The sequence below is a fragment of the Zeus faber genome (assembly GCF_960531495.2).
Source record: "Zeus faber genome assembly, chromosome: 1".
Classification (NCBI taxonomy): Eukaryota; Metazoa; Chordata; class Actinopteri; order Zeiformes; family Zeidae; genus Zeus; species Zeus faber.
The window spans coordinates 34,956,319-35,093,071 of NC_137193.1; the positions used below are offsets into that span (position 1 = coordinate 34,956,319).

Genomic DNA, 136,753 nt, shown 5'->3' on the forward strand with positions numbered 1-136,753 from the left:
TTGTTGCAGTGTCAATTGTGATGTTCCCTGAATTCTGTTGTGGGATGGGGTGGGATACTGCAGCTTTTCAGGGCCATCTCCTTCATGGCTCCTTATTGTGTGGAAACGCAAAATGGGTTGCGACCGAAGATTTAGCTGGATTTCATTTTCACCAAGAGCGTGGAAAACATTCACATGGATTGGAAAAACTTATAGCGGCCAAAACCTGCCGTACAATGACGAGGGATAAGCTTTGGGCAATGGGCAGAAAATAGGCTTTTCCAACAACAATGCTAGGGTTGTGTTCTGTATGCACCCTCTCTGCATAACTGACTTTGTAGATATGCATCTATTAACTGCAAACAGCAGATGCCCGATGGATCATGTCAAGATCATTAACACGCATGCACTTTACGATTTGAGGTCTAGGCAATAGGGAGTCAAGTGGAATAGAGTGGTGTCTTATTTCAACTTTGCTGTGTCAGAGACAACATTTTGGTGGGTGATTAGACTGGATCACGTTGACGTAAAGCTGACTCCCGACCCCCCTCCCACACACACACACACACACACACACACACACACACACACACACACACACACACACTCCTTTGCTGAGAGACGCTGTCGTTAATTCCATGTTTTGGATTTTTCTCATATTTCTTCGAAGGGCTTCCCAACTTTGTTCCCTCTTCCTCTTCTTTCTTTTGCCAAATCCTGCCATTGTGAATCCATCCAGCTATCCCATTCAACACCGCTCAACTCAAATGAATCTAACTGGATGCAAGGTGTGTATGAATGACATGGAATGGATAATGGACAATAGATAGATACTTCATGGGTGCAGCAACAATAAAAACAGTGTTTTGGGATGCAGCCTCCAACAGCCTTTGACTAGACCACTGCCAATGGAAAATGCATTAAAGTATCTATCCCTGCATGCTGCGATTTCCCTCACTCGTTTCATTCAACCCCTTCACTGAAAAAATGCAAAACTCAACTGAAGGACAATCGTCCTGTGCACATTTGAAGCTTTAGTAGGTCAGGTGCTTGATAGAAGATTATATTAAAAATTATTAACATTATGCACACACTGTTTGGCATTTCGGCCAAACAAGCGGCCTTGGCATGAATTGTTTTCAAGTGTGGACGTGCATGCCCCCCATTGACGGCCAAAGGATACACACTACCACTCTACCCTTTCCGAATTCAGAGTAATGCAATCTCTGCTCCCTGGGCTCCCCAGTGTCATTACACACTCTTCCTCAGTCTCACTCCAATCCCACCCCCTGCCTCCCTACCAGCCTCAATCTCTTCCTCATTTTCTATCCTCCAAAAGCAAAGCCAACCTCTCATCATTCCTCTCTGAGCTTCTGCAGTCATGGGGGTTCTTTTTCCATGTATTTCTACCAACTGTAACCAGAAGCAGAATTCCCTTCTGCCACCCACCCCCTCGCAATTTCCGTTTTTACTTCTCTTCCTTAATCTCTTTTTTGTTTCCAACTCCAATCATCCTGACAACCCCACTCCCCCTGCCAGAGTGCACCTTGCCCTGGCTCTTTCCTCATGCCTTTGTCTCTTCCTCAGACCCACCCTCCCCCAACCACATCCTCCCATCGCTCTGACTGCTCCCTCCTCCATTCCAATTACCAGGTAACCCCCTGTGGTGACCGGGGCCTTAGATCCTTGCCTTCCACCTCTCCTGGCCCGAAAATGCCCCCGCCCGGCCTATCCCTCTCTGTTTGTGTGTGTGTCTGTACATAAATATATATATATATATATATATTTATATATATATATATATATTTATATATATATATATATTTACACACCGATCAGCCACAACAATAAATCCACTGACAGGTGAAGTGAGTAACTTTGCTTATCCTGTTACAATGGCACCTGTGAAGGGGTGGGATATATTAGGCAGCAAGTGAACAGTCAGTTATTGAAGTTTATGTGTTCGAAGCAGGAAATATGGGCAAGTGTAAGAATCTGAGCAACTTGGACAAGGTCCAAATTATGATGGCTTGAAAACTTGGTCAGCGCATCTCCAAAACTGCAGGTCTCGTGGGGTGTTTCCAGTATGCAGTTGTTAGTAGCTATCGAAAGTGGTCCAAGGAAGGACAAACGGTGAACTAGGGTTTTGGGCTATGTCTAAGTTCAGCCCATCTGGTGCGATACCACAGAAAACCTACTGTTGCACAAATTGATGAAAAAGTTAATGCTGGCTATGATAGAAAGGTGGCAGAACATACAGTGCATCGCAGCTTGCTGCATATGGGGCTGCATAGGGGCAGACGGGTCAGAGTGCGCATGCTGACTCCTGTCCACCGCCAAAAGATCCTACAATGGACACGTGAACGTCAGAACTGGACCATGAGGTAGGGTCCTATCCAATCAAGCATCTGTTGGATGTGCTGGATCAACAATAAAAACTCTTTCTCTCTCTCTCTCTCCCTCAATCTCTGAGGTGGAGCACTGTACAAGCTCTTGAAGCTACTACCTTGACCTGGGTGGTTGGAACCGATGGCTGGACCTTTGTCCTTGGTGCAAATGAGGATGTAAGACAAGGGTTGTGACCTCCCAAGACGGGGTACCATTTGAATCACATGAGATTGATAGGTGTCGTTTGACATAGGCGGTGATAAAACTACAGGTTGGTCTGTGACCTTTTGCAGAATATATATATTTTTTTTAATTATAAAGTATTCCATTCCATTCCAGTATATTAACATTCCATGTTGAAATACTGCCTGTATCTGCCTGGGCAGATACAGGCAGATGGTGCTTATGCCCAACCGCCAGCAATTTTTACCCCATTCCCAAAATTAGCACACATTTGCACTGGGGTTTCCGAGATGAGTGAGGTGTGGCCATTTTGGCAGGTGGTGGGTGAGTGGGGGGTTGGGGGATTGCCAGGCAGGCCCACTGCTGTCTGTGCTCCTGGCGGCTTGACCCCGGTGCCAGGTGGCATCTGAACTGCTCCGGCCTGGAATTGTGGGGGGCACTGACAGGTGCTTTCCGGGGCCTCTGGGTGGCAGCTCAACATCATGGGTGTGGGTCCTACACCATCGGTCTTGGTCCTGCTCATCTTGTGCATTTGGTGACCGTCTCGGTGGAGTGCATGGGTGTTGCTGTGTGGGTTCTGGGCCTCTCAGCGGGTTCCTAGTTCTTCTGTGGATGTGAAATTTTGAATTATTTTTGAGTTTTCTTGCGGCTGCGGGGGTGACATCATGGGTGGCTGTGGAGCCTTTCTACTGCTAAGAAGCACATAATCATTTTTTGACCACATATGTGACCTACCACGTACATTAGGGTCATTTGATGGTTTTCAAGATTTTTTTTTCCGCATCATTTGAAAGTGGAGTACTTCAGAGCTTCTAAACAAGGTGTCACTTGTGCAATTAAAGCAAATATTTTTAAAGCTATGACGTGATAATGACAAGGGTGTGGAAAACCGTGTTTCTGAGATAATCACCTCCAAAGTTTTCCCCACACCAGGTTCATTCAGCCAGCTCCCAGAATGCAAATGAGGTTGGTGGACAAACAAAGCCTCGTGGCTAATTAACATACTGCTGAATAGGCCAATCACAAACAGCTCAACAACACAACTTATTTTGCTTTTAAAAAAAAAGCTTTTATTTAACAGTAAGAATATACATGTTTTATAAAAGTGAAATTGTTTTGGAGTTTAAAAGTACCGACAACACAACAAAATGGAGAGTCTATCAATATTATGAGTCTCAGAAAATCTGAAATCTGAAAATATGTCACCAACCTCAACGGACTTCATCACGTCATCAACTTCTTCCGTTGTAACAACAACGGACGTATGGTCGGTGTCCTCCGGGGGTTCTTGAAAATATTCTGTTTCATTGTCACATTAAGTTTTAAATCGGCTGTTTGAAATGTTCTACAAGTCCAGAGTAATATCAGATTCAGCATTGCTGTCGTTCTCTGCGTCGCGGTCGGAGAACTGACAATCATCGCGGAAAATGAAGTCCAGTACGCGCTGCTAACACTGACTTGGATCGATCGCACTGGTCAGATTAAGATCTGAAATATGATTTAGAGCTTCTGCCACCCGCTTCACATAATCCATAACGATACGGAAAAGAAAGTTTTCACAGACAAGTGAGACCGAAACACCCCGTGCTGCGCTTTAACCGTCTGTTTACGGAAGTGACGTAGGTGCGTGACACGAAGGGTTTTTCTTCATCGCGGTTTCACAATAGTGGTTCCATGTGTGTAAGAATAGTACGATTTAAAGGTTGAATTCTATAAAAAGGGTTTCACGTTGTGACTTCATATCACATGAAATATGGAGGAATGATCTTCACCTGAATTGTCGCTTTAAAGGAAACGATCGATAGGCGTTATTCAGTGCTGTTCCGTGTCCCGGTAAGTGAACTGTGTTTCCCCATGTAATTTGATGAGAATATTTAACTCCACGGTTAAACATTTTTCTACTATTTATAATTCAAACTAGGTTTTGAAATAAGTTGAGAGATAAAAAAAAACAACACAAATTTTTCTCCAAGACAGGTTTTTTTAACTTATTTGGCTGCTCCTGGCGATTTTAGAAATGCCTGAGGTGGTGGCTTTTGCTGTGGTGGGTCACATATTTAGTACTCCATACTCCTCAGTTTGGGCACCAATCCCATGCACACACGGGTGGATCATCACATCACACATCACACATCACATCACACACACATGCACACACCCACACACGAGTGTAACATTGGTTTGAAAAGTGGGGGTGACACAGTAAAACGGAGGGTCTGGGGATCCTCCCCCCAGAAAAAAAAATTACGATTTGAATCCCATTTCCTGCATTTTTAGACATACATGCATTAGGAGACACGGTTGCCTCGTAACAATATGGCGGCCGCGTTGACGCCCAAGATTCAACTGCGAGGTAATGAAGCGAACCAAATGCAGTCTGGTTGCAATTGTAAATGTTTTTTATTCTACTGAGTGGTAGAAGTAAATAAAAATGTCTGATACATCCTTTGTTTAAGATTCAAGATCCAAGAGATTCAAGATTTTTATTCGTCACTTACATATACATACTTTCATACATATATGCAATGAAATGTAATGCAACGTACCCGGTGATAACACACAATATGTCCTAGGAAAAATACTTGTACTATACTTACTACTACTTATACTTATACTATACTTATAGAATAAAATAAAAATATATAGAATAAAATAAAATACAATAAAAATAAAATGAAATAAAATGGAATAGATAGAAGTAATATGCTTATGTATATGGAATAGGCAATTATGTATATACAGATTTGTTTAAGTTAACCTTTGCAAAGTAGCTATTTACTGGAGGTCATACATCACATCCAGAGATTGATCCACAGACACTCATACCAAGGGCTAATGTGTGTGGGGTATTGGGGATGGCAAAGTTAAAAATGTATTGTTTTACATCAATAATTAGCACAAGTGCTTTTAATGCATAGTATTATATTATTTAAAATTATATAGTTATGTTTACAATAATATATTGTGGGGGACGATTCTCTCTTTTTCCAGGAAGGGGGGGTCAGGACCCCCTGTCTCCTCATAATCTCTGCCCCTGCACGCGCGCACACACACACACACACACACACACACACACACACACACACACACACACACACACACACACACTCTCTCAGCCTCTGCCTTGCATACTCCCTTCAAGACCCTCCTGATTACATCTTCCCCTTATTTCTCCTTTATTGCTATAGCTGTTACAGAAAGAGGTAATGTGCAATAATTGTTCTTCCAATTTCTGTCGCTTGAACAGTGTCTTGCCAAATACTTGTTTGTTTCTATGTTTCACTTGTGGTGATTATCCCCTTCCTGGAGAAAATTCATTTTTTAGTTGATCAAAACATGTAAAGTTGCCCTCTGAAGAGGGGGACTGTTTGCAGCCCAAAATGAATAAAAACAAATGCTGTGCCCTTGACATTTCACAGGTCATCCAAAGGACAGAGTTATTGTAAGTAGCACTTGATGACTGTTAAAGACTGGTATTGCAGGTGAAGAATTTGAACTCCACTTTCAGATTGACTCCCTCTTGGATGCAAGGGCATACAAATACCATATATTATTGCCTGCCTGCTGACAGCACATGTTAAAAAGAAAAATGGAAAATAGCATCAAAACATGCTGTTCAGCCTAATGAACTGTAGCCCCCCTACAGTCAGGTGTTGTTGCAAGCAACTGGGTTGAGGGGAAGTGTTGGACTTGAAGGTCATGTTGCTGTAAAAGCCCTTAAGTAGAGACAGTGTAGTTAAAATTTTCCCTCATTAAATTTTTGACGAGTCATTTTGTACATTAATTAATCAGGCGCCCTAGTTTTTCCTAGTGTTTGCCCTAGTGTCCTTGTCTCGGACATCTTCCAAGGTTTTGTAATCCTGTTTCATCTTTTGTCATCTTTCTCAGTCTACGGGGAGGGAAATACAAGCGGAGAAGCTAATTAGTTCCAAACCGCGCACTGTGAAGAAAACAAAGGCGCTTTTTATCAATCACTGATGAAAAGACAAAGCTGGGATCTGCATCTTTTCCTACAATGCAGGGCAAAAACACCCCCGCAATGATTGCCCTTCTGAAAATGGATGCAAGGCGTTGGAGGGGATCGGGATTGTTGATCTGAACATCCCATGGACTGCGGAAAGCTCTGTGTTAACTCTGCTTAAACTCTGCCCTGCCAGACCCCCAAACCAAAGATATTCCCCAAACATATTCATATTATCTGTCATCTGAGATGGATCCTTCCATCATCATGAGAGGCAGCTCTGAAACTTCTTTTATGAGTGCTATACACATCAGGATTCAATTCTTTATATATTTTTTGTATTCATGTATTAATTTATTTATCTTGTCATAATCTATATTCATTTATTTTCTCAAGTTCTCCCTCTGATTGTGATAAAGAGGTGTGAGCTACACAGCTGAAACTTGTGACATCCTGTCTGAATGCAGTGTGTTGTGGAATTTGAGACCTTGGTGTGGTGGTGGTGTAGTTTAAGCGGCCACACCTATCTTTGGTCAAGGTCAGGGGCCGGCAACCTGCAGCATTAAAAGAGCCATTTGGGCGTGATTCCCACCAAATAAAACCCACCTGGAGCCGCAAAACCTATTTGACCACTATAATGAAGATAACACCGGATATACAGTATAGTTTTATTGCACTTATGCTATGTACTGTATATAAGAACTTTAGTTTGTTGCATTTATGAAATAAAAGAACTACAAACTGATAAAGACTGTCATTTTTTTCTGAGCTTGACACAGCAAAACACTAAATTCTTTTGAACTCTTTTGAAAAAGGAATACTGGCACATATAATTCTTCTTTGAAATGAAATAAAAAATTCAGGTCCTTCACTTTTTTGTGGATTTGAAAAAAATTAATATCACTTTAATTATAAGGGGCAAAAAAATGTTAGTTTAATGTTTTATCACGACTTAAGTCTATTGCAGTGTGCCGTCATCCGCGACTATTTCCTCAGTCGCGTGCCACAGTCACCCGTCGACCTGAATGTGAAACACAATTACATCAGTTCAGGGTCTGATATAAATATTTATACTTGCAAAATGAATAGCTCGTTTCTCTCACCTGCTTAATGCGATTTCTGCCCCTGAACTTCACTGCAGAGCTTCTCCATATCCGGGCTGTATGATGTAACTTTGAGCTTCACAAATGACTGTAAGCTGTTATCAGTGAGTCGCGACTGATTTTTGCTTTTTATGAAGTTCATGGTGGAAAATACTTGCTCGCACAAGTATGTTGATCCAAAGATGGACAGGACCCCAAATGCGTACTTGTTCATGTTCAAATAGGTGTTGGGAATGGCATTCCATGTCTCGATTCCACTCCGCATTCCATGAAACAAACTTTAATGTTCTATTTTCCTCAGAAACTTTTCTTTTTTTGGATGTATCCATGTTTATCTTACCGGGGTTCAAGAGCTCAAAACAAGTCACCAGCCTGTCGGCAACAGGTGACGCATACAAGATGCGACGCATATTTTGATTGACAAAATATTAAAACACGTTTTATTTCAATGTTACAAGATTACCTAAATCTCCAGAATCGTAACTATTACATTAGAAAAATTAACTAAATAGAATAAAACATTTTTTATTTAAATAGCCATTATTTATTCACACTTTTTTCTTAAAGCCACAGGGAGCCCCGGCAGAGGGATGAAAGAGTCACATGCGGCTCTGGAGGCACGGGTTTCCGACCCCTGGTCTAGGTAATTGGGCCAAGGATTAGGGTGTCTGTATGCCTGTTGCTCCTTAGAGCAATCAACAAGCAACAGGTAAAAACCCCATCCTCACACACACACACAGGGAGAGCCTCGGTTGTGACAATCTTGCCCACTCTCTACAATAAACTGGACACTTGAAATAAAAAAAATAAAAAAAATCTAAATAAAAGACACTTGAGTGTGGCAGGCAGATCTCCAACAGGGCCGCCATGTGTAAGCTGGCTAGCTGCTCCACCCAGCAGCCACCACCAGGACCATCCAGCAGCCAGGCTACCCCTCCAAGCAGCCCCTGCAGCCCAAGGCCCAACGGTCCAAAGGGGAGGAGGGGGTAGTCTGCTTCATTGCCCTGGGGGAGGGTCACCGGTGAACCGTGCTGTTCCAGCGTTCCAGGTCTGCTGGGAAGGGGACTGTTTTGTTGGACACTTACATTGTCCAACATAACAGGACACTGTTATTAAGAATATGAGATAAGTTTCAGATTCCGGGCTTTTATTTTGCTAGGTAAGGGAACCCTGTTTCAGAGTCCGGTGTTTTATTATGTCAAGTATGGTGGTGGCAGGTGGATCTGCCACAAAAATATACTTTGAGTGAGGTTCTAAACTCACGTCTGAACTCTTACAAATAAATTGGGTCTCTTGAATACAATAATAAAACAAAAGATTCAGCCTGCGAAAAGTCTAAACATTCCAGTAGCAATATCAAGTAGAGCTCTATTGGAAAGGTTGTGTTCAAAATCAAAATCCTGAGGAAATATCCAGACTCACCCCAACCCGACTCTATATTTCAAGAGTCTCGGAAGAAGGGCTTAGCAGCACTTACCTTTATTTCACAACAGTTGTAATGTTACCGTCATCTCAACCAAACACTTTACCCTCATTAATTGCATTAATATGTTATTCAGTACTGCTTATTTTCTACCCCCCTCAAGTTTTCTTCCTCTACTCTTAACTACCACACATTAAAATCCTTATCCCTCTTCTAGCCCATTAATTGCTTTCCTTCCTGCCTGTATCCCATCATCACCCCCCACCCCCACCCCCCGCCCCCCCATCCTGGATATTACCAGACACATTGTCACTGGTAGACACGATGCGCAGTTATACGGAGGGGGGGGGATAAATAATGCACCACGGTTGATGATTGCAAGGATAATGACTTCAATGATGAAGGACGCTCCTCTGGTCTAATAGCGTCTGATTTCCCTTGTTGGCCAGACGAGGAGAGAGAGATTGGGGATATCGGGGGTTGCTCATTCAAGAGAGAGAATGACCTTTAATTTCACCACAACAAGGCCTGCGGATAGCGCATTTCACTCATGTGAAGATCACAGGGCTGAGAGCAGGAGGGAAAAAAAGTTTACAAGGTCAGCAGGGCAGGGAGAGACAGGCCCCAAGTATGAAATTCAAAGCAATTTTTTTACTCATTTTCCAAAAAATAATGTCCTTCACAGTATTTAAGTGGTTGCCTCATCCCCGCCTCAGAATTTGGTTTTAAATCAATAGACGCAGTTTTGGTTAATTAGTAACTCCCACATGAAAATAGACTGATTGTATGTTATACTAAACCACCAATACTCAAGGTATATGTATCCAAAAAAAAATTTTTAAATGTATGCTATAAAACCAAAAAAGGGAAGTAATTAAATATTTTAAATATTTTCATATTTTTGTGTACAACTCTAAAAAGGCTTTGACACGATGCGCTATTGACTGGCAGGAAAATATTTTTGATTTCCACAGTTTATTCAATTACACGGGAGCACAGGCTGCTCAAACCCCTACCCCCCTCACCACATAGCCGTAGTGGAATCCCAACCAACCTCATTGAAGAGGGTGGAGTTATATCTGCTTGGTGGCTCAGGGAGCGGAGAGGAATGAAGACACAAAATATGTACCCCCGTCCTCACACCCCCCCTCTCACACTCTCCTCCTTTTTGACACTGCCAATAACCACACAGTGTTCCAACAATAGGCTTCAGATGGGGTGGTTGGGGTAAAAAAAAGCTGTCTGTCATGGAAGGGGGGGATCTATTTTCATAAGCACGTACGGTGCTCTAGAGGACAGCCTCAAAAGCCTTCTCCGTGAGGATGTGTGTCTTTGTTTGCGTGGCTGTGCAAGTACCCGGACCATGCGTCCGTCTTGTTGCCAATGAAAAATAGAAATTTTTATCTGCATCCCGCAGCAGCCCCTAGTGACCCTTGCCGCAGCTGAGAAGCGCTGAAAATTCTTGCCGATAAGGGGGGCCTAACAAGGCTGGAGAATGAATTTTAATCACTTAGGAACATGTGTTGTGGCGATACTGTCATGTTTCCCAAGGCAGAGGTAGTTAGTGCAACACCACAATAGTGAGAGGGCTCCGTGGGGATGCTTATATAAATATGACAGCGATGTTTATACACAAGCCCCCCTCTTGGAGGAGGAGGTGGGCTGCGAATATCCTGAACGCTCCCATTTCCAGCAACCCGGGGAGCTCCGCCAGATACATTTGGACACCGGCTTTGTGCCTCGGCTGCGCTGTCAATTATCTCTCATTGTATCGTTTCCCCACTCGTCTCCGCCATTTCTTTGACAGCGCTACAACAAATTAGCCCTCTTCGCTTTCCGGGAGGATTAGAGTGTTTTGCGTGTTTCCACCAGCCCGCCGTTCTCCGGTATGGGCAGCATTTGTGAGCCTGGGAACGCTGTTGGTGTGAAATGTGTTTTTCTATCCCCTGCATCTATTTATGCTATTTTGTTGTGTATTATTCTATAACTCATGCAGAAACTTCAGCATCACTGGTATTCGACATAGGGATTTTCCTTGCCGAACCCCCCACCAAAACAAAACCCAACGAGAAGCTAAAAGCGTCCTACCAATGTTAGTTTTAATGCTGACAATTCGACTAAAGAGCAGCCCCTAATTAAAATATATGTCGTCAAGCAGCAAGCCGTCCAAAACAGAGAGAGATCAAAGCCTGGCAACGCTGACACGGTATGCGCCTCATCTACAGGCCGCTATCAGTCACTACGGAGACGGGAAGCAGATAGAAAAAGGAAGCAAGACGAGGCCCCTGGACACATGATGGACAAGCTTGTTGGGTAACCTGACACTGCCTGATTGGACAGCACTCTCCCTCTCTCTCTCTCTCTCTCTCTCTCTCTCTCTCTCTCTCTCTCTCTCTCTCTCCCTCTCTCTCTCGCTCTCTCCATAGCTGAGATGTGCTGTGTCCCCCCTTCGCTGTCTGATGGTTGCACTTGTTTGCTTGAAAAGGCTGCAATTACAATCTTATATGAATCTATTTGTCTCTCCATTTGCAGGGGGGGGGGGGACACAGACAGCATAATGAGAGCCTAAGACCATTCAGAGCTCCTAAAGTAATAAATTATCCAGCCCACACAAAGAAATACTAAATAACCTCCACATGCCCTGCTCACACCCGCCAATACGTTAAGCTTGTGATTCATGTTCAATCGGAGGCCTGGGAATATCTGTAGGATTTTTGTTATTTTAACGCAGCCACTACAAACCATATACAAATGTGAAAATATGCTACGCTAAGAGGTCATCGTCTACAAGATCCTTTTCAATAAGCGTGTGTATCTATAAGTATGGTCTACGCACACAGGAGACAGGGAATCATTTGAAGCGCATAAATCAGATAGCGTTGCCTTAGTCATGCAGGAATCGGCAGACGGTAATACCAACGCATAGCTTACCTTATTCCGTGCAACTTGGAAGAAAATGAAGAAAAATGAGGCAATAACAACAACCATTATCAGATTCTCTAAAGCGCAAGCGCGGGGGGGGGGGGGGGTGAGGACACGCAGACATTGGATGGTATAGTATATTGGCCTCACCTTAGCGCATCTCGGCCCAATTCAATATTTCATTACTTTGGGTGCGCTGAGAGCTTGAACGAGAGACGATGGTCCGTGTGTCTTGACGCTATGCCAGAGTACATACGGCAAAAGGCCAGCACTTCTTTTTCTGATATTAAGTATTGATTGGGAGAGACGTTAATCTGAACAGCCAGCCGTATATTGGAAGAGAAAGAGAGAGAGAGAGAGAGAGAGAGAGAGAGAGAGAGAGAGAGAGAGAGAGAGAGAGAGAGAGAGAACTGAGAAAGAGGCAGTCAGGCGTGAAAGTGGGAAAAATATCGACTGTAAGATAAAAGGTTAAAAAAAGGGGGATAAGTATTTAAAAGAGAGGCAGGGGCAGATACCTGAGTCAAGAGATTGGGGGGTGAGGAAGAATGGGTTGAGAGAGAAAGAGAGAGAGGTAGAGAGAGAGAGAGAGAGAGAGAGAGAGAGACTGTTGATCTACTGTACATACAGCAGAAGCAGCCCAACCAGAGGATGGTTGCTCTATTTGGGAGACTGAGATAAAACGGTTCTCTGGTCAAGCCCAGAGATCAGGGTTGGGTGAGTGGATCGGCTGGTGGAAGCTGGTAGGACCTTGTTGAATTCTTTCCTCACCATGGTTGCAATTGGCAGGAATTTTTGCATTAGTGTCAGATCCTACAGCTCTGCCCTGGCTGAGAAAAGAAGAGAGAGAGAGAGAGAGAGAGAGAGAGAGAGAGAGAGAGAGAGAGAGTTCCTGGGAAAGGAAAAAGTAATTGATATAGCAGAACACCCGACGTTTGTTGATATGCGTGTTTAGGTCTGTGTGTTCACAGACGCTAAACCCTAACCCTAACCCACATGTTCATACAATACATAGTTGCCTCTCTGACAGTCTTTATTGTGTGTATTCCTATAGATGCCCCTTTTGTTTGTGTGTTTGCATGTGTTTATGTGTGCTTTAAAGTGTGTGTGTGCATGCATACATGCGTGCGTGCATGCGTCCATGCGTGCGTGCGTCCGTGCGTGCGTGTGTGTGCACGTCGTCCTTGGGGGCAGACCTAGCTATGCGGGTCAGGGTGGCTGTGATCTGAATGGAGAACATTAATATTTAAACACAGGCTCCTGAGGGATAGAGACCGTAAATGATTCATGATTCGTACCGTGGGCTCTCGGCAGGCTGGAGCACTGTAAAGATTTTCCGGTTCCACGCTGCGTTACGTGCCCCCGCGCCTGTACTGTCCTCCTCCTCCTGTTCCACGCTGAGTCGCTTTCATCTTACATTTGGTCTCCAAGGGTAATGTGTTCTTGTTGTCTGCCGTGTGCTTGAAAAGAAAAATCCCTAACACTCAGTCTCACTTTCTCAACTCAAAAATAAAATAATAAATACTGGTGTACAGTTTATTTGTACTTTTAGGTCAAGTGATTTAATTTCACATGTGAAAACCACATGTGTTCACATGCCGTTAAATGGGACATTTCATATTTAGTTTTGTCGTTTGTGCTTTCGAAACTAATTGTAAGCCACCACATATACATAGAAGACATGTGAAACCTATGTATGGTGCTAAATGCATATCAAATTTAGTGGCATGTGGTTAGATGTGAAATGTCTAGGGCTGCCCCCAAATAGTTGATCAAATGTTAGTTCATGAGAAGAGCCTTAATCGGCCAAGTTTCTCATTGGTCCATTGGTCCCAGGGAAAAAAAAATCCATTTAGGAGCTGCCTTGTCAAAATTAACCTTAAAACCTATTTGGCCGGACCCGTGTATGAAAATCTCAAAAGTTTTAAACTAAAGGGCTCTTAGTTTGAAATTTTTTTAAACTTAAATTGTTATTCTCTCCCAGTGCCAAAACATCTCTCCCAGTGCCAAAACTTCTCTCCCAGTGCCAAAACTCATACTCAGGCCATACACCACACAATAGGGCTAGGGCTTGCAGGACGGGTGGGGGCGAGCTATGTACGTGGGGATGTAGCGGGCGCCTGCAATCTTGTCAGTCACGCTCCTGCCCTGATGTGCTTCTTGTCCGTCCCAAAAATGTAATCCCACTCATATTAGCCGAGTACACATACACTCGCACACCAATCCTACTCCAAACAACACTCCACCAGGCCAGGGTCTGCGGGGCAGGAGGGGTGCGAGTGAATCGGGTTTGACTGGAGGACTCGTACCCCTACACCCTGCAATTTTAACTGCAATTGACAACAGCACACATTGAACACTGGGGCTTTTCGGGGTGGTGGGTCGCTGGTGGGTCGGTGTGGGGGCGTGGTTGGCCGGGGGGCAGCTGGGTGGGCTGGGTTGGAGTCAAGGCGGGGTACGGAGAGTGCCGCGGGTGCCTTCCGGGGCCCCTGGGGGGCGCTTGCTGTTGTGTGTGTGGGTTGGGGTGAGGGGGGCGGCTGTCGGCCTTTGCTCCTGCTGTGCAGCTTCCCTGTGGCTGGTGTCCTGGGTGCCAGGGGTGGTGGAGGACCCAATATCTGGCAGCCTATTGGCATCGACAGGGGGGTGCTAAAATCTGGCATCTGGGTGCCCTGCGCTGAGCACACTCTAAGTGGATGGGCGCTCAGGGCTCGTGGCCAGGTGGGGTGTGCCTCGCCCTTGCGCGTGGGTGTGGTTGCACATGGGAGTCCCACTGGCTCTCTTGTGGTGCGGGCGGTTTGGGCAGGGTGCTGGTCTGTCGGCACGGGGCCTGGCTCCGGGTCTGAGATCTGTGCCTGAAGCTCGTGGCCCGGGTTGTGCGCCTATGGCTGAGCCTTAGGGATCGGTTCTATGTGTGCGCCTCAGGGGTGCGGGGTCTCCACAAGCTCCCTGGGACTGGGTTATGCTCCTCTGGGCCGGGCGTAGGGGTTGCTCCGCAGGCTTATGGCTTCTCTGGGAGCCTGGGGGTCTTCTGTGGCTGCAAGGCAAGGTGCTTGCGGCTTTCCTGCAGCTGTGGGGTGTCTATGCGGCTGCGGAGCTCGGGGGGGGGGCTTCGGGCCCATTCCGCTGCTTGGAGGCGCCACAACATTGTACCGACCTTATACACCAGAACCAATTGTGATAAGTCCATTACATTAACCGGTGGACGCCTCACACACACACACACACACACACACACACACACACACATACAGGCGGTTCTCATCACACACACACGCACGTACCAGCAACACCTTGAACACACCCCAGCACCCTCCTGGTTGCATTCCTCTCCTTTTACTCCCTCGTTTACTGCCATAACTATGACAGGAAGAGGCCAGGTGCCCAATTGCTGTTACAGTTTTCCTGGACTTAATTAACTCTGTTTTTTCGTTTCATGCTGTCGTCCAATGTTTAAGTATTTCCATGTACATGTTGTTTGGTTCTATGTTTAATTGTCTCACCCTAGGTGAATCACCCCCTCTTGGAGTAGTGATTGGTTCTTTTTAGACCCAAACATGGTAAAATAGTTCTCCAAAGAGGGGGATTGGTGGTGGCTCTGTATAACAGAAATTTGTGTTCTTGTCATTCTACAGGTCGTCCACAGGACAGAGTTATTGCGGCAGTTCTTGATGATTTAAGAATGAATAAACAGTTGCATTGCATATTGAGAAGTTGAATTCCACTTGCAGACTAACTCTGTCCTAGATGCAATAGCATACAAATACTCTGTGTTGTATGCCCAGCATGTTGATAGAACAGATAAAAAAATAATAATAATAAAATAAATAAATGTTCAATCTCCTTGCTGGTTGTTCCGACAAATGCAGAAGAACAATAACAGCTTTTGAATGTTTGCCGGTAATTAACAGGCGGCTCCTCCATGCTTCATGCGTGCGCGCGTGCGTGCAGAGCTTGTAAATTAAATGTATATTTTAAAGGCTTGTCATAATTTATTGTGTTGGTGTTACGAATAAATTAACAAAATGTTCAGTCCCCTTGCTGGTTGTTCCGACACATTCAGAATAGGGATAAACCCAACAACGAATTTTCCCTGTTTAAACGGAAGTTAAAACTTAGACTAGTCTAAAGGTCAGAAAAAATATTGCATATATTAAGAGCCATTTGAAACTGTTAATCACATTCTTCTATATGCAAATCGTATAAAGTTGGGAGCCGTCCAGGGAAGGGAAGGTGCAGTGCGTAACAGAGTCCGTGGCCCAGTGAAATGCGCCCGAGAAGGGGTCCCAAACAAGGGGTCGCCAACACCAGGAAAACGATGCTTTGTATGCCACATTTCAGTACAAATTATGTCAATATGTAATTTTAATGTGTCTATAAAATGTAAGCCAGGTACACTATATAAAATAATAATAGGGCCTAATAACTTTAATCGATGTAAGGTTTAACCAGTGTAACTAACTGGCGATTTGTGCGTAAAGCGCTTGTAAATTATATTTAGATTCAAAAAGGCTGGCTGGTTGTTGGGTTTTGTATTTATCCGTAATGTAGCACAGTGTTGGTTATAACATTCTTTCTCAGCCCTGGAACTCAAACCATTTTCTGATGCCCCAAAAACATCTATTTAAAACATTTAATTAATTTATATAATAAATGTGCAATGATGGCATGAACTGACTGATGATGAATTGTTGACTAGGAAAATCTTTGGCCAGGGGTGGCCCCCAAAATGTCATGTGGTTTTCACATGTGAAGTCTGCATGTCTTTTTTTCGTAAGGGGAGGAAGAGGAAGCCCTCTTCCATTTCGATGTCATGAGTAATGGGCCGTGGGGTGCAGCCTCTCCGTTTATAATATTGGTCACTAAGTAGGTTTTCCTCTGCTAAGCAAAGTATTTTAATGGTTTGCCCACCCCCCCTCGACCCCCAAGACATGAGTGCAATGGCTGACTGGCTGTTTACCTGTAGAGAGATGGATTAAGAATGACGACTGGAAGTGACACGTGGAGGAGAGTGAGAGGGAGAGAGCGAGACGGAGAGAGACCGAGAAAATAAGAAAGAGATTCATTGGCTGACAGGTCTAAAGTGGCAGCAGTCAGCCCTGATGGAGACTGATTGGAGGATGAGGACATATGAGTGGAGGAGAAGGAGGAAAAGAGTCTGCATCCATAACATGACACCACCCCCGCCCAAAAAAAAAAAGGTTGGGTGGGGTCGGGTGGGCTGTGGATAGATAGATAGAGAGAGCAGGGGCCAAGAAACGTGAATCAGGGCCAGACAAAACAAGGGAGGGACTGGCAGATACCATGGAGAGAGGAGTAGAGGAGGGGTGAAGAGGGAAGCAGAGGGAGGAAAGGGGAAGAGAGGAGAGATGGAGAGGAGAGGAGAGGAGAGGAGCAAAAGAGAGGAAGAGAGATGAGGGGGGGAGAAGAGGAGAGAGAGTAGGAGAGGGGAGGAGAATAGCGGAGAGGAGGCAAAGCGAGTAAGAGAGGCAAGAGGAGGTGAGGAGAAAAGAGGAGAGGAGAAGAGAAAAGAGAAGGGACGGCGAGGAGGAGAAAACAGGAAGAGAGGAAGAGAGAGGAGATGAGAAGGAGAGGAGGAGACGGGAGTAGAAAAGAGGGGGTGTGGCGAGTAGAAGAGAGTGGAAAGGCAGGAGAGGAGGCCAAGCTCAGTGAGGAATGGACAGATTGAGAACGTTGGTAAAAAAAAGAAAAATGAACAGAGAGAATAGGCGAGTGAATGTGTAATGAGGGTTGTACTGCTTTCGATGTGACGTTAAGGTGAAGATAAGGAAGAGAGGTAAGGGAGAGAAAGAGAGAAAGAGGAATGAGAGAGAGGGAGAAACAGGAGAGGGGTCAGGTTTCCTCGTACATCCAACAAGCACTTTAGCAATCCACCGCAGCCACTTAGGACCGGGGGGGTCGAGCTACTCACTGCAATGCCATCCATTTCATCGTGTCCACACCAATTACAGTCCAGACATGACTCGCTGCAGCGACATGATCCTTCATGAATAACTATAGAAAGGCACCAACAGAGTCTATAAGTACAGTACATACACCGTACAGACGGAAAGTCCACTCCTTTCTGCCTGAAGTTTACAGACTGTAAACAATCAACCTTGGATGTTGACCCCACACTTCTCTACTTTTGGTCTGTGTTCTGCCTCCTTCTCCAAACAAGCAGCGTGTTGCTGTCACAACCAGGGCTAGGAGAGACCTAGGGATGGAGCAGCGCTGGGCAGGGATGACGATGACCGGGAGGAGGGGTCCAGGATCCGGGTGGAGAGACGGGGAACCGGGCTGGATGGAGAGTGACGGACAGCCTTGGTCGACGAGCGAAAACAAGCAGGTAAACCGGGCTGGCTGGAGAGGGACGGACAGACTGCGTTGACGAGAGGAGACAAGCAGGGAAGGGGAAGACGAAACAAAGAGACATAAACTAGGGACTTGAAACAAGCACTAGGAGCTAGGAACTTGGAACTAGGAATGGAGCCAGTAGCTGTACAACTCGGGTAAGCTAGTTGACGGTCTGGCAATGAATGACTGGGAAGCTGGAGACTAAATACTGTGTGGAGTGATGCAGGTAATAGATCCCAGGTGTGTGCAATTGGCTCAAGGGGGGAGCTGCAGATGGGGCAAGAGCAGCCTCTAGTGCCGCTGGGAGGCTGTGGGCCTAACAGTTTCCGCCTCTATGTGAAATGCGTTTCGATGTGAAACAGGTTCATTTCAAAATTGAGCTTCGAGACATGCGCCTAGGCATTGAGACATGCCTAGGCGGCATATGCTGAGTTTCGCTTTGGTCCCTGTATGCTGTGTAAGGACTATGAATTGGCCTTAAAGCACAACAACAAGTTTGCATTTAAAAATTTGGCAAAGGTAGCACACCTTTGTCTGAATTTGTAAATGCAAACAACCAATATGGGTCTTAACATAAACGACACACTCACAGTAACGTACATACCTGCAAAGTGTGTCCTTTTGCCAAATTACATAAAGCCCATTTTGCCCAGGCACAACATGCTAACGTAACTTTAACTGCAGACCAGCTACATGCTGGATGGGGGCGGAGGTGAAATAGCCTCCCTGATTAACGGCAAGTCAGTAAACTTCTTGTACCTCTGTATCTCTTTAAAATAAGTTGATAAGATGGATTCATCTTACAGACATTCAACTAACAAACTAATACCGTAAGTTATTGGGGATCCTGCAGCAAGTAACTTTCTAGAAAATTACATCTAATATGTTCCCTCAGCTATTAGCATTAGCTAGCGCTAAATGGCAAAAGAAAACTACACACCACAATTATTTATTAAATACTTACACTTCCCTCATCTGTAGTTTTGTCACTGACAGTTGGTATCGATTCCTCTTTTAGGAAAGGTTTTGTGGCCAGTCCCACGTTGTACTGACCCAGGTTGGTAAAGCAGTCAAACACAAAGTGGTTAGCACACACGTGCAGGTTTTTCCCAACTGTAGCTTGGACATTGCCATCAAAAATAAACTTTATCCACGCAGCTCTTCTGTCCTCTGAGGCTAGGGGGCAATGTAGAGATTTGTGCTGGTCTGTGCAGCCAACAACAGAAAACTTCCCCTGCATAGCTCTCAGGGTCCGTCGCTTGTGAGAAAAATAATGGCGCACATTAACTAATATATTTCTCAAGCTGTGGGTGGAGTTACTCAGACTGGGGGCGGTATTATTCAAATGAGGCCCCACTTGATGTAGGAGGGGAAGGCAAATCTGAACGGCTTGTTGAATCACAAGTTTTCTGAAATGGGCAGCTCAAAGAAAACAGACTGGGTTGTCTTATTTCACAGTTTGTGTGCTAGTAGGACCATCAGGGACCCAAATGTATGTGCACTGAGAAAGTGAGTTTGTCATCAGTGCTGACCTTTAAGTATTTCAATCGCGTTGGGTATGTGCTGTGAGTTTGCTGTCAGGTCTGAACTGCAACATGTTTTAAGACGCAAACCAGTGAGCTTGAAAGACCTAAGGCAGCAATGAATTAACTGAATGATTAAGATTTTGATGTTAAAAATAGCACGAAAGAAAAATGGGCAGGAAAGGTAGGTTACCAACAATCCCCCCTTTCTTATTCCAAAAATGACGCGGACAGCAGTTCTGTCCATACTACATTGGGTGTCTGTGGACACAGACACATGCGCACTAGAAATCAAAATCAAAAAAACAGATTTGTGTGCCAATAGAATACATTTAGCTCAGGAATATCTGCTCGGAATTACCCGTTTGCAAGTACGTAAAATACTGACCACCGGACATAGTTAATTGCTTTGCAACCTTAAGTGTGTGCAGTCAGCACATTTAGTTGCGTACAGTACACATCCGTGGACATGAGCAGATGACAAAATTATGTCACGCGGACTCTTGTGGCTACGCGTAATGAAGTATAAATTGACCTAAAGATATTGCCGTCCCTTCTCCACTGCTGTGCCATTTGAGCAATTTTACACCTAGCTTGAAACCTAAAGGATCGCCTCAAACTCTCCCATACCCAACACAGAACTGGAGGTCCTTCCTGTTTTGTAGGGGCAGCCTACAATTTTGTTTAAATTCAGGGTGTCACGCAAAATGATTCTCAATGCAGCTGGATTTGTGTTTTCTATACGTCATGAACGTAAACAGATGTTCTCCAATGCCAGGATTTTGTGGCAGTAGAAGTCCACGCATCCCAAGTTGTGGCCGCCCTATTTGCTTTCCTAAATGATTCCTAAATGCTAGTTTTGGTGTGGTTGTAGAGTATGAGTGTTGCTGTGTCTGATTACATTGATTCAAGGATACAATGATTTTTGTCCATATTGTGTCAGAGTGGTAGCTTTTCCCTTCCACTTCAAAAAAGTCTTAGTGTTCTAATGTTTTGCTCTGTATATTACCAATGACACATTTGTTCATAAGCTAAAGCAAAATTATTCAAATTTGATCAGATTGAATCTTGAAGGTGTGATTATCAACCAGGGGCAGACTGAAACAATAATTGAGGCCTGACTTCATCCCAGGCCATGACTTCATCCCAGGCCATCCCGATCACGCAAACCACCAGACCACTCATTTTGTAGCCAAACCCCATATGTTAATGTAACGGATTGGGTCCCAGATGAGTTATACATTTGGCCACTATGTTCATCTGGGAGGAAAGTTATCCAGATTACAAAATACCCAAAATTTGGACTGACCAACAAGTATTCTATCTGAGTACTGAGTTTTCAAGATATGCTATGGCTATGGGTGCACCCTCAAAAACTCACGAGGGATACATCAATCATAGCTCATACAAATGTACAAGGCTAGACACACAAAACAATTAGACCTACACTTTTTAAACAGAGAATGAGATGCAGAGTTAGCTCAAATGTTGAAATTATTATAGCAGCCCATTATACAAAAACAGGAGCGAGACAGATCAGAGAGATCCATGTCGCCCACCTACTTTGATTATGCACCAGCCCTCATATTCAAAGTAGCCGATGACGCGTACCCCCCCCCCCCCCCCCCTATTATTTATTGTTTATAGACCAGCAATACCCAGGGCAGGAGTAACGGTCAGGATCTTAGCAGCAGGCCAAAAAATGTACAGTACTTCATTTTTGTCCAATCTTAGATATTATTTAAAGTTTGTTTGTTTATTTAAATATTATTTATTGTTTGACTAAACTTTCGAAGTAAAAATGTGTACAGTCAGTTCCTGATGTTTGTAATTTTTTATTGTTTATAGACCGGCCCAGAAGAGAAAGTCCTTCAAGTTTCAGGGTTAAAGTGATCAATTGGCAATGGTATTATCTGACTTATTTCCTGTGTTGAAATATATTATACAGCCTGTTCAAATATAGATATTCATGACACATTGACCCTTGAAATTATCATGGTATCCCCACAGAGGTGGCCTGCTGGCAACAAACTTTTCACTTTCTCTTAAAACATCTCTGTTTTAGTGTAACAGTAGCCTATAGTATCCATCTATTATGCTTATAAGTGGTGGTATCAAGGGTTGGTGTGTTTGTATGTGCGTCCGTGTGTTTGTGTGTGTGTGTGTGTGTGTGTGTGTGTGTGTGTGTGTGTGTGTGTGTGTGTGTGTCTCTGTGTGTGTGTGTGTGTGTGTGTGTGTGTGTGTGTGTGTGTGTGTGTGTGTGTGTGTGTGTGTGTGTGTGTGTGTGTGTGTGTGTGTTTTAGTTAGTGTCTTTGACTGACCTGGTCCCTTACTGGCGAACATGTTGATTCATTTGTTTCATTTAGCTGCCTGTGGCAAGGGCCTTTCTCTTTTTTTCCTGTCCCTCTCTGCTCTACCTTTGCCTTTCTTCTGACCGTTGATTTCGCCTTGAAACTTGTCTAAAATGTTAGACAGTAGACGCTGTCTATCTGTTTACCGGTACTGCTAGACAGTTGTTATGTGCGTCACCATTTTGGTGCTCCCATCCTCAGGGACACTGAGGCACGAGTGAGAGTCACACCTCAGTCCTCGTCCGCAGTTGGCCCCGGTTTGAATCCGAGCTGGGGCCATATGCTGCATGTAAAAAATAAAAAAATAAAAAAATTAAATGTTTAATAAAACATTAAAAAAAATAAAAAGTTGACAGCAGGCCAAAACGACCCTCAGGCCACCGGGAAAAGTCCCAGTGCTCCCAACAAACTGTCTGCGCGTGTTATCAACTTTTGTCCATTTTATTCAGAATTGTTCCTGAAAGAATCGCAATGCATCTAACAATCATTTTTTTCTCCACCATTAATGTTGTGTGGTTTACTTTGATATGGAAGAACATGCTGACGCGATCACCTTTCCACTCTGGGGAAAAGCAGAAGTTTAAGAAACCCATTTTGGCGGACGTCATGAGGGCCCCCAGCAACAGAGTGATGGAGAAATCATAACGGCGCTGCTTTCTGTCTGCCTAATGGTCTGAGTAACACTGGGAGGAATGCCATCGCAATGTAACGAGCTGCTGATCGATATCACAAGCAGATGTGGAAAGATACACACTCATCAGTGTGTGCGAGTTTGTGTGTGGGTGAGAGTGAGCTTGTGTGTCTAACTGGAGCCATATCCAGGAAAAATAGTATTGATGTGCAAAGCAGGAAGGTTTTGAGAGGAAAAGTGCACATTGGATATTTATGAGAATCAACACAGCCTGTGTCATGCACACACACACATATACGCACGCACACACACACACACACACACACACACACGCGCACACACACACACAAAAACACACTTATACACAGCCAACAAACATGCAGATGTGTGCACAGAAATACACACACAGACATGGATACACAGCTGGTGGATGGTGTCAGCTGGGTGTTGGTGAAATTTCCAGCTACATTTTGTTCACATTCATTCTCCACAGATAAGGAGATCAGTCCTCAGGTTTTTCCGCGGGAGACATTTTTTTCGGGGAAACCAGATACGTTTTTACCTCGCCCTTTTGCACGACACATCTGAAGTTGAGGCGACGCAGCAAGGCATCCCACTCAGTGATTAATGACTCGCTATGAATAGAACCAACGCGCCATGTTAAAAAATACACCCAACTGATGCTTTGACGACTTCCAAGCGCCTCACCTATGTCTCGTCTGAGCCCCCCTCCCGCCCCACCCCTCCCGCACCACCCCTCCTGTCCCACTTTGTAACTTTTTCTCCCTCTCCCTTCCGACACAGAGCAGGGAGCGCTGTGACGGGGGAGAGGCTGTGCCGTTCTACCACCGAGAAAATGGCCGCTGCATTGACAGCCGCGCGCTGTCTCCTTGACCTCTTTTATTGTCTGAGAGGCCTCCGACACGTTTAATTCCTCACCACCTCCACATCGCTGACAGGTGTAGAAAAAAAAAAACTTGAGTTAAGCCCCGCAGATGTTTGTTTGTGCCGGTTTCCCCCTCCATCCTGACCTCCTCCACCCATTTTCTTATGTGGTACAGTGCTGTTTTGCTATATCATTTATTTACTAAAAAGGTATCGCTGGCCGGCACCTGGTTTCATCTATAATTGATGGACGTAGGACGGGGGACAGGTCTCGGCTGCTCGGTGCCGTTGAAGACTGACAAGGTGGCGGGGGCCAACAAACACCCTGACGCTTCATGCTTAGTTGCACTCCGGGACTCACCGTTGGCGTAAGGAAACAGTAGCAGTAAAGTGCAGTGGCAGAGAGAGAGAGGGAGAAGGGGTGGGGGGCGGAGGGGCAAGTTGGGTGGCTATACATTGTCACCTTTGCAGGTTTGTAATAAAATCATGGAATATTATTTTGTCCATGAGTAGCGAGTGAATGCAATTTAAAGAAAAAATACATGGGAGAGGGAAAATTGCTTCTTTGTCAGATGGGGAGGTGGGGGTTGAAATGCACGAGCACACACATACGCTTCAATCTACAGTCTACAGTGCAGGAGGGTGGGGCTCCTCTCTTGCGTCTCCAAGCTGTTATGGGTGTGATAATGAGCAAATGGAACCTGTTAGACATTTGGAGTAACATCAATCTGTCTGGCCTGTCTGCTGTGCACTTTTCTTCAAAGCTTTTTGGATGATGCGCCATGATGGAAGCGGAGCCTTTTTTTTTTTTTATATGGGCTGGTTGCCTCATTATGATTGCAGCAGCCAAGGGTTTTTAAAACGCCTCAGAATGCTACACCCTCGTGACCGCAAGCTGCGGCTGCAGTTTGGGTAAACAAGCAAGGAGCTTTTACTCAGCGGGACACTCAGGTGTGATGGCCTCCGCTAGGTAGAATATTTTGAAAGCGCCAGCTAACAAGAAAGACCACCCCACCACACCATGCAATTCGGAATGCATGCAGAGGAAACTGACGAAGGTGAGGCTTTCCACGCGGAGGAGGATGAATAGGAGAGGAGAGTGGGAGGTTACCGCTGACGACTCGTGAAGATGTTGTGAACTCACATCATTGGACCAAGGTGGCGCTCGCAAGAGAATTACCCAACATAGTGTCACAAGGAAGCGGCTTAGGAGATTAGTCATGTTGAATGAGCCCGAACATCTCTTTATTCATTTAACGCCTGCCGACCCACCAAGGAGAGAACCCTACGCCTCACACTGTGCATACACGTGCACGCGCTTCTGCGAGCTCTCCGGAACGGAAGATCAAAGATGAAACATGTCTTTCGCACAAAGCGTCCACGGACTCCACACACACAACATGCATTCCCAAGCCCATACCGAGTACGACTGACGCAACAAGCGCTGCACGTGGCGCCGGGTTCTTTCTCCAGCGGAATCCAGCGTTAACCATGATTAGCCGAAGAGAGGGAAGCAGGGAGGAGAGGAGAGGAGAGGATGGGAGGATGAAGGTGCAGTGTATGGGGATGGAAACCACACCCCGCCGTGCAACATGTCTGAGTACACAATCAGTCAGCGGGGGGGGCTTAATTACAGGCACAACAATAAATCAGCTTCCACCTTCCTGCTTAGACGGTCGCTTTCATTCACCCCCCCCCCTCTCTCTCTTTCATTCTGTACTACTCAAGCTACTCCTGCCAAGTACATTATAGCCCTCCCTTGGGAGTGGCAAAATTTTTTAAGTAAGGCAAAGTGTTTGTGTGTCTGTGTGTGTGCGTGCGTGCGTGCGTGCGTGCGTGTGTGTGTATTTCTTGCCCCTATAGCCTTGCCTCCATTTGATAAATTCAATAATCTGAGAAGTGGAAAATTGCAGGCTTTATGCAGCTCAGGCTTGGTACCATCCACTGGGTGACGGTGTTACCCGTTAACCAGGCTTGGGGCCTTGTTTCTGTCCAGCCCAATCTATTCTGCTTGCTTTCAGCTTGAAGGCAGATCCAGGCAGATCAATCTCCTCTCTCTCTCTCTCTCTCTCTCTCTCTCTCTCTCTCGCTCTCGCTCTGTCTCTCGCGCTTACTATTTTTACTTCCCAACCTTCTCTCTTTCTGCTCCCCAATTTCCTGGTTTTCTTCGAGCCCCTCTTCTACCACGCTTGGTTTTAATGGCTCCCCTGAAACCATTCCGGTTCTCTTTTGTTATAGCAGCACAGTACATGAATTTTACATGCGTTGTGAGCTGTCTTATGTCAATACTCATACTAGCCATGACAGGTTCGCTCTACCCTTTTGTAGCACTTACAAAGGGGCTCACACACACACACACACACACACACACACACACACACACACACACACACACACACACACACACACACACTCACACACACACACACACTGAAACATCTGCACACTCAAACAAGCAAGACAAGCACACACGCAAACACAGACAAACAAGATGACGCACACACAACAATTCAGATTACGAAAACAAATTACAAAATAACCAAACACAGAGAAACGTCCAAAGCTGTTTACCTGATCATGCAGTGCACTGCAGGAGAAAAAAAGAAAAAATATATACTGTTTATATATTTTTCTAATCCAGAAAATCAGTGGCTTGGAGAAAATATGTCTTCAGCTATCTTATTTAGTTACTTGTTATTTCTATGGATTTATTTAAGTAATATTACAAAGTATAACTTCTGATGCTCTCAGCTCTGAGGGAAGAGATTGAAAGCCATCCTTTCTTAGTTTAAGAATACAGTGGGTTTCTCATGAGCTCTTTTTTCCACTAAAAGATCATTCTATCTCAATATATTCTTGTTTTAATGTAGTATAGTGAGAAGAGTAAAAGATGATCAAAGGTAAAAATGGTGAATCATTTTGCTTGATTCCAGTAGTTTTTTCACTAAATATGATTTAAAAAAAAATGTGCATTGTTTTTTTGCAGTCTAGCAGCCTCTGTTTATAATATTCTTCTGCAGAGGGGAATACAAGTGTTAAATATGATTTATTTCTGGTATGTTTTGTACTCAGCAGGAGCGCGGCTGTCAGTGGAGATGATGCCTGCCTGACTTGACACATTAAAAAGAAAATCCATTGCCTGAGGCAGAAATCTGTATGTAACTCGTCGTTTTTTTGGACATTCAAGCCTGGCATTTGGACCATACACAAGACTTTCCGCCACATGCCAAAACAAAGAAGTGACTCAAAGGTAAGTTGTTGAAAGACTTACAGGCATTTCTATCCATGTCAGTGATTAGGTGATCATGCCGGTCTACTAATGGACAGGGAAGTGGCTGCATTTACGGCTTTGTAACCGCAACTGTGATTTTAAAAAGATAAGGCCGAGCTCTATGTAACAGCCTGATTGATTTACTGTACGCAGAGCAGCTACAGTGTTGGTGTTTATGGCAACAGCAAAATCCTTCGTCAACTGAATTTGTCATTGTCCCAAAAACCCAGAAAAAAGCAGCTTAATGCGGCGATGATAGCAACGCTGATCTGACAAGGTCCGCGATGAAGTCGAAGAGGTTGACGGGACATAAATGCAACACGGACAAGAAGCTGAGAGGACAGGGGGGCGATCGATACACATTGATTGTTCTGTACGGAGGCGCAGTGAAGAATGTTTCAGCTTGTGTGAAGGATTTGCACTTCCCAACCACTTCACCTGTTTCCCGCACATTTTTTTTTTATTTTTTATACCGAGCAACACAATTGCACCTTAGGATTCACACATACAGAACGGTGTTGTTTCCTGTGTAGCAAGGTTAAAGGAAAATTCCAATATCTATTAGCAGAAATGTTTGCCTACTTAACTATACAACTTTTTTTTTTTTTTTCTTTTTTCAAAATAGCTTTCAACCAACCTCTCTACATGTACTGTTCCGGGTGATATCAACCGAGGCTATTGCGCATAGGACTCCATGGACTATAACTTCAACAAATAGACCCAAGCTATCCCTATGTTCACACAAAAGCGACAGGATCTCAGTCATTCTCTCTGGCAGCCAGCGACATCAAGCGACCGCGCGAGGGCGAGCGCAGCTACAAAATAAAGGTTGAACTCGGTCCAACTTTACGGAAATTGAGACATGACGCCTGGCGTGAACTCTAGATATGCACCATAATATGCAATCTCTTATTTCTCCTAAACAGTCCAACAAAATATGTTTGTGATCGTATTTGAGGCGAGAAACTGCCCGATCAGGGTTCGAAATGCGAGTCAGGGGGTGCATTCACAAGCAGCAGGTTGAGGGGGACAGCTACCGCCTAGTGTCAGTAACAGCGTATCCGTCGCCACATGTGTGTACGTAACACATCCGTTAAATGTCATTTCTCACCAAGCCTTTTTACTCCTGTCGGTGCAACCAGTTGTTTCAGAGAGTGTGTTTTTCCATTTGGGGATCAGGGGGGTCACCAACGAGTCCATATCACTTGTGAAGAACTGCACGCCAACAGAACTGAACTACCATCGATGCTCCATGTATGCAGGCACAGATTGGCTCCGGAGCGGCGCGATATCATCAGTTCAAATAGCTGTCTTTGTTCGTTGTTCATTACCTTACCCTCCTCTCACTCTGTCTCATTCACTCACCGTCTCTCTCTCTCTTTTGCTCTCTCACCCAATCATGCTGTCTGCATGCTTCTTCTCCTTTATTGCCCACGTCCCTCAGACTCTCCTTTCTTACAGAATCCAGATGCCACGCAAAGGAAGATTGCAGGGATATTCATGACAATAAATAGCTGTCCAATACCCTATCTCAGCCTTTCTTTCTTTGTCATTTCCTCTCATCTCCCTCATTCATTTCACCAACCCACCTCTGCGTTCTCTTCTTCGTCTCTCCGTATATTGCACCTGTCTCTCAAATGCTTAAGTTATCTCCAAATTGCCCCGATCCCCTCCCCGTGTCTCCTCGGGCGTCTGTCGTTATCTCCCCTCGCTCCCCCTCTCATTCTCTTTTCCCATTTTTTATCTGTCTCTTCCTGATAGCAGTATATCACAGCTGAGGTGGCTCTCAATCTGGGTGCACTTTTTCGCAGGTGCGAGTCACTTTATCATGTAGGGATGTCCCAGTGAGGAACCACGAGTACATTTCCCTTGGTGAGACATGCTAACACCCATACACACACTGAGCGTAAACACACCAAGGCAGCCTGACAAAACTTTTTTCTCTTCCTACCTTTCATTTCTCTCTCTCCCTTCCCCCCAACCCAACAGCCCACATTTAGGGATAATGTCATTACACTGAACTACTACGAATACTGCAATTATCGCAATTCTATGTAAAATGACGATTTGCGTTAAAGGGGAGGGAGAACAAATGAAAACAAGAACAAATGAAAATTTTGCTCACGTAGGAATGGTGGGTACATATATATATATACTGTGTGTGTGTATATATATATATATATATATATATATATATATATATATATATATATATATATATATATGTAAAGATATAATTTATATTAGATATATGAAATTTCAAGAATTGCTACAGTGTTTGAAAACAATATTTTCTCATCCTACCCCAGCCCTGTCCCATCCTACCACTACCTCAGGTTGCAGTCTGATTGCTGTACACACACACACACACACACACACACACACACACACACACACACAAACACAAGCACAGAGCCCAGCCCAGCATCCCAAAGCCATTAGTTCCTGACAGCCTCCTCGAATCCAGTCCTGTCTGCTCCCCCCTCATGGGTCAGTTTCAGAGAGGAGTGCTGGGATGGGGTTGGAGTGGGGAGGCTGCCTCTGCACGCCACGCCGCACCCCTTTAATAGCTTTCTGCGCTGCAATCTCGCCTCGCGCCCGAGTCAATTGGGTGTATTATGTCTGTAATTGGAGTGTATTGATTGACAGACTCGGAGCACATCGCAGGACAAAAACCCAGGAGCATCCGACTACGTGCACAGCGGAGTAACGTAACGTAGTTGTCGAGCATGGTCCCACGTTGGAAGGAAACACACACACACACACACACACACACACACACACACACACACACACACACACACACACACACACGCAGACTTAGTGCTTGGTGGGTCGGTGTAAAACTTGTATCACGGTTGTGGCACATTCTTCTGCTCTCTTCAAACTCACATGCATGTTTTGAGTGATGAGGGGAGGTTGTTTGCATTAGCTTACAGTGCCATGCCAGGCCGGCATCTATCAAACATCTCAGAAATTGCATTGAAAGTTTGACTAGGCAAAAAAAATCTTGTCTAATACAAAAATGTTCTTACCTCAGAGTAGGATAACAGTATTTATTAAGCTTCTGAAGTAGGATTTTTCTTTTGAGAATGAATGATATCATGGTTTTTACCACAGTCCGTGCAGCCAAGTGGCAATCATCAGTGAAAGTATTTTTGTCATCTTGGGTGTGGTGGGGAAATGAGTCTGTGTATTATGTGAGGGCAATCAATCAAGTTGATGATCCATGATTCCACAAATTGTTGTCATGACGGAGCGAAATAATCACTGCTGATGCATCAAAAGAAGCGGAACATTACAAGAACTTCTGTTTCTGCGAAAAGTCCTCGGGATCCTCTTGTGGATGGTGTAAGCGTTTCGATTTGAATACTAATGCCTGTTTCCCTGGACCTTGGTTCCCTGCCGATAAGTTTGCCTTTTGACTGTTCCCCTGGTTTTGACCCCTTCCTGTTCTTCTATAAACCCTTTATCCTTGTGTCCTGCATTTGGGCTCACCAGACTGTTTCGTAACACTTTTGTTCTCTAAACAAACTAAAAAGACCAAAGCAGAATTTAAATAGATATTTTCTTTCACACAATAAAAATAAATGAGATGACCAAGTAGTCAAGGGCAGGCCTATGTCAACAAATTAGTTGTTCAAGAATAAAAAAATAAAAAAATAAAAAAACAAAACAGCTCCAGTTGTGTGTTATTATTGTGCAAAGATTTTTGAAAAAAATTTCTTGTGTAGGCCATCCCTGAAAAAAACTTGTAATATATATGTTTTTTATACAATAAATAATAAATAATGATAATAAAATGCAAAATAACATCCCTTTAACTTTCTAGGAAGTTGTTTTTCGTGAGGAAGACAAGCCTGTCTACGGCCTCTGGCTTAAGGCTCTTTGGCACGTTACAATGTTACCCCCGTACTGAAAACCCCCTCTGGGTCTTGGGAAGTTAGCTTCATGTAGCTTCCACCACTGCAGTGGATCTGTCTCAGACGCCAACCAGTAGGACGACAGCTCAGCTTCAATTTTGCCCTGCTCTGACAGGGATGTAGACGCCACTGTTTTTTCCTTTTTTGTTTTTTGTGACACGTCCAGCTTCTTCTTGGTGCAGGTCCTGCTCAGATGTGCCAGGCTGGGATTTGTAACAGCACTTCCACTTTGTCATCTGCTGTGTAGGTTGTCCAGAACCGGGGGTCCATGAGTGAGGCCATGTCCACGAGTTCCGGTGTTACAGGGTCATTGTATTTATAGTTGAGTATTTGATTGGTGAGCTCGGTCTCACCCTCCTCTGGCTGCAGAAAGTTGTTTAACAGGTGGAGTATCGTTTTGACGTAGGAGACACTCACATATGCCTCAGCAGATAGGGCATCAGCAAATTCTTTCAGTGGACTTACAGCTTTATTCATTGACTTCAACACGGCAATGTCCTGCCAGGTGGGCACCAGGTGCATGCTTTCCTTGTCTGCTCCCAGGACCTACGCTATGGCCTTGTCCTGTTCCAACACTCGTTCTACCATCAGTTGTCTGAAACCCTGCGTGGTTAGGGATACGGTGATGAGGTTGTGAGAAGGAAGACCGAGCTCAGCCTGTACCACTGCCATATCCCTTCTCTTCTTCCAACTGGAGGAGTAGGCACTTACAACTTTTTTGCAAATTCGATGGCACGCTCAATCCTTGGATCTTTCATATCATTCACTGTAAAAAGGGAATAAACCAAAAAATAACATTTTAGAATGGCATCATTTAATCATTAACGTCACAAGGACAGCATTCACATATTGTGATAGTCTCACACTTCTTAATTAAGCTAAATTCTGTTTGACAAAGATAATAAAATGTTTCAGGTATAATTGTAGGTATAATTTCATTAATGCATAGCATGCACACACAATAGTATTACATTATTAATGCACTTATTGCAACTATTGCATAGCTGTATGCAACTTGTTCATGTGCATATATTTGATTAAAAAAAAAAAGGTTTTAGTGATGTTTTAAAAACATCCGTCTCCAAACAACCGTCTCCAAGTCAGTGTAAACCATTCCAAATTCTAAATATTATCATTTTAATTTGTCATTGTCATCTACAGTGGTTATTTGCATTAAAACACACAATTCAAGGGTGCCTGAGCACCTGCTCCTTAGCCCCTTGATGACCCATGTGTCCCATGGTGCCCTTTCTATCAGGCGCGCTTATTTTTTAAGTGTGAATGGGCATCGAGGTAGCGGATTGTCTGGGAAAGATATGCATATTCATGAGGAACGTGTCTTCGGCGCGGAGCGCAAGTCACGGGCGCCCCGAAGACAAACTATCGCGGGCTTCCGTCATCTGCGCTCCGCTATGTGGCACCTTGCCGCTCCGTTTTCTTATGGAACAAAAAAAAAAAAACAGTGCATAACGGGAACACTTCCTCACTCATTCTCTGTACCAAATACGATGTCTGCAGGCGTGGTTCGGCTGGCTAGTGATGGAATAATAAGCTATGTTTTGCAGCTGCTCTGAGACTCTAGCTCTGGTTTTGTTATATAAATTGGTCAATGCAACTGCTGCAAAACCTGTTTTTTTCAACGGTATAGATGGGGACCGTATCTTTCAGCGCTTTGTGGCTTGAGCTGGCATCTGCATCTCTTAGTGCTAGACACTCCTGCCATTCCACTGCATGCGTCTGTCGCAGGTTCTGGAATAAGTTGGTTGTGTTGCCATGTGTTGCAGCGATTGACTTTCTACAAACCTTACACAGAACAGTAGTTTGTTATACGTATGCTCGCTTGAACCTGAACCACTTCCATACAACTGAAGTAACACCGCCTTTCTTAGGAATGAATTCTTAACTTATTATTACTTCATTGTTTGTGGACATCTTTATGGTATGTCTGTCAGAGGTGAGGGAGTTTTGTGCACGCACGTTCTGGAAAGTGAGAGAGTACGGAGCCCCTTAAGGCAGGTTTTCTCAAACTTTTTGGTTGCCGACCCCTAAAAAAATGTCAAAATTCTTGCAACCCCCTCATTCCGACTGCGTGCATTCAATAGTACACCTACAAACCTCCGTGGAGTTGGCACCCCACGTGACAAAATCATTGCCGATCGTGCTGCGTTTGTGCTGATTTGTGCCGTAAAAATTATAATTTGTGCTGCTATGTTTTTTAATATGTTTAATATTATATTTAAATAATTTCATGAGCTATTTTATGTAACTTTCCACCCCCACCCCATTCTCGTCCATATCGCCCCAAAATAGTCCGATTTGTGCATTACAGTCCCGCATTTTGACAAATTGTCCCGCATCCAAATTGTCCCGCATTCCTTATGCTAGGGCTATATTATGTGATTTTCAAGGCCGATTTAGCAACGATTTGAGATCAGACTACCCTGGACTACCAGGAGTCCTGGTAGTCCAGGGTAGTCTGGGGTAGTCGTCCTGTAGAATCGTACGTAGCAAGGGCCTAGCTTTTTGGGTGCTCTATGCATTCATGTTTTTTGGGCCCCTATTTTGTGAAACTATGGTGGGGGGGATTCCAAACCCTCTAAGGTTGCCCAGGGACATGCATTTAACATTTTAATGCATCAAGCTGGTGCACTTCAAGAGGAAAAGAAACAAAGTGGAAAACTCTCTTAACATCATTTTTCTCTCAAATTCAAATCAAACATCTCAAGTTTACCCCAGCAATTTAAACCTCCAGAAATTGAAAATAAATACAAATTAGGGCACTGCACAGAATAAGAGGGCACTTTGCGACCGCAGTCATTTTAATAAAAACAAAAAAAAAGAAAAGCTAAAATGGCAGCTTGGGGGCCCCCTGATGGCTTCGGGGGCCCTATGCAACCGCATAGTCAGCATATGGCAAGAAACAGACCTGATCATAGCTGTCATCAGTCGAGGTGGTGTGTGTGTTTCAAAGCCTCAAATCACAGCGTCAATTTTCAGCAGCCCATGAGATTGGGCGCCTGCACGATGGCAAAGCCAAAGAAAGCAGCACGTGGGTGCATGTGGACTTCTGAAATAGAGGAGCAGACTGCACTGCACTTAAGTATTATTTGGGAGTATCTGTACTTTACTTGAGTTTTATATTTCTGTCAACTTTAACTTTAGCTTAGCTACATTTAGCCCCCAAAAAGTAGGCTTTTACTCAAATACATTTCCCCTTAACACCTTTGTTACTCTCTACAAAAGAAAATTGCCAAAACTTGTAGCTGTGATGTTAGTGAGGCCAGTTATCACCAGGTTCATGTTAGCGAATTAATGGTCATATCAAGCAGCAAGCTGACACTTTGGCGCCTGTGTTCAGGGTTGCCAGGTCCACGGTTTTTTAAGTCTTGAAGCAGGTTTCGGGGGGGTTTTGTCCGTGGGTTGGGGGATGGCTGGGTTTTTCATGGAGACCTGGCAACCCTGACCATGTTAAGTTTAGTTTTTACGGCATTGCTACTGAACAAGCACAGGCGTGTCCCAGAGAGCCACAACCAGGGAAGTGTGTTGGAGAGCAGCAACCACAGTGACGGCCTCTTCCAGCTGTGATGCTGCCCCAACTGCACCTGCACCTGCACCCGCACCTGCTCTAACTGATGGAGACCAACACCCGTGGCCATATTTAAAACAAATGTTTTCTTATGTCATTTTATTATTCTTGTTGGTGTATAGTGTTCTGCATTACCACCACCTACAGGACTAGGGTGGAGCATTTAAAAACAGACATCGGTTTTCCATATGTCAGACTAATTTGCATAATATTTTGACCACGGTGGAAACAGAGACAACAACGGGCTGAAGGAACCTTTTAGTTCCTTGAAAAAAGTTCCTGAGCCTAAAAGTTCAGGGTACTTTGGGTGGAAACGCGTCTTTAGTGTGTAAAGACAGCGCTGCAAGTTTGCTGAACACACAACCACAGTGGCGAGCTGTAGGGCACCCATGTTTGTTTTGGTGTCAGAATATCACAAGATATTTGGCTCTTGTGAGTGCTGGAGTACCTCTAAAACTCAGTCTGTCTGTTCTCCGTCTTCAGATTTGTGCTCCTCAAAGACAGCAGTTATTATGTGTGTGGGCGCAGAATAGACTGAAAGTCTGCAAATGTCACTCGATAAATGTGCGCTGCTCAATCTTTTTATGGTCGTTCACAGTTGAAAAAAAAAATCACGTAATGTGGCCTTAGCTTTAGTGTGACCGAAGATCTGTTGTGGGTAAGCGTGAACAATGTGGGTACTGCGTTTTTGTGCATGTGTATGCGTGCATGATGTGCTGTGGTGTCTGTACACGTGGACGTCAGTTTCATAAAGCAGACTTTATAAAAGTGTCATAAATTCATGTTAAACGACTCTGGCGTGTCACCCCCCCCCCCACACACACACCCATCCCCCAACACTTAATCAAGCTTCACGTCTCTCCAAGCTCTCACTGTGTGTGTGTGTGTGTGTGTGTGTGTGTGTGTGTGTGTGTGTGTGTGTGTGTGTGTGTGTGTGTGTGTGTGCGTGTGTGTGTGTGTGTGTGTGTGTGTGTGTGTGTGTGTGTGTGTGTGTGTGTGTGTGTGTGTGTGGATTTGTGAGACTTTCAACTTGAATTAGTGCCTGTCATATCATTAATATGACGTCCTCAAATATATGCCCTCTTTTCGTCAACACTCAGGGGTCTGTTCCGGTAATTTCCTTCACAAGGTCGCGCCTGGAGGCTGGAGGTCATTCAAAAAGAAGTCCGGTGAGCCGGCGCATATTTAAGCCCTGCAGCTGTGGAGACCTTGTCCATCCCCACCAGGCTTGACAGCAGCGGTAATGTGAAGAAAAATGAATTTATTAAGTTTAACTAAAATTCCATTCATAGAATATGCATGCCGTATAAAACAAAATCTACGTGTCAATATTAAATGTTTAATCTTTGTGTGAGTATGCGTGTAATGTAGTGTGTAAAAAGCTACATTTTAACAAACAAGGAAAATATAAAGTGTGAGCGTGGGAACATCCATCGCAGACTTCGACAGAACAATAATATTAATAAAAGTAATAAATTCCATCCTTTGGTCTGTTTCCTTTTTCTTTCTTCTCTGCTATGGATTATTTTAATTTTTTGTCAAAGAGGCTTCTGGGATGCTTTTTTTTTTTTTGTCCTCTATGGAAGAAAAGAGTGAATGGAAAACCCGCACCAAGCCACGTCAAGGTAAGTCAAGGAAAAAAGGAATCTCCCATTGACTGTCACATAAGTAAGAAGGATCAGGGAGAAGTCAAGGGTAAGTTGCAGAGGGCACCGTCACTGTTAATGATGTGGCTAAATTGGCCGGGGACTGTACCGGAGGGCTGTGTAGGGGTGGCCCTGGATGCCCTGACCCCAATTGATCCCTCAACGTCAGAGATGACAACAGTGAAAAACCGGGTAAAGAAATGCCTCTTTTAGCGAGGTGGAATTGGTTGCTTGTTGTTGGCTGTGCCGAACTGCGGTTAAACACCATCACAGGCTATGACAGAGGAGAACCAGGGGTGGTCATGTACTACCCACCAACAAGCACGCACACTCACACACACACACACACACACACACACACCTATACACATGAGACAAACAAAAAGAAACGTGTTCTTCTCTTTGTTAAAGTTTTTGGCTGTTCCTCCTCAGCTGAAAAGCAAGATCATTAGCTGGGAAAATTGTTTAACAGCCCCTTACTCAAGCCCGATTGCACACACCTGGGATCAATTACCTGCACAGTATTTAGTCCCAGCTTCCTAGTCATTCCTTGCCAGACCCTCGACTAGCTTTTCCCGAGTTGTATCGCTATTGGCTCCCTTTCAAGTTCCTAGTTCCTAGTGCCTATTCCTAGTTCCTAGTTTATGTCTCGTTGTCTCGTCTTCCCCTTACCTGCTTGTCTGCTCTCGTCGACACAGTCTGTCTCTCCAAATCCAGCCAGCCCGGTTTACCTGCCTGTCTCCGCTCGTCGACCAAGGCTGCCCGTCCATCTCCATCCAGCCTGGTTCCCCGTCTCTCCACCCGGATCCTGGACCCCATCTCCTGGTCATCATCATCCCTGCCCTGCCCTGCTCCACCCCTACCCGACCGGGTCCTCCCGGCCAGCTCCACCGTCCCGGCTAATAAACATCCTTTGCCTGCCTTCCGTCTCCCTGTGTCGTGCGTTTGGGTCTCTCCCAGTTCTGGTCGTGACAGTACGGTCTGGCCAGGATAACATGGACCCAGCCGACACAGAAGGGCTCCGCCGCGCACTCCGTGACCAAGGAGTGTTGCTTGGGCAACATGACCAGGCCCTCCAGGACATCGCGGAACACCTCCGGACCATCTCGGCAGCCGACAGCAGCCTGCAGGGTCCTCCGGCCCCCGTGGCCCCCCCTGCTGCTCTGACCCGCCCTTCTTCCCCCACCAGGGCTCCAGGCGCCTCTCTCGTCCCCCCTGAGCCCCACGTTCCGGCTCCAGCGCCTTACGACAGTGATTTCGGCACCTGCTGCACCTTCCTCGTGCAGTGCGCGGTGGTTTTTCAACAGTGGCCATCGTCGTACGCCTCCGATAGTGCCGCATCGCGTTCCTCATCTCCTGCCTGAGAGGGGCGGCTCTCGGCTGGGGTTCCGCGGTTTGGAGTCAGGGGGGCCCCGTGAGTCTCTCCTACGATCTCTTCACCCGCGGAATGTCTTCGACCACCCAGTTTGCAGCAAGGAGGCCGCCAGAAGACTCCTCTCCCTCCGCCAGGGTTCCCGTAGCGTCGCCTCCCTCGTCCTCGAGTTCCGGACTCTAGCCGCAGAAAGCGGCTGGAATGACGGAGCCCTGCAGGACATGTTTCAGCGCGCCCTGAACGACAAGTTGCGGGACGAGTTAGGCTCGCTGGACGAGCCCATGGACCTGGACCAACTAGTAGAGACCGCCATCTGCCTGGACAACCGGCTACGGGAGCGCCAGCGCGAGAGGGAGGGGGCGAGACTCCAGTCCGTGCCTCCAGCCTGGGCGGCCACTCCCAGGCTGGAGGCAGGGATCACGCCTCAGAAGTCCCCCCACTCTCTCCGATGCTGAGCCAATGCAACTTGGTGGCTCCCGCATCTCCCCCGAGGAGCGAGCACGCCGCATACAGACTGCCGCCTGTCCGTATTGTCCGAAACCCTGCCCGGTCCGGCCACGAAAGGGCGACTCCTCAGTAGGGTTACGTTCCGGTCGCTCCAGCGCCAACCCTCTCTCCCGTCCGCTGCTCCCAGTTACCCTCTCGTGGGGAGATATAACACGCTCTTCCTCCGCTCTCATAGATTCCGGGACGGATGCGAGTTTTCTCGACCAGGGACTAGCACGCCAGCTACGGCTGGCACCCGTCCCTCTCCCCACACCGCTCGAGGTCAAGGGGCTGAACGGGTCACATCTGACCCAGATTACCCACCAGACAGCTCCCCTCAAGCTGCTATTCTCCGGCAACCACCGTGAGTCCTTAAGGTTCTTCCTCATTGATTCCCCACTGAACCCCGTGGTTCTGGGGTACCCCTGGCTCCAGACCCACAACCCTCAGATGGACTGGCGCTCGGGCAGCGTGAGCTCCTGGAGCACACACTGTCATGCCCACTGCCTCCGCTCGGCCTCAACCCCGCCGCCGGGCGCGCCACCGGGGGCCCCCAAGAGCCCTGACCTGCCCTCAGTTCCGTCGCAATATCTGGACCTGGCCCCGGTCTTCAGCAGGCAGGGGGCGCTATCCTTACCACCCCATCGCCCCTACAACTGCGCAATCAAACTCCTGCCAGGCGCCCCCCTCCCCTGCAGTCGCCTGTATAACATCTCCCGGCCCGAACAGGAGGCCATGGAAACTTACATCCGCGACTCTCTCGCTGCCGGGATTATTCGCCCCTCGTCTTCTCCGCTAGGCGCAGGGTTCTTCTTTGTGGCTAAGAAGGACAAGACCCTCCGTCCTTGCATTGATTTCAGGGGACTTAACGACATCACTATCAAAGACAAGTACCCCTTGCCCCTGATGGATTCAGTCTTCGTCCCCATCCAGGTGCCACCCACTTTTCCAAGCTCGACCTCCGCAACGCTTACCACCTGGTCCGCATCCGCGAAGGGGTCGAGTGGAAGACCGCGTTCAACACCCCGCTCAGGCACTTCGAGTATCTTGTCATGCCCCAGCGGTCTTTCAGGCCCTAATTAACGATGTCTTCCGGGACATGCTCAACTCATTTGTCTTTGTCTACCTCAACGACATCTTGATTTTCTCCAAATCCCTCTCCGACCACGAAAAGCATGTACGCCTGGTGCTGCAGCGCCTCCTGGAAAACCGTCTGTTTGTTAAGGCTGAGAAGTGTGTCTTCCATGTTCCGTCCATTTTCTTCCTAGGGTTCATCATTGGCCGAGGGAGGCTGGAGATGGACCCCAAGAAGGTGGCCGCCATGGTGGAGTGGCCAACCCCAGCCAATAGGAAGCAGCTCCAACGGTTCCTCGGGTTTGCAAACTTGCAAACGCATTGCTGCTCCCCTCTCAGCCCTTACCTCCACTGCAGTGGCCTTCAAGTGGACCCCCGCGGCCGAGGCCGCGTTCCTCGACCTCAGGAGCCGCTGTTCTTCGGCCCCAGTCCTGGCCCAGCCGGATGCCAACCTCCAGTTCGTGGTAGAGGTGGACGCTTCAGACACGGGGGTAGGTGCAGTACTTTCTCAGCGCTCCCCAACCGATGGTAAGCTCCACCCCTGTGCCTTTCTGTCCTTTCAGGCTCACCCCACCGGAGCGCAACTATGATGTGGGTAACCGGGAACTACTGGCCGTCAAACTAGCCCTGGAGGAATGGCGCCACTGGCTTGAGGGAGCAATCCACCCCTTCGTCGTCTGGACCGATCGTAAGAACTTGGCCTATATCTCTCTATCCTACCGCCCAGGAACCAAGAACACCAAACCTGACGCCCTGTCCCGTGTGTTCCCGCCAGAGGAGAAGACAGGGGATCCTGAACCCATCCTTCCACCCCTGTGCCTTGCCGCCACACACACCTGGGAGATCGAGTCCCTCGTCACCCAAGCGCAGGAGCACCAGCCCGACCCAGGTACCCGACCCTAACCGCCTGTTCGTCCCTGACTCCGCACGCTCCCAGGTTCTGCAGTGGGCCCATGCCTCCCGCCTCAGCTGCCATCCCGGGATCACCCGCACCCTGGCCGTCGTCCGCCAACACTTCCGGTGGCCGACCCTGCTCCCTGGCACCCGGTCCTTCGTCTCGGCCTGTCCCACCTGCGCCCGGTCCAAGACCTCCACCCGACCCTGCTCCGGCCTCCTCCGCCCATTACCCATCCCGACTCGTCCTTGTTCCCACATCGCCCTGGACTTCGTCACCAGTTCTGGTCGTGACACCTTGTGAAGAGAAGGGCACCTTGACAACAGTAAGTCGATAAATACTTTGTGTTGTGCAGGAAAATTCTGAATGCACATTTCCTTTTCATCTTGAAATTTGTGTTGAATTTGCTTATTTATTTGTATGTTTACATTAAGTTATTTCATAGGCTGTGTTAATTGTGACGACCTAAAGCCGACATTGGTGTTAATTTAAAGATTCATTTGTTTGTTACATATATACATTTATTTTTTTATTTTTAAAAGGATATATCGAAGCTGATAGTTTTGTTTAACCAGAAATACTTGCGTGATGCCGTTTCATTATTCAGATGCATGATTCCCACAAATCCGCACTTACCTACTGATGCCGCAGTCAATCCTTCAGTCAATTCAAGTCAGCCATCTGGCATCATATGCTGCTGTATTTATTGAGTTTAAATCCTAAAAAATAGGACTCCCTTGCAGCTGACTATGATTACGTGGAATAAATTAACACTGAAACCCAATGTAATTTCCGATTGCCAGAAAGTCTATGAATCTAAAAACAAATAGTCTGATATTCTTATTAAACTGCTGAATCCTATTAGACCTGTCAATCAGTGTTGGGGTCGTTACTCAAAAAAATGTAACGTATTACTCGTTAATTTAAAAAAATGTAATGCATTACTTTACATATTACTCCCTGTAGAAAGTAATATGTTACACTACTCGTTACATTACTTTTGCGTTACTCTGCAACATCGGCTGAGGTGCATTGTCACAAAATTGCCTGTCAACAATTTAACGTTAAACCTTACATATGTCCACATATCAGCACCGATCCCTATCCTAATAAGGAGGTCATACACAAGATATTTATTTTACGCGCTTTAATAAGCAAAGCCGACGGCAAAGTTGGTGAAAACCAGCCCAAAGAGCACCAGAGGGCATCGCTGTGTTGTATTTATTATCTTCAATGTCTTGAATTAGATATTCGCGGTTAATCAGAACATTAAGAACTCGAGGCGTTAAGTTTGGAAGGTATTGACTCTTAGATATGTTCTCTCCTTGCTTTGTTTTGGTTTTCTTCTGTTTTGGTAACAGAGGAATCAAAACTCAGCCTATACTCACAATCTCATTATTATTCTAGGTCCAGCCCTGACATTTCTCTTTTGGTTGTTTCTGAATGCAACCGTATCTGAATCGGACGATCTTGTCAGAGCTGCGTCTGACCAGAAGTCTTTATGACGTCATTCACCTCCCCCCCCCCACACACACACATGCACATTTCTATATCATATCACACCTGCCCACTAAAGAAATGTCATTAATTACGAAGCCTTTTGAATGTGATCGCTTATGATGATGATGCCTGTTCAGCCACCTGAGGTCCAAATCGATGAACCTATGGGGTGGGTGGGTGCGGGAAGGAAAAAAAGATGAGTTCTCACAGCGCCTTTCATCTCAGAACGGCGGAAATACCAACTCGGGATTTAGTTTGACGAGTCTTGCATCCTGACCTTCACACCGAGGTCAATGGATCTGACAGTCCTGATTTGTTACGTCACCGCTGGCATTTCGACAATCAAATAGAAGATCACGCAGCCTTCTTTTCTGAGCAATGCTTAAGTGTCAGATGGCCTTGTTGTTCCCTGGCTGGGTGGGTTAAAATGATCCGTTTTTATCCATTTCCCAATCCAGGCTGAAAATGATCAATTGAAACAAAATACGTATCGACTTTCCTGCTTTGATTAGTAGCTAGTGAAGCACACATAATTCCTTCCTGGAAATGGTGCCGGTTAAAGACATTGCTCTTCTGGAATTCTGTACCATTCTAACAACGACAAAAAACGCAAGGGCCAGAATTCAGTTTCCGAGTCTAATCTGTTGTCCGTTTCGTTCTTGCACATCACCTGCGCATCTACAAAACACACCTGGATGAAACAAGAACTTTGCATTTTTGAAGCTTTGACGCGACGCTTTGCAATAATGACAGACCTCATGTTAAAGCTGATTCTTTCGTCTTGATGTTTTACGTCGGCCACATTTGTTTTCCTCTCCATGATCGTGTTTAAGATAAGATAAACTGTCCTCATCCGAAGGGAAATTCAGATGTTGCAGCAGCAAAAAACAGTGCAGTTATGAAAGAGATACAAATTTATCTACAGTAAATAGTTATTATGGCTCTGCAGACATTTTTCATAAAAAAAATAATTCATGGCAAATTCATGATTTTTTTTTTTAAATGGTTGCATAATATTGCAGCATCCTCTCTTTGGAATATTAAAGTTGTGCCACATATTTTCAGAGAGCCTAAAAAAAAACATTAAATCTCGTTTGGAAAATGGAGAAATCACAATATCGTCAGAAAGTCTATAGGTTATCCCCAATCCTTTTTACAAACCATGCATTTTATCAGGTATTGTAATCAGCTAACTTCGATACATCTGTGCTGACATAAGAGCTGTGTGGAGTTTGCATGTTCTCCCCGTGCTCACATGGGGTTTCTTCCTTGTAACATATATATATATATATATATATATATATATATATATATATATATATATATATATATATATATATATATATATATATATATATATATATATATATATATATATATATATATATATATATATATATATATATATATATATATATATATACACACACACACAGTATATAGGATTTTTGTTTGTTTGTTTTTTTCAATGTTCTCCATAAGCCCAAAATTGTGAATTCATAAATCCTGTAACATGCTCGTAGCTCTTTCAGGCTGCAACAGAGAAGAGGTTGTGCTTTCAACAGTTCTGAAGCCAATATTGTAATAATGTCTTGTTTGGAAAAATAGCGAAGCTTTTCAAAACAACAAATTTAATTGTTTTTATTTTATTTCATGTGCCTAAAGGCTCTCTGTCATAGATTTGATCCATGTGTTTTTTTTAGTTATTATTTCCCAGTCTGCGCAAGCAAGAAAACACAACCTTAACTCTAACCTCGTCGGCCGACATAAGATTGCAGCCCTCCTCATCCACCCCCCACCCCGCTCCTCTGCATCTTTTTTATTTTCTTGACGCCTTGTCATTGTCACCCTCGCTGGTCCACGTCCCGCGGTGCCACCGCTGCGACAAAATAACAACAGCTTCAAAACAAACCCTGTCCACGTCTGCGGCATCCATTTAGTCTGACCTTGATGTGCTGTAATCATCCTGGCCCACTAATAAAAAAAAAAAAACACATCACAGGCGGCAAGTTGGAATGAATTAAACTCTGCTCCGCTGTGCGTTTCTAAATGCAAGACCCATCCAGCAAACACTTGCCATCACAATAGACACAGCGTTGTATGCTTACATGCTAGTTTCATGCTATTGATGATGCATTCAATACTCCTTTAAAAGCTGTTTCTAGCCGGGTGAAGCCTCCCACGCATTGTAACATGAATACGCTCAGCCACTCGGTGCCACTCCCGAGTGGCCGTCTGTTGCAGCAGCTCCTAGCTTTTTCCTCTATCCTACCTCTCTCTCTTGGTTGGGTTCATTTCAAGTTAGGGTTAAGTTTACTTACATTTGGGTGCTGTTTTAAGTTACTTTACGGGTACTTCAAGTTATGTTCGGATCCAGCGGAGCGGGATAATTGCTTGGCTGCGATCGCTGGTCAGGCTCTGCGCCAAAGCTTGTGCTCTTCATGATTTTCTATGTAATGAAATGTTAAGGAGGCATACAGCTCCACCGCCCTGCTCCCCCCCAGCAGATCCAACCAGAACCTGATACATCCTGTACCTGTGTACAAGCCTGTTGTCAGCCGGCGGTCCATCACTACCACCACCACCACCAGGGCGATTTAGGTGAGGACCTCCGGGAGTACTTCCAGACCACGGACTGGGCCTGTTCCTGGAGGACAGGGAGGGTTTCTCCTACTGTCGTACAGATTACATCAGTTTCTGTGAGGATAGCGTTGCACCCACTAAGAAGGTACGCTGCTGCTTCCCCAACAACAAACCATGGATCACCAGGGACATCCAAGCTCCTCAAGGGAAACGAAAAAACCACTACAGGGAGCTGTAGCAGAACAAAGCCAGGTAGGTGTGGAATGGGATGAAGGAAATGGCCACTACAGTCAGGCTTGTCCAGTGGCGGAGGGGGCCCTGGAACGTGTGGACGAGCTGAACTTGTTTTTCAACTGGTTTGACCCTCCATCCACCGTGAGCTCAACTGGACGGTCCACCACCACGGCCCAACCACCACTAGCCCTTCTCTCCCTCTCTGCACAGAACAACCGCTCCATTTTCTTAAAGGGGATCTCTTAAGAAAAACTCACTTTTTCAGTGCTTGTGCACATATATTTGGGTCTCTGATGGGCCTATTAACAAACAAACTGTGAAATAAGACAAGTCAGTCCGTTTTTGGTAAGCTGTCTAGTTCTGAAAACATGTGATGAAACAAGCCGTTCAGATTGTCGATCCCTTCCCGTGTCACATGGGGCCTCAGAAGAATTCAAACCTCCCTGCACCTATACTCCACCCACGTTTGGAGAATAACAAGCGCCACCGGCAACTGCTCTGTTGGCTGCACAGACCAGCTCAAATGTTTTAAAAGAAAGAGGAGTTAATACCAACTGTCCCTGAAGAAACCGCAGACGATGGCATGTAAGTATCTAAAAAATAATTCTGCTGTGTTTCTTTAAAAAAAAAAAAGACTATGTGGTAGATGGACTGTAGGCTGCACCGCACGATGAGCTCCATATCTCTCCAAACAAAACCAATAAAAATAATGTGTTTTCATTGTAGACGAAAGTCAGAACTAACTTTTACATTAGGCCTTGTGGATCAAATATGCGTGAAGATTCGGCAACTGGATTGCTTATTTCTGCTTATTTGTTCTGAAACCGGTTAAGATTTTTGTTGGACTGAGTTATATAGGTGAAATCAGAGAGTTAGGGACTAAATACAATCTGGAAGTCAAGTCAAGCTCAAACTCCATTGGCTCACCGAACTAGGGGCCGCAGGAGGGTGGCGCCACCCCCTGAAACTGAGCTACGGGAGCAGGATGGGTTCGAGGGATATCAGAAAGGCAACAATACATAATCTGAGTGTTTTCAACAAAACACTTGAAAATCATGTTTTGAGGACCTCAGAGACACTACCTAACTTGTTGAAAAGGAGCATCATAGGTCCCTTTTAATGCCAGAATTACACCGGCTATGGAACTTTTACATCTCTGCACCTGTTCTACGCTGCACCGCTGCACCTTTTACAAACTACCCAGCCGACACTGGAGTAGAGCTACTGAAGCGATGCACTCCGTCGTGGCTCTGTCATTGTTTGAAAGCCGACAAGTTACTGCAAATGCGATTAGTGTTTGTTGCAAATCTAATTTAGCCGGTGAAAGCGGCAATTGCATTCAGAGAGAAAAATGCCAGATAAGAGACACAGTGGCATCTAACAGCAGGCCTGGAAGAATAGAACCGATAGAAGGGTTGAATTATTGTCCTTTACAGAGGTAACACTTAATAAATGTAAATTTAAATTAAAGTAAATGTTTCGGCTGTGATGAACTGCTGTCTGGGAGGCAGGCAGAGCAGCACGTAGTGAGGTTGATGACAAGACTTTGACCAGGATGTCAGGAACGGACCCAAAATTCAGCAGGAAAATACTCGACTGTACAAAATAAAATCTGACAGGGCTCCAAATTTGCAAATGACCCAGTTAAAATGCCAGAGTCGGTGTACCAATTTATCAAACGCACCAGATGTTAGTGTGTGTGGGGGTTTTTTTCCCACCAAGGGACAGGTTTGAAAAAAAAAACAACTGGTGGGCAATCAAGTTTTTTGCGCGTGGTTTTACTTCCTTGATCTTAACTAATGCAATTTATTCTTTGGTGAATAGTGAAAACATTGTTTTTTTCAATGGTTTATTGTGAAAAATACTAAATAATTCAACACCACAGGCACCCGCAATACTTGATGATGAAGAGGAGAACCAGGATGAAACATTTTCCAGGGGCAGGGTCGGTGCAGATAGCGGAAATTATTTTGCAGAGGGGTGATTTCAGTTTGAATTAATTTTTTGTTGATTTTGGGACATGGGATTGGGATGGATGCGTGAGGATGTGTGTGTGCTAAGGAAAGAAATAACAAAAAAATATAGTTAACAAATGAAATAGTGAAGAGATTAATAATTCTCATTAATGATCATATTTAGCATTGCAAATATCAATAATATTCTAAGCTACAAATCATAGTAAGAATAGTAATCATAGTCATCAATAATCATAATTCTGCAAATATTAATATTATAATCACAATAATTTAAGCAATGTAATAATCCTATCACATGATATGAACATATTACAATAGTTTTAAAATATGAATATACATTATGTATAAATTAATATACATAATATACATATACATATAAAATTAATATGTTATATGATGATCAAATCAATAGTTAACAAAGGGGTCTGTGTACCTTCCGTTCATTAAATTTTTTGTTCTGAAACAAAGATTGGAAAACGAATAATAAGACTATATTTAATTGGATGGTTTGCAACAGAGTTAAAAAAAAAATCTAAATAGAGTCGTTTTCCATGAATTATGTCTGAATTTTATACAACCAGTCAAACATGAGGAATCCAATATCCAGAATTCCAAAATGCAGTGATCAGGTGACATGTACATATTCTTGTGATCAAGAAGCAAATTGGAAGCAGTCTGTATGTTTTAGTGTTCTGGCTCCAGATAGATCGGTGCAGGACAGGACAATGTCCTTGAGCCCTATAAAACATTTATTATAAATATTCTGAAATGAGTGTCCGAGACACTGAGAAACATCACAACCTGGAGGGACCGAGCTGTCGGCCCATGAGTCTCCAAACTGTCAGAAATGACTGACCCCCAAACAAAGTTAGTTTCTTAGCAACCTTTAACCCTGATGGTTTATGTTTAAGTAATCAGTCAAAAATGAGTCAACTTATTTTGGGTAATAATGTAATTACGTTTCATTGTTATATATCAACTTATATCTTACCTTACCTTACTGGGCGTTCGTTCAGTGTGACATGGCGAGGCCAGCTGTCTGTGCCTCACAACCTCACCACAGGGGTGCCCCAAGGCTTGGTGCTAGGACCCCTCCTCTTTGCCATATACACCACCTCACTGGGCCCGATCATCCGCTCATATGGCTTTTCATATCACTGCTATGCGGATGATACTCAACTCTACCTGTCCTTCCTGCCCGACGACCCCACTGTCTCGACGCGGATCTCGGATTGTCTCGCTGACATATCCACATGGATGAAGGATTATCATCTTCAACTAAATCTGGCGAAAACGGAACTGCTGGTCTTCCCGGCCAAACAAGGTATTTATCACAACATTGATATTAAAATCGACTCTCTATCTCTTGTTCCTACCAAGGCTGCAAGGAATCTTGGTGTCATTATTGATGACCAATTGACATTCTCGGACCATGTTGCCGCCGTCTCCCGGTCCTGCCGCTTCGCACTACTCAACATCCGAAAGGTCAGGCCGTACCTGACCCAATATGCCACTCAACTGCTGGTACAAACCTTGGTGATGTCCCGTCTCGACTACTGCAACGCCCTCTTAACAGGTTTGCCGGCCTGTGCGGTGAAGCCACTACAGATGATACAGAATGCGGCGGCGCGACTGGTGTTCAACCAGCCAAAGAGGGCACATGTCACTCCGCTGCTCATCGAGCTCCACTGGTTACCTGTAGCCGCCCGCATCAAGTTCAAGTCTCTTATGCTGGCCCACAGAGTGATTGCTGGGAATGCTCCCGCCTACTTAAATGCTCTTGTAAGAGCACATGTTGCCCCCCGGGTGCTGCGCTCGTCAAATGAGCGTCGCCTGGCTCTGCCGGCCATACAGCCACGGCAATCCAGGCTATTCTCATTTGTAGTTCCACGTTGGTGGAAGGAGCTGCCAAAAATGACCAGAGCGGGGACCTCCCTCTCTGTCTTTAAGAAGCACTTGAAGACCCAGCTCTTCAGAGGGTACCTCCTGTCCTAACCTACAATTACTTAGCACTACCTAGCAGTATTTATTGTTACACTAATGTCTCTGTCGCAATGTAGCTTGAATGTTATTCTCCCTTGTTAGTCGCTTTGGATAAAAGCGTCTGCTAAATGACTAAATGTAAATGTAAATGTAAACTGGTTTGGAATTGGTTTTAAAAAACGCCAAACAAAAACACAATGGTAACAAATTAAGATGAGGGGTTTTTTTTAATTCAAATTCCAATTTCAACTTTTTTTGCAGGATAACAACAGAACAGTATATTGTACACTTATGAATATATAATACAACTGGACATAGGGGAAACATTAGAAAATTACACACACACACACACAAACATGTGCCTGGCTTAACGTCACTTATCCACGAGCGGAAAACGTTCAGGAAGTGGCTGGTCTAACAACGATCAAACTAAAGCAAACGTCACAGCGATCAACAATCAATAATGAAATAAGGACACAGTATGTAAAAAGGGAAAAAGTGTTTTGGACTCTCCACAGGTGAGACGGGGTAATTACTTAACCAGAGCGCGCCCGAGATAATTATCTCCCGCGGGGAAGGGTAAGCTACATTAAACCTTAAAGAGACAGGGCATGTCGAATTCAAACCTTTGGGCATTTTTCACAGTTTGGTTTTGGGTGGGAGGTTGGTGGCCCTCCCTCCCTCTCCCCCCTCCAGCTACTGCCGCTCCAGATGAGAAAAAGACAGGCCTGCAGACAGCAAGAGGTTAGATCAGGCGTTATTATTCAGGGTTTGCAGAGTAAGGAACATTGGTGAGAGGGGGCCCTATTCAATCAAAGTGATCCACAGGCTAAGTCTTTCGTGTAATTACATATTTCCTTCCCCTCCTCTGCTTGTCGCTCCATCTCTCTCTCTCCCTCTCTTTTACACTCTTGCCCTCTCTCTCTCCTACTCACGTGTACCGAACTGAGCGCCCGTGTGCTTTACTCATTCAAATAAAATGCCAGCATACATTAATTAAAGTGCCGCGTTTGTATGAGCACACACACACACGCACACAACCCCCACCCCCTCCCTCTATGCGCAACACGAAAAGCGTGACTGTTGAAATGTCACTCAGATCACAGCCACGTGGAGAGCGACGGAATGGGAGATTTAGGGAAATTGGATGAGGATTGGAGGAGAATGACGGTATAAGGGCGGGGTCGGTGGTCGACGGGGGGGTGGACAGGAGGGGTGAGAAGGAGGTGATGGGGGAGGTGAGACACTGCAAATACGACGGGCGGGACGAGAAGCGGCAAATGGAGTGAAGGAGGGCAATATTACATTTTCTGAAAAGAAGCAACAAAAAAGTAATTGTGGGTGACAATCAGTTTTATTCACCTGGTACATTAACATATACAGGGAATTTGTTCCGGAGAGGTTTGGTGCGTTTCACTGCAGACCATTAGCATAAAAAAATAAAAAGCTTAAACAGTCCGAAAAAAAGGAGAATAACCATAAAAATGTAATAGAATTTTAACAAAGTCAAGTAACAATAAAAAATGAAAATATTAAAATATGATGATCAAATATATACAATTGGTTAAAAATTCGAATGAAATACAAAACAGAAATAGTCTGATATTAATACAAAATAAATACTATGTGATGCTACTGATATGCGTAGATAGAGTATAAATTATGAATTATTACTATTTGCCCATTACCTTATTAAAGTATGTACAGTATATGTGGTTTGCTAAGTGCATTTTATTTCCAATGGCACCGGTTGAAAAAGAGGGAAAGGGATATACTGAGAGAAGACAGGGGGGGTTAAGACCAGGGTGGAAAGGTAAACCATCTCGGGCCGGAATGTGTGATAATTGGCTGAGTTAGGCCTCAAGCTAATCGCGGCTGACGTCTTTATCTTACTGGGGGGGGGGGGGGGTGCTGGGTGCATCTAAGCCGTCCAGCCATTGTCTATCTGTATCTACGTAAAGGATGAGTTCCACTGGGTGATAAAAAAAAAAAAGCTGCAAAGCTGAATATTTGCCTCTGGGAGACAATCAGTGTGCTTTTGTGTGAACATAAGGCAAGTAAGACATTTTGTGTGTGTGTGTGTGTGTGTGTGTGTGTGTGTGTGTGTGTGTGTGTGTGTGTGTGTGTGTGTGTGTGTGTGTGTGTGTGTGTGTGTGTGTGTGTGTGTGTGATAGACTCAGGGGGCAGATCACGGCCTCTGTGGTCCTTTTTCTGATTTACCGGAGCCGGTCTTTTAAGCCTTAGGCGGTGGAACTGCTTTGTTTCCGTGCGCCCCGTCCTCCTGCAAACCCCCCCCACACACACACACAGAGCAGAAATGGCCGTCTATTTCGGTGAGAGAGGCTGGGATAATAACGGTGGAGCTTCAGCGGGTAACAGCTTTGGGTTTTTATGATTTTTTTCCCCGCTGCCTTTGTCTCTGTGCTTTTTTCCCCTGGCAGGCAGGGGGAGGCCAGCCGCCCATTCCACAGCGTTCTTCATTGCTTTGTGAGTCTCAGAGTAGTCATTATTTTATCCCGCTGTTCAGAGATGCTACACCCATGAAAGTGTGTATGTGCTTCTGTATTGTATGTGCGAGTGTGTGTGCAATTGTGAACTTACCATTGCATTTGCATGTGTCATACTGCTATTACACTGTACATTCTGTAATTAGCTCATTAGCACATGATAATAATAATTCATATTTATAATTTCTACCCTATATACCATAACATTATACATTATAATGTGCATAGTATCGCATTTAGTATATTTGTATATCTTTAAATATCTGACTATTTTGTTTTAGTATTTTTCTATTTGACAATTACATTTAAATTGTTCTAAAAATGTTAATTTTCTTTTATTGTTTGTTATTTTATTGCTATTTCTATTTTTGGACTGTTCAAGCTTCTTTATTTTTTTTAAGCACATGGTCTGCAGCGCAACGCATCAAACCACACCCGAACCCACTCCTCGTATATGTAAATGTCCCTGACGACTAAAACTGATGGGACTGATTCCAATACGTGAGTATGCGCGTGTGTGCGTAAATGTGGCTGCGTGCACGCTGAGAGGCAGGAAAACACTGGTGGGAAACAGGTGCACTCACACACACACACACACACACACACACACACACACACACACACACACACACACACACACACACACACACACACAGTTACTAGTGTGTGTGTGTATAGTTTATAGTATGGGTTTTTATCTATAATTATATATATGGGGATGGTAGCTCAGGCGGTAGAGCTGGTGGTCTAGTGATTTAAAGGTTGCTGGTTCGATCCCAGGCTCCTCCTGCTAGCATGCTGCAGTGTCCTTGAGCAAGACACTTAACCCCTAATTGCTCCTGATGGCTGCGTCCGTTGGTGTTTGAACAATTGTAAGTCGCTTTGGATAAAAGCGTCTGCTAAATGCAATGTAATATATTTTAAATTGTGAACCACAATAATTATGCACTAACATTTTCCCCAGGTTTCTGTCAATCTGTCTATCTATCTACATATATATCCATCTTTTACATTCTTTATCACTTTTCTTTCTTTCCCCCTCTTTCTCCAAATGACAACAGAAAAACAGCACGGCTGAGGGCAAAGCACGGAAGACAGTCAGTTTGGTTTGGGTCCCTACGGAGTATCTTTCCAACAACCATCTACAGTGTACCTCGTTTCTTGCTCTTACACATGGCTCCTCGGCAGTTTTCTAAACGCGGTTGGGCAGGTCCCTGTTGGCGCTTTCCTGGAAGACGACCATCTCGCTCTCGAGGGGATAAACACAGTCCTTAAGTACGGGGCACGGAGCGACACTATCTGTGAAAAAAATGGCACGCGGTTGGCGTTTAGCTGCACACATTTGATGCAGTAGCTTGGCATTTCTACTTCCTTTCACATACAGCTTCAGTCAAGGCATACTGTACAAATCAAATGTTTTGTTTATCTGTGGTCCTTTCTGCTCTATTTTGCGAGGAGATGTGAGAGTGACGTCACTGCACAGGCAAACCCTTGCGAAGGGTAATGGTTGTGGAAGTTGGTCCAGCCTGTCTCAAGAGCCACATCCAATCTTGTCTGGGGAGACACCAACCTGTTTCAAGCTCTTTTCATAAGTCAGGAGTTTCTACACACACACACACACACACACACACACACACACAGGCGCACGCACGCGCACGCGCACACGCACGCACACACGCAACACAACACGCACACGCACACACACCTTCTCAATGGTGCATGCCTTACTGTGCCATCTGGCTCTAAATGACCAAATAACCTATATTTGACATTGAAATTTCTCCAGAGGAAAGCAGCTCTGCGTGGGAGAGGAGGCTACATTAAAACGTCTCCAGCTGAATCTAATTGCTCCCCAAACCCCCCCCACCTTCTTTATGATAGAACTCCTGCCTTGTATGCGTGTGTGTGTGTGTGTGTGTGTGTGTGTGTGTGTGTGTGTGTGTGTGTGTGTGTGTGTGTGTGTGTGTGTGTGTGTGTGTGTGTGTGTGTGTGTGTGTGTGTGTGAGCCATTTTGTCTTTTGTGTGTGTGTTTGCATGGATATGTGTGTTCGCCATTTTGTGTTTTGTGTGTGTGTGTGTGTGTGTGTGTGTGTGTGTGTGTGTGTGTGTGTTTGCGTGTTTGCGTGTGTGTGTGTGTGTGTTTGCGTGTGTGTGTGTGTGTGTGTGTGTGTGTGTGTGTGAGTGCAAGTGTGAAAAGATCGAAAGAAAGCCCTGAGGAATATGGAGCCTGTGCAGCAGTGGATATTACTCCCCTTAATAAAAGGCCCCCCTCCACAGACACAGGTGCAGTGTGTGCGTGTGTGTGCACGTGTGTGTGTGTGTGTGTGTGTGTGTGTGTGTGTGTGTGCGTGTGTGTGTGTGGGCAGAGAGGAAGGCGACAGTATAGCTAAGAGAAGAGAGGCGTGCATAAAAGCCTGCCTCCCTTTTTTCCCTCTGTATCACGTTTCCAAACGGGAGGGAAGTGAAGGAACTTGACAAACAAAGCCCGTTAACAATAAACAACACGGGAAAACTTGTTTTTCCGACAGCGAAAGATGCAATTAATTTGTTCGTAAACAAATCTGCGCTGGGATAACCCGCCTCGTCTGGGCGCGGCAGCATGTTGCTTTACAGGCGAACGTGAATAAAAACCCTTTGTCGTTCATCCCGGCAAGGGCGATCAAAACACAATTTCCTCTCGCAGAATCACGTCGCAAGCTGACAAGCTGAATGAAAGTATTCAATAACCGCTCTCTCGCAAATCAAAACAGCGTAGGCCCCTTCTTATCGCAATGTTTGGGACTGAAGATGTCTGCCTTGGCATTGACATAGTTGTGTATTCCAGCCCGGGGGGCTGAGCCATCCGAGGCGACATGTTTTGTTGTGAGGAAATCTTTTTTCGCAGGATAAAAATCCATCTCCAAGTCAGGATGTGTTAAGTGTAGCTGCGGAGGCGATACGTTTTGAATTTCCCGGCCACTAAATTATTCTTTTGAAATCATTCCTATAAATATGTGGGTCAAACGAATGGCATGGCAAGAGAAACTTTGGATATTATTTTTGTATGATTTCTATATTTCTGTTTCTCTTTTTGTGCATTTTATTTTCAATCAGTTTTGTTATTTGAAAAACGTTGTGAAGTGAAGGCGGTTTGTATGAAAGCAGCCTTTGGAAAGGTTTGAATGAAGTGAACAGAGTCTCACTGAGTGATGAGACGTTCTTATTTTGCCAAGTTTTACAGACCTTTATGTCATGCTATTTCTTTAAGTTGCCGTCTCTTGCTGCCGGAAAATGCCTCCCCCTCCAGCTAGGCGATATGCTAGGCTCCTCCCTCGCCGGGAGATGCCCTGGCTGAAAAGGGGCGTGCCTACAGTCACATCAGGTTCACAAAACGAAGGCACACACGCACTGGACTTTAGTGCAAAGGTTCATGGTACTACTTTGATAAAACTCTGAGGTTTCATTTCGATAACTCACTGTATTTTACTATTATTAATTATTAATTTTATAACCTGTTCGACACAAAAATAACAATAATAATAGTACAATACTTGTTTTATTCATTTTTTACTGTGAAACTTTTAAACGTTATCTAAATAGATTAATGAATACATATTAACGAAATTTTAAAAACATACTTCGGTAGACTATCACATATTTTCACATGTTATTCATCATTGGCAACACACGCGCGCGCGCAGACACACACACACACACACACATACACACACACATACACACACACACACACACACACACACACACACACACACACACACACACACACACACAAAGAACAAAGAACGGCTCTCGGAAACTAACAGAGCCATAAGGTTCAGTTCCCCTCAATGAGCCGTAATTCCCATCACTAAGATCCATACATCCAAAAATGTATTGTGTATTGTGTGGAAATATTTCAAATATCATCAACAACTAAGAGAATGTGTTCAATCAATATCAATTGCTGATTGTGATGGGATTGGGATCACCATAACTCCAACCTTTTTTTCTAATATGATTTTTTTTTTAATTTAAAAAGACACGTCTACAGGTGTGCTGTGGTTTTTGTGCAATTAATCCAATAGCCACAGTCAACAGTCAGCATGGTATTTCGGTATAATGATGACAATAAATAAAATGTATTTGCAAAACAAAATGTACTGAATCTTTTTTTATATTATCAAATATTGCGAAATGTATTGTGGGATTAAATATGCTGTCCAACAATAAGTGTTTCTACACATACCAGATTGTACATGGCCAAAATTGGAGCTGGGAAAGCTATTTTGTTTTTCTAAAGTCAGATTTTTGTTTAAATCTACTTATTTATATCGCTTTTTATAGGCTGTACACATTTTCAAGTTGTTGACTAGTGTGGATAAATAAAGGTTGAATAAAAATAAAATACATTATATGATTTGATTTATAGTTGTGCTTCTTCATGTAGGTGTAAAGTTTGGACTTTTTTCTTGTATTTCAAGTCTTTTCTAGACTTAATAGCCAAGGAAATGACTAGTGGTGCATTTAAAGCATATATTTTGGGTCACAGAGGGGCAGCATCGAAAAATCTTGCCTCAATTAATTCAGCACGGCTAATTTTAGAGGTGCAGCGTTGAAACCAATGCAGTATCGCTGGGAACCGTCTCCAACTAGGTGCCGTTGAGAGAGCCCTTGCTGAGTTTTACTGGTGGAAGGTGCTTGTGATTGAGGTGGAGCGAGGGCATCGGACAGCAGTAGCGTTGTTTCGAAAATAAATTGTTCACATATGTGTGTGTGTGTGTGTGTGTGTATGTGTGTGTGTGTGTGTGTGTGTGCGTGTGTGCGTGCGTGCGTGCATGTGTGTGTGTGTGACTACCAAGTGCCCTGGATCCTTATTACCTCCCCTCTCTAATCAGGGTGAGAATTTATAACCGCCGCAGGCCGGGCTGGGCAAGCCTCCTGCAGCGAGGTAGTCAGGCCCACTCGCTCATCCACTGTAATGGACGTTCCTTCATCAGAACGAGTCACACTGACAAACATGACTTGGCTGCAGTGAGCCAGCGAGACCTGGGCGTAGAAAATACTATCTATGGATAGAAATAACTTCTCTGGCAGAATGGGACAGTTGGCAAGTGGAGTATGACAGGAAACTTGGAGAGAGCTCGCCTTTCAGGGATTACGTGCTGAGAGAACCTCAACGTTAATCCGCGAGGGTGCTTCAGACACCGTATGTAGAAATATCACATAGTTGTCCAGAGCTGTTAGACACATTGGTGTTTGGGCATAAATGATGAGCCCTATAAATAATGTAACCCCACCCCCCCACATAAAACAAACTCATCATACGTAAAAAAAACTATTTTCAGTGAAGGCCCTATTGAGCTTGTTCGATTAGGCTGGAAGTGGCTTGTTAGATTCAGAGAGGAACTTCCCCCCAGCCACGTGTTCATCAATTACTGTCTGTGTACAATAATTGTTCCATATTGATCTCCTGGCTTCATCTACTCTACTAGTGTCCCTAAGTGTTTTCTAATGTAGGTCTCTCTCTCTCTCTCTCTCTCTCTCTCTCTCTCTCTCACTCTCTCCCTGGCATTAGGAATCGTTGCAACAACATGGCAACGGTTCCATCAGGTAGCACTGAGACATTGTTGCACTATTTCACTGGTGTGTTGGAAAGTAAATGGCGTGTTATGTGTAATTATATTTGCACTAGGTTAATAAAAACAGGGGAAAATGGGAGGATTTCTACAAAGTGGCATCCAACGCCTACCATCTTCATGCAGGGCGCGAGACAAGTGGGTCTATCGACCAGTGGCGTTTATCATCCTGTGACTTACTGTCCTCTGGGTTGAAAGTGATACAGTACATTATTATTCAAATGGTCTCGCACAAAAATCTCACACACGAGGTTTGATCGAGTGATCCATATGTACTCTGAAACCGCCTAGTCAGCGTCTCACTTATCTCTATCTCGCCACCTGGTAGATGTGAGGGACGGGGAGAGGCGACAGGCAGCGGTGAAAGGGGCCGGGGGTCGGCGGGGTGTGATCAGAGGAAGGAAGAAAAGAAAAGAGGGAGAGAGAGAGAGATTGAGCAAATGGTGCCGAATGAATGAACGCAACGCCCCCCGTACTATAAAGACATAATCTCCTCGTTCCTACGCTATCCCACATAATGCTCCGACACACCCCTCTCTCTGCACACTCGTCTCCCTGCGGCGTTACCCGTCTCTCTCTTATTACTCTCAGACAAATCCCCTCGCAAACGGAGCAGATGTTTTTACTCCCAGGAACAGCCGGTCCAGATTCACACGTTGCAGCAAACTGGACTTAATATCATCGGGTCTAATGGAATTAGGGACAAGGGGGGGAGGGTTAAAAAAAGGTTGCACGATCAAATCACACAATCAAAATGAAACTTGTTTTCTTTCCAGATGGCTGGTAATCGAGTGTTAATTCGGTGAGCTGGCAAAGTGTTTTGCGATATTATTAGCCAATTTATGTCATGGTTATTTTCAACGCTACGTGTGTTGTGTTCCACCCACCCGGAGACATCTGAGGCTTCACTCACTTTATGTTTTCTCCTGCTCGGCTGTTGACGGCGTGACCTAAAATAGGTTTTGAAATTTGCCCGTAGAGCCTTTGGCCCTGGGTGTGTTTCGGTCATCCCGTGTTTTTGAGGCATTTTTTTGTGTGCTTTAGTTGTGCTGTTTCAAAGGCTACCCTGAACATTTGAGCAACCCCGTCAGAGGAAATGTTAAGAGCAATTTCTCAAGTACGTCAACAATTGTTTTGCTTTTTTTAGAAATTGTTTTGTCTGTTATTTTTCGGCTTTTTCTATTCTAAAAAAAGCATGTGTTACTCCTAAGGCGGCGGTTTGAAGTCTAGTATATCATTGAAGTCAGCCGAATAAGGCTTCAAATAAATCTTTGAGAGCTAGTGCAAAAGAGACAATAAAGCCCAGAAAAACCTGTATGCAACAATCTCTTTCTCGATATAACATAGTTTTTTATGTACTGTATGTTTGACAAAATTGTAAGCTTCCAGTTTTCGAAACTGAGATTGATCATGTTTTTAGGTTTGAAAGTTTGCCCCACCAGACTGCGTTTAAGTTCTGCAAGGTCATGCTATGAACAGTTAGAAATGATGGAACACAACGTTTTAATAAAATTGGTGAACCTATCATTTCATAAATAAGGTAAACAGGGCCTTGATGGCATGCAGAAGTCATGTATGTGGAAGTGGCCCCGCCCATATTACTATGTTTGATTCCTTCCTTAACCTCTGTTTCTGTGCGGTCCTACACTTATCCACCCAGGTTATATACTGTACATCCCGCGCCTTGCACTCGTGATTTCCGGAAACAAGGCGGTTTTTGCACTGTGGCATTGACAAATGGATGGCCTTTGCTTGCCTCCATAGTGTACTGCGCTGTGTGATCCGCTTCAGTAGACCGATAAAATTAAAAAAGATAATGAACTCACCAAGGCCCTGTGAGATCTGATTCAACAAGTCCCAGCCGCAGCCATGTTAGACCATGCAGTATTTAGCCACATTTGAATGTGGTGCTGACCTTTCAGAATGGTCCTGCGTGTTTGTGCCATTTTATCCTAGTAGGGAGCTCCCATGCAGCAAGCAAGCTGCCTTTTGATACATCACAGTAACCAGCACCACTGCCAATAGCTGTAGGGCCCCAGCCCTTCTGGAGTGGTTAAATAAGGCTTAGACTACAGCCAAGGGCTCTGCTTTTAGACAAAGGATTTATGATCAATATTTTTTTCCTTGTCTGCTTAGAAATTGTAATCACAGGCTTTTGGTTTTTGTTTTTCATTTTTGCTAGAGTTTGCTTAACCTGCAAAAAAGGAAGTCTCCAATTTGGAAGGAGAGGAAACCTGGTAGTGGTGAAGGCCACACAACATCCATTTAATTTGTACAACATTGCCCCCTAACGTTGACTTTTTTTTTTTCCAGCGTCTCTCTTCAAGCCCCAGTGGGGCCCCGATCAGTATACCATGGTCTTTCGCAACATAGTGGAGTAATTGACCACCACCTGGTCCCGGCAATTGGACCACAAACGCACCTCACCTGTATTACTGTGTCACACTCTATTTGAGGTTTTTTTTTTTTTAAGCATTATTTCAGCATCAGAGCTTCAGTTGTGGCAGGTGGCCCTTCACAGCCCAAAGGGGGAGAGTGTGCAGAACCAACAACAGCATATCGAGGGCATCAGTTACAAATGCATTACCATTGAATGTATCAAATTAAACCGCATAAGCAAGTACGTATGTAAATGTATTTAATTAAAACATGTACTACATTTCACAATGCAGGTATACATGACATTTTTTACCCAGCAGTGCCATTATTTGCATCTCAAAAAAAGTGTGAAATGATGCATGAAGCCATCAACAAGGGTGATTATGCGTAATGATTTCACCCTCTCTGATGCTGATGATGCTCAGGAGGTAGAGCTGGTCGTCTGGTAATCTAAAGGTTGCTGGTTCGATCCCAGGCTCCTCCTGCTAGCATGCTGTAGTGTCCTTGAGCAAGACACTTAACCCCTAATTGCTGCTGATGGCTGCGTCCGTCGGTGTTTGAATAATTGTAAGTCGCTTTGGATAAAAGCGTCTTCTAAATGTAATTTAATTAATTAATAACCCTTTGAGAAAATAATGATGGATAATATGTCCTTATGACCGAGGCTTTAACAGGGTAAATGTCCAACCTCGTGTCTATCACCATGCTATCTGGGAAGTATGTAATTCAAGTTTTTCAAAAGGGAATTTTCAATATTGTTAACACGACAGAATTGTGGATTGTGGATCATGCAAATTAGATAATCACGGCCAGAACCTATCTTGTGCCAACTTAACCAGTGATTCAACTCCTGACTTTCTTCTGCTGGATTATACTCCATACACAACGTTATCCAATAGAGTGGGGACCGGGAACATGTCAGCATTTTCATACAGGTACATAAACTAAAGTATGGTGCAGCACATTTATGGGAACCTGAATGTTATTGTTTGACATATTCTACATATTCATGATAGACAAATCATGTTGGAGTTTCAGTCTGATGAAATACAAATTTCTAAATACTCAAAATGCATTACAAAATTTTTTAAATGAGGAATTTAAATAATGCCCATCGTTGTTATATATGTACCATAACTTTATGTATGTAACAGTGATTTATTTATGTGGCAGGGATTTATAAACAGCATTAATGGAACTTATGCTTATATAATCGTCCATTTTCCACCAACATTTTCTTTAGACCGAGGCTTTTCTATAGAGTGCTCTTCAACAGTTGTGTATGTGACACATCATTATTTTCTAAAACTGTTGCGGTATGTGATCAGTGTGAGCTGGTGAAAGACTAACACTGTGTCTGAAATGACACACAAGCACACAATTTTGACACAAAGCAGACCAAATGAGTGCTTTGTATCTCTGAAACCTGTCAAATAGTGTGCCAGCGAGCCATACTGCATCCGGTCAAATACAGTAGTAAGGTAACATTTTGAAATTGTGTACTATAGTAATAGTCAGTGGCAGCATAGGTGGCCGCCTATGGCGCCTATGCTGATCATCACAGGCACAAGTCGCTGCAGGCGTTTTGCCTGAATGGCTATGGCTTTGTATCTGGTTGAACCACCAGGACACCATCGGTAACCCTGGCAGTACTAACCCAGGTGTGTTCGGCATGACAGAACAGTGTGTTTTCATTTTATGTGTAGGTTATTTTATTTTACTCCGTTTCCTTATGGACCAATTTGACAGTTTGCCTGGAGCGGCAAAATGGCCAGAGTGGAAATAGTAGCACTGTAAATAGTGTACTACTGTTAATCCTGTAAGTAAGTGTATTTAATTAAAATATTACATTACATTTCATTTAGCAGACACTTTTTTTTAAATTAAAATATATATGTCATAATTGTATTTATTTCTTCTAGAATTGGAGGCATAATTTTTATACTTGTATGTGATCATAAGATAGAGAAACTTCCTTTAATTCAAAAACACATCTCGCCCCATAAATGTTATAGCTCTCTGGAATAATGACTGTATGTTATATTAAAACAATCCTTATCTTATAATAACTGGTTGGTTGGTTTTAGCACTCCTGTTAACCCAAACGTTATGGAATCACAATTAAAAACATCAGTGGGTAAAACTTGTTTTATGTTAACATTTAAAATTAATTTACAAAAGATATATGCGTTCATTATTTCAAAAACACTAAATACTAATATCCCGACTGTCATGCACTACTGGCTGACATTTGTTGAAAACTTGAACTGGGAAAATATTTTAATGTGCCACACAAGTATCTTCTTCCCAACAACGTAAATAATATATAGAAACTGTCCTGCAGGTCAATGTATCTGTAAATCTAAAAAAACATATTTCCGTTGAATACTCCTCCAGTAATAAAACCCCCAAAACAATGTCGCATTAGCGCAATATAGAGTGAGTGTATGACACAAAATAATGGTAAACACAAATTATATTGAAGCAATGTATTCATCGTTTTAGTTGAATCTCATATTCTTAGAACTCAAATGTGTTTTTTCTTAAGCCGTGTTTCTAGGCTTCAACAACGTCGACGCACATCGAAACCATAACTGCAGACAAAGAATGTGTAAAAAGGACACTTCTGTCATTGTGTCACGGTTTCCTAGCGACGCGTTTCGGACGCTCAGACAGAGTTTAGTGAGCGTTGTGCGCTCCCTGCTGTCCAAACACCGGCGTTGTTACGCTTCGGAATTGTGATTACGGGGCCTATTCAAGTTCAAATTCAAGAGATTATTTGTCACATATATATGCACATATGCATATATCATACATATATGCAGTGAAATGTCATGACACCCCGTGATTACGCACAATAAGCTCATTGGTGCCGATCAATATGATAATGATATGACTATGATGATTATGGTAATAATTTAAATAGATAATAATACATTAAAATATTATATTTCCGTCATGTTTTGATTAACTGATTAATGATTACATTTGTCCATTGCTTTTTATATAACCCAACGATATGACTATGATGATTATGGAAATAATTTAAATACATTATAATATATTAAAATATTTTTATAATACATACATTAAAATATTATATTTCCATCATGTTTTTATTAACTGATTAATGATTACATTTGTCCATTGCATTTTATATAACCCTTTTATCAATTTACCTATTATGTATTGTTCCGCTGTACCAGGAGTTGGGGCCCAAACAGTAACTGCAGCAGGTTTGACCAATGACAGCTTCTGTAACATCTGGGAAATAATTGACAGCAGTCTGGGTAATAGAAAATGCAACCATTATCAATCAGTTCATTAAAACATTATTCAATGTATAAATACATTTATGATTGTATTATCTTTTTATTATTACTGGAACGTTCCAGTCGGCAGAAGAAGCCACACGGTGGTTAATTGTTCCTTCCAGATCATTGTGCGGGCCATAACATGTCCGTAGAACTGTACACAACCCCTTCAACATTTCTCCCTCTCCTCTCCTCCCCTCTCCTCTCCTCTGCCCCCCCCCTCTCGTGAGATTTGGAACCGCCCGCCGTACAACAGATTCCAACAACCATAACAAGTCCCCAATGCATGCAGGGTCATAACATTATTAGATTTGATTAAATTAGATTCAACTAATTGTCATTGCACAGAGTACAAGTACTGATACAACAAAATGCATTTCTCTGCATTTTACCCATCCTTGTAACTGATGTATCTAGGAGCAGTGGGCTGCCATGAAACAGCGCCCGGGAAGCTGTTAGGGGGTTAAGTGTCTTGCTCGAGGACACATCAGCACACTCCTGAGGCCACTGCCCCCTTGTCCTACATTATTCTTATTCTTATTCTTATTCTTATTCTTATTCTTATTCTTATTCTTATTCTTATTCTTATTCTTATTCTTATTCTTATTCTTATTCTTATTCTTATTCTTATTCTTATTCTTATTATTATTCTTATTGCTATTTTTTTTATTTTATTTTTATTTTTTTATTCTTATTATTATTTTACCAATTCTATTATTCGGGTGTCAAGCACCGTGCAACCACCATATTGTTTTTCTACTTTTTATTATTATTACGCCACTTTTTCTAGTTCACCATGTTCCCATAGCTGCTTTTTACAAAATTCGCCACATTCATAGAAATTGGTCTCAATTGACAAAATTTTGTGTGTCATATGAGGCGTCTCCTCATGGTCTACAACATTCGTGTTGACACCATTGACTTCTCCAATCAAATTTTCCGCCATTTCAAATTTTCTGAAAAACAATCTTTCGAGGACGTCTGTCCAATTTTAACCAAACAAACCTTTGTTGAATTCCTTGCACTCCCCTCTTTAAAAATCATCCATAGAGTTTTGAAATGTATCTCAATTTGGCCACTACAGGTGCAAATGTATAGTGGACATTGCCGCATAAACAGGAAGTAGACTTATCTTCTGAACATTTAGTCCAATTTTCACAAAACTTGGTTCCCAAGTTTACTGGAGCTCTACTGAATCTGCTGCCACTTGTTGCAACCGGTTAGCCTGAAGGGAGGCTACACCAGAAAATGTATGAAAATGGTCACTTCTACTAGACCGCGTGTCTAGTAGAAGTGACCATTTTTTTCTCAGACTTCCAGAGGTCTGACCACGAGATCTTCCCGTCCGCTGCCTACTTCCATCGGGTCTACGCCCCCTGCTGTCGCATCCCCACTGTCCTACTGCAGTGAGCTTCCTCCACCCCTGCTCAGACCTCCTCCTGGATCATCTGGCATCTCTCTTTCCCCTGGACCTTGTTGTATCGAGGTCTCGGGTTGCTGCCGAGCCCTACCCGTCCGGATGCCACTGCTCTAACAAGCTCGTTGTGTCGCAGTCGTGACTCAGCGGGTCGACAGCCTCATGAGCCTTCCACTTCCTGCCAGTTCTCATTTCTATTTCAGCTGAGGAGACTTTGCTGTCACTGGAGTCTCTGTATAGCAGCATCTCTCTTGCCCGGGTCACCATAAACTCTTCTGCCAGACAACTGAAGGGCAGTTTCAGCTTGTTCCTCCTCCTGTACAAGGCGATGCTGCTGAGGCTTCGTGGTATGCCCAACCACTTCCGCAAAAAACTGCTGACCTTCCTCTCGAAGTCCTCAACGGTGGTCAGTGGCACATCATAGACCAGCAGTGGCCAGTTGGCCAGTTGTTGGTAGATCCAGGCTTTGAACCTTCCTGGCAGACCTGACTTGTCCACTGCTGTCAGCCATGTTCCCAACTAGTCAGTGGTTTCTCTGAGTGCTGCGGTGTCCCTATAGGTGCACTCATAGATAGATCTTACCCAAGCTCGAAGAAGATCAATCTTTAATCGTCACACAGCACACCACACTATAACACATATGCTTTGGATGGTGGCTGGTGAAATGAGGCCTCTGCGTTTAACCCATCCTGGCTTGTCCTTCCTCTGGGGGCACAGCCAGGAGCAGTGGGCAGCATTTGTGGATTCGCCCGGGGACCCGGCGATGAGTGTCCATTGCTGGTCAGATGATGATGTGTGCATGTTTTTGGTGGGGGTCCTTACTGATGTTAGGTGGAGGAAACCCCATGTGAGCACAGGGAGAACATGCAAACTCCACACAGAAAGGTGGTGCCAACAGTGCCAACAGCGCCCCAGGTGGGAATTGAACCCAGGACCTTCTTGCTGTGAGGCAGCAGTGCCACTGTGCCACCGCCACCATCTTAACTGGCTTCTCTCCGACTGATGGGATCTGGGTGTCTCCTATGAAAGAAGTGGTACCGGTCAGTGACCTTTCCCTTCCTCACAACCAGGGTCCTGGACTTGGCTGGCTTGAAGTCCATCCGGCCCCAGCTGATGAGATGCTCAAGCCTTTGGAGGATTCATCTACAGCCCGGGACAGATGTTGTGGTCACCGTCAGATTGTCCATGAATGCTCTGATGGGGGGCTGCCGCATACCTGACTTGGTGATTGGGCCTCTGCACTCCACCTCTGCTGACTGCTACGTAAGCCTATTAACAGACATTTGTGGTTAAAGATCAAATTGATTTTTTTGTTTTGAAGTATTATTTTACTTAATAGAGTTACATTAATATAAAGGTGGACAATTTATTAAAAACCTACTGTAAAAGGATGTCATTTAAGGTAGCTTAAAAATGACAAAATAGCTAATGTGATTCATTTTAAAACTCTTATTTGTAATATAGAAATAGCACAGATGGTTCTGGGGCAAAATATCTGTGCTGAGCAAAATAAAAGAAAATAACACATTTATTTGTGTCTGATGTGTCCTGATCTAAAAAAAACAAACATGCAATTTGGAAGAAGATGTTTTAACCGGGAGGCGGTCCTTGAACATGGTTTGGTAGGTAAAATCTTGCATTATAAGAATTATGTTTTTAGATATAATCAATGTCTTTTTTTTTTTTCTTTTATTGAAAGATAAACTTTGAAACCTTAAAAGATAAACTTTATTGTCCTGAAGGAAATTTGTCTTGGACACCTACAAATGAAAAAATACAAATAACATAGTACATGCATACAGTACATACACAGACTGTCATCCATACACATGCACACACACAATACCTAAAGTACATGCACAGACTGCCATCAACCAACAAATTGCACACTGCCTGTTGTACAACACACCTGTAGTCATCATAATGGTGTACATAATAAGAATAACTACAACTGTATCTGATATGTCGGACATGAGACCCAGGATTGCTGTGTCGTCAGAAAGCGTTATCGTATACAGTAATTGTTAACAGTGCTGCATGTGCATTCATTGGTGTAAAGGGTGAACACGACTGGGGAACTAACGTACCCCCTGGGGGGCACCGGAGCTGATGGTTAGGGGTTGATTTGCTTAAGGACCTTGTTGTCTGATTTAGGGTCAATCTCTAGCCTGTCAACATCATCAAAAGCGATACCATCTCACACCGCGTCACACACAGCAGAGAGATCATAATTATCAAACCACTTATAAAAACATTGAGCTCATTTGTTTTCGCCAGTTCATCTACAACATTGGACGACAACATATCACGTTGGTGACTGTTTACATCGAGTCCCATCATTTTTTTAGAGTACATAGTCTGGAGGTTTTCCCCTATCACCTCCCTATGGTGTTCCCTTGCTTCTTTGAGCATCTGGTTCAACTCATTTTGTACTGTTTTTAGTTGTAGGTGGTCATTAACTTGAGGCCTGCTTTTTTCTGTAAATACAGTCATTCACCTCATTTGTGATGTAAGGTTCGTTGTTGGGGTCCACTTTTGTTGTCTGATTTGGTATCAAAGTGTCAACACAGAAATGTATGTAATCTGTGGTAACGTCTGTGGCGTTGTCCAGGTTCAGCTCGACAGAGAAGATATCCCAGTCTGTGCATAAAAAACAGCCTTTCAGTGTTTCTATGCTGTTGCCCGTCCATGCATTGATAGATTTAACCAAGGGGTTTACTGCTCTTTAGGGCTGTCTTGTATGTGGGTTTCAGGTGAACAGTGTTATGGTCAGAATTAGACGGGTGGTTTAGCTCTGGCTGTGTATGCATGTTGTACATTACCATCGCACTTACACAAATACCACATTTGAGCTTTTTTTTGTTTTCATTGCAAGAAAGCAACAATACAGTGTATATAGGAGAAAGAAACATCACTGGGTAACAGAATAGCCACAGTATTGGTTCACAAATCAAAGTGACGACATTAAGTAAACAAAAATAAATACATTTGGTGAGACATAACAAACTTCAATAACATACGTGTACAACAAAGGCAAGGAATAAAAACAAAAACAGCACAAAAATATTCTGTAAGGTATTCCTATTCAAGGATTTCCCCAAATATTTGGATATAGCGGTCTCACATGGATCGACCTTGTTTGTTTTCTATTCATTTTGAAGACTCCGTAAGGAAACGCACACGTAAACGCGGAGGATTTCTTATTTTCTTGTGAATATACCATTTTGCCATTGGGATAGCGCAATTCACAGCATATTCGCACTGTCGTCACATTGAGAAAAAAAAAACCCGTAGAATATCTTGCAAAGTAAGTGGGCTGTTTTGATCTCCAAAAGTGAAATTCGCGACGACAGACCCTTGCACAGGTGACCAAACAATCTTGGCGTCAAAACTTTCAAACCCACCAAACCACGCCTGGCGGGCCCGTGACGTCACAGTCACGTGACGGCAATTCGATACGCGCTATAACGAAGCGTATTGACACCGCGCAACTTCACTATGGCCGAGCGAACAGCGGTGTGTCCGTGTCGAGCGGCCGATCCCTAACTGGTGGGAAACTGATTGAAACGACTAATTTCTGTGCGATTTAAGGCAAACCTATCACCGGGGCGGCAAAATGGGTAAGGCACGGCAGAAGGAACTTATGTCGACGGACTGGCTGAACTTGTGCGAGCGAACGCGTCTAAGTTAGCTTGGCAGCTAGTCTGGCTAACGTTCGCTTTGTTGTGTGGCGAAGTGGTTGTCAAGTTCGTTTGTGAAACCGTCGAAAGTACAAATGGATATTGTCACAGTTTAAACTTGTTTTAATGGCTGAGGAAGGCTACAGTCTGTCTCCACTAATTCAGTCCACTAACCACGCGGTCGGGTTTAGCGTACACACACACGCACGCACGCACACACATTGTACAAACGCTGAGAACGGGCAGTGTGTCCTCTGTGGGGCCGATATATGCTAACTCTGCGATTTTAACTGGACTGAATAAAATCATTTGTTTGGCCTGCCAGCTGACTTGTTGAAGAATAGAGGTTCTTGTGTGCGTGCATAGGTAACCTAGTTGAGGCTATGCTGTGAGCTTGTTTACACAAGGCATAAACCTGTGAACCCCTCATGTTTCATCATATGAACCTAATTTTAGTTTTGTGATGTCAGGAGAAACACTATGCGGTTTGACTAACACCCCCCCCCCCCACACACACACACACAATTTCTTCGACTAATAGTTTGGATCTCAAGTGCGTGCTGCACTCTTGTCTTCTTCTACCTACCTACCTTCTACCACCACCTACATAATTGTAAGTCGCTTTGGATAAAAGCGTCTGCTAAATGTAATGTAATAATGTAACACCACAATTCGCCATCTGTGTGCACATAGAACTGATACATCAGCAATGATTTATCTTTGTCAATGTATCTGAAGAAGATGGTTCACTTGCGAAGTGTTAGATTTATTGTGCAGTATTTCTCATTTAAAAACTTGCTGCTACTACCAGCATTTCACAAAGACTGCTTATTTTATTTATGCAGAGCCGACAGCCAGTCCAGCCAAGGATAACTGTAGAATGAACCGCTACAAGAACAAGGCCCTAAATCCAGAAGAGATGAGGCGCAGGAGAGAGGAGGAAGGCATCCAGCTCCGGAAACAGAAACGAGAACAACAGGTTGGTGGATTCAACCTGCCTGTCACACTCTGCTGCGGCCTCCCAGCTTTTCATTATAGCTGGCTTCTCTGTGTATGTATTGTGTCACATATTGACCTCCCCCTATTGAATCCCAGCTCTTCAAGAGGAGAAATGTGGATGTACCTAATGAAGAGGCGGCCATGTTTGAGAGTCCACTGCTGGACTCCTACCTCAACTCCCCAGTCTCAGTGAGTATAACTACAACTTCGGTCACTTCAAAACTCACATGATCATATGAAACAAAATCAGTTGTTCCATTTGTGACAGTCTGGTGTTTTGGTTCCCAAGTAGGCCACGGTCATATTGAAGTTTTTACAGGTTATGAAAGTGCAGATCGTAAGCTTTCAAATGATGTGGGGACAACACCCCCACTAGACTACCTGTCATTATCTGTCAGTGGGGTAGTATATTTTATATTATAGGCTTTTAAGTGTTATGTATGAAGACAAAATGTATATTAAGTTTTAGAGTCAAGAGTCACAATGTGTAATTATGCTCCCTCATCGCATGACTTACTAAAAATACACTGCACAAATACCAAAACAAAGTTACCTTTTATTTGTAAACTGAATTTTACGACCCTGTTAATTTACAATAAAATCACCAAATCTGAGTGAGCTGTTTGCGTATACTATTTTTTTCTCTACATCATATAAACAAGACATAGGTATCACAGATATCAAACTGTACTGCGTACAAAGCAGCAAGTTTTGCGGAAAACTATGTCCCAACTTTGTACACCTTTCACCAGTCACATTTACACATCCTTGATTTGACAGAAATGTGTAAAGACACTGGCTCCAGTTCATTGAGCGCTTGTGGTTGTTGGTGCTCTTTCAGGAAGGAGTCATCACCAGAGATATGGTGGAAACACTCTTCTCAGAGGACCCAGAGCTTCAGCTCAGCACCACACAAAAATTCAGGAAGTTACTTTCCAAAGGTACTCATCTTTATTCCCTACCTCTTACACAAACTATGGGGATGCTCTATGGCACAAGCAAGATCCTCTGTTCCAATCTCAACATGTGTGTTAATGAATTTCAGAGCCCAACCCACCAATCGATGAGGTCATCAGCACACCAGGGGTAGTGGAGAGATTTGTGGAATTCGTAAAGAAGAGTGTGAACTGCACATTACAGGTCAGAAAAAAATCGTTACAGAACAAGGTTGCGAAGAAAACCAAATTTGAAATCAAATTTATTGTACACACTCTCACTCTGTCTCTTTGCAGTTTGAGGCAGCTTGGGCCCTGACCAACATAGCGTCGGGCACGTCTGTACAAACAAAGACTGTTATCGACGCCGGGGCTGTACCAGTTTTTATAGGGCTCCTTAGCTCTGAGTTTGAGGATGTCCAGGAACAGGTACAGGGCATCCACAAGTCATTGAAAAGTATTTTAAAGCATTTAACCAGTTTAGCTAAAACAAGGTCATTTAAGGATAGGTTTGCCATATTTCGACCCGGGTCTTATTAAAATTTTGGTTCCGAGCATTTATAACTGTTGATAGTCTAGCCCTACAGAGTGCAGTTCAGACTTTTGACCCGTTCTGGCAGTCACAGTTAAATTTTTGAGCTTGGCGATTTGTACGAAAAGTTAGATCGGCAACAGTCAAGGGTAGCGTGGGAGGAAACTAGGGGGAAGAGGAGTTATATGGAATGCATGTAGTGTATCAAAGGTCCCATATTATACTCCTGCTCAACAAGTCAATATAGGTCTCTGAGGTCCCTAAAGCATGTCTTTTGAGTTCTTTAGCTGAAAATACCACTCACATCATGTATTTTGGCCATTCTAGCCACAACGTGCCTCTATACCCCCTTGTTCTCGATGTACCGTTTCTGATGTACTGTTTCTGTATGTGTCACTTTAAATGCAACTGAGTTGCTGCTTTCAATGCACCACTCCGGGGGGGGGGGGGCGCTAGTTTTACGCACAAGGCTTTTTTTGTTTCATTCAAATAGGAAACTGAGGAAATAAATACGTCTACTATAAAAGGCTGCGTCTCCACCCACTCTCTCCTCCAAATTCGGTGCCGTGTCTCTTATCAGCACAAAATAAATAATTGCACACATAAATACAACAGTAGGCTTTTCTCCTCAGTGCCTTCTGTTTTACTTTTGGCAGTAAGTGAGAATCACAGTCTCGCATGTGTTTGAGTGAGCTTATGTTCACCGCTCTTGCCGCTCACCAAGTGTAGGATCATATAGGGACACCTCATCTTGGATGCATCATGTAGTGTGAACGGTTAAGAATAAATGGAACCGACATTTCAATAGGGCCTGGTTTGAAATGTAGTGAACCTTTCCATTAAACTATTAAAGTATTAAACGTGATTTCTAGAGGTGTTTTTATTTTATTACATTTTTTGGTGTATGATGAACCCTATATGCATATAAAGTTAACAAAAAGGGACATTGATGTTGACAGTCTCTGGTAATTGGACACATATACAAAGTTTGGTTTCAGTTGACACTCAAAATCAACTTTACCTATTGCGTAAAGAGATGTAACTTCGGTCATTTTGCCTGATGTAATTAATATTCAGTCGATAGTATATCATGGATTCATTGATTAGATTGATACGCTTGTTAACTGGAGATAGCCTAAGGTAATTCCTAGTTGTCACATTTAGCCAATAGGATGTTTTCATCTTGGTTATAAAAGCTTGTCTCTACCCTTTCTGCATCTTTCCTCTATGTAGGCTGTGTGGGCCTTGGGTAACATTGCAGGTGACAGCGCTGTGTACAGGGACTATGTGCTGAACTGCAATATCCTTCCCCCACTATTAATGTAAGTCTTTTTCTGTTTTCCTTCGCATGAGGAAACATGTATTTGCTTTGCACCTATTGCCGTGTGACTGCAAGTTCTGTCCTAATTCGCACGCAAGGTGTTTATGAGCTGCATGTGTTTATTGATGTCTCACATTGAAGGCAACATTAAAACCACCTGCCTAATATTGTTTAGGTTCCCCTCGTGCCGCCAAATCAGCTCTGACTCATCCACAAGTCCACACCAAGACGTTGGCAGCAGAACCTTTACATCCTCTATGTTGCGAAGTGGGGCCTCCATGGATCAGGCTTGTTGTTGTTCCAGCACATCCCACAGATGCTTGGTCGGATTGAGATCTGGGGAAATTGGAGGCCAAGTCAACACCTTGAACTCTTTGTCATGTTCCTCAAACCATTCCTGAACAATTTTTGCAGGGTGCATTATCCTGCTGGAAGAGGCCACTGCCATCAGGGACTTACTGTTGCCATGAAGGGGTGTACTTGGTCAGCAACAATGTTCAGGGAGGTGGTACGTGTCAGAGTAAAATTCACATGACTTCCAGGGTCCAAGGTTTCCCAGCAGAATATTACCCAGAGCATCACACTGCCTTAGCCGGATTGCCTTCTTCCCAAAGTGCATCCTGGTGCCATCTCTTCCCCAGGTAAACAACCTCTACACACCCGGCCATCCACATGATGGAAAAGAAGTGATTCGTCAGACCAGGCCACCATCTTCTATTCCTCCATTGTCTAGTTAAGACGCTTACATGCCCATTGTAGGCCCTTTTTCGGTTGTGGACAGGGCTCAGTATGGGCACTGACTGGTCTGCAGCTACGCAGCCCCATACGCAGCAAGCTGCTATGCACTGTGTATTGTGACACTTTTATATCATAGCCGGTATGAACCTTTTCAGCAATTTGTACTACAGTAGCTCTTCTACGGGATCGGACAGGCTAGCCTTTGCTCCACCTGTGTATCAGTGAGCCTTTGGCACCCATGACCCTGTTGCTGGTTCACAGCTTGTTCTTTGGACCACTTTTGGTAGCTACTAACCACTGCACACTGGAAATATCTCACAAGACCTGCCGTTTTGGAGATGCTCAGACCCAGTCGTCTAGCCATCACAATTTGGCCAGTCTCAAAAGTTGCTCATCCTTCGGCTTTTCCATTTTTCCTGCTTCCAACACATCAACTTCAAGAACAGATTGTTCACTTGCTGCCTGATATATCCCACCCCTTGACACGTGCCATTGTTACAAGATGAGCTATGTCATTCACTTCCCCTGTCAGTGGTTATAATATTGTGGCTTATCGGTGGAAATGATATGCACTATATTGCCAAAAGTATGTGGACAGTACACCCAAACACCAAACCCATATACTTGTTGAACATTTAATTTCAAAACCATGGGAATTAATATAGAGTTGTCCCCATTTGCTGCTATAACAGCCTCCACTCTTCTGGGATGGCTTTCCACCAGATTTTGGAGCATGGTTGCCGGGAGTTTCTCCCAGACACGAGCATGAGTGAAGTCAGGCACTGATGTGGGGTGATGGGGCCTGGCTCTGTGTTCCAATTCATCCAAGTGGGGTTCAGGTGTTGGCTCTGCAGGCCAGTAAAGTTCCTTCACACCACAGTCAGTAAACCATTTCTTTATGGACCTTGCTTTGTGCACAGGGGCATGCTGAAATGGAAAAGGGCCCTCCCCAAACTGTTGCCACAAAGTTGGAACTGCAAAATTCTTTAGAATGTTATAATATGCTGTTTCATTACGATTTGTTGCCTCCTTCTGGCATCCGCCAAACCCTGATTCATCCATCAGACTGCCAGATGATGCCGTGTGATTCATCACACCAGAGAACAGGTTTCCACTGCTCCAGAGTCCAATGCCGATGTGTTTTACACCACTCCAGCCCACACTTGGCATTGCGCATGGTGATCTTAGGCTTGTGTGCAGCTGCTTGGCATATAAGCCCAGTTCATGAAGCTCACAACAAACAGTTCTTGTGCTGATGTTGCTCCGGGGGCAGTTTGGAACTCGGTAGCGAGTGTTGCAACCGAGGACAGACCATTTTTATTTCATTCATATTTTACACGCGTGGTACCACTGCTTGCTGGAGTTCTACGTACCAGGTTATTGAAGAATGAGTGCACAATGTTTAACACCAATTAAGCTTAATTCGTTAATTAGAAGTTGTGCTGTCATCTGACTTTTTTTTTTTTTCTTTTTTTTTTTTTTTTTTTTTTTATGTGTCCTTGTGCTGTCAGGCTCCTGACCAAATCAACCAGACTCACCATGACCAGGAATGCAGTCTGGGCGCTGTCTAACCTCTGTCGAGGAAAGAACCCTCCACCAGTCTTTGAAAAGGTGCGTCCAAGCTCCCTGTTGTCTGTGTCAGGTGATAGCACTTGGATGAAACGTCAAGGTTTTCATTCTGGGAACAACTTTTTCAATCTATTCAAACATGTTTAGTATTTTACAAATTACATTTTTTTTTTTCCTTTAATGGTCGGCGCTGATACGCGAAAATGAACTAAATTGCGTGTATGCCTGAACACTGTAGCATCGACAACCGCGGCAACCCTTATATCAGGGGCATTGAACCTTTTTAGCCCAGGACCACTTGGTGGATCAAGAAACTGAGCAGGAACCCTGAGATTTATTTTTCGACCCGACCGATGCCTATCCCGATTTTTAAGATAGGGAGAGTCCTTGCCCACATATTATCAATGTTTTTCCTGATATTTTGTCAAAATGTGCATGTGGGAAAGCCTTTTTTTTTTTTTTTTTTTTTTTTTTTTTCTCTCCTCACACATTAAAAAAATCTTCTCAAGAACCATAAGTTTGAATGACACAGAATTTGCGGGGCTGGTCCACAGAATGTGCATGAACATAGTTTGAGAAAAGCTTAGGGATTGGTCTAAAATCTGCAAATTTATTAGACAATCGGTTTCAAAGATTTGGCAAAAACATTACATTTTCTGTGAAATCATGTCAGTAATAAATCCAGGTGAAATTTGCCAGGGCGGCCAGTAACATGAACAACAGGACATGTCTACCAAGTGCAGTGGAGATGGCTTGATGTTTGAAGAAAATATGAACGACATCTTCAAGCCTATACCAAGAGGGGCTCTTTGGCCTAGAGGTCATTGTTTGCCCACATTAGACTCTTATCTTTAAGGTACTGCTCATATTGCCATCCATTTTGCCATATTGCCAGTCCCAATTAAATACAGGGACACAAAGTGCAAGGTGTCACAAATGTGTAACTGGACATACTGTGCACAATGTCGCTTCTTGTGTTCATTCCTTGTCATTCAGTGGAACCTGGTCCATTGCTGCCATGCAGCCAAATATTTAGATTTATTTCTGTTAGTTTCCTGCTTGTAATGAAACGATAAAAGAAAAGTCCCACACAAGCGTGACTGGACTGGGGGGGGGTACAGTTTTCAGGTTTCACAAACCTGAAATATGGTTTAAAATGGTGTTTAGGGTTATTATAATCTAGGCCAGGTTTGACGTGTGGTTGTGTGTCTCTCTCGCTTTACCCTGTGTTTTATTGAAGTTCATCCATGCATCAGGTATGTCTGACACAGTTATGAGATATTCTGTCAAATTAAAAAGTAGCCTACATTAGCAACTTGTGCCAAAGGCGTTGCAACGCTAACTCCAACTTATATGGCATTTGTAATAAGCAGTATGACAACGTCATTAACAGAATATTATGTTTCTTTTAGTGATGCTTATTCAGAATTTTTTTTTCTGACCAATGGCCACCCCTTGTTTACTCATCATTCACCATTATCGGACAAGATTTAAACATTCTATTTGGAATTCGTTGGTATAGACATTCTTCATATGGTAGAATTTATTTATGTCCTCACCCCGAAGTCAGTCAAAAACATATCCCGTATTTGTGTCCTCACACATGGAGTTCGCTTAAGTTTGTTTTAGTTTAAGTTTAAAAAGTTGATGAGTCTCTGAGGGACATGCAGTGTTTAGTCCGTTTGGAACTTTGTTGTTGGGAACTTCGACAGAGTGCCACGTGACACAGGACTCTGTGGACTTGCATTTATTTGAGGACTGGTAGTAGACACATGCAACAAGTTTATCAGCTCTCATAGCGATCTGTCATACGTGTCCTCCAACCATGTGCAGATAGTGCTCTGACATTACCCACAATGCAATGTCTTAAAGCGACAGACCCCATCACTACTGGATATGTCGTTGGATTGTTTTTAAAAAGACAGACAAAAGCCCCTTTCCCACATGGAATCTGTAGCATCGCTGGATAAAAAATACATTCCCACACTCATTCCCACATTGGCCTCCTTTACGTAAAAAGTTTAGTATGGAGTCTGTTTCCACATTAGATGGTTGTTACAGATACAGTGCATTATGGTCGTGTGAGAGGTGTCTTATATCACACGAGACAAGGCAACAGAATCTTTTAGCTTTTAGACCAGCTCTTCGCTCTCCATCTCCCTGCTCCTCCCGGATGGTCTCACATCTCACCGCTGACGGAGCCCTGTCCCCGGACGCAATAACTTAAACCCAAAGTTATTAAATTAGTGTGATCATTTTCCACCTGTCCTACAACTCTCCCTATCGACTTGCTCCCTCCGACTCTGCACTACCGTGCTGCGGGCAAGCAAAGTGCTTGAACTAATGCCACCTCACACCTAACTCTGAAATAGACATGAGGCATTTTTCGTAAGAAAAATAATAGACTAAACAAAAAGACCTGTCTCTGTAGAGACTGGACGCGTTTTAGTTTCTCGTCTTCTGGCATATACGGTGGGTAGCACCTCAAAACAGTGGAAAAGGCCCCGAGCCACCCTTGAGGGCCGCGGCCCTACAGACACCCCACGGTTGCAGGAAACCCCCAGCCTGCAGCCACAGAAGACCCCCCCCCAGAGAAGCCAAAAGCCTGAGGAGCTTAACCCAGTCCCACAGTGCACGAGGAGACCCTGCACCCCTGTGGCGCATACATACAACCCACCCCTATGTGCAGGCACAAAATCCCGGCTGTGGGCAGCAGGCCCAGAGCCAGGTCCCACACAGACACCCTGCCCAAACCGCTCGCCGGCCGGCGGGGCCCCTGTACATGGACAAGGCCCAACCCCACCAGAACCCATCAGGCGCACCATCCAGCTGTGAGCCCCGAGCGCCCACTCACGTAACTGATTGTGCTCAATGCAGGGCAACAGGATGTCAGCGCCCCCCCAGATATGTGGGGCCTCCACAACCCGGGGCACCCGCTGCAGAGAAGCCATGCAACACGAACAATGGCCAACAGCAGCCACTCACACCCACAACAGCAAGCGGTCTGCTGTCGTGGGTGTGGGTGGAGGCTGTCCTCGGGGTCCCCAGAAGGCACCTGGCGGGGCTCTCCGCAGCATGCGCAAGCCACCAGGACTCAAACCCAGCTGGGAGAGGGCCACGCCGGCCGACCCCTCGGCCAATCACACCAACCCACCTTGCCCTGCCACCATTATTTGTGCTTTATTTGGATTGGGCTCCAACTGTGGGTGGCCGCAGAAAGGACGCTGCGCTGCAGTCTGACCAAGGGGCGCAGCTAAGCCGCGATCCAGTGTTTGGCTTATTAAACCGGTTTTAACATTTTTACACCGGCCCAACCCTACCCAGTACATTACCGAAAATTCAGTACCGTACGCTACTGAAATGTTTTTAAACTTTACTCAAAAAAACTGAGGTTTTTGAATGCACCATAACATCAGAAATGGTGACTCTGCTGCTAGTGCTAACTTCAGTGTCATGCGGGACTCAGTCTGGGAGGCAGAGCTGGAGAGTGGCACTGTCACTGGTCCATGTCACTCAGAGACGCGGAATAGCGTAATTTCAGCAAATTATTGAAATAAAATGCTGCTGTTCTAGTGTTAATCGTCGATGTTTACTCTATTATTTTTGTCTTAAAGGCTTTTTATTTTATTTTTTAGAATTTTTGATAAAAATCTTCACATTAAAAAAACAATTGGCGATGCCCTGCAGTACAACTACGGACCCCCTAGGGTCTGCGGTCCCCTGGTTGAAGACCACTGATCTAGATGGTTATTAATTGAACATACCTGTAACTCATCCATCTTTTGTCTTAATGTGATACCTTATTTTGCCCCAGAACCGAACCTAGCACCTCATTACCACATTGTTGTTCGATTTTGTATACATTTGGGTTTTTTTTATTATTATTATTATTATTGTTGTTGTCAAAGTTCTAATCCCAAGGGAAGCTATCAAACATAATTCCACCAAAGAGCATTGTGCAAATGGCCTTGACTAAACTTGAATATTATTGTGACTCCATAGAAATATGAGAATTGTGGAATGTCCAGAGACAATTCACATGTCTCTGAACTTCAGCTCCATGAGGAAATGATGTTTAGGAAGCACAAACAGTTGTCACTTGTGTCCTTGGAGGAATTGCTGCCATTTCTGATCGTATGCACCCGTACCCTGTGTGTCCTGTCCAGGTGTCACCCTGTCTTCTGTTGCTGTCCAGGCTCTTGTTTTGCAATGATCCAGACTTGCTGGCGGACGCCTGCTGGGCACTGTCCTACCTCTCAGATGGACCTAATGACAAGATCCAGGCTGTCATCAACTCTGGCGTTTGCAGGCGCCTTGTAGAACTCCTCATGTGGGTTTGACCGTGTACTCACTCTGGCTGCGTTAACAAATATCTGTAAAACGGTGCATTATGAGTATGCCGGCTAAATAAACTCACTCCTCCTTGCAGGCACAGTGACTATAAGGTGGCCTCCCCTGCGCTGAGAGTTGTGGGAAACATTGTCTCTGGAGATGACATCCAAACACAGGTAACTGAACACCACATGATATTTGGACCATTTGCCCCAGGCGTGTCAGAGTTATTTGATCTCTAGGATGCTGTGTCTTTGTTTGCGCAGGTGGTGTTGAACTGCTCCGCACTACCCTGCCTGTTGCATCTCCTTAGTAGTGACAAAGAGTCCATCCGAAAAGAGGCCTGCTGGACCATATCCAACATCACTGCAGGAATCAGAGCGCAAATACAGGTTAACACAAATGCACAGATCAGAACAAATATGTACACCACAAGCAGACCTGTCAACCTGCAAGCATTTTGTGTACCAACCACACAATTCTTGGTCGAAATACCCAACTCGAAATGCCAACTGAAACTGCTGGTCAAATTTACAAGCTCCATGCAGTGTTCATGTACTCTTACTCGTAAAAGCAATTCTGATGCTCAAACCCGATACCAACATAATGCAACGTGGTTGTGTAGTTAGACTCTCAAAAAATACCGAAAGAAAGAAAATGTTCGCTATTTGGAGGTTTATCACCTGACAATATTACAAAATTGTGCAAACTGCGTATCTATTGCTATCACTACAGCTGAATGTCTGCTCTGGTTGTTCCGAGTGCGCAAGCTCCGCTCGTGATGAAAGGTTAGACTTTTTTTTTTTTTGAGACTGCTTGACGAGTCACTCATTAAAACGAGTCGTTCAATAAGATTCAGTTGCTTTAATGTACGGTGAGCGAAGGAGGACTTCCAGTGAAGGAGAGTGAGAAGAGTCGGCCAATTATTATTATTACCACTTTTTATTTATTATAAAAAAATATGTATTTAAATAAATGTTTTTTTATTTTGGAATAAATTGGAGAGTACCATTATAAATATAATTGAAAGGTATATTTGCACTCAAAAGTTAAAGAGACATTTCCATGTTAGTTGTATGTTTTGTCCCACCAAAACTCAGTGGGAGTTACAGGTTGCATTATACTGAAACTTAGTGACAGTCTCATTCTGTTTTATTGGAACTCAGGGACAGTTTAATATTATATGATTGTCCCATAGTAAATAATGAACAATAAATAAACAGTGTCAAAATCAGAAATCTTGTATTTGTGGTAACTGAAAATTGCAGCGATAGTCCGTATGTGCAGCTCTGTGCAGTCTTATCACGTGAGCCTGGTCAGATCACGTGGGTAAATCTGCTGTACGTCAATGAAAAATATGTCATTGACGTACAGCAGATATACCCAATAATACCAAATCATGAGAGAATTTTGATTTCTCCGATCATGGATATGAAGTTCAAAATGATTGGACGACAATGTAAAATATATTGAATGAAAATTGAATAAAATCCAGAATCGGCAGGTCAGTCTTAAAAAATCTGGAATCTCAATTGGCCAGGAAAATTGCATTCGGTGCATCTCTAGTTGGTAAACAGGTTCAGTAACTTTAGGAGATGATGCATTTCAAAGGGTTTATCCTAATGAGATTAATTTGTATATGTAGTAGGAGATCACGTACAATGTGATTAGCCTCCTTACGAAACAGCTGCTGTGTGAATAACTGATGGAGTCATTTAGTTACAGTAACTCAAATGCCTGAGGCTCCCTGTTACACTGTTGTGGTACTGAAAATATTTCCCCAAGGTTGGCAGGTCTGCAAAAGTTGTTGTATAATTCTCCAAACGTCCCTTCCATAAAAATATTTTTTTCTTTCTGTTTTGATCATACTGCCTCCTAGACGGTGATTGATGCCAACGTGTTCCCAGTGCTGATCGACATCCTGCAGAACGCAGAGTTCAAGACCAGGAAGGAGGCAGCGTGGGCCATCACGAATGCCACTTCCGGGGGAACCCCAGAACAAATCAGGTGACTTAACGGGCCTCCTCGTGCGTTGGCATAGCAATTGCTCTTCGATCAAAGGAGATTACATTTCATGTTTCCAGCAAGTGTTTTGTTTTGGAAATTTTAGCATTGTCATCAGAATACACAGTATAAACACTTGAATGCCAGACTTAGGGAATTGGCAGCTATATATTGTAATATTAAATAAAATGCAATTCCCATCACTGAAGTTTTGTAGGCTAATTTAGTTATGACCCACGAAAGCAGTAAGGAAACAAATAAATAAATGTACTAATAATAGAAGCTGAGCTGATATCCTTTTTTTTTTTTTTTTTTTTTTTTTCCCCCATTTTCTCCTATTCACTGGACTAAGGATGCCTTACTATTGGAAAGTGTTGTTGCGCCTAATTGTGTGTGTGTGTGTGCGTAGGTACCTGGTGAACCTGGGCTGTATCAAGCCACTGTGCGACCTTCTGACAGGGATGGACTCAAAGATTGTCCAGGTGGCTCTCAATGGCCTGGAGAACATCCTGCGGCTGGGGGAGCAAGAGGCCAAGCAGGAGAACAGTGTCACCGGCGTCAATCCCTATTGCAGCTTGATTGAGGAGGCCTACGGTAGAGATGTGCAAATTAAACAACACACATTCTTAACATCGAACACATGATCGATAGAGATGATTGGAGATTCATTTTAAGAATTGTTATTCTATTAATCCCAAACATCTTAATGGATGTTAATCATAGCATATTTTTATACAAGTCAAATGATGTATAATGTATTATAATTCAGCTACACAGCAGATCTAATTGTATATAATTATATAAATCTGGAAGACAAGCTGACTCGTGTGCATTATCTTTAGAAGACTCGTAGGTCTAAGTGAAGGATGATTTGTTTTGTTTTTCAACAGCCTAGTGTTAAAATACAAAGACACAGCATTGTCCCTGACAAGGTCTCGGCTTGTTCGCTGTTCTGATGCAACTGTCCCTGCCCAGGTCTGGACAAGATTGAGTTCCTCCAGAGCCACAACAATCAGGAGATCTACCAGAAGGCCTTTGACCTGATCGAGCACTACTTCGGAGTCGAGGAGGAGGACACCAGCCTGGCCCCCCAGGTGGACCAGGCCAACCAGCAGTTCCTTTTCCCCCAGCAGGAGGCTCCCATGGAGGGCTTCCAGCTATAACGTGGCACATGGTCCTCCAGAATGCACCAACTATCCCCCCACACTTTTCTACTGCTCCCACCCAAGGAGCTTGCTATAGAAGGGAGTCAAAGCTCCATTTGCCTTCTTTACTGCAATCCATAGTTGAATATCCCTCTTTGTATGGAGGGTGGCTAAAACGTTGCACCCTTACCTGTCCTGCTCTCCGGCCTATAACTCTACTGGCCTATACCTAATTGATGTTGGAAGTCACGAGCAGACTCTTCAAAGCCCTGTTCTGATGCCACCCCCAGGCAAGGCAGGCAAAACACTCTAGCTCCATTAAACATTTTCAGAAGAAGAGAAGAGTGTACTGGCTTAAAACACACATTTTGATATCCCGCAGGGGGCAACGATCATTTGGTTTCATATCTTTCAGGTATATTTTCAATTTCAGGGTGCATTTCAGGTTTTCCATTTAGCTCAGCCACAGAGGTCATCCAGACCAATCAAACAAAGACATTTCTTCAGTCAAGTACCATCTTATCTAGATCCCCCCCCCCCCCACAATATGAGGTAGGGTCCCTGCATGGTGTTCTTTAGGATCCCTGGCCAAACAGATGAGTACAAGGGACAAAAGGGTGTGTATATTAGTGCTATTTAACAATGGTTCAATATTCGAATGCTATTCGAATTCTAAAAAATAAATTACAATTGAATGTGAAAATTAACATTGGGGGGAAGAAAAAGTGTTTTAGCAGAAATCTCTTTTTTTCTAAAGACTTTTCGTGCATATGTCCACATACAATCCTCTTTGTGCACACAACTGAATGAGCTTTTTCCATGCGCTCTGCTGCTCTGTCTGTTAGCTCTCCACCGTCTGCCCCCCCTGTGATTAGGGGTGGGGGACATAAGAGTATCCGGTGACATCACTAGGGGGCTGCGGGTGACGCCAACCGAGTGAAGCTAAAAAGAGCCAATAATTCAGCAGCATGGCATAGAGTTCAGAAACCGACATGCCTGTGAAGAGAGTGATTAGCACTCTAAGCAATCTAAAAAGCCCCATTTGGAAGAACTTTGGTTTTTGTTCATTGAAATTCTGGATTGTAAATTTTACTTATACTAGTTATGTCTCGTATTGGTTTGCCCTCTTGTGGAACTAATGTGCAATAGCACAGCCTGAAGGTTGGTCAAATTGTAATATTCAAATATATTCTAACTCGTGTGTTTTTTAGAATGAATATTCAAACAGGATTTATGGCCAAAGTTGACAGCCCCAGTGTACATGGTGTTGCAGTGGTTAAAATCAGAGGGAAAACGGACTTTATGTAGTCCACTAACTGGTAGTTCTCAGTGATGTAGTGACAACTTGTTTAGCAGTAAAATTTATATCTAACATTTTGCATTCTTTATCACTACTGTTAACCGTGGGAAAGACAACGGATTATGTGGATGCATGGTTCCATTGTAAAGTGTAATGGAATAGATGTATACATGTTTATAGACTGGCAAAGAAAGTGTATGAGCCTTGTCACATTGTCCAGTACCTATGACCCATTCAAGGTGATGAGGCCCATACAGGGTTTGGTGAGGGATGTATCTTTGTGGGGAGGGAGGGAGGGGGGCAAAATGAGTGGATTGCAGCAATTGAATTATCTCTCGTGACGATTTTATTTGGGGGGGGGGTTCTTGCGCTCACCAAAGGATTCATGGATAGCTTTTCATTTGCTGCCCACTGGACTGGATATCTCGATTTTTGTTCTGTAAACCCTGTTAACAGATCAAGTGAACAGGGTTGGCTAAGGTGTTTGCAGATAAGTGTTGCGGGGTTCTAGGTTGAGACGTGTGGCTCAGAACAGTGCTAGTGTGGAGTTTGACTGACATACACTGTGTGAGGATGGCTTGGGTGGTTTATTGCTGTTAGAGTACAGGAGCTTTATTTTATCCAGATTAACCAGTTTTTGTGTGATACAAACTCCACCTTGTGCATTTGGCAATTTATCTAATTTGTTGCAGTTAACCACAGAATTGTGTTAATGCATTCAATGATGACCCAGTGATGTGCATTGCTGCTTTGCTGTTCTCTACCCACCTGAAGATGTTATCCACAGAATGTCTGGGCTCCCAGCAGACAGGTTTAAAAAAAAAAAAAAAAAAAAAAAAATCTTTTGTGAAGTGATTTAAATAATAATAAAATGGGGAAATAAAAGCGAGCAAAAAGAAACAAACTGTACATCAAAAACATGTAGAGCAGCGTTTTATATTGCTAGTCTTTGTTTTCAGTTCATTTCTGCACCAGTCTGCAAAGAGCTTTCCAGTGGAAACGAACACTAAATAAATATTGAAAACATGAAATTATTTGTGTAAAGACAATGCCCTCCTATTCGCTAAAGTGCCAATTCAACGAAAGACTGGAGGCTCATCTGGCTTATTGAATCTTTTTTTTTGTTTTGTTTATTTAGTACTTGAATGCACACACTGTGCAAAACACTGCTGCTGGGTTTCTCGTCTTTAAAGTAGCATGACTTGCCTTTCAATCTTTTTAAAGGGCACCTAAATAAGGAATTGAATCAGGTCAAAGGAGTGTACAAATGACATATTGCTCTTTCAGCTCTGTACCACCGTTGAGGCACCGTGTTCCAAGAGTCCTCTTAATGTTCGGATTTGAGCTGAAAATGCGCATTGTTTAAGTAATAGTTGTATTTGGTAATCCCTCAGTACCACTTGTGATGTTTAGACTGCGGTCGCATATCTCATAGCTGGTGTTTCTTCAAGGTATGGCATGTTTCTACTCAGTGTGCAAATAGAAGATCTATGGGTTGTTTTGCTCTTCCAAGAGTGCAAAGTGCAATGTTTGGAAACTTTTGGCTCCGCTAACCTGACTATAGCAGCAGAAATTGGCAGGTACCGACCTTTTCATGAGTGAAATTGGCTCAATGTATAGCTCAACAGTTTCTGGATTTTGACCACTTTAAGGTTCGTCTAAAGGAGATTTGATTTCGAGGTAAAATGTTTGTGAACAACTTGATCTTGAAATGAGAGATCTTTAGAGCTCAAGTCAGATGAACATGCCACAATTAGGCTCACCCTCCCTTCCCCGTATGCCACTCACACCAAAGGAATACAGACCAGCCCAGACTGTTGAATATACAGTTCAAAATAAGGCATCTCAGTGCATGTTCCATGGAACGGAAGCAGTTTTTGAAAATAAGCGTTTTCGTGTGAAATTTGAGATTCAGAGATTGTCCAGTGACTTGCACTGAAAAAGGAAAAACATTGAATCAAGGCTATACAACTATGTTATATTGACATGGATTATAGTGAATCTAATCACTTCTGAGAAGTGGAGACTGCAGAATCTCCAGGTATTACCAAGGGGTTAAAAATGGTAGTTGATTACAAGCTTTTTAAAATGCTTTTCTTGATCTTCCTTGATTAAGATGGCTTGGAATAGAATTTTTGATAATTATTTCAAGCATTTAATTTTGTCCTTGTCAGGAGATGATCAGAAACCTGTTATCGCGCAGGGATTGCTCTTCTGTCGTAGACACTGGTAATGTCTACATCAAAACCATCAGCCTTGGTTTGGTGTCTATGCTACAAATGTTTACAATGCTATGTGTTTGTGTTTGGCCTCTTGCGTCTTAGATTATTTATTCCTCTATCCAATTTTTGATATCCCTTCCGAGTTACTGTGACTTGAGTTGACCGACGGTATGAATGAGTGACTAGTAAACTGCTCGCACTTCAAACGAACGTGACACCAAAACATGAAAAAACATTTACTATATTAGAAATGTAAAGTTTTTCTTTTTTAATTGACAGTTGTCCAGTGGATAAACTGTATAAAACAAATAAAGGTATGTTGCAACACTTCAATGCATCTTGTTTTTTTGGTGTTTATTTCTTTAAAAACGTGAATGCTTTCTAAATCACAGGTTTTAAATAATTATACCATTCATGGGAGTGGGAAGTTATTTCCTGAGCTCAATCACATGGTCTTCTATTGAAACCCATTTTTAAGCTTTCAAAGCAGAAAAATGAACGTGAAGTCACGCCAGATAAATGCTTGATTCAACCGTTGCTCCACTAAAGCAAATCCGATGGATAATAAAAGCTTTATTTGCATAGCACCTTTTGTGCACGACATGTGCTGTCACAGGTAATGTCAAAGTGGTTTACGCTCGAGAAAATCCATTCAAATAGCCTTAGCTTTCATTTCCATGCGTTTTGTAAATAACCTATTCCAACGAAAGTAACAAGCGTTAAACTCTGTTTCGGTGTGAGAATGCATAGCCATTTCACAAGTAATTGCACATTTATTATGATGAAAACGTGTGTGTGTGTGTGTGTGTGTGTGTGTGTGTGTGTGTGTGTGTGTGTGTGTGTGTGTGTGTGTGTGTGTGTGTGTGTGCGCGCGCGCCTCCAGACCAGTAGGTGGCGCTGGATCAAACTTAATCGAAAACGGAGTTTTGACCGGAAGTGTTTGTCGTACCGCGGTGGCTTCGCGTTCACGCTGCTTCACCTCTTCACTGAGTACAGGTAATGAGTGTCTTTTTATATTGCTGTTGAACTCATACCGGGTAATTGTATATTAAACCTTAGCCGGCTGTGCTGTTTAAATAATGGGTAATAGCATAGCCTCGTCGTGAATTTTGGACGTCACTGTTAGCATCAAGCAGCATAAGCTAGCTACTTAGTAACCCAACAAGTTGGGCTAACTTTCATCTGGTCGAAACAACCTCGTATTGACAGCCGACAACAGTTGACCACGCGGTGTGTGTGGTTGGCGAGTTGCCGATTGTTGGGATCGAAGTGACATCGTTGCACTTTCGCGAAGTTTTACGACAAGCTGCGATTATGACGCTCCTATAGATCGGGAACATGAAAAAGCAAGACGCAGAGGAGTCTGTTGTCCAGGGCAACGACGGTGCACTAACTACCACAGAAGCGGTGGAGTTCGGTACCTCCACCACCGCCACTGCTGCAGCGGATGGAGCTGACAGCAGCAGCCACAAGGAGTGCAAACCAGAGACTCGCCCAACAGGGACACCTCCGCAGCGGAAAGAGAAAGCTAGTGGAGGTAAAGATGTTGTGGTGGATGTGGTGTTTGAAAAATTACACACACTGTGAATTCAAGTTGAAGGTTCCAGGAATTATAAAGGGAAATGAAAATGAATGTATCTCCTGTCCCTAAGCAACGCCGCTCTTCTCCGCTCTATCTAGTGGCCGAGGCGGCGTTGTCCCGGTGTGACATGGCAGAAGAGCTTAGCCGTCAGCTGGAGGACATCCTCAGCACCTACTGCATGGAGACCATGGGAGACGACCCTTCTGCCCTGCCCAACGGTCAATCCCACAGCCCCGAGCTAAATGGAGTCGCCAGTGAGAGGGTGGATGATAAGCCCGGCGGGGGCAAAGTTAATGGGGGTGGCAGTGGAGTGGAGAAAGAGCCGAAGAAGACCCAAGAGAAGAAGAAGGTCAAGGGGTTGGGTAAGGATGACGTAGCCAGCACATTGAGCTTACGAGGTCTAGACTAGCTGTGCGAGGCCGATTGCTCAACGAGTGTGAGCTATGATGACATGTAAAGTAAGCTATGGCGTATCGCTGACTAGCGATAGGGGACGCACTGCAGGTTGAGTTTATGGTTATGTATGTAGCTCAGGGGGTAGAGCTGGTCGTCTAGTAATCTAAAGGTTGCTGGTTCGATCCCAGGCTCCTCCTGCTAGCATGCTGTAGTGTCCTTCAGCAAGACACTTAACCTCTAATTGCTCCTGATGGCTGCGTCCGTCATTTGGATAAAAGCGTCTGCTAAATGTAATAATGTAATGTATGTAGCATCTAATGCAGGTGTCTTTACTTAAAAGTTGTACTTTTGTTGAAAATCTGTTTAAGTAAAGCGTTGCACTCAAATTTTATTTGTGGTCACCGACCTTGCTGGTCTCGTTGCCTCGGACCCTAAAATGTTTCACCCTTTTTCAGGAGAGTTGGCGCAACTATTTCCATGTGGCTTTTTGGCGTTTCTTTCAATAAATTCTGTGGCAAAGCCTAGCGGTAGATGTATTGAGTTGTCTAACGGGCCTTTTACCCTCTATCGTTCAGGAAAAGAGATCACGCTTCTTATGCAGACCCTGAACACGCTGAGCACCCCTGATGAAAAACTGGCAGGCCTCTGTAAGAAGTATGCCGAGTTGGTGAGTGGCCCTGCAAATGGAGATGATTTAATACTGATTAACAACCGCATGCTCTGACTTAATGTAACTGTGGACAGTTCACTATCTTTAATTGGGGGGAGGCTGAGCGCTCCTGTATTTAAAGTGTTTGGTTGTGTGTTTTTCAAAGGTGTGTCCTTTGAAATGGAACTCAGTTGGACATCTTTTATTTCCAATGAACTTCACAATTGTCTTTAGCTGATGCAAATACCGTATAAACACAATGTGCATACGCAAACACATGAGGTCAACCATTGTTGATATGCCGATTCCTCAATTAACGGTGACCATTTTTATGTGTTTGCATGCAAGACAATACAAGTTAAATTAAAATCTTATATCTATTGAATGTTTCATATTTTGGCTACATTACTGATTCTCAGTCTCAGTGGAAGATGTTTACATCTTCCGGTAGGGCTGTATGAACTAAATTCAAAATTTTAATATTAAAAAATATCATGTGTAATTTTTATTTTTATAAATAAATAATTTATTATAAATGTTTTAACTAAGGTGAGCGAATCAATTCACAGGTGATGAGCAATAAAGTCTGATTTAATTTCATCCAGTTTGTTGCACAGTGAATGCACATTTGAGAGAAATATTCCCGGTAGCGGGGCAAAGTCAGCGGAGACTCGCGAGCGCAGCGACGCGTCTCCCTCTCCTCCAGCATTTGACAGTGTGTACAAGGGAGAGTGCGCCTTTGACCAGAATGGCCAGTAATTCCACAGATGTGGCCATAAAAGTGGGAAATAAACCTGACCATCACCATGGAATGTCCTCTAGTGCAGAGGTTCCCAACCATTGGCTCGCAGACTGTGCCGAGCTCCGGGGTATTTGCCTGGCTGTGAGAACGCAGGGTGGATTTTCTTTGGAGCAATCTGCTCCACAGCAGCTGGAAACATAGTAAATTAAATACATCAAGAGCTTTTATTTTCTTCCTTTGGAGGAAAGATCGCTCTGATCAGAGCTGTGCGTACCCCCCCCCAACTATATTTGAGATGTTGTTGTTGCAGCATCAACAAACAAACGTTAGCTCCAGCCAGCATGTGTGACTAACGCTATATCACTCTCCAAGCCCTCCACATCAGTTTTGACGTTTTTAAAGGCCTAAGTTTCCCCCACCTTTGAAATGCTGCACCTTTGAAATTAGTGTTTATTTTCTTGTTTTTCTTTTTTTTTTTGCTTAGTAGCAGAGATGTCGTCACTCTGGTCAGCTTGAAATATCAGCAGCCAAATCTCGCAAACAGTGGACTGGGTGGCATTGCTTCTCAACATTTGTGAAACCACCACTGCTATGTCATGGTCAATTTGCCATCTGACAAAGAAATATAAACGATTGTTTTGTTTTTTTTGTTTGTTTTTTGTTTTTATTCGATTGCAGAATCTCAATATTATGAAAATGTGTCACCTGTAATGGCATTGAATCTGGAGTTCCCTGATAATAATTCCCACCTGTATTCATTACCATGGAAAAGCTTGACAGGACTTTTGATGCCTAATGCGAAAAACAAATGGCTGCAAATTCTGTGGTGTTGTTGTCACTCAGCTGGAGGAGCAGCGTACCTCCCAGAAGCAGATGCGTGCGCTGCAGAAGAAGCAGAGCCAGCTGGTGCAGGAGAAGGACCACCTGCGGAATGAGCACAGCAAGGCCATCCTGGCCCGCAGCAAGCTCGAAAGCCTGTGCAGAGAGCTGCAGAGACACAACCGCACACTCAAGGTGAGCACACACCGGCACTCCCCCTCACATTGCGTTAGGTCATCTTTAAGACCACCTCCATCCCTACTTTGTAGCTATTTAGTGTTTTTCTATGGCAAACCTCCTGCCATACATCTATTCCTCAGTCATCGGCCAACGTTTTTGACAAACAACATTCCTCCCTGTGTAGGAAAGTCCTCCACCTGAAAATGATAGGTACCAGCTATAAGCCGATCCTTTGTTGAATCTGCTTCATTTATCACTGTTGGACATGGTGTGGGTAACGCATGACGTTCACCTACTAGCCACACTCCAAACTTCTCATTGGAGAAAAATTGGAAGTGAATTTGGCAGGAAGTGGCCATCCTCTCATTGCAAGTCAAACAGCAATAGTTAAGCGAGGAAAAAAAAAAAAGCAATGCCCATGTAATTACAAATTAAACTATATGTTGTGAAATGTAGGCTGTCAGTTATGGGTAAAGAAACAGTGTTTCACTTGCTACACCTACAAGGTTGATTCTTGATATCTGGCTTACTTTCTTTCTTTGTTTCCTTGTTTAGTCTCAACAGCACACCTTGGAAAAAAACCTCCTTTTTTCAAAATCAGCATAGTCTGTCCTCCCAGCGCTACCCTGAAGTCTATTTACATAATAATATAGGGGCCCGCAAGCACAGAGATGTTGGATGGATCCTGAAACTGATAATCCCTAGTGAGGTGAATCAGTGCTGGGTGTGTGCAAATTGTGCCGCAGTTAAAGAAAGAAACTTAAAGAAACTTCCCAAGCAGTATATGGAATAGTTCAATTGGGCTCAATTAGGATCATATCAGGATGATATTATAATGACTATTCTAAAACATAATATATGATACAACAAGTTTACCCAACTTAAGGAGCAGTGGGCAGTCACAGCACTGCGCCCTGGGGCCAGCTCCAGATCTAGATTACATGTCTTGGTCCAGGGCATCAGCAGGAGTGTGAACCTAACATACATGTTGATGCCACCAATGTCAACGTGTTTTAGTATGCCCCAATATTAAAGATACCTAACATCTCTTCAACCTTAATGCAAAACCCTTTCCAGCGAAAGAAAAGGCCGCTATGGAAAACGGCGTAACCCCCTCACTGTAAAGCAGGGCTAGTCACTCCACCAAAGAGGCTAAACTAGGTGCAACCATGCAAGGTTGTCCCTGACATCAACGAGCTGACCCTCTTCTTCTTGCCCGTCCCCCCAGGAAGAGGGGATGCAGAGGACACGCTTGGAGGAGGAGAAGAGAAAGGAGGTGACCTCCCACTTCCAGGTGACCCTGAATGACATCCAAGCACAGATGGAGCAGCACAACGAGAGGAATGCCAGCCTCAGGCAGGAGAACACCGAGCTGGCCGAGAAGCTCAAGAAGCTCTATGAACAGTACAAGCTGCGGGAGGAGGTGTGTGTGTGTGTGTGTGTGTGTGTGTGTGTGTGTGTGTGTGTGTGTGTGTGTGTGTGTGTGTGTGTGTGTGTGTGTGTGTGTGTGTGTGTGTGTGTGTGTGTGAATAGCCACCGCCCACATTTTCAATGTATTTTAATTTAAAAACCTTTTATATATCTGTTAGACATTCATGAAAATACAGCGTTTTCACTGTAAAGTATGAGACCTGGCTCACTCATTTTAATTGTTGAGCGGTAGTATGACGAAGGCTGATAATGGCACAATTAACCAGAAGGTTAATGCTTTTTTTGTGTGGTCTGAGCACCTCTTCCTCCTCCTTTGCCACCCCCAAGCACATAGACAAAGTGGTGAAGCACAAAGACTTGCAGCAGCAACTCGTTGATGCAAAGCTCCACCAGGCCCAGGAGCTGCTGAAGGAGTCGGAGGAGCGCCACGAGAGAGAGAAGGACTTTGTGAGATTTGCCTGCTGCATAATAATGCGTTAGTTATAAAAATACAGTATCCTCCTTTCAAATAGAAACCTTGACTCACTTTGCTCCTCGCTTTCCTGTCCAGTTGCTGAAGGAGGCGGTGGAGTCCCAGAGGATGTGCGAGCTGATGAAGCAACAGGAAGTCCACCTCAAGCAGCAGGTTGCCACCGTCGAACCACGCCCATTGCTCTGTTCATGTGTCTTCTGTCTTTCCTTGAAACTCTCTGCTTTCAGGGGGGAAGCTTTGCCTCAATAATGTGCGATAAGCTGCGAGTCTTCCTGCAACTGAACCCCGCCGTACCTTGTGTCTGTTCCCACTAGCTGTCTTTGTACACCGAGAAGTTTGAGGAGTTCCAGTCCACTCTGTCCAAGAGCAACGAGGTCTTCACCACCTTCAAACAGGAGATGGAGAAGGTGTGTGTGTGTGTGTGTGTGTGTGCGTGTGCGCGTGCGCGCGCGCAAAATAGTTGTCTTGCCGACCCGGCTGCCTTTTGCCTATGTCTTGTTATTGTGTCCCCAGATGACCAAAAAGATCAAGAAGCTGGAGAAGGAGACCACGATGTATCGCTCCAGATGGGAGAGCAGCAACAAGGCTCTTCTGGAGATGGCTGAAGAGGTAAGGAGAAATAAACGCAATCATACGTTGCCCTAGTGGTTTTACATTGTTTACAAAGAATAATTTACGTACAAAAGTATGTTAGCCACATTCTGATGAGTTGTCCATACTAATTAATCCTAGTGTGTCCAGTACCAAGGTAGCAGCTGCCTGTGTGCTAACTGTGTGAGCTCAATGCAAAGCCGAAAATGGAATCAACTAGCCTAGCCCCTGTGAAATTGTGGGAAATTCTCCAGCATCTAAGAAGCAGAGACCCTATTTTTTTTCGTGAGGGTGTGCGCCTCCCTTTTATTGGAACTCCACACTGTGCACTTCAGGTAATTCAAGATGGACTCTTCCAAAGGAAGGTTGTGCGGAGGTCCGCAGGTACAATCTGAACAATCCGTCCCTGCCTGACCACAAAAATAACCAGATGGCGTTGAATTCATAGAGGGAGACAGCGCTGTCTCTGTCCAAAGATCTGGACTATTTTAATACCTCTGACTACAATAAATGTACTTACATTTAACACTTCCTATTTAAATTTGACTTCTCTTTTCTAGTTATTAAGATCGTTCCCTCAGGATTTCTTTGTAATGTTTACAGCCGTTCTTTCAGTTTCCCCTGGTGGTTTGTGCACATCGCCCCCTGTCTTTCAGGAGAATATCATCACTGCATCTACACAGCAACGTGCTCACTATGATCATGCTCTCTGGTAGCGCACGCGCCATGAGCTGCACGGCTTACTTTCGGTGACTATAACAGCCCCTTGACCCTTCCGCCAAAACGTTCAAAGGAATTACTGAACATGAATGGCAGAAGAAAAATTTCATGGGGTTTTTCATGTTTGTTCGAGACAAAAACAGCAAATGATTAGCCTCCTTGTCCAAATCAGCTGCGTTCGTCCTTGTTCAAGGATGCTGTGGAACATCCGTAATTCCATTTTTTGGACATCAATCCTGTCCACTGCTACCATTTCTGATACTGTTTGCTGACCTCACCAAATGGTACCGCCCCACTTATCCAGCTTTACTACTTACTTGACTATTGGTGAATAACGTGAGAAATGTCAAATTCTGCAGAGAGAACCATTGTCTGATGCTACAGAGTTATTTGTGTTTGTTCTTTTTTCTTTTTCTGTTTTCAGAAGACCATGCGGGACCAAAAGTTTGACGCTCTCCAGGGGAAAGTGCAGCGTCTGGAGAAGCTGCGCAGGGCTCTCAAGGTGGAGCGCAATGAGCTCAGCAAGAAGGTGCAGAACCTCAGCGGCCCGGAGGACTCCGTCCTCGGAGAGCCAGGGGCCGACTCCCCGTCCCCGCCCCCGATGGACTCGCCCCTGGAGTCCTGCCTGGACCCGAACGGCTCCTCTGTCCCTGACGCCGCACCCCACTCACCCCCGCGCTGCTGTGGCCCGGACATGGAAACAGGCGGCCTATCAGAGGAGGCCTGCTCTCTGCCCCTTGCTGCCCAGGACTGAGGCCTCTCGCTTGGACAGTGCTGTCACTGCTCCGGCCACCACCTTCCCATCGCGCCCCGCCTTCCCATCGTGCCCCGCCCTCCCATCACTCCCCGCCTTCCCAGTGTCAAACAACCAGCCGGTGGCAAGCAAGCTGCTCGCTACTCGATACTTGATCAATGCGTAGGATCGGCTTCATCCAAATTCCTCCCGCTTTCAAACACCAAGGTCTGAGATTATGATCTGCAGTCAGTTTTCAGCTTAATTAGTCTTCTCCCAGGATCTTCTCTGCTAACAGATTGTGCCTCGCCTGTTTCTAATTTCTTCTTTTTGCTGTACATTCCTAAGGGCATACATTCTTACACAAAATGTAGGGCAGGATCAGTCAGTTTGGTTCGGTATCATAGAAGTAAAATATGAGTTAAAATAATAATTTTCAGGGCGGGAGCATACATTTTGTAGTGTGCGTCAGACGTGAAGGACCTTAAGTTCTTCAGTACTGTGAAGTAACATGTGCAGTATAAGACAATATATACCCTCTCGGTTTACAGAAGTCTTATCTCATTTAGAGATCAAGAGAAGTCTAGTCTCGTTTAATCTTAACACATATTACTTCATCCGAGTCAACAAATTCAAATTTTACTCAATGCATTTCCAAAAACATTTTCCTTTCAAACGAGGAAATAACCCCAATTTTTCCTTTTTCCTCCTGAGTGCTAAGGGAAATAACCTTCTAGGTTTTGATAAGTTATTGCACATATTTAGTTGCTCCTGGAGTGTAATTACTGTTTTAAAGGTTATATCTAATGTGATTGTAACGTGTATATTCCAGAGAACCACTATAAAAATAAAAACTCTATTTTCCTCAGTCAAGGTTTTTATTTTTTTTTTTTTGGACTTTTTTTTTTTTTTTTTTAAATTGGCATTCCTTTGACATCTACAAAATATTGAATTTAGGTACATTTGCTTTACTATTTGTTTTGGAATGCCACCTCCCACCCACTGGCTCCATCCTGCCACCAGAGCCAATACTTATCCTAAGTGTGGCACTTTTGAAGTTGCCTGGAGTTGAATGTTCAAGGAATTCTATGCAACTTGCCTTTTAGTTTGGTTTTGTTCCTGTTTAAAGTGGCGAGCGCGTGTCTCTGAATGTGTATTCATCTCGCCGTGCGTTACACCAAGTGACTCCCAGATCTGCCCTGTACGTGGACATTGCATCCCATAATGCAACTCACTTGTGAGCTATTTTATTTGGATTTAATTAAACCAAACCTCGTACATGGCTACATATCAAATAACATTCATCCACAATGGCAGAAATGAAGGATAATTGGTGCTGTTAGAAATCTCTGACATTCTCAGTTACTTCTCCAGGACCACGGAGAGTTTTTGTTCATTTTAATTCACACAAACTGCAAATGTTATTCCTACAATGTTCCATAGGAGAAATGTATTGCACCTCCAATTCCACAAGATATTTACTGCTATATGGCATATTTGGATGAACCAAAGACAACTTTCCTGTTGTTTGTGTTCATCTGGTTCACATTTATTTTTATCTTGTGCTGTACACATTTTTTTCTTGTAAAATAAAAAACAAAACTGCATTGGTGTATATATTTGTTTTTGGGGTTTTTTCAATTAAATTGGAATTCCGTTGTTTGTTCAGTTATTGAGTTTGCAGTTCTGGTTTATCTAAACTGTAAATATACACTTTGATATCACAAAAAAATGGGAAAAAACGTGACTTTCTTTTTTTTTTTTTTTGTTTGAGCGTCAACAAATAAGAATTCTTGGCAGCACTGCTCCGTCCGGCAGAGGGCGCGCCTGACGTCCTTCCGTCACTGCTGCGCGCCGGAAGTAATGATCCCTTTTCCGTTGCTGCTCGGGCTTGTGGAGCACGAGTGCGCTTCCCTTTCTGTGCCCACAACGCAAGTCACCGACGCGAAGCACCGTCTCGTATGATATAGAAATGGTGCGTGTCTGTTTGTACGTGGCGGTTCTCTTGAATTTATCATGTCGATGAGAAAACGTTTGCCCGACTGAAATGCGCGTCTCCGTTTTCATCAAGCTCGGCTACCTTTAGCCTAGCTTGCCAGCTAATTCGCGTTGCCAGCCAGTTGACTTGGCGCCGGCACAGAGATCAGAATGTGTTTATTCGGCCGGGTACATTTTCATGTACAGTCAATTTGGCATCGGTAGGGGTTGCTGCTTAGTAACTAACAAAATATGACTATTATAGGAGGACAATTAAAAGCGGAACATACGTGGGTTTAAGGGTATGGCAGGGGCTAATTCGCATTATGGTCATGATGGATCATGATGTTTTTACAGCTGATGCAAAGTGCTGTCCGCGAAAGTAACCGCCCCGCTGCTGTTCTCCACAGAAACCCATCCTGCTCCAGGGCCATGAGAGGTCCATCACGCAGATCAAATACAACAGGGAAGGAGACCTCCTCTTCTCCGTCGCCAAAGACACGGTGTGTAGTGGAGCTTACCTCCATCAACTCGTCTAGTGCCTCGCAACAGTTTATCCCGCTGAAAGTGTGACCGGCGAAAGTCACCATTCAATTGTTTATGGATGGTAACCTTTTAACGGGCGCCGTTGTTTTAATGCCTTGACCCAGGTTGCCAATGCGTGGTATTCTGTCAACGGCGAGAGGCTCGGCACCTACAACGGACACACTGGAGCCGTGTGGTGTGTCGACTGCGACTGTATCCTCTTCCAGCTTCTCTAAATTGTAACAAATACTTTTGTGTGGTTAGCCATGTTAAATTGCTGTGGTTTCTTTTAATATTATATGTGTGTTCATGTTGGAAAAAGAACTTATTTTCTTTAATGCATGTATTTGCTAAGGGGACACCAAGAACGTGTTAACAGGGTCAGCCGACAACAGCTGTAGACTGTGGGATTGTGAGACTGGTAAGTGGAAACGAGGTGTAGGGTTTGCAAGGTTTGTTTTGTTGTCCTTTTTCTTTGTTTTTGTTCTTCACGGCACATTAAGCCACCTTCCCTCTGCTGTGCTCCCAGGTAAACAGCTGGCACTGCTCCAGACCAGCTCAGCTGTCAGAACGTGTGGCTTTGACTTCAGCGGCAACATCATCATGTTCTCTACAGACAAACAGATGGGCTACCAGTGCTTCCTGAACTTCTTTGACCTGAGGGACCCGCAGCAAATAGGTACACAGCTATCTGAAATTTACTGTCACTGTCAATTTATCGTTATTTGTCATACTGATATCATGGATTGATGCTGGACTCTAAATGGCACTTGGTTCAATGCAAATTTTTGTCTTTTTATTTAAAATGCTGATGAGTTAAAACTTTTATACTGCATGGTAAAATAAATAAAATGGTGGTGATGATGGTCTCTAGTGGCATGACCTAAATGCATTTCTTTGGTCTCTGCAGAGGACAACCAGCCTTACCAGTCAATCCCCTGCAGCGACTCCAAAATCACCAGTGCCGCGTGGGGGCCGCTGGGGGAGTTTGTCCTCGCTGGTCACGAGAATGGAGAGATCAACCAGTTTAGTGCTAAGGTGCCAAAAACCGTACACAAGACCATATTTTTAAGTGTTCACGATAAACCATTTGCAAACGTTACAACTAAAGTATAATTTTGGGAGAGAATAGGGCAGTTTGGCTGCAAGCAGTGGCACAAACATGACAACATAAACAGTTTATCGCAGTGTTGAGTGCATAATGTCATGTGCTGCTGTTGTCTGTTGGCAGTCCGGGGAGGTACTAAAGAAGATAAAGGAACACACCAAGCAAATCAATGACCTCCAGACATCTGTCGATCTCACCATGATGATCAGTGCATCCAAGGACAACACCGCCAAGGTAACCCCCCTGTAGAATAGATTCAGCCACTTTCTGGTTGGTTAAATATACATACAATTTACAAACCCACCTACACATGTGCAATGCGTTAGATTGGTGGAATTTTGTATGTAAGACCTTTTGATGATGCTAGGATCTTAATTGTGTAAGAATGTATCATTCTGAGGGAAGTCTTCTTCCCTCACCACGTGAAGATGTACCTGGCTATGCAGTGAGCTAAACACTCTCCGAAAGAGTACCTGGAAACAGGAGCTCACTTTAGGTGTCTTTAATAGAAGCAGACAAAAAGTGTGTGTGTGTGTGTGTGTGTGTGTGTGTGTGTGTGTGTGTGTGTGTGTGTGTGTGTGTGTGTGTGTGTGTGTGTGTGTGTGTGTGTGTGTGTGTGTGTGTGTGTGTGTGTGTCCTTTCAGCTTTTTGACTCCACATCTCTGGATCACATCAAGACCTTCAAGACAGAGAGACCCGTCAACTCTGCTGCCATCTCGCCTATTATGGACCATGTAAGATCTGTCATGTAGGACTAGATGTTAGTATCCCTTGATTGCACACATGAGAAATGCTGCCTAGACTCTGCGGGATGGTCAAGTGAATGATGGCGTCTTCCAGGTGGCGCCCTCTTTGTCCGGTGTTTCGCTGATAGGCCCACGGCATCCCCAGAGGATTTCGGCAGTGAATCCCGGCATCCTAGGCTCACCCCCTAGGTGCATCTACTTCCTTGAGCTTCCATGTCCTTTCTCTTCACCCAGAGCCACTGACTACCTTTTCAGCAGTTCTGCAGAGGGCTTGGGCCTGCCTTGAAACATGTCAGTAGGAATTCCCTCTGCCGCTTTTGGCAAGTTAAATCCATTTTCTTCCACCGGAGCATGCAGGAAATGCAAGATTCAAGATTCAAGATTTTTTATTTGTCACATACATATACATACTTTCATACATATATGCAGTGAAATGTAATAAAGTACAGCGAGTGGTGACCAGGACTGCGGCATGCCACTCCCCCACCTAGCTGGGCTTCCCTCCAGTCCCCCTCTCCCCTCTTACCACCTGGTAGAGATGGAGAGGGACCTTGGTCCCTAAGTACCATTTACTTATCTGAGGGCCCAGGTGCAGTCCTTCCTCTTCACTCAGAGCCACTGACTACCATTTAGGCAGTTCTGGAGAGATCTTTGACTGCTTGCTGTCAGGCCTTCCCTTGCAGAGCCATATCCCAGAGTAGCCTTGACGTTGGTGTGGCTACAAACCCTCTGCAGCCTACTTCAACCGGTCGGACCTTTGCTTTCCAACCACGTTGTTTAGCATCGGCTGTAAGCTCAGTGTTCTCCAACTTCTTGCGCTCGCTGGCCTTCTCCACTGCATCCCCCCAGGGCACTGTGAGCTTGATGAGGTAAAGGACATGGAGTGAGGCCGACCATAGCACAAGGTCTGGTCTGAGGTTGGTTGACGCAATCTCTGTTGGGAAGTCTGCCTCCATCTCCAAACGCGTGCCCCGCCTAGCCGCCCAGTGTCTGGATTTGATGTGCCGAGTCTGGCTTGACCCTCGCCTTTCCGGACAAATGCTGTTGCCGGACAGTCGGTGGAAGGGGGAGGGAGGGCGTTGATGCTCATCCGCCACCTTCCAGCACTGCCGCAATACACCACAACACTTGCTGCTCGGTTTATAGGCCTGAATGAGGCCTGTCTTGCAGCCCCCCTGGAGTCGGGCAGAGGGAGCATGTGGGATCTTCTCCGTACCACTGGCTGAGATTCTTGAGAGATAGCAGGACATCTTCCAGCCCGAGCAGCCTTGTTCCAGGCTGGTATGCTGGCCCCAAGGCCAAGACCACTCCTGCCTTGCTGGACTCGGCTCACGATGTCCCTGTGCTAGAGTGCCGCCTTTGCCTGCTCTGTTGCTTCTGATGGGGTCCATTTCCTTCCAGTAGCCAGGCTGGGGGCAGCTTGGGCTACAAATGGATCAATCCACTCTGTTAGCATTATCTCCTGGCGCACTTGTACTCCTCTGAGAGACTGGAAATGGGTAGCTCTAGGACTTCTTTGCCGTAAAGCTATGCTGCTGAGGCCCCTGGGAAGACCACGCCACTTCCTTGCATATGTGCTGATCACTCTCTACAGCTTTTCTACCTTTTAAGATTGGAGCTGCATATCGGGTTAGTGGCCGATGCCACATGAGGCGTGGAAGGAGCCCAAATTCCATACACCTGAGCTTCAAGGGAGTGTTGTTCTGTCGAAGCTCTCCAGACCACTGACGGCATCCTTCCTGAGCTGATCTACGTTCTCTATCTTTGAGGGATGCATTGTACCACCAACCTAGGTTCTTTCAGGCTTCTCTGAGACTTTTGGAATCGTCTCATGGCCAATGTAAAGTGTTTGTCTGACTGCTATCCTTGACGAAAAACATGCTTCTGGACTTGCTCGGCTTGATTTTATGTGAGCCAGCTCGATGTTCTCATGAAGCTTTCCCGACCGCCATACAGTACCAGCCTTGGTCACGGTGAGCAGTGGTGTAATAGTTCGGCTTGCATGTGAACCGCGGCTCAATTGCAAAATTTTAATCCTAATGGAAAAAAACAGTTTTACTGCCGCTGTTACTTTTAAAAGAAATAATTCCCAAAATCTGGATGTACGGTTGCCGTGAAAAGAAGATAGAAATGACATACGCGGTGCTGTTTTACTCTGAAGCGCAATGATTGGCACATAGGGGTGTCTCACGATTAGATTCCAAATCGAAAATAGATTGAAATGAGTGTTCAGTATAGATCTTCGAAATCACAAGCAGGTTTGCGCTTCTCCCTGTAATTTTGTGGGTAATACTGTTGACATAAATGTGATCTCTAATGTAACGTTATCTGGAAATGAACTATATCACTGAAGCGGAGCTTTAGAGAGGAGGTGGGTTGGAGGAGGTGAACTGAAGCCTGTGCCCTCTAATCATTTAAAGAAAAAATATATTTCAATAAAATGATATTTAACAATATTTCCAGTTGATTTGTCCACTTGAGAGGGATGAACAGTGACCAGCAAGCTGTGAGAAGTGCTGCTAGGTACCATTACGTGCTCCATAAATAGAGTAGTTAACATAATGGATATGATTTGGATTGTGATATCTAAGATAAGATAATAATGTTTAACAGAACATGATGCTGTGATATGAGTAGAATTAGGGGAAAAAAGTCGAGATTACATCAGAATAGACAGACGTGATGGGCGGAGGAGAGACACTTATTGTAGTGTTGTTTGTCTCTTCTATCTGCAAATGTATGAAATATTTTGTTTATATTTAAAAAAATATTATTTGTAATGATTTAATGTGACTGGACTCAAAGTAACTTATTTAAAAACAAGTGTATTCTTTAAAAATCAAGACTTGTTAGGGTTGGTGCAAAAAAAAAAATACATGCATAAATCGAGAATTGAATCGTGTATTGAGACGTAGACTTCTCTACAACAATAACAAACTTGCTTAATTTATTTATATATATATATATAATAAATAAATTAAACAACATCAGTTACTGGGGGCAGATCTAATCATGGTTTTTCATTCACTACCGTGTTTAAAGGAAGAAGGTAACATGCGTGTCTAATATTGCACTTTAATTTATCAATTGAGTATTGAATATTTTATATATTTGAAGATTTTATTTAAGCATTGGACATTTTTTGGCTCAGCGGTAAAATTATCCAATGACTCAAAACCGTGATTTGTTCCTAACCTTGAGTTTTGTGATCAATTGCACCCCTAGTGGTGAGTGTTGTGAGGTCGTTGCAAAATTCCTTTCTAATGAACGTTAGATTAATGTTAATCTTGTTTGTATTAAACACAAGCCGAAATCTTGAAGTCATGTTAGAAAGCCTCATTTGGTGGTGACAAACAAAAGAGTGGAGTGGACACCGTGGAGAATGGAAGATGCTCTGTAGACTCTGGTCTTCACAAGTCACTCAGTTCAACTCGTTGAATTGTTTTAGGTCCATCAGCAGTCTGAGTGCTGCACACTTAAATACTGCAAATACAGGTACATCATCGTTATGTCATCCCAGACAAAGGCCGGTGATGTGTTTTCCATGAACTTTTGCCATTTGATAGTACCGTGGATTTCACTTTTCTGATCTATTTATCTAGAGAACTTAAAATATAAAGCATGGACAGCCTAGGCCTGTGTGACGACTATAAGATGGACTGTAAAATGTGATTATAATTTTACAAGTTTTCATTGACTAAAACTTTGTTGAGGAAGGGGTCGTCATCTGCAACTTTCTGAAATAAGACAACCGCAACTAAAACATATTTCTTGCAGCCGTTGTGAATACCCCTACATCAAATCACTCTCTGTGGATGCGCCACAAGACAGATGATTGGTGTTAGCGGCTACTGAGTGGATGGAATGAGTCTAAACACGTTCCATTACATTTATGAGAAATTGTGACCTGTCCATTCAGTGTCTGGAAAAAGAAGAGCGCTGGAAGAGTAAGATGACGTTTTCAACTTGTGGATGGGTTCTTTTTTTTCTCACAAACTGCAATTCCACCTGGCTGAGATACAATCTCAAATTGAGCCAGATCATCTCCAGATGTGGTCTGGCAGTCTGGTCTGACGTTCCCATTGCGTCTGCTTGCATTTACACCTTGCGTTAACATGTGTATTTCCTTATCCTGATAACGATCGCCATTAATGACAGGTCTAAAAGGGGCCATAGGCATAGTCTATGTACGGTCCTGGTTTGAGATGGATCCATATGCAATTGCTAAGATTTTGACACTTGTTTCAGGTGGTGATGGGAGGAGGACAGGAGGCCATGGAGGTCACCACCACCTCCACCAGGATCGGCAAGTTTGAGGCCAGGTGAGGAAACATGCAGTGAGGATAACTGTCGAGAGAAGTGTGGGCGGGTCGGGTGGCATTCTTGTTATTAGTAATAAGGAAACCAGCTTTTCGTTTTTTTTGTGCAACGTATCACTTGGTTTCTGTGTACCAAAAAGCTCTAAAGGCCCTGAAGCACCGGCTGACTGCGGCGGCTATCGTGGCACGGTAACAGACGGGCAGATGTTACCCATATAATATATTAATATAATCCATAATTATATTATGGGTTATGATATTTCAGATATTCTGGATAATTATGTAGATTATTATTCATGATCCGTCCAATGAGTAATTTTAATTTTCCGAAGCACCATGTTCCTCCTCCATCCATGTTTTACGCTTACGCTCCGCGTTCAGATAACGTAAAGCAGTTCTGCCGAACCTGAAAACATGTCAAGTTGCTCAACATTCCACTAAGCCCCCGTTTCTCCTGTGCTACGTCCTCGCAGGTTCTTCCACGCAGCCTATGAAGAAGAGTTTGGCAGAGTCAAAGGACATTTTGGTCCCATCAACTGTGTGGCATTCCACCCTGATGGCAAGAGGTAAAGTACTAAACACTACACTTATCAGATAAAAAAGCATTTTGATGTTCATTGTGGTGACAGTTTCCTCCTTCTGGTTGTGGTGCAGTTACAGCAGTGGAGGGGAGGACGGATACGTGAGGATTCACTACTTCGACTCACAGTACTTTGACTTTGAACTGGAGGCGTAAACGGACCCTTCAACGCCACAGCTTCACATTCTACCCCGTGCAAGTCGACACTCAGGAGTGTAGCGCCAGTGTCTCCTTCATCTGAACTGAGGTTACAGTTCAGATGAAGGAGACGGGCAGACTGGTTCCAAGGACTTCAGTGTTTTGTTTTTTTAGACAAGTACAGATGAAGAAAATGAGATCAAAAGGAAGCAGCCTGGTGATGCAACAGCTGTCTGGTCACATAACGCAGCTATTCGAGCTCATCTGTTAAACTTTGTCACAGTGGGCTTGTGTATTGAGTTGTAGTAACCATCTAACTGATCCTGAGTGTATTTAATTTTTCCACAAATAAATGATTTGAATTTGTATTGTCTGCTGCAATTTCTAAAATGAAATAACAACTTTTAAGCATTTTCTTTATTTTTATAACAAATTCAAGTTATGATAATGCACATTTCACAAGGATAGAACTCCATAAGAGTGATTTCACAATCCTTCCACTTGTATGATGGTACAAAATATCTAAAACCTTCACCCGTGTGAGGAAATGCGTACCCATTCTTACCTAAATGTACATGGAATGATGCAGGGCAAAAACGCTGACCTGCATCCACAGGAAGACAGGCTCAAGAAATAGTTTCAATATGGTTCGAAATAACTTACTGCGGGTGGTCAGACTGTGGACTAGTCTGGGGTTTCTGCTAACGGGCCATCACGACGTACGTGGAAAAGGCAAGGACGTTCTAAACATGCATTGATTATTAAACAAGCCCAATGTCTGTCGGTTGAACGCTGGTTATTCTAACAGTATCATAAATAAATGTTTAAAAAAGGAAAGACCCAGAGCATTTGAGCTGTGAAAACATCTCACTCAAATACAGGATGGCAATGGAGTGCCAGGTGGATGGTGGGAATTAACCCCGTTGTAAGGATTCACAAAGCGGTTGATGAATGATAAGAGGCCCATACGCTGGTATTCCTTGTCATTTTAAGAAGAGAAACATCACAAACATGATACTGGAAGCAGGGTTTTCAGTGGGAATTGGACCTACAGTGGAATAAAAAAAACACGTCCTTTCCATCATCGCAGTGAGAATATAGGATTCAGCCGGGACGTCTGGGTGACAAGTCAAGTGGTTTTCACCTCTTCCTTTGGTCTGAAACATTAAAAACATGGGTTATAACCTCTTCAGACAGCTCAGCAGTGTAAACCACACAGGTCTTGAAAGCTGGTATGAAACTCTACCCTGAAGTGTCCATCTTCTCTTCCTCTTTCTCCTCCTCTTTCACTTCCGCTGAACACCAGAGGGAGGAAAGGTTAGAATCTGGAACCAGCAGTGAATTGAGCAACAAACTCAGGAGGCCTCACCTTTCTTCTCCTCTCCTTCCTTCTCCTCCTCCTTCTTCACCCGCTTGGCCTTCTTGTGGTTGGCAGCGTTCCTGCGTCCTCCTCCCTGACCTTCAGCTTCGTCCTCGGAGTCAGAGAACTCCTCCTCGCAGGCTATCCTCTTGTCGTGGGCCCGGACTGCAACGCACGCATCACAGGATTTGATTTGTGTTTTGTTTTTTTTTATACATGACTGCAAGATGACACACACACACACACACACACGAGCTGTGCTTACTAGAGACTCGCTTGTCAGTGTCCTCGTCGTCCTCGTCGGCGCTGTCGGGGTGAGGGGCGTCCTCGGGGATGGCCTGCATCTGGACGCCTGGGGCATGGGGCAGCATGCGCAGGTTCTCAAACAGCCGCTGCTTGATCTTCTCCAGGTACTCGTTGGTGTTCTGGTTGGTCATGTTGGACGGGCTGATGTGCAGCTTGAAGTCCGGCCCAAAGTACTCAAAGTAGTCATTGTAGGGCAGCTCGTTGGGGATGGAGCAGTCCAGCGCCACGGCCGTCTCGTAGGTCCAGCAGCGCGCCACGTTGCGGATGGTGTAGCCGCCGCCACCCAGCATCAGCAGAGGCAGGTTGAAGCTCTTCATGTACTCTACACACTTAGCGTGGCCTGGAGGGGGCGACAGGCGCATGAGACACGACTACGGTACAGAAACATAGTACTCCTCTCTCAGAAATGCTCACTCCTTCAAATTTGGCTATAACTGTTAAGGGTGATGTATGGTCACAGGTCAAAACAGTGTTGGAGCTACTTCTGGGCCTTGCATAGAACGTAGATGCCACCGCTAGTGCTAAGCGTGCGTGCGTGCGTGTACACACACACACACACACACACACACACACAAAATTACAAAGTGAATCAATTTATTTTTTAAATTAACATTACTATTAAAAATACAAAAGCTGAGAACGCATGATGAGAAATAGCATGAAACATTGTATGGGACATGACAGAATCTGAAATATAGCGTATCTTTTGGGATCGGGCGGTCCTTTTTTTTTTTAAATAAATATTTGGTGCGCGTGAGGGCAGCACAGTTGACGTGCAGAATATTGATGTTAATAATAAGCCATTTAGACAGCAAGAGACAATACCGTCTCTTACCAGACAATAACAATTTTGGCCGATTAACGCCATCCATAAGCTTGACGCCGATATTGGATAATATTAAATATGGAGATATTTGCCACCATATATGAGGATGAACAGTTTGTGGACGTACGTGCACAGCGAGGAAGCAGAGGATTTGGACGTGGTGACTGGAGGGTGATGAAGTGGACGGTGCCCTGATGGCAAATGTGATGACTTCATGATCGGTTAACGAGGGTCGGCATTCTTTCAGGAAAAAGATTCTCAACTAACATACTTAGTGCAGAACCATCACTAGCTCACCACCTGCATAGCTAGCACTGAACCATGTCTCGCCCTTCAATGGGAAAGTGGTAAAAGGTTTTGAACACACGCACCCTTGATTGTTAGGTTGAAGCAGCCCAGTCTGTCTCCAGAGAGCGAGTCAGCTCCACACTGCAGAACCACGGCGCTGGGCTGGTACATCTCCATTACTTTAGCCATGATCTAGCGCAACAATCACATAAGCAGACATTGAAACTTGAAGGGAAGGAGCATTGGGAGGTTGCTGCTGCAATTAAAGGGAGAAGAAAAGTCGCCTTACAGGCTTGAAGATGGCTTCGTAGGACTCGTCGTCGATGCCATCCCTCAGAGGGTAGTTCACTGCATAGTACTTACCCTTCCCTGCTCCAATGTCCTGCACACATTGAAAACATCCAGTACGTGACTTATGGAATTGACTCAAAAATAGACTTCGATTCAACAACATTTGTGACTTTAAGAATCATCAAAGTATAGAAATGCTGATGCGCGCCTTTCAAAGGAGCCTGTTGGCCTAATTCATTCATATACTGTTTATAAGGTAGGAAAACATCCAATAATAACTTTACTCCTGTATGTGAGGTTGATGCTATTGACGCAGTGGAATCTGCTTGGCTCATCAGGGTGTCTTCAGGTATCAGTTGAAGACTGATACCTGCATGACCTGCAAGACTGATTTTTGGACAAATGAGCTCTCTCTCATTAAAGCAGGTACGTATATATTATATAACATATCTTTATAGTTATAGTGTATATATATTTATACGTGGTACAGGGAAGAGGGGAGTGGGTTATGAACTAGAGGATTCACTTAACTGTTTTAGCATAGCACTTATTTTCAGATTCCAATACTGAAATCTAGAACAACCAAGCTTTAAATGAGCTTTTTTTAATGACGCGTTTCATCTAAAAGTACCATGCTCAAAATGCTCTGCCACCTGGAAGCTATGTGGGGTGGCCACTACTTTGCAGGACCTACCCTCAGGTCTCCGGTGCCGGGGAAGTACTCTCCGTACTTGTGGAATGAGACGGTCATGACCCTGTCTGTGGTGTAGAAGGCCTCCTCCACTCCGTCACCGTGGTGGATGTCTATGTCTATGTACAAGACCCTCTGGTGGTACCTGGACACAAAGGACTAGTCAGTTGACAACACACAACATCTGATGGTCTGATGGTAACTTGTGGTAAGTTTGGTGTTGATGTGTGAGAAGAAACTGAGTTTTACTTGAGCAGCTCCAGTATGGCCAGTACAATGTCATTGACGTAACAGAAGCCGGAGGCCTCAGACTTCTTGGCGTGGTGGAGCCCGCCGGCCCAGTTGATGGCGATGTCGGTCTGCTGCTTGTTCAACTTCACTGCCCCAGCTGAAGTAAGACATTTTGGGACATTTTTGAAAGAGTTTGAAGGGGAAACAGACTGACACTGGAACGGAAGGATTGGCTGATGCAACTTACCCACAGAGCCCCCCGCCGAGAGTTGACAGAACTCAAAGAGGCCATCAAACACAGGACAGTCCTCCCCTACGTTGACTGTGGTCGGGGACAAAAGCATTGACCGTTATGGTTTAGTCAGTGAGGAAAAATACTCAACACTGGTGATTTGGGCAAATAACTAACTACTCACATCTCTGCATCTGTTTGCTGTACTCTGACATGTTGTCTGGTCGAATGGACCGGAGGAACTTAATGTAGTCGTCGCTGTGGTATTTGGTCATCTCCTCACCGTTGGCCTTGTGAGGTCTCTGAAAACATCAATGCAGATGGTGTTGGAAGCAAAAGCGTGCACTTCAAGGGCAACTTAAAAGTTGGCATACCCGGTGGTGTTGGGTTGTTTGCGAACGAGTCGTTCTCTTTGACTGAATCTTTGAGAGAACGAAATGAATGGAATCCTCAACCAAAACCATTCATTTGTTTGAGTCTACGCCTTTTGGCAAAAGCTTCTGCAAGAGGTCATTCGCAAACTAATCGGTGAAGGAACTTAAAGAACTGGCGGAAATAGTTCAGAAATGTTTCCGCCAGTTCTCTTAGTTCCAACAGTGAAAGAAAAACTCTATAAATAAATAAAAAAGGTTGACGCGACACACCCCACCTCTGTTCCGGCGACCGCACCAACACCCACCCTTTTTAGAAAGGTTAAAAATACAGGATATTTATTATTTATGGGAAAATAAACAACCAGGAGGACAGCGGGAAAGAATAAAATACAAGAGAATCTTTATATTAGATATTTTTATTCTACATAGTTAATTTAAATTCTGTATTTATGCGTTTATATTATTATTATTTTGATCACTTATGTTTGGCTGTCTTAATATAATATTTTATGTCAGCATTTCCATGGTGCGCGCCTGATATGCAGTGTGTGCAGAACGCAGCATTTTCAAGTATAATAATAATATTATGGGGCGTCAAACTTGTTTTAACATGGTTATAGGCCAACAGTCTTCTTGCACGGACTTTGCTGCAGGGAAGACTCACTGAACGGATCCACTGCAAGAACGAGTCATTAGTGAACATGAGAATCATTGGAAATCTTTCGCGATTTGGTGAACGAATCAGTGAACGCCCACCACTAATACCCAGTGAACTCATGTGTGGGGAAATAGCCTAGCAATTTTGATGTAACTTTTTTTTTCCCCCACTTAGAATAACAGCTGGATTCTTTTGTAATGCAATTAGCCATAACCACATAAAACTCTGACATTGCCGTGAACTTTAACGTGACGTCACATGAGGGAGACGCACAGAGTTAGCACTACTTTGAATGGTAACTTGGCAAGTAGAAGAGATGCAGAGATGCTCAGCATGTGTGTTTATGTTGGATTTATTTACCAGTTTCCTACTTGTATGAAACAAAATGTAAACATTGCATTATTTTCCCGCTAGAATGTTAATATTTTCTTTACATAAGTGAGGTTCAATTTGATGTCGGGGGAAATTTTCTAGTTTGTAAATTGAACTCAGTAATACACATATACAGACAGTACACACACACACACACACACACACACACACACACACACACACACACACACACACACACACACACACACACACACACACACACACACACACACACACACAACTTGGTAATTAAACAGTTTCACTAAATACATCTTTTTAATGGACCTATGGGGAATGACGCTCCAATTGCCACGTGCAGCCAGTAAGAATAGAGCCAAGACCTAAAATAGTGTCAGGGGTCTTGGGAGTCTCACGTCATGACGAGGTCCCAGACTCTGCGCTGATGTGAAGTTCTTGGCGTGAAATGGGAGTGAGTGTTAATGCTCTGCAGAGCAACAAACCTCTGGCCTATGTAATGTTATTAGGGGTTTTGATAATTAACCGTTAACCGATATTTTTACCGACAAATAATACTATAGACTGAAAAAAAAAGAAATACATTGATAAATACAACTAATGGGGCCGACACCGCGGGGTTGAGCTCATTGCCGTCATCACCGCAAATAATACAATAAAAAATATTTTTTGTATTTATTTTATTTGCTGGTGTTACAGGAGGATATTAAATATAAACACAATAATCATTTAGTTATCATCATTGACTGTCTTCCATCCTATGTTCAAGGGCTTCTGGGGAACCTTTTCAGTTACGCCGTTCGTCACTAGGTGGGTCAGTACATTAAACATACTGTATGGGGGACTTATTTTGTGTGTGTCAGATTATTAATTATTTCTAGTGCTGTACCAGAATCAGAATTTTGTCGGTCAAATCGGATTTGGCTGTTCAATGCGAATATTTGACCTTGGGGGGCCGCACAGAGGAACAGGGCACGAGTTCCTCCGCTCCCAGCCCCGTACCTCCAAATAAGACAACTAAAAACAGTGTAAACTAAAAACGGTGTGTTTTTTAGTTGTTTTATTTGGAGGAACGGCTCAAAACACGGAATGGCTCCACGCCTCTCTGTGATTGCGAGAGTTGTGTTTGCATATAAAAATTGATTTATATTCCCCCGTATTTATAGTCCAATAAAAACATACCGTACTGCCAACCCCCCACAATATTTTAATATTGTCGGAAAACGTTATTGATCGGTTAATGAGGGTCGGCTATCAGTCATAAAAAATATCTAAATTAGCATCCCCAAATCTTATAATTTACTTTACCCACAATTTCCAAGTGTATATTAAACTGAGGTGGAATATTTTGAATGAAACTCAAGATTTTTGTTCCGAGTAGAAGGGAAAAAAAAAAAGGTATGTTAGGTTAAGGTGAAATAGGCCGGCTGCAAAACTTACATAGATCTCCATTTTCCTGTAAAGTCCATAGTTGAGGAGAAGGTTATGAGTCATGCGAATCCTGTGGGGCTTCATTGGATGGCCCTGGCCATAGTAGTAGTTCCCCACATCCCCTTTAAGAGAGAACCTCAGATTACACAGAGCATCACCGTCTGAATAAAAGTGGACAGATACAGCTGTGGTAGTTCTGAATTATTGGAGGGTTTAGCTTTAACCCACATATGTGGGGACGGACACGGTTTAAAAGCTAGATATAGAAACGATGGCTGCTTGTGTGAAGTAGAAAGCGAGTTCATTGCCAGATTTAATGGCCGAGTGGTTGGCTATTGATCTCGACGGGGAAGTGGCTATGGTTTAACCCAGTTTCCAAATACACCTTTTAAACAATTGCATGGCTGAATCATGCAGCCTAAAGACTAATTTCAACCAAAATCACCACAGCTGAATCATATAGCCTAAAAGCTAACATCAGCGTGGCTGAACCAAATAGCGTAAAGGTTAGCAATAGCATGCAGCTAGCTAGCTAGCAACAGACCGAGCAGGCTCGCTCCACTTGCTAGCTAGACATTCGGCATCTCTTTCTTAAAATTCAATCATCGAAAAACATGTCCGTGTGGCTTGGTCTGCACCAAACCATTGCAAAAATCGACACCCACCGTCATAATAATAGCAAACTTTCTTCTTTGTTCCTTGAGACAGCGCCATTTTACAGCAGCAAGCCTGTCCGGCGTCTCGAGCGCAACAGAGCCGCCCTGTCGACCAATCAGATCAGATCGGCCTCATAGCCCCGCCCCCCGCCGAATGACGCTATGATGACGCCGATCGGCGCCTTAGTGATGTGTGTAATTTATGATTCGTCCAATTTTTGGAATAAAATGTAATATATTTTGGGTCCACATATAATATTAACATTTAATGTAAGAACGTGATTACGTGTTAAGTACATCACAAATATGCAGTTGTATATCTTGTGAATATCTTCATTTTATGTGGTCAATTTTATACACAGGTACTCCTCACTTAACGACCGAGTTCCGTTCCTTGCGCCAGGTCTTTCGGCGAATTGGTCGATAAGCGAGGACCCGTGTAATTACACGGTAGGGGGGCGTGGCCATTGCGAACGCTAGTGTAATTAATACTGACAGACTGCTGGAACGAGACTGAGACTGAGAACGGTGATGAGATATATCCAGTCTATAAAGCATCTTCTTCTACTTCTTTCGGCTGCTCCCGTTAGGGGTCGCCACAGCGGATGATCCGCCTCCAATACCTTCTGTAGAGTACATCTTGTACTTCTTGTTCTTCTGTACTTCTGTACACTCTATATGGCATATATAGTGTATAAAGGGTGATGCGCGATGAGATTCTTGACACTGAGACGCAGCGCCACGCGACTGTATTGTACGCAGCGTATAATTCAGACTGGTCCGGGAGCTGGTTGTAAGTCCGAACAGTCGTTAAACAGGTAGGTCGTTGAGTAAGGAGTACCTGTACACAAACCTAGAGCTACCAAAATGTCTCCCCATTTTATTGTTTTCATTGTGACTGCTATTATCATCTCCCCCTGCTTGTTTTTTGTGGAATACCTGGCCTCCACACCTCACTGGACAGGTCATTAGTTAGAGCTCACATTAAGGCCGGTCTTAGTACTCCCCGTGGCCGAGGAGCTGGCCGAATTGCTCCCTACACGACCAAAGGATTATCAAAGCGTTAATCATTTTACTAAGAGAGCCTAACATCAGGCGTCTAAATCAACCCTGGATCCATAATGCGACTCCATTGACAGTTACTGCCACTACCAACCATCACAGCCCACCTGTGAGTAAAACTCAACACTAACCCACTGCCCTACCTGTTTATTCACAGCCGTAACATGCTGCAGCCCATTGCAAGGAGCCATCTTTGAAGTGAGCTCTCTGTCCACCCAGTGACAGAAAAGCCACTACAACTTGTTAAGTATTGTTTGAGGTCAGCGTCTGGGCTCTGCGGCTCATTCTGTATAGGTGTACAGAAAACATAGGCATACTCGGTGAACTCGAAATATAGTAGTGATGAGCTCAAATCCCCCCACTGGATACAAAAGTAGAGCCCAACAGGTGGAGGCCCATGCAGCAAACCAAGTAGGGCAAGAGGGACTGGCTGCTTCGATAAGCCGGCCCATAAGGGCGTGGAAGTGTGTGGCACTGTCGAGTTGTCTAGCACCAGAACTAGCTCTGCAAGCTACACCTCATTGCTTTTCATACCTACAGTATGAAAAGCAGAATTACTCGCAATATCCAGTGTCCTGATATAACAGAGCCTATAATGTAGCGCAAAGTGTCTACTGTACATTTTTTTCTGAGTATTCATGCATATCCCCCAGATTACAATTTATAATAAAATTGAAGGTATAGGTGGTGTCGTGAGAATTTACAAGGATATAAAATGTAGAAATGTGGTAGAGTTAAATGTTTTAATATTTGCTTTGAAAAATAGTGGAATAACAGCAAGGTCTTTAAGCAGATACTTGAAAAGTAAACTTAAGTACAGTACCAAAGTACTTATACTTAAGTTTACTTTGTTCTGCTTTGTGTTGCTGTTGAATAACTTCCTGATGTGACTTGTATAGGATGAAAAAAATGTATGCCCTAGTGTGTGTACATGTATGCCCTAGCGTGAATATCTGTTGACGGTGTTACATCTTTATGTTGTTCCAGCTTTATGTATGTATCAATGCATCTGAACTTCTCTCATTGCTTGACTTGTTTTGATGGTCCGTCCCGACCTTCCAAACCATGTTTTAATCAAATTTACTGGCCTCATGCATTATAAAATGAGTAATTATTTCAGGTTATTTCAGGTTCTCCAAAAGAACTTAGCGCTGCTAAGCATTTTTATGGTATTCCATTCAATTATCCACAGGTTGTCCTCCTAGGCTTATCTTATCTATATGCATCATCGAAAGAATTACATTCAAGGAAGGCCATGTATCTATATATCTGTATATACAGTATATAGATATATAGACATATACATCAGCCACAACATTAAAACCACTGACATGTAAAGTGAATAACGCTGATCATTTAGTTCCAGTGGCATCTGTCAAGGGGTGGGATATATAAGGCGGCAAGTGAACAGTCAGTTCTTGAAGTTGATGTGTTGGAAGCAGGAAAAATGTGTGAGGATCTGAGTGACTTTCACAAGGACCAAATTGTGATGGCAAGACGACTGGGTCAGAGCATCTCCAAAACAACAGTCTTGTGGGGTGTTGCAGTGGCAGTATGCAGTGGTTAGTAGCTACCAAAAGTGGCCCAAGGAAGGACAACCAGTGAACCAGCGACAGTGACATGGACGCTCATGGGCTAATTGATGCTCGTGGTGAAACAACTATAGCTCATCTGGTCCGATCTCACAGAAGGGCTACTGTAATACAAAGTTCTGAAAAAGTTAATGCTGGTATTATAGAAAGGTGTCAGAACACACAATGCATTGCAGCTTGCTGCGTATGGGGCTGGAGATCGGTCAGGGTGCCCATTCTGACCCCTGTCCACCACTGAGAGCGCCTACAATTGGAACGCGAGCGTCAGAACTAGACCATGGAGCAATGGAAGAAGGTGGCCTGGTCTGATGAATCATGTTTTCTTCCACATTGTGGATGGACGGGGTTAGGGTCTGATCCAGTCAAGCATCTGTGGGATGTGCTGGAACAACAAGCCCGATCCATGGGGGCCCCACCTCACAATTTACAGGACTTGAAGGATCTGCTCCCAACATCTTGGTGCCAGATACCACAGGACACCTTCAGAGGTCTTGTGGAGTCCATGCCTCGACGGGTCAGAGCTGTTTTGGCGGCACGAGGCGAAGCTACACAATATTAATGGTTATTAGTGGTGGTTTTAATGTTGTGGCTGAGCAGTGTAGATAGATAGATAGATAAGATACTTTATTCATCAACAGTTGATGAGAATGTAGGCCATTGCCAACATGAAAACAGTTAATATACTGTATTTCTACTTGGTTTGGGGCCATACTGATGGAGAAGATGGCTGCTTTTAAGCCTTCATTTGCAGGCTATAGTCTGTCGTAGTAGAGTAAATCAAGTGTGAATCACTAACAGACTCCCTCTGTTGTATTGAGCTAAATTGACCTCATTTTGCATAGTGCCTGAATTCACTATTAGTAATTTGGGTACTATGATTGTAATGACAGAAACTGCAGGTGGCTACTCACCTCGAAGCTTCCAGTTTTCCAGTGTGCGTGTGCAAATATACACCAATTGACAATTACAACGCATGAACGAGCAGCTAACCAACATTTATTTACCATTATCAACTTTACAATAAAACCAATAACATCTGTCAACATTAGCAAAATAAAGAACATAAAATCAATCCAATGTATTTACAGAGACAAAGCAGATTCAGGCTCACGCACGACAGATAAACAACTCTGCTTCGTTTCAAACCGCAACAGTGAACATAGCAAGCTTAAGTGTTCTCCTTCTTTTTTAATTTTTTTTTATAGCAAGGTAGAAATCAAAATTGACAATTTATTTTCTTTTTTAAACAAACAAGACATAGCTTCTCTGAATCTTTAAGATGTTTCTCTATAATACACCACAAAATACTTCAAATTTGGGTTAAAATATAGGAATGTAAAAAGTTGGCAAGTCTTTAATTTTCCGATCATTTTTTTTGTTTTGTTTTTCCTCTTTTATTTAACAGTCATTTCATGTGGTGGTCGCCTAGTATCTTGTCTAGTTGATTCTGTTGGAAGAAGGCATCTTTAAGCATGTGGGGGTTGGGGTGGGGGTGTGGGGGGGGATTAAAAGGTTAAAAGATGCTTTTTTGACTCCTTCCTCCAATCTTCCATCCATCGATCACGGTGTCATCGGTTAAAATCCATGTTTCCGGACTGTGACTGAACCACCAGCACTAACACGCCAGATGCTTGGTCCAGATGCCAACCAGTACCCAGGGAAGTGATCTAGTGAATCTAGTCTGTCTCTTTGTTACCATGACAAAAGTGGCACGTCGAAAGGAGTCTCTCACATACATGTGTATATATTTACATATACATATATCCATACATATGTATACATATACACATATATATAAATATATATATATACTCTTATTTTTTCTCTATTTCTCTCTCTCTCTCTCTCTCTCTCTCTCTCTCGCTCTCTCTCTCTCTCTCTCTCTCGAAAAACAGTCCACTCAGTTCATTGTGGCCAGAGATACAATCACTCCTTCTTTTCAGACGCGGCGGGGTTCGAGCTGCTCTCCTCCGCGGGTTTCGTGGCCTCGGGGGCCGGGGCAGCTGCATCTTTGGCCTCCTCCTTGGGAGCCTCCTCCTTCGCTGGCGCCTCCTCGGCCTTGGGGGTGTCAGTCGCCGGGGGGGCGGCGGCAGCAGTGTCGGCGGCGGCGGCGGCGGCGGCGGCCTCCTCCTCCTTCACCTCCTCCTTCTTCTCGCCTTCGACCGGCTTCTCCTCTGCGGCGGCGGCGGCGGTTTGCGCCTCCTCCTTCACGGCCTCGCCGCTCTTCTTGCTCTTCTTTAGGTTCAACTTGAAGTTGAAGGACTTCTTGAGGGAGAACTTCTTCTTCTTCTTCTTCGGGGTCTCCTTGGCCGCGTCCCCGGCCTTGGCAGCCTCGCCGTCAGCGGCGGGCGCCGGCTCGATGGCGTCGCCCCCAGCGGCGGCTTCGGGTTCCTTGGCCGCCTCGGCCGAGCCGTTTGTGGCCGCGGCTTCCCCGTCGGGCTTGGCGGAGACGTCGCCGTTGGTCTTGACATGTCCGTTCTCCTGGTAAACATAGAGGGAAAACAATATATTTTAGGACCACTTAAAAGTACAATTATTCAAAATAGATGCAAACAAACATGAATACTGTGTTTTCCCCTCCTTGACAACAACAGACACCGTCCATCTGATCGATTAGCACCTTGTCGCCCGGCGGGCTCGGAGGCGACGCCTTGCAGTACCGCTGCGAGCGGACAGGCGGCAGTCGCACCGCGCGGAGCTCGGGACCAGACAGCAGACAGACAGATCATCTCCCAACAAAGAGAGTGGCTGATTCAAAAGAAGGAACTGTGACCAAAGCGTCCTTAAATCACATCCCGAGCATTCTAACCAAATAAATAAATAAACATGGGGGAGATACATCTCAACAACAGCCCGATCGAAATCGCTATTTTGTCATTGATCAGAGAATGGATTTCCATTGAACGATCTCGTCCAGACCTGCCGCGACCAACCGTTCCAATTAGGAATCGTGAAACGTTGCGTCCCATTTGCGAAAAAATACAACAAAAAAAACCCCCACAGTAGCTCATACCAGGCTACTATTTAATACATGAGAACCCCCTCCCCCCCGCCCTTCATGCACAGCATTCACATACACGGTGTGTGTCTGTGTGTGTGTGTGTGTGTGTGTGTGTGTGTGTGTGTGTGTGTGTGTGTGTGTGTGTGTGTGTAGAGGGGGGGGGGGGGGGGGGGGCAAACCTCGCTCCAATCATTAATAAAGAAAAAGCTGAACAATTATTTGGACAAAGTCTTTTTTTTGTAGGCCTACACCAAACGACCCCCACAAACGATGCCAAAATGACTCCCACTCGTTGGAAACACATGTCTGTCAAGGTATGCCAGGAGCGTCCTCTCACACACCCCCTCCTTAAAAGTCCTTACGTTTCGTTTTTTTTCTTAATAACGAACGCGGTGATTTCCGATGTCGGCCCATTTATTTTATTTTATTTTTTATTTTATTTTTTGCATTCAACATAAACAAAATCAATGTAAAGGTTAAGCCTTGGGAGGATGGATCCACTCTACCTGTCCGTTGGTCTTGACAGCCGCGCCGTCTGCGGCGGCAGCGTTCGCCTCCACGGCCGCCTCTCCCTTGGATGACTGCGATCCCATTGTGTGTGGGGTTGTTTTTTTTTGTTGTTGTTGTGTTTGTTTTTTTAGGTATAAAGTAAATCAAAAAAAGTCAAAACTTAAAAAAAACTTTGCAGCGACGGTAATCCAAACCCCGACTTCTGCATCCGCCGATGAAACGATGAAAAAAAAAGAAAGCTTACTCCCCTCTCACGACCAGTCAGCCCAGTAGAAAGACTCCCACTGAAGCCTGCGCTGGGTGAATGCAACGCTTGAGGATAGACGGGAGCGACCGCCCCTGTCTGTGGGACCGCCTATAGGAGGGGTTTGTGAGGCAGTTCTGCCCAACCACCTCCGAGTTCCAGACACCCCCCCCCCTCCCCCTGTGGCATCTCCATCACATGCTGTTACATTGTCTCTCCGGCTCTTTATTAGCCTACTACTTATTATTTGTGGTCCAGCCCATAGGGCTACATCAGGGGGGCTGGACCCCTAATAATAACGAGGACCCCTAACCCCTGGACCCCCATTGTGAATGTTCTGGGAAAATTCTTGGAATTTTGAAAACGAAAACTATTTTAAACGGGAGAACGGCAGAAGCTACGAACAACGGTTACTTCTTGGTTTAACCGGTATGTCACGAATACCTCGTGGTTGAGGTTTCATCCAAATCAATCCACCCTAGGAGCAGAAATGAGTGAAAAACCGACCAAATTTGATGGATATCACAGACACGGTCCACTGCATTTCATGCTGAAATGTGTCCAACCCGGCTAAAAGTATCTGGAACACAATTATGACAGAAGCTACGAGCAGGTGTCATTTGAACCGGTATGTCACAAGCATCTCATGGATTAAATTTCCTCCAAATCAATCCACATATGGAGCAGATATCAGTGAGAAACCGAACAACTTTGATCCCAAATTTTCAGCCCGTCCTGCTTAACTGACACGTCACTATTCATAAATTCCTATTCCCAAACCAGGAGCTGCAGCAAAATCAGGGAGAGGACACAGTGTTGATGGAAGTGCGTGGCTGGCTGGAGGAAGGACGGCAACCAATGTGAGATGTGAGGTGTCGGGATCCGGGCCTGAGCCGAGGGTCTACCATTCCCAGTCAGGCAACCTCTAGCTCCACGACGGGGTGGTGTATCCTCGATGGCAGGCCCCCGGACGGGTGAACGACCTGCTCCAGCTGCCGGTGCCTTGTGTGCTCCGTCCCCAGGTCCTCCAGCTGGTCCACGGTGCAGCAGAGACAGGGCACTACGGCAACTCTAAGACTCTATACGTCTCCGCGGACGGTTCTGCTGGCCAGGGTGCCGACGGGACGCCGAGCTACACGCGCACTGCTGCAAACTCTGTACAGCTCAGATGCGGGGCCTGCGGGTAGTCCACGAGTATACCCGCCAGGCCCACGAAAGTCCAGAAGAGGGCCTACGACACCCACTGTCGGGGGGCAAGCCTTTGTGCCTGGGGACAAGGTGTGGGTGTTCTGTCCTAAAGGGGTGTCCCCCAAGCTGCACAATCACTGGCAGGGACCTGGAGAAATACTGGGGCAGATCACTTAGGTGGTGTACAGGGTGCGCATGCCAGGTCGGGGGCGTGTGGTGGTGCTGCGCAAAGACAGACTCGCTCCCTATCGGCCCCTCGTCCCTCATGCTGCTGGGGACAAGAGCGAGCACAGCACCCCATGCCCTGACCGCCGCACTGTAACCACAGAGACATCTTCCATGGAACATCGGCGGCAAGTCCGTCAGCGTTACCGACCGGGACATTTTGTGGGCTTTGAATTGGGTGATGGGGTCGGGGGCGACTGACCCCTCAGGTGGGGGCTATGTAGCGACACAAGGGACTCGGCCGTGGTTTTTTGTTGTGTTTGATGCAAAGGGTTATGGCTCTGGAGATATTATGGGTCTCCATTGTGTTTTATTATGTGAATTCAGTTGTTCCGGATGCTCTGTCGGTGTTGGCTTGTGTTGTTTGTGTTGGGGGGTGACCCGGACTGCGTAGACTGCTGTTGCAGGTCGAATGCAACCGTCAGTGCAAGTACAACATTGTATTGTTTAATCTGTTGACATGGTTTCACTTTTTTTTGTGATCTGAACGGTACGCAGGGACAGACGCAGGATTGCCGTTTGTCGAGACCCTCACGAGTGGGCTTGTTGTTTCACTTTCGCTCGTCAACAACATACCAGAGAGAAGAGCATGCCATCGTGATAATCATGCACATTCCAAGCGCCTCTCCTCGAAAACATCTACTGCAAAAAGTTGTTGTTGACACAGCTGCAGGCAAATGCCGTGAACGCCATCAGAAAACCTCAGAAATGCATTTAAATGTGAACACATCACAAATTGATCCTTTCCATAGAAAATCGCTCAAACTGATTTTTGCTAGTCCCGAGAATAGGCGGACATGCTTGTTTCCAATCTGTCTTGAATCGCAGGAAGTCCTTCCACCAAACGCATTCCATGATTAGGCATCATATATTTTAGTGCTGTATGGTGGCCAAATACTGATCATGACGCTAGGGAGGGATTTGGGTAAACCAAACAGAACGCCATAGATTCACACCAGCATTGCTCTTTGGAACACCATTTCCTTATTGGGCTCAATTACCAAAGTCTGTATGTGGCGAAGTTTTCTTCTTTCTTTCTTTCTTACTTTCTTTCTGTCTTTCTTTTTTCTTTCTGTCATATATGCATACATTCACACAGAAATGTATCACACTTTCTCCCGGGCTCAACCACCCAAGTCCAGATATGGTGACCTTTTCATTTCTTTCTGTCTGTCTGTCTGTCCGCCTGTCTGTCTGTCAAATACATACATGCAGAATATACACACGCACACAAACACACACACACACACACACGCGCGCGCGCACGCGCACACGCGCACGCACGCACGCACGCATGCCGGACGCACGCACGCACGCATGCCGGACGCACGCACGCGTGTCTTGCACAATCACTAAAGACCAAAGTCCAGCTATAGCGATCTTTTCATCTTTCTTTCTTTCCTTTTTCTTTTTTTTCATATATACATACATACACATGGACACGTATCATACTATCATACTATCTCCCTGGCTCAATCATCAAAGTCTTTGCTGATTTTTCTAGACTTTGAGATTTTCTTTCTTTCTTTCTTTCTTTCTTTCTTTCTTTCTTTCTTTCTTTCTTTCTTTCTTTCTGTTACACACATACACACATACAGTACATATACACACACACCTATCACACTCTCCTTGGCTGGCCTTGTAAATTGCTATAATAATGTTTCCTCTGTGTAGTGTTGTAGTGTGGAATGCCTGGCACGCAGGGCCTCCTGTCTCCACCGACCATGCTCCTCTCTCAATGGTTTTCTTCAGGCTGCCTTAGGTAACGCGCATGTCGACGCCACCATGAGCCTGTTTCACGGACAAGGAGTTGGGTCAAAACACGTGGTCTCTTTTGTCCTTTGTGGTGTGTAATGCTAATGACGACAGTGTTTCAAGGCTTGTGACGACACGCTGACTTGCCTTCATTTCAACGCCACATACAGAAACCACACATGGTGTCAAGTGTGTGTGCCTCTGTATTCCTGTGCAATATATGTGTATAAGGAAAGCATTGTCATGGGACTAGTGAGCATTACACACATAGATGAGCAACACGTGTAAACAGACATTGTACGCAGACACACAAACACACACAGAAGCCTACCAAGACAGACACGTGGCAGCAAAAGGGGGCATCAGCTGTGACAGCCACATGTGTAGAGCGTGTTTGTAGGGGTGTTGGGGATAACGGGGGGTGAAGGGAGGACAAAATAAAATGGCTCCTACAGGGATGGATCTTTGTGGCAGAAGAGCTGTTGGGCTAAAGTTAATATATCTATATTATATCAGGGTGTCAAAAAACCTTGTATGTGAAGATAAGGGATTCAAGGGTGGTGAAGGTAAGTACAAGGTTCTGTGATGGAGCGGACGTGGGGGAGTGAAAGTACAGAGGTACCACTACGAATAGGGGAACACAAACGGGTATTCTTGAAAATGAGAGAACTCAAGATCACCTGCAAAGCACCCTTGATATTTTAGGAAAAGAACAATAATTGATTTTGGACTGTGCAATTGTTACTTGCTTAGCTCTAAGTAACTCTGGGTAAACAGAAGCAGAAATCCCCATGTCAGTGCAGAGTATCCCTGCCCCGTGTGCAACTGTATCTGGGTGTGCCCACGTGCTAATCGATGCTTTCAGGGAACAAGCACATATTGAAAAGGTCAAATGTTGATTTTTGTTGCTGTTCTCTTCAGTTTGTTTGGCAAAATTCAATACTATATTGGCCATTTACTGCAATGAATTGAGTTTTACTAAAAGATAATTATTAACAATAATAATAATAAATTAAGCTGCAGGCTTTATACACAGGGTCCAGTTTAGTCATGTTAGATACGTATTTCAGGTATTGGAGGTTCCGAGGTTCCCGAATCTACGCTCTGTGATTAAAAGCGGGGACGTTTGGAGCGGGCCGAGGGACTCTCTCATATCGCAGATTCTTTCTTTAATCACTGTCCTTTCGCGAGGATGGGGGCCACGCTGGTCCCAGGTTGGGAGGAGTGCAAGTTGGAGTTGAAATTAGCGTTTTAGGAAGACCCGCCGCGTTAGCTCCAGGGGGCCTCATCCCCGTTGTGTGGTGCCGGCCGGAGAGCACTGCGGCCGGGGAGAGAGCGGAGGAAGCACCGGCACTCCTGCTGTACGATTGGCTGTTTGGGTCACATTATTGTTTCTCTGCTCTGTACTATTGGCTGTTCATGTCACATATTTGAAGTGACGTATTTACGGAGGTTTACGAAGGTAGTTGAATTTGCGTAATTTTAGTGGTAGCTTCTTTCCTTGGTTGCATTTCCATGAAATACAAAAACCTTTATGGTATTTCTGTGCGCAATTACCATATCACGGTTTCTATGTTTCCGACACCTTGCTGGATCTTGAACACATCACTGTGCACTGTCGGGTGGACTCAACGCGATGTGGTCACAATGTTCTGTGGACTAATGTTTTTTCGTCTATTTTCATGAATCCGGCAGAGTTATGGGGACCACAGAGATAAAATATCAATCGAATAGATCCACAGACATCTACCAGGTAAGAAGGTACATAAACACACATGTATGCTTAGTTTATAATCTCTAACCACTACAAAGCAACGGAGTCTACACAGTGCCCTGGACACGGTGCCAATGTACATTCGGAACCATAACCTGCACATTTATAGTACATAGTATGATGATGTCACAAAGCGTCGTACTTTAAATCTCGTCCCAATTGGTTTCAAACATTGACATGTCAGTGACGGACCTTCAAACGACACCTCAACCGTGTTCGTAGCTTATGTAATTTTTGTGTTCCTGATACTTTTAACCCTGTTGTACATATTTTGGCGTTCGATGACGATTAGACTGTGTTTGGGATTTGGGTCAAATTTTGTCTGTTTTTCACTAATTTCAGCTCAGTTTGTTGATCGGTTTGGATGAAAGTTGAACCATGAGACGTTTGTGACGTACCGGTTCAAACGAGACGTCAACTGTGTTCATAACTTCTGCCGTTGTTTTGTTTCAAATAGTTTTATCCTGAAAAATTCAGAGACTATGTATTTATGTATTGTACTGTATGTACATTATGTATTGTATGTACTATGTGTTTATGTATTCAGCTATATTTAAATATAGCTGCAGGCTGTAATGCATAGGGTTCCAGGTTAGTCATATTAGTTATGAATTACAGTTTTCCAAGTTCCCATGCAACGCATGCAATGCATCACTTCCTATCGACACCAATTCTACATTTCTATGCTCCCATGGAACACAGTATCAGTTTGTGCTGTCAATATGATATTATGATATGATATGATAATACATAATGGACTTATAATTTCCAGATTAATTGAATTTGTTCCAACTCTGAGCACAATCTTCCCATTTGCTAAATTTCACACATATGACTGCCTCATAATGGCATTCATTGGCATGTTTCAGGTAAATTGCTGTCACTAGTTTAAATTATGACTTTGATATACAGTACTTGAACCACTTTTAACAACAATGTGGGAAAATATGTACACCGGGTACATCTGCTGCTGCCTGTATTTCTACCTCAGTAGCCCCACCTCCAGCATACTAACCCTTACCCTTTCATCCGTAATACTTGCAAATAATTTTCAACAGATGAGTGCTCACGTCTTCGATTATTAATGTAGGGGCCTGAGTTTTCCTTCATCTGTTTAACAACAGTAAGCCCGATTTTTCTGTGATTCTGTTAGTTTTCACTGATTGCAAATGATAGTGCCCCAAAGAAGCAGTTACCATCCGCCACAATACCTTTTGTTTCACAAGGGTCACCCATTAAAATTGCTTCATGTATCCCAACATTATCATTTGAATGACAGATAATTTTAAGATTTATTTTTTATTTTTTGATACACTGTCAAAGGAAGGGATTGAAAACTTGTATTCTCATACTCATTGACAGTAATAATGGTACAGCCGTTTCATTACAGACCTTGCTTTTACCCTGGACTGCTTCACTGTAAAATGGTTGGCCAGTATGGCCAGTAATGTCATTAAATGAGTGATTCCTTATATTGTCACACGTCTTTGGTACAGTTGCTGGTACAGATTGTGACTTATCATGTTTACCTTTAAATTCTGTGGTGTGGTTCAAAGTATTCACTGAATCGGTGCTGTCGATGGGTGTCAATAATAGCTGTCTGTAGTCCGGTGATTTAAAATTTCGGTGGACTTTGACTGAATTAATGTGCAGGATCACAGAAGTGCCTATAGACAGACTCAATGCTATTGTAGTCAACTACAAAGCTGCTAAATCATACTGATGGTCTCCAACTCTGCTGCATGCGTGTGAATCAACAGCTGCATACCATGATCCCTGCTTGATAGTTGCACATGTATTACCAGAAATTCTTAAAAAGCACGCATCATCATTTAGCAGTGATCTCCAGATAATATGCAAAACATAATGCAAAATCATAGCGATCAACACCAATATAGCCAGTAAACGCCTCAGCATACATTATTTACAATGTTGAATTACAGAAAGTATGTTTTCTTGGCAATTATGTTATTGCAATATAATCTCTTCCTGTAACATTATCGTTTATTCTGCCAGACTTTTTCATATCCTAATAAAGACTTGATTTTACCAAAACATAATCTAGGGCAGGGGTTCTCAACTGTGGGTCCCTACCCCCTGTAGGGGTTGCCAAATGTTTTCTGAACATGCACAATAGTTAGGAAAATGTGTTTTTTTCATAAATGATTTTTCACCAAATCTTTTTTTTTTTTTTTCAGAAATAATTCTCTCAGTTAAATTATTTAGTAAATGCATAATGAAGAACTTCAGTAGGCCACATTTTCCATAAGGGAGACCAAGCGAAAGAGACTGTGTTTTTAGCATTCGCCTGAATGCTAAAAACCTAAAAGAGTCTGCCTCTCTAATATTCTTTGGTAGCTTTAGGTACGCTTTAGGAGACATCACTGTGGCTATAATCGAGTCAATCACCGATTTTTTTCAACTTTTTCCATGTTGACATTGTAACGGCAGGCCTGCCTTATGAGCATGACTGCAGGAACCTTTGACTGCGTGACTTGAGGCCATTGCCATACGCTCATCCTAAAGCAATGCATGAAAGCTTGTTGTTCTTTGGGCCTTTTTATGTCTACCACCAGCCTCTCTTCGGATACGTATGTCCATTCGATCACCCACCCGCCTTTAAATGTCTGCTGGTCTTCAATGAGTCTTTTTGTATGCATTTAATTGGTGTTGAGTTTGCACACAGAGGAAGCGTCTCGGATCGTCAATGGCCCCATTGTCCCTTGGCTTCATCATTCTATGGATGAGCATCACAAGCTCCTGCTCGAGGGGGTAAGTAAGCCGAATGACTAGAAAAAGGAGAGACAAGTTAGCACTTATTTTTCTCTTGCAGGGCACGACACAGACAAATATTTCCTCTTTAGATATGGAAGATTAAACAAAAAAAAAAAGGAAGCAATTCTTGAAATAACCACAGCAAATGTGACATTAAACGGGGCATTTGCCCTGGATTCCGATTAGTCATTTTGATTAAAAACCAGTGTCGGCAGACAGCCCCTTACATGTGCGACCCTGCTCAGCGGTCTGTAAAGCAAGCGCTTCCAAGACTCTCCACGCGTAAGGACAATAGGTAGCATATGGCTTTTCATTGGAGCTGACAGATGTCCACGCCAGACGAAGGGAGAGAGGAAAGAAAATAATCATGACTTTAGCGCTGAGCAGTCAGAGGGGGCCGAGGGGTGAAGATGTCAGTATTTAGGGGCGACAAACTGACAGCAGCGTGCCTGGTGAGGGTCGGGGGGTGACGGCACCACAGGATGCCTATCAAGCTTAAATAGGTCGCATGACTGTCTCCGACTGAGTAGGAGAAGCTTGGTGACTTCAAGGCAAACGTGCACAATATTCCAATGGGTGCACGATGGTGGTGTTGATGCGATCTGCACTGAGAATTGTCACCCTCTTGTTAATGTTTGTAACAACCGCACAAAGTGAAAGCATAGCAAATGAGATCAGCAGGTCTTCATCAGCATCTTTATTACCGAAAGCTATCTGCGTAGGACTGGGGAAGTTCCTGAAGCGGTTTATGGGAAATGCAGGGGATTTCTCTGACTACACATTTCCCCAAACTATAATAAAACATGAGTTCATCATTGTGAGCAGGTCTGAAAAAAATTTCTCTTTCACTTTCAGAATCTGTCATGGAAAACCTTGAATATTAAAGTATTTAAACATAGAAATATAATAATACCAAATAACCAAGTTGTTTATCAACAAAGAAAATACTGGACTTAATCTATTTATCTATCCACCTGTATGTGTCTTCTCTGTTGTATGTACACATTCAAATACAGTGGCAAACACAGGAAGAAACACATGTGCATGAGTAAAGACACACACACACACACACCCACAGACACACACGCACACGCACACCCACACACACACGCTTGCCTGGCACATACAACATTGGAAATCCTGTCAACCCAGTATAAATCCCTTGTGACACATGAGCATGCCAGTGACCTTATTACCATGACAACAGAGTTCTACGGGATAGTAACTTTATAGCAACGCTGACACAATATGACACTACATAATGTGTGCTTATCGTGGGTGGTATGACTAGGCACACTTTTTTCATTTTGTCTGTCTCTCTCGCTCGGCATTTGGCCCTTACCTCCCTTAACCAATTTTTGTTCTGTTATTCTGTTATTCTATTCCTGATTCCCCTGCATGTGCTGTGTGTTCCCTTGGCTGGCCAAGGCTTTATATGTTGTGGATGCAGGTATACTAAACACTGTTAGGGTTATTGGAACGTTTCCTGTCATCCCATTGGCAGCTTTTAAGTGCGGATTGTTACAAAGGTAAGTCGGCCTCTCTCTGATGCTTTCACCTTCACTTCCACACACACACACACACACACACACACACACACACGTGCTGTGTGTGCCGTGCAAATGCTCCACAATTTCCGATTTTTTTTTTTGTACACCCACGCTAGGGTCCCAAAATAAACGCTTCCTCTCCTTCCATGTGTTTGTGAGGCGCATTCGGCAGAAATCTCCAATCCCCCCTCCATTCCACTCCTCCCTCTCCTCAGCTTTCCCTCTGCCCCCAACCTGAGCATAGCGAGACAGAGAGAACAATGTCAGAGCGAAGAAGCTGAAAGAGGCTGGGGAAAAATACAAACAAGGAAACTGAAAGTGGAAATAAATGAAGGGAAATCTATCTATCTATCTGTGTGTCTATCTATCTATCTATCTATCTATCCATCTATCTATATATTTATTCTATCTATCAATCTATGAGGAGTTCTGGGAATTCCATCGTTTTCCGAGCAATACACTGGGGACAAAGATAGATAGGCCAAAAGATATGGGGAAGCTGGAGGAGTGTAGTGTAGAGCGTGAGCTAGATAGTGAAACAGGCGTCCGAGACAGAAGAGGAGAAAGGCAAAACTGGTGAATGGGTGGATGGCACACTGACCCACAAATGTTGCAGGCGCATAGTCACTGGCTCCACATGGCCTGGTGAGATGCTGGCTAGCATGCAAACACACACACACACACACACACACACACACACACACACACACACACACACACACACACACACACACACACACACACACACACACACACACACACACACACACACACACACTTGCCTTGACTCCATTCAGCATAAGGTCATTCCAATTGTGGTTGCCATGAAATTCAGAGAGGTAAGGGTGACACGGGTGCGATCATCATGTACCCAATACCCTTTTCCCCCCACTTTCCTCTCTCCATTTGCAGCGGAAAAGTTCTGAATACTTTTTAAATTTCCAAATTTGCACAGCTGCCCATCTCTGTGTAGTTGGCATGGCGCATTATGCAGCTTGTATTCAAAGAGGTTCACTAGCCCTAGCACCCTTATATCCAACACCTTGACCCTCACTGTTTTTTTCAGAGGTTGGCAGAGGTTGCTCAGGATGACTTTGAAGGAGACTAGTAACTGGAAAGAATCTTCTGACATCACTTGTTGCCTTGACCACCCATGGAAAAGCAGCCGTGTGTGCAGCATAACGCCACAAAGAGGGTGAATATACCCTGGCCCCAATTCTCAGAGAATTCTTAGTTCAGAAATAAAAATCCTGTCACGTTTTAGTTCCACCTGTGCAGCGAGCGCCAGCTGATTTCACTTATTAATAGCGCCCCTTGGATTTGTGTATATCCAGGTGGTTGGGGAGGACTGTAAACATGGAGGTCCCAATCCTGGCAGTTGCAGGGTTTCTGCAGGTTTTCAATTAATTGAATTTGCCCTCGGCATGAGGACAGGTAAACGGTGCTAAATTGTGCTTGTGTATAAAATGTTTCATACACCCTCACACAAACAAAAGTCACACACAAACTGCTTCTCTACAGCGACAGCAAAACACACTCAGACAGCCAAACAGCAAAAACACACATCCCCAAGCACATGAATCCAACTCACACAAACACACACACACATACTCGCGCAAACTCAAACCATTATTTGAACTCGTTTTCAGTTTTTGACTGAAAGCTAGTGACAGGTCAGAAAGAGGTTGCCTGTGTTATTATTTCAGCATGGCTTCACAATGCCCCTTTAAAGCCACCATTAAAAAACCTTATACAACCAACGTGCACAGTGGCATGGAATCATTTCCTGTCTGGAGTGGGCAACAGTCAGCTGCAGGAAGCAACAGGAAAGACTGGGTGGTGATGGAACTTCCATTGTGGTCCCGTTTCATCTGCGCTTTGTGCGTCCTTAGTGCTGTACTGTAAAACCTGTAACATCAACATTCGAGGGGTTGGGGATTGGGTGTAAGGGGGTTGGGTGTGTGTGTGTGTGTGTGTGTGTGTGTGTGTGTGTGTGTGTGTGTGTGTGTGTGTGTGTGTGTGTGTGTGTGTGGGTTGGGGGACAGAAGCGGGGGGTTGAACATATTCAGGCAGGTCATGCTGTTTAACCAACAAATGCAAGGAATTTGCTTCATTCTGAGAATGAATGAATCTATTCCCCCGGCAACCCCCCTCGGTTACATCACGGAGTGGCTGATGTAACGAGGCCACACGTGGGCTACAGAACCGAAAAGGTCGGTGGGGTGCGATGGGGAGACCCATAATGCGATGGACACATGAGGAAATGGCAGACCCCCATGACAACACTTGATAGTGCAGCATGGAAAAGTCACAGTAGCGATGTTAGCCTGTGTTTGGCATCCTTGCAGCTATACATGCGTGCATGGGCCCACACACACACGCACGCACGCACGCACACACACACACACACACACACACACACACGCACACACACACACATCCGCCTTGCCCTCTCAGTGCTGTACACCCTCGAGGCTGGCACATGGAACTGTGGGGGGGAGGGAGCCTTCACACCCGAGGATGAGAAAGAAAAGACAAAGTGAGAGAGAGGGATGAAAATGGAGGGAAGGATCACAGAGAGAAAAAGATGGCACTACAAGCCCTTCTGAGGTCTCTTTTTAAAGAAAAGACTGTATAATCGATAGAATGGTCACCCTGTTTGCGTAACCGTTTGGCACAATCAGAACAATAGCAGATCTGCACATATTGGATTTTGGGGGAGGTATTTTTAGTCTTGTTTAAAAAATATTCTTAACACCACTCAAACCCATTTTTGTCTCAAGTTGGTGCGTGCATTCACAGTACGAATGAAGAAACTAAAATCAGAAACCCAGACAGGGCAAATGAGCTGGTTATCAGGAGCAGGAGAGAGGGAGAAGCGAGGGAACGAGATTGGTGCGTGGAGAAACGTTGACCTAATTCTGTGCAAATGGCTGCTCGTGTGTTAGCTACTGAGACTGGGTTTGTTCCAGGCGTATATTCCCGTGTCTGTCTTTCTGGCTGTGTGTGTGTGTGTGTGTGTGTGTGTGTGTGTGTGTGTGTGTGTGTGTGTGTGTGTGTGTGTGTGTGTGTGAACATGTGAACATGTGAAGGTGTATGCATGTGTGTATTTTGTTGTTAGTACTGTATGTGAGTAAACACATGTGTGTTTGTGGGTGTGGGTATATATATATATATTGTGTATATATATATATATATATATATATATGCACGAAGGCTTTAATTGTGTAATCTTTCCATGTGTTCCATTATGATATGGGAGGACCTTCTTGAGCTCAAGTGTAAAACACACAGGTTGGATGCAATGGGGAGGGAGAGGCTCGTGAAGAATAGGAAGTGAAAATGCAGAGACTCTGGTGTGGCCAGAAATTAATTGGGCCTTAAGTCCATCGTATGATATGAAAAAACTATTTCATACTGTATGATGCCCATAGGTTTCTATGACAGAGCACATCTTTAGATATTGCTGTGGTCTGTTTAATGAGTGATCAATGGCTGATCAGCTGGTTTCCACTGGCAAGAGGAGCCCCTCTTCATTTTTTATTCATTATATTATCATATATGTAATAACCTCAAGCCCCAACTCAGTCACAAGTCAAACCGCTCCCACTCGATACCACCTCCAGTATATATTGTATATATACTCTTTATGTATTTATATATGTATATATATATATATATATATATATATATATATATATATATATATATATATATATATATATATATATATATATATATATCTCATCATCATCATATTTCTTTATAACGACAAGCACCAGATAGCCATGTAAAGGGGGTTCAATTTTGGGATTCCTTACATGATTAGACCAGTAGATTACACCCACGTGCGCAATAAAGCCCCAATCAGCTTGCATTCAAGATATAAAATCTAAATAACAAATGATTTTTTGCGATAGACCTGTGATAGAGAATTTCAGTCAAAGGGCAAATCTCAGGAGACACAGCATCGACTTCTCAACCACGAAGCAGTATGCCACAATCTCAAAGAACGGGGCTGCTGAGTACGTAAAATGGTCCGTCCTCGGTTACAACTCACGCCCAAGTTCCAAACTGCCCCTGGAGGCAACATCAGAACAAGAACTGATTGTTGTGACCTCCACAAACTGGGTTTCAATGCCGAGCAACTGCACACAAGCCTAAGATCACTGTGCGCAATGCCAAGCGTTAATGGTGTCGTGTAAAGTACATCACCATTGGACTGGAGCAGTGGCAACTCGCTCTCTGGAGTGATGAACCATGGTTCACCATCTGGTCTGATGGATGAATCTGGGTTTGGCGGATGCCAGGAGAACGTTACCTGCCTGAACGCATAGAGGCATCTGTAAAGTTTGGTGCTGCAGGAATAATGGTCTAGGGCTGTTTTTCGTGGTTTGGGCTAGGTCCCTTAATTCCTGTGAAGGGAAATCTTAATGCTACAGCATACCAAATCCCTGCAGCCATGTTCGAAAAATCTAGCCCAGAAGAGTGGAGGCTGTTGTAGCGGCAACGGGTGCCCATGGTTGCCCATGGTTTTGAAATTAAATGTTCAACAAGCACATATGGGTGGGGTGTGGTGTGTATATACTCGACATGTATGTACATGTACATGACCAAAATAATGTGGGATATATATATATAAATATCTACATACATCGATCAGCCACAACATTGAAACCACCTGCTAAAAATTGTGTAGGTGGTAGCTGGTGTGTGTCAAAATAACATCCACATGAATGCCAGGACCGAAGGCTTTCCAGCAGAACATTGCCCACACTGCCTCTACCGGTTTGCCTTCTTCCCATAGTTGTGCCATCTCTTCCCAGGTAAAAACACACACACACACACACACACTCGGCCATCCACATGATGCAGAAGAAAATGTGATTCATCAGACCAGGCCACCTTCTTCCATTGCTCCATGCTCCAGTTTTGACACCCACTTTAGAGCCAACCATTGTAGACCCTTTCGGCGCAGGACAGAGGTCAGCATGGGCACTCTGACCGCTCTGTAGCTACGCAGCCCCATACGCAGCAAGTTGTGATGCATTATATCATCTTACACCTTTCTATCATATCCAGTATTATCTTTTTCAGCAATTTGTGCTACAGTAGCTCTTCTGTGGGATCAAACTAGAGGGACTAGACTTGGCTCCCCAGGCATATCAATGAGCCTTAGGCACCCATGACCCTGTCGTCAGCTCACCGGTTGTCCTTCCTTGGACCACTTTTGGAAGCTACTAACTACTGTATACCGGGAACACCCCACAAGACCTGCTGTTTTGGAGATGCTCAGACCCACACACACATAGTATATTTGATATAGCCTACATACGGTATATAGCCTAATGTGTTAACACATTTACACATTAGGCTGGTTTGTCTGGGTTATAAAGTTGATTAGAATATGATATGGAGAGAGGGTAAAGAGAGAGTGCCACTGGAGAGAAATAGCGAGAAAGAGAGGGTGCATTATGGATGAGCAGTGAATTATCCTCGGTCATCAGGAGCCCATTTCAGGAGCCCATAAGTATAAATACTACATGCATGTAAAAGTCAATGGTCCATTAAAATTAACGTTTGTCTTGGTAATCCTCTGAGAGAGAGAGAGAGAGAAAGAGACAGAGAGTAGAATAGATACAGAGATAAACATAGAGAATAGAGTAGAGGGGTAAACAGGCAGAGAGAGAGAGAGAGAATTTGAGAGAGGGAGAAAGCGAAAGTGAAGGAGAGCGTCTCAAGCAGAATTTGAATACTTGCCCCTACATTTACGACATGCCCCTTGATAACCATCAGTCCATCAAAGCTGTTCCATATCAACTGGTTTGGAGGCATTTCAGGGAACATACACAAGATTATATTTATTCAGACAGAAAGAGAAATGCTTTGGATATTCTTCTTTGAAGGTATTTAAATCTCATTTTCATTGAGGTTTAATTCAAGGTTAAAGTTTTAAGTCACACCTGCACGCAGGTAGGTAAGGGTGAAGCCTCTGAGCCTGTAGTAGGTTGATAAAAAGAGGATCTGCTGTCCTTTTCCCTACCGCTCCCCCAACACACACACACACACGCACACGCACACGCACGCACACACACACACACACACACACACACACACACACACACACACACACACACACACACACACACACACACACACACACACACACGCACACACACACACACACACTGCCACCACTACCAAAACCAGCACAGCCCATCCCATTCATCACCACTGTCCTCCAACTGACAGTCTCAAAGCAGGGGTAAGCGGTGTCATGCAGGGTGGTGTCTGCTGCTACCCAAACATGTCATGAGAGTGACAGAGAGACCTTTGTTTATTTATGGTCCCCTTGAATAATTCATTTCAGAAAAAATAAATCAGTCTTTATTGCAATTGCCACAAAAATATATTTCAAATAGAAGGAGGGTTTGATCTCCAGCATTCACTTTGTGGCCAAGTGCGTCGGGCTGGGGATGTGAGTCAGCACCTCCAAATCTGAGGCCACGGTTCTTGCCCGGAAAAAGGTGGCTTGTCCCCTCTGGGTGGGGAGGGAGCCTCTGACCTAAGTGGAGGAGTTAAGTTATCTCAGGGTTGTACTCAGGCGTGAGGATAAGAGAGAGTGTTAGATTGACAGATGGCCAGCACCTGTGCACAAACAATACATACAGGCACACACTCAGACACACCATGGCACGGTGCTATAATGTCATCACGGTACCCACTGAGTCAAATAACAGTGAATCAATAGGTTTTGTTTATCTGCTGGAGCCTCCCTGCCCTCAATTACAGCTCACATCTTGAAAATGGATGCACGTATGTGAGCGCCCATGTTGTCCCTGTGTTTGACCACAACTTTATATTTCTGCGCTTGGGCACGTATTTAAGATAAGATAACGATAACATAAGATAATACTTAGTTAATTCAGGCGTGTCAGCAGCAACAAATGGTGCAAGTCAAGAAAGAGGTAAGAAGTAAGATGGCGATTTATAACAAATTCACTGACTCTGAATTCTGTTTCACAATATAAAAAAATGCTGGTTCCACAGGTCAGTCACCCACCACCACACCAAACCCACCTACCAACCTATATATGAAAAACGTTGTGGAGGCGGACATAGAACCTCAGGCAGATGGCTAATTGACTCCCTGACCGTCTCAATAAAAACCCTATTGAGATGCAGCCCGGCGTCTGGGAGGACACGCAACAATGAAGAGAATGTTAATGACCTGATTTGCAACCACGAGGTAAACACCACGGCGAATGTCCACCCGCTAGCATTCCCTCAGCCCCATTATCACACAGCGCATCACACAGCTGTCGGCAGTGATAAACATTCCTGGAATTCTGGCATTGAGAGGGATCCAGGCCAGCATGGCAGAGCGGGGCGGCGGGGAATTCCAAACCTGTGGGATGGGAGGGTACGGTCCCACAGGTAGCTTCGGAGTTACCTTTCGCACCCTAAAATGATAGTTCCTTTCCACAAATAGATGCTCAAAGCATATGCTCATGTAAGAACATGTGTCTTCCACGACTTGCATGCAAAAAAAGATCAGTCAGTCACATTGGACAATTGTCAACAAATTGCGACCAACGAAGGAAACCTGAGAAACGATTAAGAACCAGCATTGCCAAATGTGTCATAAGGCTTCTTAATAACAACGCAGTTTGTTTGGGAGCTGAATGTGCATCCATGCCTGCTCAAACTAGAATGAAGCTAGTTTAGGGAAATAAGCGGCGTAGTTCATGGGGCAGGGATTGAGAGGAGATCGACAGGTCCGGGGCTCAGGGTTTTTCCTCCTTAACAGAGAGTCTGGTGTGGACTGCCTGTTTTCAGAGCTTGAAATCTGCCACTGTTGCCATTAAGGTAACAGTGGCAGGACTGCTGGCATCGTTCAACAATTTTTGTGAACCCACATCGCTACGTCATGGTCAATTTGCACACCAAGCAAATCAAATATTACTGATTGTGTGAGGGAAGAAATTACTCCCGGCTGCGTGTGAAACAGCAGACTGCAGCGGATTATTCGGTATTCGGCGGGCAAGATTGCTGCCCACGCTTCCTTGTTTTTTGAGACTCTGCCATCTGGTCAAAGATTGTGGTCTATCAGGATCAAAAGCTCGTGCCACAAGAACACTTTCTACCCCATGGCAGTGGGGCTCACCAACAGGCCCGCTGACCCCCACTGACTCTCACACACACACACACACACACATACACACACACACACACACACACACACATACACACACACACACACACACACACACACACACACACACACACACACACCTGCCCAAAACACTAGTAAATACATGCAACAATTTACAAGAACAATTTATACCCTACAGACCCATACAAATAACTTATTCTGTGCATTGAATTGCATTTGTATATTCTGTCTATTTTTATACATCTCATTTTTCTATAATGTATTTTCAGGTATTTGTGTATATTTGGCATTTGGCATTTTACCTTTACTTTACTTTTTACTTTGCTATGTACAGTATATATTTATATATTTCAAGATAAAGGATAATTAAGCACAGAGGCATATGATTGTAAGGTACCAAACCTCTCCCATTAGATTCAAGGTTACAGTTATTGGTCAATGATATTTTGCAGATTGTCCCCAAATAATTGTCAAATGTGCCATTAGTGGATGAAGTGAGGATTGTAAATTGAAATGCAAGATGGTGGATGCAACGTGGTGGTTTGGGGATGATGAGGAGAGGTAGAGCTTCCAAAGAGAGTGCTAAGATTGCAGGTTATGAGAGAGAGAGAGAGAGAGAGAGAGAGAGAGAGAGAGAGAGAGCGAGCGAGAACTAGGGAGAGTTGAGTTTTTAAAAAACATTTAACGCATTTGGTATCTACATGTGGTGTCTTTGGAAGACAGTTCACTGAACAAAGCAATAAAGAAATTAACAAATACATATTAGTTATAAGAGAGAGGGCAGCATGTTGGCCCTCACTGTTTCAGAGTACTTGAGCAGCCAGGTGAATTCTGCCAGGTGGAGAATTCTCTGTGCTAAAGCAAGCCGTTTCAGCATTTGTTCCCTTTTTCCAAACTAGTTGCATTCTGATTGAACTACTTGTAAATGTACGCTTTTACGATAAAAACACATTGTTGATCTCAAAAACAGACATTCTTGATATCAACAAAAGTAGCTCTTAATATCAAAGCTTCAAATCTATTCCCATTGCTTCCAATAATTTTAATTGAAGTATTAATTTTGTATATCAATAATACACTTTATATATATATATATATATATATATATATATACAGTATATATATTCACAACTATGAATCTTCATTAAAGGCAATGTCATTTCTTGATATATATAATATTTGAATTGTTGATATCAAAAATGTTCTTGATAGCAAATTCTTGATAGCAAGAATGTCAGTATTTGATATCAACAATGTGGGTGTACTTTTACATCAAAGTAAATTTTATTCTGGTGTTTATTCGAGTATTCGAGGTGTTTATTTTTTCAAGCACCAGTTCAATCAGTTATCTGTGTCCTCGCCTCCTACTGTATTTCCCCCCTTTTCTCCCGCCTTCCTCCGTTCCCTGGAGCCCCAGAGGTCTAGACATGCTCGGTCAGGATTAAGGCCCACAGAGGCTGGCCAGGGGGAGGTCACAGAGGGAGGGGGTGTGTACACACACACACACACACACACACACACACACACACACACACACACACACACACACACACACACAGACACTGACTGGGACAGTGACCAAGCCAGTATTTTCAGAGATTTCGTTTTTTGTCGGAACATTTGGGATCATGGAGAGGAAAGAGGGAATTATGAGAGGATGGGGGCGAAGGGTGGGAGGGGGGTTGGGAGGCAATACAGATGGAGCTGTCATGACTTCACCAGTGACTCACACCTCATGATGCAAATTCTTCAATCAATCAATAAATCAATGAATAAGGCTTAAAAAAAAAAAGGCAAAGTAGCACAAACCAATCCAACTGATCAAATAGCGATCAACAGACCAAAATCAGTGGTAAGTTCACCGCCGACGGTATTTCCTCTTTGAATGTGGAGCTCTCTGAAGTTCTACCATACGTGTATCGCCAGTTCATATGTGGAAATCGGCAGCATCTCGGCAAGCACAGTGAGTGGGTGGAGCAGATTGAGGGCAAGCGAATGGTGTGAGAAAGTTGAGGCAGACTTCACAGATGATCACTGGGTCCGAAATTTAAGGATGTCATTCGGAACATTTGACTGAGACCAGCCAAGGAGCGGAGAAATACTTTCGTTCGTGTCCCACTTCGTAAAAGAGTAGCAGTAGCACTGTGGAAAATGGTGACCATTGCAGGATACTGCTGTACATTTCTTAAAAATAACTGTCTTGTCATTTTTTCTATTGGGAAATAAAAAACTCTGCCTGCCTGTGCTCTCAGTTCGGACAGCCTCACAGGTGTTTGGCTGTCTGAAAGCTTTCTGCATTCTGTATGATGATGCAAACTTAACATTTCTGCTTCTGTTTCCAAACTTCGGTTTTATAAAGCATAGAAAAACATAACACAGAAGTGCATAGTATACTATAGTATCATATAGTATAGGGAACAAAATAATAATATGATAGATACTTTATTGATTCTGAATAAAAACAAAAAGGTTGAGCCAATCAGGTAATGGAGATGTCAACAGCTCGGCTGAGCGGGGAGAGCTTCACGCTTTGGCCCCGGGGTAGCGAGCAGGGCCTGAGTACCACGGTTCCATCCGTGTCAACCTGTGTAGTGAGTGTCAATAGAAAGCCAGCGGACACGGGTCTGTTGGAAAAGGGGCAGAATTGAATCTGTGCCGGCCTGGTTCCTACTTACCTCAGGCGCAGCAGAAGCACCTCAGAATAAAGCACACTGCCCATTTGCTTCACAGGGAGGGCACGATAACAGAGACATGTTAATGTGTGAGAGATTAACAACAACAACAGGGACCGAGGTGTGTGTGTGTGTGTGTGTGTGTGTGTGTGTGAGTGTGTGTTCACACTCGCACTTCTGTGGGCGCATCAGGGAGAGGGTGTGAGGTGAGGGCAGCCTGTACGGCATTAAAAAAAAGGATGTAATTTATCCAAGGGTGAGGGGCCGAGGAGGGGGAAAGGGGTTGGAAGAGGTTTTGGGTGTATGAGAGGAGGAGAGGTAGAGGCTCATAATAAAATATCGGATAATAAGGCAATTTCCAAGCCCTGTCTTCGAGATAGCAATGGTTTCAAGGGTAGAGTTGTGGTAGGGTACTCAAGGGTAGCCACACAATACAGTCAGTCATCAGTCATTCATACAATAATTTTTTTTGCAAATGATGACTAACTCAAATTTGTATTTCAGTATGGAAATATTTGTTGAAAAAAATCCTTTTTAGTTTGGTATAATAACTAGAAGAATATCGTAACGTGTCCAAGGCTTGCATTTGGA

General features: G+C 44.1%; 5 protein-coding genes across 6 annotated transcripts; 3 read left to right on the top strand and 2 right to left on the bottom strand.

The window, feature by feature from the left end:
* The first annotated feature begins 66,952 nt into the window (after window positions 1–66,952).
* Window positions 66,953–82,281, top strand: kpna6 (karyopherin alpha 6 (importin alpha 7)). Of its 2 annotated transcripts, XM_080008882.1 has the most exons (14): window positions 66,953–67,081; window positions 67,987–68,120; window positions 68,237–68,329; window positions 68,982–69,081; window positions 69,186–69,280; window positions 69,373–69,504; window positions 70,841–70,929; window positions 73,178–73,277; window positions 77,402–77,565; window positions 77,665–77,743; window positions 77,834–77,959; window positions 79,447–79,574; window positions 79,981–80,165; window positions 80,547–82,281. In XM_080008882.1, the coding sequence occupies exons 1-14, from the start codon at window positions 67,078–67,080 to the stop codon at window positions 80,732–80,734; spliced, it is 1,617 nt and encodes a 538-aa protein (XP_079865008.1). In that variant the 5' UTR covers window positions 66,953–67,077; the 3' UTR covers window positions 80,735–82,281. The 2 variants fall into 2 exon arrangements, with proteins under 2 accessions (XP_079865008.1, XP_079865009.1); XM_080008883.1 differs by lacking the exon at window positions 69,373–69,504.
* Window positions 82,282–85,198: 2,917 nt separating this feature from the next.
* On the top strand, window positions 85,199–94,160 carry txlna (taxilin alpha). Its single transcript, XM_080014014.1, has 11 exons — window positions 85,199–85,234; window positions 85,568–85,775; window positions 85,919–86,182; window positions 86,792–86,883; window positions 88,451–88,621; window positions 89,835–90,029; window positions 90,365–90,484; window positions 90,588–90,662; window positions 90,824–90,916; window positions 91,023–91,118; window positions 92,245–94,160. Exons 2-11 carry the CDS (start codon window positions 85,577–85,579, stop codon window positions 92,572–92,574), a joined length of 1,635 nt encoding a protein of 544 aa, XP_079870140.1. The 5' UTR covers window positions 85,199–85,234; window positions 85,568–85,576; the 3' UTR covers window positions 92,575–94,160.
* Window positions 94,161–94,429: 269 nt separating this feature from the next.
* On the top strand, window positions 94,430–102,312 carry eif3i (eukaryotic translation initiation factor 3, subunit I). The gene is made up of 11 exons (XM_080000999.1): window positions 94,430–94,528; window positions 94,941–95,033; window positions 95,181–95,268; window positions 95,411–95,476; window positions 95,585–95,734; window positions 95,966–96,093; window positions 96,287–96,397; window positions 96,808–96,897; window positions 101,158–101,231; window positions 101,702–101,794; window positions 101,883–102,312. Exons 1-11 carry the CDS (start codon window positions 94,526–94,528, stop codon window positions 101,962–101,964), a joined length of 978 nt encoding a protein of 325 aa, XP_079857125.1. The 5' UTR covers window positions 94,430–94,525; the 3' UTR covers window positions 101,965–102,312.
* A 608-nt stretch (window positions 102,313–102,920) lies between these two features.
* On the bottom strand, window positions 102,921–109,722 carry LOC307229945 (histone deacetylase 1). The gene is made up of 12 exons (XM_080000078.1): window positions 109,648–109,722; window positions 108,992–109,104; window positions 106,356–106,473; window positions 106,187–106,261; window positions 105,958–106,096; window positions 105,712–105,853; window positions 105,016–105,108; window positions 104,810–104,918; window positions 103,572–103,952; window positions 103,316–103,471; window positions 103,193–103,241; window positions 102,921–103,103 (listed from the first exon to the last, which is right to left on the bottom strand). Exons 1-12 carry the CDS (start codon window positions 109,694–109,696, stop codon window positions 103,076–103,078), a joined length of 1,452 nt encoding a protein of 483 aa, XP_079856204.1. The 5' UTR covers window positions 109,697–109,722; the 3' UTR covers window positions 102,921–103,075.
* A 3,544-nt stretch (window positions 109,723–113,266) lies between these two features.
* On the bottom strand, window positions 113,267–116,051 carry marcksl1b (MARCKS-like 1b). Its single transcript, XM_080008474.1, has 2 exons — window positions 115,800–116,051; window positions 113,267–114,773 (listed from the first exon to the last, which is right to left on the bottom strand). The coding sequence occupies exons 1-2, from the start codon at window positions 115,884–115,886 to the stop codon at window positions 114,219–114,221; spliced, it is 642 nt and encodes a 213-aa protein (XP_079864600.1). The 5' UTR covers window positions 115,887–116,051; the 3' UTR covers window positions 113,267–114,218.
* Between the last annotated feature and the right edge of the window lie 20,702 nt (window positions 116,052–136,753).

What these genes read in the sequence shown, in the direction of transcription:
- kpna6 (XM_080008882.1), top strand. An exon ending in GAATCAGAGCGCAAATACAG is followed by an intron (nt 77,960 to 79,446) that starts GTTAACACAAAT and finishes ACTGCCTCCTAG; the next exon opens with ACGGTGATTGATGCCAACGT. An exon ending in GGAACCCCAGAACAAATCAG is followed by an intron (nt 79,575 to 79,980) that starts GTGACTTAACGG and finishes GTGTGTGCGTAG; the next exon opens with GTACCTGGTGAACCTGGGCT.
- txlna (XM_080014014.1), top strand. Translation starts at nt 85,577, where the DNA reads ATGAAAAAGCAAGACGCAGAGGAGTCTGTTGTCCAGGGCAACGACGGT. An exon ending in AGTACAAGCTGCGGGAGGAG is followed by an intron (nt 90,030 to 90,364) that starts GTGTGTGTGTGT and finishes GCCACCCCCAAG; the next exon opens with CACATAGACAAAGTGGTGAA. An exon ending in AAGTCCACCTCAAGCAGCAG is followed by an intron (nt 90,663 to 90,823) that starts GTTGCCACCGTC and finishes TGTTCCCACTAG; the next exon opens with CTGTCTTTGTACACCGAGAA.
- eif3i (XM_080000999.1), top strand. An exon ending in TCTCGCCTATTATGGACCAT is followed by an intron (nt 96,898 to 101,157) that starts GTAAGATCTGTC and finishes CACTTGTTTCAG; the next exon opens with GTGGTGATGGGAGGAGGACA. An exon ending in ATCGGCAAGTTTGAGGCCAG is followed by an intron (nt 101,232 to 101,701) that starts GTGAGGAAACAT and finishes ACGTCCTCGCAG; the next exon opens with GTTCTTCCACGCAGCCTATG.
- LOC307229945 (XM_080000078.1), bottom strand. Translation starts at nt 109,696, where the DNA reads ATGGCGCTGTCTCAAGGAACAAAGAAGAAAGTTTGCTATTATTATGAC. An exon ending in CCGGCACCGGAGACCTGAGG is followed by an intron (nt 105,109 to 105,711) that starts GTAGGTCCTGCA and finishes CAATGTGTGCAG; the next exon opens with GACATTGGAGCAGGGAAGGG. An exon ending in CACTGACAAGCGAGTCTCTA is followed by an intron (nt 103,472 to 103,571) that starts GTAAGCACAGCT and finishes CGTGCGTTGCAG; the next exon opens with TCCGGGCCCACGACAAGAGG.
- marcksl1b (XM_080008474.1), bottom strand. Translation starts at nt 115,886, where the DNA reads ATGGGATCGCAGTCATCCAAGGGAGAGGCGGCCGTGGAGGCGAACGCT. An exon ending in CTGTCAAGACCAACGGACAG is followed by an intron (nt 114,774 to 115,799) that starts GTAGAGTGGATC and finishes TATGTTTACCAG; the next exon opens with GAGAACGGACATGTCAAGAC.